Source organism: Crinia signifera, chromosome 4, assembly GCF_055691185.1.
Source record: "Crinia signifera chromosome 4, ASM5569118v1, whole genome shotgun sequence".
Lineage (NCBI taxonomy): Eukaryota > Metazoa > Chordata > Amphibia > Anura > Myobatrachidae > Crinia > Crinia signifera.
The window spans coordinates 29159106-29303284 of NC_139220.1; the positions used below are offsets into that span (position 1 = coordinate 29159106).

At 46.5% G+C, this 144179-nt stretch overlaps 1 long non-coding RNA gene and 1 pseudogene across 3 annotated transcripts; one reads left to right on the plus strand and one right to left on the minus strand.

Moving 5' to 3' along the window:
* Positions 1-6504: 6504 nt before the first annotated feature.
* On the minus strand, positions 6505-80049 carry LOC146073915 (uncharacterized). Of its 3 annotated transcripts, XR_014473332.1 has the most exons (4): positions 79798-80049; positions 36422-36594; positions 17839-18073; positions 6505-6942 (listed from the first exon to the last, which is right to left on the minus strand). It is a non-coding gene; the product is annotated as an uncharacterized LOC146073915 (long non-coding RNA). The 3 variants fall into 3 exon arrangements; XR_014473334.1 differs by lacking the exon at positions 17839-18073; XR_014473333.1 differs by lacking the exons at positions 17839-18073; positions 36422-36594.
* On the plus strand, positions 72643-72760 carry LOC146076190 (5S ribosomal RNA; annotated as a pseudogene).
* Positions 80050-144179: the final 64130 nt, after the last annotated feature.

Consider the following 144179-nt stretch of genomic DNA (forward strand, 5'->3'; position numbering starts at 1 on the left):
AGCTCATTGAAAGCTGTCAATATCGCTTCTGTGGCTGACTCCCCCTCTTTGCAGGACCATAGACATTATTTATGTCTCTCTTTATTTTAAACATAATATATGTAACATACAGTACATACATACACACATGCATACATATACTACATATAAGGTGCTGTGTGTGTGTGTGTGGGGGGGAACCAATATTTATCTTGCCTCCGGACAAACTTATGCCACTGCTAATGGAACTACACTTGTGATTGGGAAGACACATGTCTGGTATACGCTGCTGTACCCCTTCTGTAAATACCCATGACAGTCAGAACAGCAGCAATTGTACAAAATCAGCAGTTTTCTGATGGCTTTTTGCATTTACGGGCTTAATAAATAGGCCTCTTAGCTGAATGACTCACAATCAACTCCCTTATCTCTATTTTTACCAGCTTGAAGAGATAATGCTGCACAATAAATTTGCAGTAACACGTTCCTTCCACAGAATGTTCACACAAAACTAAAGTACAAACATAACCTACAGTATCCGCTTTCACATAATGATTGCCGCTCACTTTTGTCGCCGTCCATGTACAGTATTAGGATAAGTAATGATCAGACCGCAATATGCATATTTGGTTCATGCAGATCAGTAAAGCTGGAGACAGCTAACTAGAACAATGTGATCAGGGAAAGGGTGGCAGCGAGTAACAGCATTTGTGCATTTGGCAGAGGAGGGAGGGGGTGTGTGCAAAGAGGCGAGAACGATGCTCATCAGCCTGGCGTGAGAGTTCCCCTAATGCTGATTAAATCCATTTGATTATTAATGACTTGTGGAATTTATAAGTGGCAGGGGGAGGAATAGTTACTGAAATAACTCTTGAATCTCGTAATATGACTGATTTCCTCACATATAAGACTAGCTACTACTCCTACAGCAATGCTTTGGACACTGCCAAACAAACATACTACCAATCTCTCATCTCTTCTCATGCCACCAACCCTAAGCGACTTTTTAACACCTTCAAGTCTCTTCTGTACCCTCCCCCTCCTCCCCCACCGGCTACCATCAGTGCACAAGAACTTGCCTCCTACTTTAAGGACAAGATTGATAACATCCGAGATGAAATGGTATGCTCTTCTACTACCTCTAACCCGCTCTCTTCCCTACCTGAACCCTCTGGCACTTTCTCTTCATTTGAGCCCACAAATGAAAAGGAAGTATCTGCACTCTTCTTATCCTCCTACTCTACTACCTCTCCTCTTGATCCTATACCTGCACAAGTTATAAAAAATCTATCTCCTGTGCTTATTCCAACCTTAACTAACATCTGCAATCTCTCTCTTGCTACTGGTACTTTTCCATCTCTGCTCAAACATGCAGTGATTACTCCTATTCTAAAAAAACAGAATTCTGACCCTAACTCTCTCTCTAACTATCGTCCTATCTCTCAGCTCCCATGCCTCTCTAAGCTACTGGAGAGACTTGTCTACTCTCGCATCACAAACTTTCTTAACTCTCACACCCTATTAGACCCGCTTCAGTCAGGCTTCCGCTCTCAACACTCCACTGAGACAGCACTGACTAAAGTGGTGAATGATCTGGTAACTGCTAAGGCTAAAGGCCATTACTCACTACTTATTCTTCTAGATCTATCTGCTGCATTTGACACTGTGGATCACACTCTTCTTGTAGAAACACTACACTCCCTAGGTCTTAATGATACAGCCCTTTCCTGGTTCACATCTTACCTATCTGATCGCTCTTTCAGCATTCGCTTCTCTGACTCTACTTCCTCTTCACTACCTCTGTCAGTCGGAGTTCCGCAAGGCTCAGTCTTAGGTCCTCTGCTGTTCTCCATCTATACTTCCTCTCTTGGCAAACTAATAAGCTCTTTCGGATTTCAGTATCACTTATATGCGGATGATACTCAAATCTATCTATCAACCCCAGACTTGTCACCAGTGGTTTTGGGCCGAGTTTCAGAATGTCTCTCTGCCATCTCATCTTGGATGTCTTCCCGCCAACTCAAACTCAATATTTCAAAAACAGAATTACTTATATTCTCGCCAACTAAGAACAGTTACCATCCTGATATCTCCATCACTGTTGACAACTCGACCATCTACCCTACCCCACAAGCTCGTTGCTTAGGGGTCATCCTCGACTCTGACCTGTCCTTTCTTCCCCACATTCAATCTGTCTCCAAATCATGTTACATGCATCTAAAGAACATATCCAAAATACGACCGTATCTCACACAAGACACTACTAAATCTCTTATACATGCACTCATTATATCCCGCATTGATTATTGCAATAGTCTCCTGACTGGTCTTCCCAAGAACAGACTCTCACCACTACAATCCATTTTAAATGCTGCTGCTAGGCTGATCTTCCTTGCAAGACGCTCATCATCTGCTGATCCGCTCTGCCAGTCCCTCCATTGGTTACCTGTATCTTACCGTATTCAATACAAAACACTTCTACTAACTTATAAAGCTATTAACCATACTGCACCAGCATATATCTCTCTACTTATCACAAAATATCTCCCATCTCGACCACTCCGCTCTGCACAAGATCTGCGTCTCTCTTCTGCACGGATCACCAGCTCCCATTCACTATTACAGGACTTTCATCGGGCTGCTCCCATCCTATGGAATGCCCTTCCACGCACAATAAGACTCTCCAATAGCCTCCAAACATTCAAGCGTTCCCTGAAAACTCACCTCTTCAGGCAAGCCTATAATGTTTAAGTTCTACATGCTTAACCCTCTGAGGCACTTATGTATTATATAGCTACCCTTCTGGACTTGTAACTTGGTGGGACTGCTATGGTATTACTGGTGCCTGTCCTTGTGTTTCCCCCTATATCCCTATAGATTGTAAGCTTGCAGCAGGGCCCTCCTACCTCCAAGTCTGTATGTTGTTACCCAGTTTGTTTTATCACTGTCTACTATTGTAAAGCGCAACGGAATCTGCTGCGCTATATAAGAACCTGTAAATAAATAAATAATAAATAAATAAAAGGATGCAGGGAATAAAGGTTATATAACCTTGGTTCTAGGAAACTATTAAACATGAAGGATGGGCGAGGAAGACACAATGTTTTAGGATTGTTTTCTGGTTAGAATTTTTTACGTTGGTTATACCCTCATCGCTATTCTCAGAATTGAAAGCAAACGGAAATATATAATGTACTAAAGCAAACGGAAAAATATAAGGTACTATACAGTATATACGTATATATACAGATGGAGCCATCCTCATCCAGCTATAGGTGTGCGCAGCCCATTTTCTTAGGGGGTGCACCATTGGAGGGGCGTGTCCATCACCGCCTACTGGGCATGTTCATCATTGCCTATTATTAAACATAATGCCACACACTGTAATGCCCATTAGACATAATGCCACACACAATAATGCCCATCACACATGCCCCCTATGCACACACAGGTATATACATACAGAGCCCCCACACACATAGTATACATATACACAGCCCCCTACAGTATGCTCACACATATACACACATACACCCCCTCTATGCATGCACATGCACACACACACACACACACACACACACACATTATACATACAGGCACAGCATATACACACACAGATGTATTGTAGTATACACAGAGCCCCCTCCTATGCAGCATACATACAGTATACACAGAGCCCCCTCCCACACACCCACACAGCATACATACAGTATACACAGCCCCTATGCAGACACACATGCAGTATACATACAAAAAGCTGATACATACACACACACCTTTTTGACATAATAAAAAGCAGGCAGCATGATTAAAGACAAATATAAAAATAACTTTTTATACACCCCCCCCCCATAAAACAAAGCCATAGACTGCCCAGATAATATACAAATCCCCCTGTTCCAGCACCTCCCGAGTCCCGATAAGTTGAGCACACCTGCAGCAAATTTCAATCAGCAGGCAGGAAGTCCTCACTCCTCCGTCCCTCACCCAGGCAGCGAAGCTGTGCACGTCAGCTCCCCCTAGAGGCAGCCAGGGGCGTCACTAGATACAGATAGTACTGCAGCAGCCTCGGCCACGTCTGTCACACACTGCAGCCGGCCCGAGCTTGCTCCCCGATGTCGGCTCTGGCTGCAATTGTGAGGGGGGTGCCCATCATTAGGAGGTGCCTGTGCACCCCTGGCACCCCCTGTGCGCACGCCTATGCATCCAGCTATCTCTGGATAGCCTTGGTGAGCCATGGCTCACCAAGGACTATTGTTGTCAGCTGCAGTACAATACAGTAGGGGATTAGCAGAGTAATCCTATTACTCACTTAATCCTATTAAAGGGCTAGATGAGGATGGCTCCATCTTTATATATACTAGTAAGCCTGCTTAAAACTAATGCTTTGAAAGCTAGCAGATGTAGTTTCACTTGCTGCCAACAGATGGCAGTGTTTCTGAGTCATACGGACACTAATATATAAAGTAGACAATAACATTAATTCTATTAATATAGTGCTCTTTCTCCAATAGGACTCAAGGTGCTTTACAGATAGAATGAATATAAAACAGTACAGGAACACTGAAGTACAGAAAAGCTTTTCATAAACAATACTTAAGAGAATTAAGGAAATGCTTGAGTAAACAGGAAAGTCTTGAGTCTTGATATATACACAGTAAATATAGACATTCAGTTTTATAATTGCTAGTTGTTTCATGTATCCCTCTAACTGCTCGTATCCCTTAGTCTTAAAACCAATCTTGTTGTCCTAGTTTAAAGGGAAAGATTCCTACTGAAGGCAGTGTCCACAACTGCCACTGTTCATTTTCATTAGGGTATTTTTAATAGCCAGCACCAGAGTGACCCCAGCTGCTGCAGACAACTACATTGGTCCAAGCTGTCAGAGAGAGCAGATGTCTGTGCTCCGCAGTAGTGAAGTGTTAGCATTGCATAAAATCATTAGGTGGCAGCTATTTCAGATTGTTACCGGCTTCACTGGAACTTCTGGCTGCTTCCCTCCTGACTACATCCAAATAATAATAATAATTATTGTTATTATTATTTTATTTGTATATAGCTTTCTTTTTCCAATAGGACTCAAGGTGCTTAACAGATAGAATGAATTTAATAAAGTACAGGAGCAGTAAAGTACAGAAAAGCTTTTCATAAACCATACTTACAGAAATGCTTCAGTAAACAGGAAAGTCTTGAGTCTCTTTTTACAAAATTCTAGAGTGCGGGTCTCTTGAACTGTGCAGGGAAGTGATTTCCATAGAGTCATAACCAAATGGCAGAAGCTGATTGGTTTGTATGTAATCTCTTACAATAGTATCTCTTGATAAGCTTTGATAAATACTGCCAAAGTTTTTTTTTTTTACAGAAACCTATATGTGAGTGTAATGTGGCAGCAACTAGGGTGGCCAATCCCGGGATGGGGAGTGGCGGGATCCCGGGATTTGGCCCCAAAATGTCCTGGATTTCAATCCCAAAATTGGAGTATTTAATCCCAGGATTTCGGGATTAGATTGCGCATGCGTCTGAGCGCTCGCTCAGATGCTGCCCGGCAGTTCCCTACCTTGGCGACAGGTCACACTGCACAGGCCTCACCTCCGCCGCCGGAACCTCCACCTCCCCACAAGTGCTCCCGGCAGCACACAACACCCACCGACTGCCTACCTCCGACCGCTCCTGCCAGCCGTAACACCCGCTGTCTGTCTCCTCCTGGCGTCTCTGCCACAATGCTGCCTCCTACCCCGCTCCCACGTGTAAGTAAATGTAGGGACGGGGGCAGTTTTTCTTTTAGGGACGCCAATCCTGGGATCCCGGGAATCCCTGGATGCTGATGGATGATTGATTTAACAGAATGTGTGTCACATTGGGATATCCTTGGGTGAAACAAACATTACTCATTAAAAGAGTCAGACCTGGTTGCTTGGCTGCGTATGTTCGCAGACTGGTATATGCTGCCTGCCGCCCGGTCGAATGTCGCACCACCCAATGGTTTCTCTCCCCTTTGGTAATAAAAGTCAGGCTAAACTGACGTTAGCCGCCCTCCTCATGCAGGAATCAACACACCTGTGCTTCCCTGCGGCTGCCCCCTACCCGCCCTTGGCTCTCCATGTCCAGAGCGAATGGCTCAGCAAGTGTGAAACTCGCAAAACCCCCTACCATCGGACATGGTTCCAAATTTGGACCCGAATTTAAGACATTTGGAGTGCCTGAGTACTACTGACGGCTATACAATGACATGGTGTATTGCTAGGGTGTGCATTGTGGGGCATGGGCTCTGATTCATCGATGGACCTGGTTACGTCTTCTCTGCACTTCCCGGCCTCTACAGGGGCCCAAGTCAGTTGTAGCCACCCGCCCCCTCTTGGTTCCCCTGTGCAGGAACAATCTTATCTTTATCATTTAGTATTCAATTGGACAAGTTGAGTTTGACTACTTCTCTCTGTAGTTATCTTAAAGGAAAAGGTGGAGATCAAGTCAAAATTGACTTATACTTGCTATAGTGCCTGATTCAGGGATATACACATCCAAATGGATTACAAACATCTCTTATGTTTATTGTACTGTATTGTACATGGGAAACAATGCGGACAGTCATTGGCAACCCCAAAAGTGGGGACGTATTGGAGTACAGAGGCCAGTGTCCGCATCTTCTGAGCTTAGACAACCATCTTGAGTAGCCTTCGGCTGACTCAGAGCATGTCCGATGCTACAGCGGTGGTCCTTGGCTGCATCGTAGAACTCAGCACTTGGATCTGTGATGCGGTCAGCGAGCGTGTTTGGTCCTCAGGATCCCATTGTAGCATAAGCAATTTTCACCCATCTCTGAATCACGCCCATAGTTCAAAGACGATGTGGGATCCCCTGTAGCATAAGGGTAACTGTAACTTTATTCAAGGGCGCTGCGGTTCCTTGCGTGATACATGTTCTCCGTCATCATTTTCTGCGATGACTCCACAAAGACAACACAACCTGTAGTTTGGAAAAAGAGCAGAGAAAGCTTATATAGGACTCATACATAAAGTGAAAAAATGTTGTCTATTAAACACATACTTAGACCCCCCATCATCTGTCAGCACACACGCTGGGCAAAATCACCCAGTGTGTATGGACCTGTAAGGGACCTATTCATGAAGGTTCTCTTTTATTCACTGGTTACTGCACCAGAAAAACACCATGAGGTTTATAACAAAGATGTGATTTCTATTGAAGATGGGATGTTGCCCATAGACAACCAATCAGATTATACTTCTTGTATATTTAGCACCTTCTCGAAGATAATAGAATCTGATTAGTTGTCCATAGCAACATCCTTTCTTCAATTCCACCTAAGTTAAGTAACCCCCCTATAGTAAAAGCCATTCTCCCTTTTTAAAAAAGAGTTAATTGAATGTCATAGTAAATATACCCACTGGGGTGCTCAGTAGGTGCAGATTCCAAGATGGGTTTATGGTATAGATGATAGACAATGTTTAGGTGGACAATTACTAATGGTTGACATATCCTAGGTCGACACAAGCTTAACATCGACATGGACATGGTCGTCATGCATAAAGTCGACATGAGTTTTTCCTATTTTTTGTGTCTATGTTGACATACGTCGACATGGACACCATATAAGTGGACCGTGTCCCCTCGCATGGCTCGCTTCACCTAGGGCAGGGGTAGCCAACTCCAGTCCTCGAGAGCTACCAACAGTCAACGTTTTCCAGGTCTCCTCACAGAATCACAGGTGATGTAATTAGCTCCACCTGTGGTTCTTTTAAAATGTGTCAGTCAGTAATGAGTGCACCTGCGAGGTGAGCTGGAAAACGTGAACTGTTGGTAGCTCTCGAGGACTGGAGTTGGCTACCCCTGACCTAGGGTATATCGACTGTTCGTAGGAGTTTGACTAGTCACTGTCGAACCAGGGACCGCCTACCCAAAATGATACAAAGTAAGTTACTGATGGCATGAACCAGGGAAACCTGTAGAGCAGCAGAAGTGGGGGACCAAGTGACAGTTAAAATAAAAGAAATACCCCAAAAATAATCTGATTTTGCATTCTTAGAATTATCTTAAAATTTGCTGTTACTATTTTTTCTTTTTTTCGATTTTGCTCAATATTCTTACTTTTCCTATAGAAAGTAATGTATAGCACCTGACCTGAGTAAGCAATATTTTTCCATGAAAACACATATCAATGCTTTCTAAGTAGGTCAAAATGTCTTAGGTACGTATATCAGAAGGATTGACTTCAAGTCTGTAATCTGACAATAGTGGAACACCGCAGTATACTGACGCTGATTGGTGTAGGAAGTCATACTGCAATGCATCGCATTTTTGGGTGGGGGGCATGCGTTTAGCTGTCCGCTAGACTGCGAATATATGCAGCTTAGCGAACACATCTTAAGCAGGCCCTATGAACTTTTAAAGTACGAGCTGGTGCTGAAAAAAGATGCTGTCATCATGGGGAACAAGGTAGAAGACCTGATAGATTAGTCTTCATTTTGATCTTTTTTTTTTTTACCTCAAGCCCCATACACACTGCCCCATGCTGGCCGTGGCCGATATAGTTAACAATATCAGCCGTGGGTCCCCAATATTGAGTGTACACACTCATACAGGGCCGGCGCTACCCGCTCAGCAAAGCCTGCAAAGCAGGTAGGCGCCGGCCCCTGAAGGCGCTGCCCCCCTCCTCCGTTACTGTAGATTAGCTGCCAGCTGCCGCAGCCTGCACCTGTCAAAATATTTGACAGGCAGCGGTGCCGGCAGCAGGGCAGACAGAGGCGCGCGCTGGACATGAGGGAAATTTAATAAAATTGTAGGTAATGGTGCGGGCCACGGTATAACTTACCTCCCCCTCCAGTCCTGTGACTGTCCTAGGCAGCGCCGCGGCTACAAGAACATGGCCGCCGGCGTCCTGCATGAGGACATCAGGCTCCTATGTGCAGGGTAAGCCCGGCGCCGACACCACCCACCAGTGCGTCTCGTGCAGGGGGAAGGGGAGGAGGATGGAGGAGGTCACAGAAATAATCTCTATTCGGAGGACGGAGGTTGAGTGAGATGTGGTGCAGGACAGAGAGGCAGCATTGCAGCACGGACCCAGCCGGCAAAACTTGAAAGGCACTGCCAGTGCCTGTGACAGGCAGGTGAGGAGACCTTTATTGGATGTTTTATGGGGGGGCGGGGGGGGGCAGCCTGTGGTGTCCTGGTAATAATTATACAGGGGGAGCAGCCTGTGGTGTCCTGGTAATAATTATACAGGGGGAGCAGCCTGTGGTGTCCTGGTAATAATTATACAGGGGGAGCAGCCTGTGGTGTCCTGGTAATAATTATACACGGGGAGCAGCCTGTGGTGTCCTGATATAATTATACCAGGACACCACAGGCTGCTCCCCCTGTATAATTATACCAGGACACCACAGGCTGATCCCATTATACCAGGACACCACAGGCTGCTCCCCCTGTATAATTATACCAGGACACCACAGGCTGATCCCCCTGTATAATTATACCAGGACACCACTAGCTGCTTCCACTGTATAATTATACCAGAACGCCACAGGCTGTATGTGTCCTGGTAATAATAATTATACAGGGGGAGCAGCCTGTGGTGTCCTGGTATAATTATACATGAGGAGCAGCCTGTGGTGTCGTGATATAATTATAATTATACCAGGACACCACAGGCTGCTCCCCTGTATAATTATACCAGGACACCACAGGCTGCTCCCCCCCGTACAATTATACCAGAACACCACAGGCTGTATGTGTCCTGGTAATAATTATACAGGGGGAGCAGTCTGTGGTGTCCTGGTATAATTATACACGGGGAGCAGCCTGTGGTGTCATGATATAATTATACCAGGACACCACAGGCTGCTCCCATGTATAATTATACCAGGACATATAAAGTGAATCCAAAACTGCATGCATGGACCAGTATAAACATGTAGAAAATATTTTAACACATCCAGCGTGGAGAAATAGCTATGCTGGATGTGTTATAATATTTTCTACATGTTTATAATGGACCATGCATGCAGTTTTGGATTCACTTTAAAAAATATACAAAACACTTTTAAGCAAGCACTGTCTGAAGAACTATGTTTGTGGATAGGGGGACTTTTTTGTAAATTTAAAGAGCACACTGTCATTTAAGAATATCAAGCGGTTTTCTGGATAGAGAGATATATATAAAATGAGGCGTCACTCCGGGACCCGCAAATATACGTTAGTCTCCACTGACTTATATTTGTGAAGGCAGGAGAAATCATTCGATGGTTGGCGACCATCGAATGATTGCTCCTGCTGCGGGCACATGCGAGGGGATGTATCTTTGTGACACATCCCCTCGCATGGTTGCTAGGGGATATACGGCGGAGGTGATTTGGCGTGTGGCGAGGCAGGCACTCTCTAAAATGCGCTATTTTATAAGGTATGGGAGGGCGCAAATTTAGAGTTTGCAGGGAGGCGCCGAACACCCTAGCACCGGCCCTGCACTCATACCTCCCAACAGTCCCAATTACCACGGGAATGTCACGGTTTTCGGGGACATTCCCACGTCCCTTCCGCAGCCGGCAGTGTCCCGCTGCGAGGGGGGGCTGTTGTGAGTCCCCCCTGCACACGTAACGCGTCTATTCCCATAGCCAGGGTGCTGGGGGCATTGCTAGAGGCTCACAGAGCCTCTGGGTCATGCCCCCATTGCGGCAAAACGGGGCGTGGCGGGGAGCCGCGAGTGTAGGCCGCGCCCTCTTTAATTAGGCCACACCCTAAAATGTTCTCTCTGTCCCTCCTCCGTGTCCCTAGAAGTTGGGAGGTTTTCACACTGAATGATTTCGGTAAACTATATAGTTCAGTGATGTCACCAGGACCTTTTGACATGCAGGTCTTTGGCTACATACTGTAGCCCTAGTAGAAGAGCACTAGAGGCTCGAAACGCGTCGGAAACAGTGATTGACTGGACTTGACCTTGGGTGAACCTACCAAGTGCTAAGGTATTTATGGGGCCATTGCAGGCTGCACTTCCGGACTGCATCCCTGCCATATACCATCCCTTGCTGGCTCCAAATACCCTTAGGAGTAAGGACTCATCTTGTTCTTTTTAAAAAAAACTATCTTTTATCAACAAATGATTGTTTTGTACAAATAAATTGGAATTTAATTTTAACCTATTCTTTGGCACCTGTTGAAATGATCACACCTATCCACTTTCCATATACATAGCCAAATTGACTTGCATGGCGGCAGGCAGGAGTTGTCATTAACAATGTGGAGTATACACACAAGAGTATATAGCGAAAGATATCGCTCAGAAAGACCCATATATTTTACTAATACAGGTATATCCTCTAGTGTGTTAGTGGTTTAAGATTATTTAATTTTTTCCAAATTAATCTAAATGCCGCCTCTTCTAGCATCCTCAAAAAATGTCTGCTGTAAGGGGGCGGCCATTTTGTGAGGGTCATTTTCATTAACAGAAGCCTGCTAGGAGGAGAGTCGGGACCACAGACAAGAGACAAGAAGATCTGCGGGTCCTGGCGGCGGCGAACAGAGGGGCAAGGTTGGTCCTGGGTCCCAGCAGCAGTGCAGCGCATGATATTCCGCAGACCCTCCTCGCCCTCACTTAATCAGCACTTCCCCGCGACTGCGGGGTCTACGGGGCTATTGTTACGCCACTGCACTGTGCGATTTTCACTGATATTCGCATGTCTAAGCAATTTTCCAGCAGATGAGTGGCGTCGGCTGGCAATGATGCGGGAGCACGCATCAGCGCTCATCGCCTGTACACACCGGGTGGCTTTTGAGCTGAAAACTGCTCAAAATCGCCCAGTGTGTATGGGCCTTTAGGATTCTGAATTGACAAATAAATACGGTATTCTTGGGACCAATGGGTTAACTTGTATTTAGGGTGTTTGTATTTGAACACAAGTGTTTACCTAATCAGCTCAACCAATTACCTTCATTCACTGATTTACACAATTGATTTTATAGTTTGATAATGGACGAGCAGTTAAAACCAGTCACCTATTTGTTAAAAAAATATCCTTTTCCATTATACTGCAGTAAAGAAATTCATTATTTTGTTTATGTGATGTTTTATGGAGTGTTATAACTACATCCACAAGAAACCCTGAGACTACTAAGGACTCTATTTCTGCTGCTGAAAAGCTGAGGAATTGAAATTGTGATGAGGTGTCTGCTCTGGTGGTGGAGAGGAGCATGGGATAATGGCCTATCTGCCCTGGACGCCCCCTAATTTACACTTTGTTAGATGCTCGTTGCCATGGGTTACATGCTCATTGCCAGGGGTTACATGCTCTTTATAGGGTTTTTCGTGCTTGTTTCTAGAGGTTTCTTATTCATTGCTAAACGGGGATCCATTACACTTGTGCCTGTCCTGTCCATGCACTCATGTACAGAAGAACAGAGCTCCCACAGCCAAATTGTGATTCTGGGCCATGGAAATGAGTGTTTCTCCCCTGCTTTTATCATTAGGTCTTGAGGTAATGTTTTGTGTAATTTCAGGTACAGGGCAAAATCTGCAGCTAATCTTGGCCTATGCAGCTGTTGGTACAGCATGACCAACATGACTCCATGCTAATGCAAAATGACAGTTGCAGTAAGTTATGTATTGAGAACTCAGGGGCAGATTATTAAGCTTGGAGAAGTGATAAACTGTCTGGTTTTTATCACCGACCAATCAGCTCCTACCTGTGAAGCTACAGGCTTGGTTTAAAAAATGACAGGTAAGAGCTGATTGGCCGGTGATAAAAACCAGACAGTTTATCACTTCACCAAGCTTAATACATCTACCCTTCAGATACCTACCATAAACAGGATCATCAGACATGGGAGAAAGGTACTGAGGGGGAGATTCTCTAAGCTAAAAATGCGGTAAATACCGCATTTTGGGATGCACTAAGCATCCCCCGCCAGGTTACCGCGGCGCGGGGCATCGCCAGAAAAATCTGGCGATGCCCCATAGAAGCCAATGGGCTTCTACCACAACCCTCCACCGCCCCCCGCCGCCCCGCACGGACCACCACCGCCCCGCATCGCCATTCCCCACTCACCTGTGTCCGGGCTGCACAGAGCTGTGCTGCCCGGACCTGTGACCTCCTCCCTGCACTGATCCTCTTCCAGGTGCAGGGAGGAGGAGAGCCCGGCGCAGCAGCAGCAGCACCGGGTGTGTGAGGAAGGGGGGAGCCGCCGGGACCTGCTGGGACCCGGCGACTCTCACCGCAAAGGACAGCTCTTAAAGCAAGAGCTGTCCTTTGCTATAATTATCGCATATGTTAGAACATATGCGATAATTATAATTGCGATGGGCGGCGAAGGGGGCGGAGATTCTTAGAGAATCTCCCTCTAAGTCTTGTAGAATGATAAAGTGGAGAGAGGTACAGTATCATCCGATCGGCTTGTAACTGCCATGTTATAGGCTGTGTTTGAAAAATGACAGGAGCTGGTTGTTTACGTCTCCATCTCAGCTTTGGCATTTCGCAAGGCTTAGTACATTGTGAGAGTTTACCTGATGATGCCAAGGGAAGATAGAAAACAGTTATCCAAAAGTTACACTGCACACATTTCCATACAAAACACATTTCATTACACCAAGGCGGAGCTACTGTTTAACTACTAGACAGGTCCTATTACATTTAGAACACATACGTGCCCATACACGTACCGATTATACTGTACGTTTTGTGCTAAAATAGCATCGCATTGCATTGTATGCGTTGTGCGTGCGTTGTGCGTGCGTTGTGCGTGCGATGCGATCAAAACACAGTACAAAAAGTATGTGCAGCACATACTTTTTGTGCTGTGCGATGGGATGCCCGCGGGAGCGCGCACCCCATCGCATCGCACGGCTGCATTTATCGGTATGTGTATGGGAACCTTATGTTTGGTCTAAGTGAACAGAGGGTTGCAGATCCAATTCAGGTATCCAAAAGGAATCTAGATCTGGCCCTTGTGCCCAATAGTAAGGGGTGATTCTGGTTGATTTGCAAGGCTGTGAATTTGCAGCCTTTGCGAGTCCACCAAACCCCGCCTTGTGAATGGTGGCCTGGCCGCCACTAATTCGCAAGGGCGATTCCCTCACAGGGCCTGCGAATGTATGTTACACAGTAATACCCATTCGCAGCCTAGTGGGATCCACCCACATCATTCAGCGCCCATCGAATGATGAAGGTGCACGCATATAAAAGTGGCTCTAAAGCGTGGACGCTCAGGAGGAAGTGGGCGGGCAGCTGACATACGGAGATGTCTGCTGGCCACCCCCCCACACCCGTGTCATCAAGACATTTGCATGAACGCCCTGGGAACGCCCATGAAATGCTGAGCATTCCTATATGCAAATGGCCCGGCCCACTGCCCCATGTCCATCCATGCCCCCCCTGTCTGCACACTTGGGTGTGTGCGCCCCTGACAAACGCCCTGCTCACCATGGCCGCAGGCACCCTGCATCTGCACATGCACAGACATGCGTGTTCGCATGCGCAGACGCAAAACATCGCTCCCCCATGCCAACACGTGGGGAAGCGAATGAAGCAGAATAACCCCCTATGTCCGTGCTCTATGTTCTGGGCAACTTACCTTTTTGCTCTGCATCCTAATGCTTGCATGTAGTCCCTGGAGCTAGTGCTGCAGCTTTCTGAGCATGGCCTGTAATTACTAGAGCATGGCCTGTGTACTAGAGTACTGTATCAATACCACGATCTTGTATTTCATTACCGGTTACCTAATTTTGGTTTCCCTTTTTACTAATCTCCTGCTTGCTGCTACCATGTGAACCTACAGTATTTCCTTGCACCTGGCTGTAGCTTCCTCCATGCCTGTTGTAACCTATCCACCAGTGTAGCAGACTGACCACAAGATGTGGCATACAGGTGAGCAGCAAACAGATGAGCAGTATACAGGTGAGCAGCATACAGATGAGCAGCATACAGGTGATCAGCATACAGGTGAGCAGCATACAGGTGAGCAGCGTACAGGTGAGCAGCATACAGATGAGCAGCATACAGGTGAGCAGCAAACAGATGAGCAGTATACAGGTGAGCAGCATACAGATGAGCAGCATACAGGTGATCAGCATACAGGTGAGCAGCATACAGGTGAGCAGCGTACAGGTGAGCAGCATACAGATGAGCAGCATACAGGTGAGCAGCAAACAGATGAGCAGTATACAGGTGAGCAGCATACAGATGAGCAGCATACAGGTGATCAGCATACAGGTGAGCAGCATACAGGTGAGCAGCATACAGGTGAGCAGTATACAGGTGAGCAGCATACAGATGAGCAGCATACAGGTGAGCAGCATACAGATGAGCAGTATACAGGTGAGCAGCATACAGGTGAGCAGCATACAGGTGAGCAGCATACAGGTGAGCAGTATACAGGTGAGCAGCATACAGGTGATCAGCATACAGGTGAGCAGCATACAGGTGAGCAGCATACAGATGAGCAGTATACAGGTGAGCAGTATACAGGTGAGCAGCATACAGATGAGCAGTATACAGGTGAGCAGCATACAGATGAGCAGTATACAGATGAGCAGTATACAGGTGAGCAGTATACAGGTGAGCAGTATACAGATGAGCAGTATACAGGTGATCAGCATACAGGTGAGCAGCATACAGATGAGCAGTATACAGGTGAGCAGCATACAGGTGAGCAGCATACAGATGAGCAGTATACAGGTGAGCAGTATACAGGTGAGCAGCATACAGATGAGCAGTATACAGGTGAGCAGCATACAGATGAGCAGTATACAGATGAGCAGTATACAGGTGAGCAGTATACAGGTGAGCAGTATACAGGTGAGCAGTATACAGGTGAGCAGCATACAGGTGAGCAGCATACAGATGAGCAGCATACAGGTGAGCAGCATACAGATGAGCAGTATACAGGTGAGCAGCATACAGATGAGCAGTATACAGATGAGCAGTATACAGGTGAGCAGCATACAGGTGAGCAGTATACAGGTGAGCAGTATACAGGTGAGCAGTATACAGGTGAGCAGTATACAGGTGAGCAGCATACAGGTGAGCAGTATACAGGTGAGCAGTATACAGGTGAGCAGCATACAGGTGAGCAGCATACAGATGAGCAGTATACAGGTGAGCAGCATACAGGTGAGCAGCATACAGATGAGCAGTATACAGGTGAGCAGCATACAGGTGAGCAGCATACAGGTGAGCAGCATACAGGTGAGCAGCATACAGGTGAGCAGCATACAGGTGAGCAGCATACAGATGAGCAGCATACAGGTGAGCAGCATACAGATGAGCAGTATACAGATGAGCAGTATACAGGTGAGCAGTATACAGGTGAGCAGTATACAGGTGAGCAGTATACAGGTGAGCAGCATACCTTATTCAGTTGCATATTGTATATGTGTATTACCTAATACTGTAAACGAGTTTTTCTGCTATTGGGACCCATATACCTTTGAGAAAGTTGCCAGAGCGCAACGAAACGCGTCAGGTTAACCCTTGTCTGCACTTTGTGAATATCACTTTGGATACCCATCACTACCCCTTGAACCAGCTACCAACTTTGTTCCCCATGGACCCAGCACTGTGCTAATATTCTCAACTTGGATGTACAAATTTGGGACTCAACACCTGCTTACTTCTGGAGCCTCTTATCCGAGCAGTGAGGTATTTACATCTTGCCCACCAGTGGAAATTGAGATCAAGGCCTCCAGCAGGATCAACTGACCACCACCAGTACAAGCCATTTTGGACCCCCCCTACCCTGCCCCTCCTTGTCCCCCTCCACCTTGGGGACCATCTAATTCCATTGAGAAGGTAGCAGTACCTGGAACAAGCGGACTCACTTAAGAATCCAATACAACTTTATTCTCTGACAAGTGGTTTACTGCATGCCATATTTCTTATAAGTGCAATAATTAATTTTTTATCATGTGTATTTACATTGAATATGTTTTAATTGATAATTAAATGTATTTTTACTTTGTGATACCCAATTGATCTAATTTTTATTATTTTTTTGACTTATTCAAGTTTAGGGAAACTCAATCCCTTTGGCGCTCTACACTATTTTTGTCTTTTTTGAGTAGCATACCTTATTCAGTTGCATATTGTAGATGTGTACTACCTATTACTGTAAATGAGTTTTTCTGCTATTGGGACCCAACCAGAATTACAGCAATACATTTGAGTCAAGCTAAGAGCCATCAGTGAAATGTTCCAACCCCTCCTTGTTTGTGGAGGTAACTAGCAAGTGTGGCAGTGGCAGCATACTTCCACGTGAAGGTAATGTGGAGGATCCAGTCCAGGTTTTAGAGCAGCAGCAGGAAAAGAGATGTGATCAGGGTTGGGCTGATTAGCAGCACCTGTGCTTTCCTGATATAAGTGTTTCCAGGGCTGAGGGTCAGGGCTCCTGATGGTGGAATAGCTGCCCAAGGGATAGGCCGGGGCTGTGGGCTACGGTAGGGACCACTGGAACATTGTGAGGGGTTTGTACCATGCTGTGACACCTGTATGCTGCAATGATGTAACCATACTTGCCTATGCTGATTACCTGGTTTGCTGTTTACCTGCTACAAAATAAAGACCAAGACTTCATCTTATCCAGTGTATGTGGTTCCTTGTCACACAAGGAAAAACACACAATTTTGATGCCGATCATACATGATGCTCATATTAGGCTGAGCACCAGTACTGAGCTTGCCGGAGATAATGTCGTAGTCTTTAACCTCTTGGCAATGCAGGAACTATACTTCCCCCGATCTTCAGCATACACACACAAATCCAAATGTTGCTTTTGGCCCTGCCCAGGTTTGAGTGGGTACTAGGGGGCTACTGTAATTCAGACTCAGATGCATCTGTGGCTATTTTTGCACCAGCTACTACTTACTAGGTCGTTCCAATGTGAGTATCCACCCATTTATTCTAGTATCCATGCAAAATATTGTCTGAAACAAAAATCCCGCCTGCAAAGGATCCTGAGATGCTCCAGATGATCAGTTACTTCCTTGCAGAACTGTACGGAGTGTCCTGAGGACTGAGGTCCACTAATTTCAAATCCTGATGGCCCCGATATCACGATGGAGCAGGCCAGATATAGGAGGGTGAATCTAACTGCTATGTCCCTGTAAAGAAGAAGTGAGATTAATCACAGAGGCGTAACTCTGGGAGGCAATGGAGGCATTTGCTGCTGGGCTCTTGCTACCAAAGGGGCACCTCTCCTCCCCTTCGAGTTTAAATCAGTTAATTGAAAGCCATCAATATCGCTTCTTTGGCTGACTCCCCCTCCTAACATTTGTTTTGCCACACCCTGTATTTGAACTCATGACCTGTGTTACATGTAGACAGACACCTTACTGATTAAGCTTTTTGGGGCAGGCACCAATTTATCTTGCCTCCGGGCAACTGGGACGAATTTACGCCACTGCCGTGACATACCGTATTCTTGCCCCACCTCTAGGTGACCTCAGAGCATGGCTCGCTCATTCTAATTAGTTGAGCTCAAAGTATTTCCCAGGCCTTGGTGTCACCTACCGCTATGGTTTTTTAATCCCCACCGTCCCAATTAGGAGCTTTTATATATATATTGAGATTGTTCAATATAGACCACAGGTATTGACATTAACCGCTCGACTGTGATAATTATTCAGAAAAATTGTGTATAATGATGTCACGGACGGTACACATGTACACATTGACATAATTCTGATGAAGAAAGTAATTGGACATGCTTGAGTGGTGCTGGGAGCCACCGTTGCTCTGAAGTGGTTAAAGGGAATCTTCAATTAGATATAAAGTGTTTAAAAATATATGTGACATTATCCCTGACCTCATTTTCTCTCAAGTGGAAAAACCGCATCAAGAAAATTGTAAAATCTAAAGCCAAAGAAGTTGTTACAAAAAACGCTTTGATTTATTTATGGATTTTTTTTTAAATTAATCTATTATTAATTATTCGATATTTAATTTTTTTTTAAGCATATCTTAAAAGATCTGCAATATCTTTAGCCCTCCATATAACACACACTTGCAGCCTGTATATACCTATGAGTTCCACAGACTCAAATAACTCACTAGACAATGCACATCCAGGTTTAGATGGAACCCCTCTCATGCTTGTCCGTTCCCACTGGCAAGAGCCGGCGGAGAGGGACTCCATCTCTTGGCGGCTGGGCGGCATGACCCCGCTTCAGGGTTAGGGGGTGCGCGAGCGTCTCGTGTGCGCATGCCCCCTGGTGACGGCTGGCAGGGGCTGGTTGATGGAATAATAATAATAAAAAGGTACTTGTTTCCTTGCACGGCCACACCGATTTCCATCGGGGTGGTCGTGTCAGAAAAATTGCGTCGATCGCATCACATGCGATTTGGTCGCATGCGATGCGACCGACGCGACAGACCCGATTTTTTTATTGAATCAAATGTGAATAGGGTCCCTGGGACCCGATTTTACATTGGATTCAATGTAAAATATTCCCTACACCCCCAATTTAACTGCGTAAACCCCACCCCACGATTGACGTGAACCCGAAGCGTGGCGAGCGCAGCGAGCCCGCGAGGGGCGGAGGTGCGCGTCCTCCGACCTTTTCATTCCCCTACTATCCACGTCGGCGTGGAGTTGAGAATATATAGTGTGGCGAGCGCAGCGAGCCACCGAGCCCGAAGCGTGGCTAGCGTAGCGAGCCCCTCGAGGGGACGCGTATAACTTCACAGGTATACGTGTCCGCTCGCCACGCTTCGGGCTCGGTGGCTTGCTGCGCTCGCCACACTATATATTCTCAACTCCACGCCGACGTGGATAGTAGGGGAATGAAAAGGTCGGAGGACGCGCACCTCCTCCCCTCGAGGGCTCGCTGCACCCGCCACGCTTCGGGTTAACGTCAATTGTGGGGTGACGACGGGGCCATATATAATGTGAAATGGGTCATATTGGCCCATTTCACATTTTTTACTATGTGAGATGGACTTAATCAAGTCCATCTCATCTTGTGCCATTATAATGGCACAAGACCGATGCGATGCTCCCGATTTCAATGTTAAAAAATATTTTAACATTGAAGCCTATGGCAAAATTGGGGGCATCGCGTCGGTCGCGTCGGGGCCAATGTTAATGGTCCCGACCGACGCGATGCCCGCGATTTTCCCTTTGACAGCAAAATGGACCTGATTTCAAAGGAAATCGGGTCCATCGCAGCCATCGTGTACCTTAACTTAAAGGTACACGATGGCCGCGATTGTGGCCGTTCTAGGAAACAAGTACCATAAAAATAATACTACAATATCAGCTGCATCCCCTTGCATGCTGACGCACCGGTGACCGACGGGGACCGGAGGCGAGGACCGATAGGGAGCTCTATTGGAACGGGTGCATAAGCGTCTTCTGATGGTTGGTGGGGCCTGTCAGCTGGTGGTGGCTGGCGATTCGATCACCAGCCCCCCAAGCACTAGAGGTGCTCCATCTGTACAATTGCAGTAACTCTGCAGCCAGTGGCGTAAGTTCGTCCCAATTGCTTGAAGGCAAGATACATACTGGTGCACCCCCAAATAGCTCAATCAGTAAGGTGTCTGTCTTCAGTAAGACAGGTCATGGGTTCTAATATATGGTGTGCCACTGGCAAAAATTATGTTCCGGGGAGTCAGCCACACACACAGAGGCGATATCAACGGCTTTCAATTAACTGATTCAAACTAGCAGGGGAGGAGTGGTGCCCCCTTGGGAGCAGGAGCCCTGTGGCATATGACTCCAATGCCTCCCAGAGTTATGCCTTTGACTGCAGCACTGTCTCTTAGCCTTTATATACAGTATATACCCTATGCAGCATTTTACAGTAATTGCAAGAGAACATTCTGTAGTGCAACTCACTAATAACAGCTTCTTCCTGAGGTCTCTGATTATTTCATTCTGAGCAGAGAGTGAAACAAATCGAGCGACGCTGAACAGGAATTTGTCCACCTCATGGAAAAGTTGGAATTCAGTGAGTTAAGGTAAAAAAAAAGGCAAATTACACAATAATTACCTAGTTCCTGCGGTTCTTTGGTATTGCTACAACAATGTACGGAATTAACAGAGCCAAACACCGAAAATAGGCTGTAATGAGTCGTGCAATTTTAGATGTTAATCAGATATAGAAGCCTTTAAGGACTGAAGGTTGTGGTGCTGATAGCTGAAGTGTTTTATGGGAGCAGCGGTTATTGGGACGGAGGGTTTATTGCAAAAATGACCCAACCGCCGTGTGCCGCTGCACCCTGAAACCATCACGGATTCGAATTTTCTGCCTTTATTTAATGTAGCGGGAACAACAATTAAAGATGTACGAGGAGGTAAGGAACACCTTCCACGCGATGATTAACTCAGAGTTGAGAATGAAATGGTTTTGTCAGCTGCTGGCAAGAGTACATTTATCCTGACAATAGCCGGATCTATAGATGGGCGCTTGGAGTTATTTTGGTTGCATAAGAATGCACTATAATTGTATAGCGCTCGGCATATATCCATCTGCTAGCACACCCACCACTCGCCTTCCAACTCCCTTCCCAGCGCTAGAACATAAGCCGCTGTTCAACACACGTGATGCCAAGGCTGGATATCCATTTATGCAGCGATGAATCAGTCCATGTAAATTATACCCTTACATCCGTCACTGTGCTTCCCCCACATGCCCAGAGCTGCTATGGACGGCTCCAGGACTTAAAGAGAAAAGAAGGGAAGGGGGAGACTGCGCTAGAATACAAAACAATTTAATAGCATTTCGGAATTAGATATAATATACAATAAATCAAACAGATATTATAAACAAATGGACATGACTTGTGTTCTAAACTGAATATTAAAAGTTTTTTTATGCAATGACAAATATAGGAAACCATGTAACCATGATGACATTACTAAATTTGACACCAAATTGTCAACATGGCCAATAGGAATTTTGGGGCCCAGGACTAATTTCCAGTCTGGGCCCCCCTCCCTCACTTCACTTACCGCTCGGCTCCTGCTCCTCCATCCCCTCTCCCTCTGTGCTGTCTAAGCACAGTACGCCGAACGAAACAGGTCCCGGAGCGCAGGCTTCTTTAACTCAGGACACCAATTAAAATGCAGCACCAGTTGGTGAGCCAATCAGAGCTTGCGTACTGGCAGCCGCTCTGATTGGCTAACGGTACGTGAGATATTATTGGCTCAAAAGCCGGTGCAGCATTGTAATTGTCCGCCGGCGTTTTGAGTTGAAGACACCTGCGATCCGGGACCTGCTTCGTTCCGCGTACTGAGTGCAGCGCAGGCAGCACAGCAGAGGCAGTGTGTGTGTGTGTGTGTGTGGGGGGGGGGGGGTCAGTGGGCAAAATGAGTGGACCAGGCCCTTCCCTCAGAGAGGCCGGGCCTGGGACAGCTGTTCCCACAGCACCCCCTAATGGCGGCCCTGAACATGGGAATTTCAACACAATTCAAAAAGTAGACAGGTGCCATGACGATATCCTTATAATGTTGACATGTTCACAATGTCGACATTTGAAATACTGCATTATGAAATGTCGACATTCTGACGATTCCGATGGTTAGGGTCAGGCTGAGGGAGGGTTAAGGTTAGACTGTGATGGTGGTGGTGGCTAGGGTTCAGCTGTGTGTGTGTGTGTGTGTGTGTGGGGGGTCCTGGAGGGTTAAGTATCGGGATTAATACTCACCAGGACACTAAGGTATTAGAAGTCCTATGCGGAACTGCACAATACATAACCACTGGGATCAGCAGCCACTGGGAGAAGGTAGAACACCGCTAGGCCACCAGAGACATTTGTATGCAGTTCTTCATGTACACAGTAGGGTCTCCATGCTGCATGTCCACAGTTCGACCATGCCGGCCTAATGAAAGTCAACATGGTAACTGTCGGCAAATCATACCATGCCCAAAAATAGGATCATGTCCAAACTGAAGGCTTTGTCCATCACATGTTATTTGGAGGAGATTTATTAAATCTTGGCGAGAGATATTGGGGGTTATTCTGATTCACTCATAAAGGTACAATCACTCTCTAATGGACAAAACCATGTGCACTGCAGGTAGGGCAGATGTAACATGTGCAGAGAGAGATTTGGGTGTTTTATTGGGTACTTGTTTCCTAGCACGGCCACACCGATTCTAATCTGGGGCATCGCAGGTAAAAAATCTTATCGGTCGCATCGCATGCGTGCTAAAAAATCGCATGCGATGGTCCCGACGCGATGCCCCCGATTTCCCATAGGGAACAATGTTAAATGCCTCAATTTACCCAAATGAACAGGGAACAATGTTAAATGGTCCAGAAACCCCCCAAAACACCCCAGAACAGTGAAATGGCCCCCCAAAATTAGTTAACGCCACCCCACGTTCAACGTGAACCCGAAGCGTGGCGAGCGCAGCGAGCCCCGCGAGGGGACGCGGATACCTTCACAGTTATACGCGTCCCCTCGCAGGCTTCACAGGTGTCCGTGTCGACGCGTTTACCTGTGAAGCCCGCGAGGGGACGCGTTTACCTGTGAAGGTATCCGCGTCCCCTCGCGGGGTTTGCTGCGCTCGCCACGCTTCGTGCTCGGTGGCTCGCTGCGCTCGCCACACTATTCTATTCTCAACTCCACGCCGACGTGGATAGTGGGGGTATGAAAAGGTCGGAGGACGCGTACCGCCGCCCCTCGCGGACTCGCTGCACTCGCCACGCTTCGGGTTCACGTTGATCGTGGGGTGGCGTTAACTAATTTTGGGGGACCATTTCACTGTTCAGGGGTGTTTTTGGGGGTTTCTGGACCATTTAACATTGTTCCCTGTTGATTTGGGTAAATTGAGCCATTTAACATTGTTCCCTATGGGAAATCGGGGGCCTCGCGTCGGGACCATTTAATGCTTATTTAGCCGCATGCGACGCGACCAACGCGATTTTTTAACTTTTCAATGCATTTCAATGGGTAATCGGGTCCATCGCGTCGGGGGCCATCGCATACCACTATTAAGGGCACAAGATCAATGCGATTGTGGCCGTGCTAGGAAACAAGTACCTTTTATTGTTTTTGTGCAGGGTAAATACTGGCTTCTTTATATTTACACTGCAATATAGATCTCACTTTGAAGTAAAACCCCACCCAAATCTAACCTTCTCTGCACATGTTACATCTGCCCCACCTGCAGTGCACATGGTTTTGTCCATTAGAGAGTGATTGTGCCTTTCCGAGTGAATCAGAATAACCCCCAATCATCTTCTAACTGTTCATTTTCTAACTCAGCCTGTAAAAGAACAGAAGCGGTTTCGCTGGTACTTTATCTCTCTCCGTTTTATTTATCTTAGATATGATAACTCTTCCCCATGGGGGAGGAACATTCCATATGTGTGATGTCTTGGGTTCAGCTGAGACTCCACAACTTAGAGGTAATTGATCTCTAAATCAAATAGGTTGTCAGAAAATACTATTTCCCTGGGTTTATCAGACCAGGAACTCTGCTACTTGCGTTTCAGGATATTGGCGCGTTTGGAAACTGGTCAGTATTTACTGCTGACAGCCCATTCTCTATAGAAACAAATGATCTCTATTTTCACAGCTGTTCGAGGAGTTGTAGTCCTAGCTTGAGCTATATTTCCACAGACTAATGACAAGGGCCTTTGTGTACCGGCATTAAAGGCCCATACACACTGGATGATTTTGAGCTGAAAGCCGCTCAGCGTGTATGGGCCAGCAATGAGCGCTGGTGCGTATCTCGCATTATCTCAGGCCACCACCACTCATCTGCCGGTATTTCCAGCAGATGAGTGGTGGGGTGGATGACTTTCCATAGCGTCCATGTTTGGTCATCTGTTATCTACTATTGCAAAGTGCAACGGAATATGCTGCCCTATATAAGAAATTGTAAATAAATAAATATCATTTCAACATAAGGTCAAACTGAGAATGTCGACATTGTCAAAGTATGTGACAAAAGTGACCATGTTGACATTCATCATCCCTGGTGGTCTAGTGGTGTCTTACCTGCTGTCTGTGGTAGAGGTGTCTCCAATGTCGAGTTCTGGATCGTGTGAGCAATTCTGGTGGAAATGTTTCATAAGCTGTGTTCTGATAAATATATTCTCCCCTATAGCTACTCCTTATCCCTATGTACCCCCCTCCTCATGTAATGCCTTACTACCCCATAATGCTTCACTCTATCAGTCCTGGTGGCACCTACTGTAACTGGTGGATTCTGAAAATGGGAACATTTCCAATGGCAACATTTCAGGTGTTGACACCGTGAATACGTTGTCATTATGAGGATGCCAAAATGGTGCATGTCAACATCTTGAACTATGTCGGCATCAGGGGCAAACGCAGGATTTTCAGAAGGGGGTTTCCAGAGGGGTGGAGCAAAGCTCGGAGATGGACACTTAGGTGACCCAGTATATGCCGGGTCAGTTAAAGTATTATAGATAGACCAAATATATATAAACTAGGTGATTCATCGCGCCCTACGGGTGCTCTTCACACCGTCGTAAGGGGCTGCGCCCCCTTAATTTGTGAACGTTTGTATATGAGAAATATGGTTAGAATTGTATGAAAGATGCCCTGTATTGCAACTTAGGTGTCCGCGAATCGCGGGAGGGGGGGTCGCGGAGGGTGCCGCGAATTGCAGGAGGGGGGGTCGCGGGGGGTGCCGCGAATTGCAGGAGGGGGGGTTGTGGGGGGGTGGATGCTGCGAATCGCGGGAGGGGAGGGATTGCAGAGAATCGCGGGAGGGGGGTCGCGGGGTGGGTTGCCGCAAATCGCGGGAGGGGGGTTACGGGGGCGGGGGTTGCGGCGAATCATGGTAGGGGGGGTCGCGGGGGGTGTGCCATGAATCACAGGAGGGGGGGTCACGGGAAGGGGGGCCGAGAATCGCAGGGGGGTGTGTGTGTGCCGTGAATCGCGGGAGTGGGGGTTGCGGGGGGGGGGGGGGGGTGGGGGGGGTGTGACGCGAATCGCCACAAGAAAAAATCAACACAGAAAGGTCAACACATGTAAATGTTGACATAAGTGTGGCACTTCATTGGTGTCCATGTCGACACATGAGAATGAATATGAAAACATTCAAAAAATGAAAAAAAAACTTCAAAAACTCATGTCAACCTTTTTTGTCGACCATAGCCATGTCAGTGTTTTCCATGTGCAATTTAATTCTGGAGCTGCCGCGAATCGCGGGGGGTGCCGCGAATTGCGGGAGGGGGGGTCGTGGGGGTGGGTGCCGCGAATCGCGGGAGGGGGGGTTACGGGGCGGGGGTTGCGGCGAATCATGGGAGGGGGGAGTCGCGGGGGTGTGCCGTGAATCACGGGAGGGGGGGTCACGGGGTGGGGTGCCGAGAATCGCGGGGGAGGTGTGTGTGTGTGTGCCGTGAATCGCGGGAGTGGGGGTTGTGGGGGGGGGGTGTGACGCAAATCGCCACAAGAAAAAATCAACACAGAAAGGTCAACACATGTAAATGTTGACATAAGTGTGGCACTTCATTGGTGTCCATGTCAACACATGAGAATGAATATGAAAATATTCAAAAAATGAAAAAAAAAAACTTCAAAAACTCATGTCAACCTTTTTCATTGTCGACCATAGCCATGTCAGTGTTTTCCATGTGCAATTTAATTCTGGAGCTGCCGCGAATCACAGGGGGTGCCGCGAATTGCGGGAGGGGGGGGTCGCGGGGTTGGGTGCCGCGAATCGCGGGAGGGCGGGGTTCACAGGGGTTCCGGTGGGGGGTTGCCGCGAATTGCGGGAGGTGGGGGGTCACAGGGGGTGCCGCGAATCGCGGGAGGGGGGGTTGCGGGGGGGTGTGACGCGAATCGCCACAAGAAAAAATCAACACAGAAAGGTCAACACATGTAAATGTTGACATAAGTGTGCCACTTCATCGGTGTCCATGTTGACACATGACAATGAATATGAAAAAATTAAAAAAATTAAAAATAAATCTTCAAAAACTCATGTCAACCTTTTTCATTGTCGACCATAGCCGTGCCAGTGTTTTGCATGTGCCATTTAATCCTGGGGCTGCCGCGAATCGCGGGGGGTGCCGCGATTTGCGGGGGGTGGGTGCCGCGAATCGCGGGAGACCGGGGTTCATGGGGGTTCCGGTGGGGCGTTGCTGCGAATTGCGGGAGGGGGGGGGGTCGCGGGGGGATGCAGGGGTGCCACGAATCGCCGGAGGGGGGGTTGCGGGGGGGGTGACGCGAATCGCCACAAGAAAAAAATCAACACAGAAAGGTCAACACATGTAAATGTTGACATAAGTGTGCCACTTCATCGGTGTCCATGTTGACCCATGACAATGAATATGAAAAAATTAAAAAAATTAAAGAATCGCGGGAGGGAGGTCGCAGGGGGGGTGTTTTTTCCGCGAATCGGGGGGGGGGGGGTCACGGGGGAGGGTTTGCCGCGATTCGCGGGAGGGGGGGGTCGCGGGGTGGTGGTTATGCCGCGAATTGCAGGAGGGGTCGTGGGGGGGTTGTTTTTGCAGCGAATCGCGGTAGGGGGGTCGCGGGGGAGCGGGTGTTTTTGCCGCGAATCGCGGGAGGGGCGCGCGGGGGGGGAGGTTTTGCCACAAATCGCGGGAGGGGGGCGCTCACCTGGTGGCTGTGGAGTAGCAGTGCTGGGCAACATGGGAAGTCAGTGGGTGTCTGGCACTGTCTGTGGGCTCACTGGGCTGGTTCTCTATCACATACCTCCCAACATGACCCTCTCCAGGAGGGACACAATGCTCTGTTTCTAGACTTCCCCTTAATGTATGATTGCCATCACCTGTTTTAAACAGGTTAATTTCTCAGAAAGGTGTTCAGCACAGATGAAGGCAATCACACATTAAGAGGAAAGTCTAGGAACAGAGCGTTATAGACACAGACACCCACTTTGAGTGACAGATGTAGCCAAATATATAGGAGATAATAATAATTATATATATACATACATACATACATACATACATACATACATACATGCATATATATATACATACAGGGGCGTCAACAGCAGTTTAGACCCCTGGGCATTGCAATGTATTGGGGCCCCTACCAATCCACCAGCGGTAGGGGTGGGGGAAGGTTTGATGTCCCGCGGGTGGTAGGGGGAATTATATCAACCACTCAGCATGTAGGGCCTGGATCAGTAATTTCCACTAATTACCCCTTTACTGCACAGATGGTGGGAGATGGGGTGGGAGAAGGGGGCATTGGGCTGAAGGGGCCCTGATACATAACTTCCAGGGTGGTAGAGGGTGTTTAATACGCAGAGGAGGGGTGTATAGTGGAGTGGGCTTATTATTCATAATTTTCTGGTGGGAGGACAGCTTGCTTGACTGCAGATATCTCCAGTTCCCGGAAATAGATTTCTTAGATTTTAATGGAATTAAAAACTAGAGAATCCCACCTACCAAATGGTATTGGGCACTAGGGTATCAGAGTTCAGGAGGCAGAGCAATCTGCCAACGAGTATATAAAACTACATACCAGGTGTGTGGAGCTGGAGCAGTAAACAGCTGCTGGAAGGCTGATATCTCTGGTTCTGGGCACAGTAGAGACAAGCTACTAATATCCATCAAAGGGGGAGTGTCCCAGCTTTTGGAATATACCCTCAGAAAAACTCTACGTTAGAAAGAACCTGAAATATCTGACTGGGAAGAGCAATTAACAGGCTTGGATGGGACCACTGCTTTGAAGTCAGATATCTCCGGTTCCCAAGGGCCGATTTGTAAAATTCTTGTGCCTATGGAAAGAGGGGACCCTCAGCTTTCAGCCTTAGACTCATGAGGGGGGTTTCTGTGTACTCAGAAACCCCCCCAGTTGTTCGATTTCCGGTAGATAAATTTAGGATGGTTGGGGATAAAAGATTTTAATACCGGATCCTCTTGTAACAAGTGCCAGTGCTTTCTAACTATTTTTTCAAATTTTTGTGATTTTTATCTGAATTCTCTTTTCTCACTTTATTGGAGTTTATTCTTTTTCTAAGCAAGGATGTTCTATATTTTTTCTGAGTTTCCTCCATAGTCTCAATTAGTTCTTTTTCATTATAACCTTTCGCCAGGAACTCATTTTTTAATTAAAAATTTTGGGAAAGAAGAGTTTCTGGATCGCTGCAATTTCTTTTCAATCTTAACAATTGGATTTTGGTTACTCCATTTAGCCACGGGCGGTGGTGCTGACTGTTATGGGGAATAAAAGTGTTGACACCAAGGGTGACATTCTATGCTGTGCGCTAAATGCGCATGTTTTATTCGCGCACCACATCGCCGCAAATCGCACTTTTACAAATCGCACTTTTCAGTCAAAATGCGCATATTTAATGTGATGCGCATTGGAGGCTGAAAAGTGCGAAGAGGGGCGATTTGCGGCAAAGTGGTGCGCTGTATTTAGTCCTGAAAATGTGCGATTTTCATGTCTGAAAATCGCACATTTGCAGGACAGCGCAAAGTTTAAAAAAAAAAACGAGCGCGGGGTCCGCCGCCCGAGTATAACCAGCCCCGGGCTCACTGAGCCGGTGCTGGTGACATAAAATCAGGGTCCCCGACAAATAGGGGTCCCCTTGATTTCATGTAACCAGCACCAGGCTCAAGGTCCGGCGCTGGTTCCCAAAATACGGGGGACAAAGTGACTAGGGGTCCCCCGTATTTTAAGAACCAGCACCGGACACAACCAGCCAGCAGGGTAATGCCACAGCCGGGGTAAACTTATTATATAAGCTCCCGCGGCCAAAGCATTAACCCCCTGGCTGGTCAGCATGGGCAGGGGTCCTGGGGAAGTGGGGACCCCCCGAAATGAAGTGGTCCCCCCCCTCCAGGACTTACCAGCCCATGCTGATAGTCCGGGGCTGTCCCCGATGCCCCTGGGCGGTGGGCATCGGGCTGATGGCTTGTGTAAAAAAAAGAAGTACAACTATTGTTTTATACTGGCGAACTATGAGTCCCAGCAAGCCTACCCCGCATGCTGGGACTTGGAGAACCACAAGTCCCAGCATGCGGGGCATTAAAGGGCCCGCTGGCACTTGTAGTTCTGCAGTACAAAAAATAGTTAACAAAATCACACTGACACACTGTAAAATAAAAGTTTAATACACACAAAACACACACACACTGATACTTACCTACCTTGAGCCCGTAGGTCGGTCCCTGGATCCTGGGTCCGTCCTCCGGGGCTCCAGAGCAGAAGAGTCCGGTTCCGGGGCCTTGGTCCTGGTTCCGGGGCTGGTCCTGGGGTTCCGGGGCTCCTGGGCTGCAGAATCCGGGGTCCGGGATCCGAGGTAGTCCCCAGGGGTACCTCAGGAAGCAAATTCAACTCACCTGGTCCCCGGCGACGACCTCGGAATCCTCTCCGGTGACAGCGCTGCTCCCATCTGGTACCCGGCTCGCAGGACTTTGACAGGCGCAGAGATGTTTCCTCCTCGGCGTCTCTGCACAGAATGATTTCTTGGCCAATCAGGAGCCGAGAAAGTCGGCTCCTGATTGGCCAGAAATCCTTCTGAATACAGACGCCGAGGAAGTAACATCTCAGCGCATCTCGAGCAGAGATGTTTCCTCCTCGGCGTCTCGAGTTAGAATGATTTCTGGCCAATCAGGAGCCGACTTTCTCGGCTCCTGATTGGCCAAGAAATCATTCTGTGCAGAGACGCCGAGGAGGAAACATCTCTGCGCCTGTCAAAGTCCTGCGAGCCGGGTACCAGATGGGAGCAGCGCTGTCACCGGAGAGGATTCCGAGGTCGTCGCCGGGGACCAGGTGAGTTGGATTTGCTTCCTTAGGTACCCCTGGGGACTACCTCGGATCCCGGACCCCGGATTCTGCAACCCAGGAGCCCCGGAACCCCAGGACCAGCCCCGGAACCAGGACCAAGGCCCCGGAACCGGACTCTTCTGCCCTGGAGCCCCAGAGGACGGACCCAGGATCCAGTGACCGACCTACGGGCTCAAGGTAGGTAAGTATCAGTGTGTGTGTGTTTTGTGTGTATTAAACTTTTATTTTACAGTGTGTCAGTGTGATTTTGTTAACTATTTTTTGTACTGCAGAACTACAAGTGCCAGCGGGCCCTTTAATGCCCCGCATGCTGGGACTTGTGGTTGTCCAAGTCCCAGCATGCGGGGTAGGCTTGCTGGGACTCATAGTTCGCCAGTATAAAACAATAGTTGTACTTCTTTTTTTTACACAAGCCATCAGCCCGATGCCCACCGCCCAGGGGCATCGGGGACAGCCCCGGACTATCAGCATGGGCTGGTAAGTCCTGGAGGGGGGGGACCACTTCATTTGGGGGGGTCCCCACTTCCCCAGGACCCCTGCCCATGCTGATCAGCCAGGGGGTTAATGCTTTGGCCGCGGGAGCTTATATAATAAGTTTCCCCCGGCTGTGGCATTACCCTGCTAATCGCTAATCGCAGTCCATAGAATGTCACCCCAAATACGTTTTGGTGTGGACAGTCTCATTCATTACATATATGGTTAGGTCGAGGAAGTGTACTTTTTGTTTGCTAAAATCAAACGTAAATTTTATATTATGAATGTTGTTATTAAGAGTCTCTGTGAATAATTTAAGATCTGCTTCTGTACCTTACCATACTACCAAGACGTCGTCGATGTATCGATTCCATGTTTTTAGTTGATTACCCCAAGTTATGCTATCAAAAATAGAATCTTCTTCCCATCTTGCCATTAAAATATTAGCATAACTTGGGGCAAATTTTGTCCCCATTGCAGTTCCCCGTAATTGTAAAAAATATTTGCCCTCAAAATAAAAATAATTATTATGTAAAATGAAAGAGATTGAATCCAGAATAAAATCTTTTCTTGCTGGTGAATATTCTGATCTCTCAAGGAAAAAACTAGTGGCTTGTAGGCCATCTTCGTGTGATATGCACGTATAAAGTGAGGTCACATCGCCTGTTCCCAGCCATCTGTGTTCATTCCACTCCATTGTTTGTATAGACCTCAAGACATCCCCAGTGTCTTTAGTATAAGATTTCGTAAGTATTACCAGAGGTTGGAGACAGGAATCAATCAACGCTGATAAATTTGATGTAAGCGAACTTGTTCCAGCGATAATTGGTCTCCCTGGAGGGTCGACTAAACTTTTGTGCAATTTGGGGAGAATATAAATTGTAGGTGTTACTTCTTCCTCTATTTTGATAAAGTCGTACTCCTTCTTGCTGATACCTTGATTATTGAAATGTTTTTCAAGTAATAGATGGAAGGAGTTTTTAATTTTGGCCGTAGGGTCCTGATTCAGTTTTTTATGCGTTTCTTGGTCCTCCAATTGTCTGTTAATTTCACTCACATACTTCTCTTTATCCAGAATTGCAATACGGTGGGTGCTCAGGCCCTGGAGCATCCACAGAATCGGCACTTATGTCCGCTGTCACTATAATAAGGTGATGCACTCTCTGTTGTTACTTTAATACAGGTGGTGCAGTCTCTACTGTTACTATAATACAGGTGGTGCTGTCTCTGCTGTTACTATAATACAGGTGGCGCAGAATACGCTATTACTTTAATACATGTTGTGCAGAGTCTGCTGTTACTATACTACAGGTGGTGCTGTCTCTGCTGTTACTATAATACAGGTGGTGCTGTCTCTACTGTTACTATAATACAGGTGGCGCAGAATACGCTATTACTTTAATACATGTTGTGCAGAGTCTGCTTTTACTATACTACATGTGGTGCACTCTATGCTGTTACTATAATACAGGTGGTGCAATCTATGCTGTTACTATACTACAGGTTGTGCACTCTATGCTGTTACTATAATACAGGTGGTGCAGTCTATGCTGATTCTATAATACAAGTGGTGCAGTCTATGCTGTTACTATAATACAGGTGGTGCAGTCTATGCTGTTACTATAATACAAGGGAGGGAGGGGGGCGCTGAAGTTTTGATGCCTGCCAAAATGTCGCAGTGCACCCCCTGCTGCTTCACAGCTCTACGCGGTGCTGGCAGGCGGAGCGTCCTCCTGCCCCAGCACAATGCGCATTACACATGTCCCTGGTCACAGCATGATGTAATGAGCGGAGTGATACCAGCAGCTCATTACATATGCAAGAAGGAGGAGCCGCTTGCTCGCATCATTGTGAGCAGGCAAGCAGGCAGTTGTTCATTTGCGGGAGGCCCGACGCTACTGGTCATTCCAGGCAGCACCGTGCATTGGGCAGGTGGGGAGACACGGGCGGGCAATGTCCACTTCATCGGTGGGGATGGTGGCGCTCACAATCAACTGCCGCGGCCACCACTGATCACCAACGTTAAAGGAGGCTGCAGTGCCGTTCCTAGGGCCGGCTCTGGTCACCAGGTGTCAGCAGCTGGCACTGTCACTAGCAGAAAACTACACAATGGTACAGTAAGAGATATCATGGAATATGGAAAACCCTTTGAGGCTTGTCTGCACTAGTATCTGGGTGGGAGCAGGCCAGTGTGAGAGCTCCAGCTACTGATGGTCCCATGGTGTAGTCTGCACTAGTATCCAGGGGAGCAGGCCAGTGTGAGAGCTCCAGCTACTGATGGTCCCATGGTGTAGTCTGCACTAGTATCTGGGTGAGAGCAGGCCAGTGTGAGAGCTCCAGCTACTGATGTCTGATGGTGTAGACTGCACTAGTATCCGGGTGGGAGCAGGCCAGTGTGAGAGCTCCAGCTACGGATGGCCCTATGGTGTAGTCTGCACTAGTATCCAGGGGAGCAGGTCAGTGTGAGAGCTCCAGCTACTGATGTCCGATGGTGTAGTCTGCACTAGTATCTGGGTGGGAGCAGGTAAGTGTGAGAGCTCCAGCTACTGATTTCCGATGGTGTAGTCTGCACTAGTATCCTGTTGGGAGCAGGCCAGTGTGAGAGCTCCGGCTACTGATGTCTGATGGTGTAGTCTGCACTAGTATCTGGGTGGGAGCAGGACAGTGTCAGAGCTCCCGCTACTGATGGTCCCATGGTGTAATTTGCACTAGTATCTGGGTGGGAGAAGGCAAGTGTGAGAGTCCCAGCTACTGATGGTCCCATGGTGTAGTCTGCACTAGTATCCAGGGGAGCAGGCCAGTGTGAGAGTCCCAGCTACTGATGGTCTGATGGTGTAGTCTGCACTAATATCCGGGTGGCAGCAGGCCAGTGTGAGAGCTCCGGCTACTGATGTCTGATGGTGTAGTCTTCACTAGTATCTGGGTGGGAGCAGGCCAGTGTGAGAGCTCCAGCTACTGATGGTCCCATGGTGTAGTCTGCACTAGTATTCGGGTGGGAGCAGGCCAGTGTGAGAGCTCCAGCTACTGATCATAGGCGAATCTAGAATTATGGTAATGGGTGGTCCCAGATCTAGTCACAAGAGCAGGGAGACCTTTGCGCGGCGTAGCCGCGTGTCAAAAAGGGGGCGTGGCCTCATGGGAAGGACCATACACAGTAATGACCATTACACATTTTAGCAAACTCCGTAACACCCTTTACACATAAAGCCACATGCCATACTGCCAATTACCCATAAGGCCACACACTATAATGTCCATTACACATTGTGCCACACATCATGATGCCCATTACATACTATATAACAAACCGTAATGCCCATTACATATTTGCCACATAAGTGCTGCTTATCTATGTGCTCATTACTAGGGGGTTCTTGCTTGATGGCACCATAGTACCCTTTACACATGATGTCGCACACCATAGTACCCATTACACATGATGCTGCACACCATAGTACCCATTACACATGATGCCGCACACCATAGTACCCATTACACATGATGCTGTACACATAATGTCCCTTACACATGATGCTGCACACATAATGCCCCTTACACATGATGCTGCACACGTAATGCCCCTTACACATTATGCTGCACACCGTAATGCCCCCTACACATTAAGCCACACATTATGCCTAATGCCCCCACATACCGCCACTTGTACCGTCCCTTAAGCAATGCCCCCAAAAGTGCCACTTACTGTAAATTTTTATATGAGCCTTCGCTGCTGCTGCAGGGAGAGATGGAAAGCGGTGCAGCTGCTTCTATGTGGAGAGGAGCAGAGCGCAGCGCAGAGCACGCTCCCACTCCCCTCCTGGTGTCCCCTCTAGCCGAGTGGACATTTGAAATATTGTGTGCGCTGCGTGACGTAGGGGGAGCACGCCGGGCGCCGGCACCACATGATTAAAGGGGGGGCGGGCTGAGGTGAAAGCGGGGATAAGAATTGGAGCAGAAGCTGCAGGGGTGACAGTCATTGACAGCTGGGCAGAGAACAGGGGGCTGCCCGGCTGTATTCAGAGCACTGCAGGTCACGGCTGTTTGAAAGCTATATCTTCGGAACCAACTGACCCATTTACATGGGACCAGTATCATATTAAAGAACTTTTGAGTTGGCTTCGAATGATTTTGGTCCCGTGAAACTGGGCGGTTCGGTTCCAGATAAATCTGCCCTCAAAGAACATAAACAGTCATGAAATTACATTTAAGAAATAAAAAAAAACGGTTTAACCTCAATATCCCTTGAACCAATTAACCCATATGGATCCAGCCTGGTATCAGATTGAAGGCCCAGCGATTTGGGTTGGACTGAGATCAACCTCGCGCTTCAGTGATGCCGAAGGGGGAACTAGCAGCCGTTGAACTGGGTGAGGGTCGGAATTAGCGGGTCCCATGTTAGCCTATAGGGAAAACGTTCCAGCTTTGCCTGGCAGTATCTCCGGTTCCCAGGGGGCTAGAGACACGGGCTGGGCTCATTGGAAAGCCCCATCCCTCAGCTCCAAAATAGGCTAATGGGTGGTTCGGTGCATCCCTGGACCACCCCCTAGATTCGCCTATGCTACTGATGTCTGATGGTGTAGTCCGCACTAGTATCTGGGTGGGAGCAGGCCAATGCGAGAGCTCCAGCTACTGATGGTCTGATAGTGTAGTCAGCACTAGTATCTGGGTGGGAGCAGGCCAGTGTGAGAGCTCCAGCTACTGATGGTCTGATGGTGTAGTCTGCACTAGTATCTGGGTGGGAGCAGGCCATTGTGAGAGCTCCAGCTACTGATGGTCTGATGGTGTAGTCTGCACTAGTATCTGGGTGGGAGCAGGCCAGTGTGAGAGCTCCAGCTTCTGATGTCTGATGGTGTAGTCCGCACTAGTATCTGGGTGGCAGCAGGTCAGTGTGAGATCCCCAGCTACTGATGGTCCCATGGTGTAGTCTGTACTAGTATCCAGGGCAGCAGGCCAGTGGGGGGGGGGGGGGGGGGAGACGTTAATGTGGGCAGCGTTTTGGTTGGCTGGCAAAGCTGTGAAATTCACAGCTTTGCAAGTCAACCAGAATGACCTACTGTATGTGCTGCATTGGTCTTACACTTGGAGGGGCCGTTGGTAGTTTATGAGTGAAAACCACTACTCACAGTTACCAGCAATAGAATCAGAAAGTCACATGACTACATAATGGCACGCACCCTACACGCAGTGGTCCTTGTGGTGCAGTGGAGTAGTATAGCCCTGCTGTACATATAGAGCTGGAAGTTGTGCACTGTATGATTCAGAAGCCTCATTGTACCTGTATGTGCTGGTTTCACCTCTCAAATGAATCCATCCTGAGCTCTCCTGTATCTGCGTGTAGTGAAACGGACTAGCACAGATTTGTGCCAGCCTGTGGTTGAGGAACCGCTGCCAGGCAGTACAGGTGTTGCTGTCTGTCCTTGCTTACAGGCTTTTGCATCCCCTTTTATACTGTAGAACAGAAAAAAAAAGCACCGGGTGAATGAGAAGCAAGGCTGCACTTTAATCTATAATGAAACACACAGTGCTCTTTCATTTAATAATGCACAAGCCGCCCTTATTAAGTATTAACAGTGTATCACGTGTATAGCAAGTAGCCTGGAACCGGGCAGCCGAGCTGTTCTAGCAGGAGCCAGGTTGTTAGAACGATGGGAGGGAGCGGAATTAACCGATATGGAATAGATATTTGCATTGGTGTAAACATTGCTTGTATGCATTATAAATGTTACATTATATACTGTAATGGTAGAACCAGATTGATTAAAAACAGTGTTATTTTCAACTGTGGTCTGAAAAGAGGGGTATACTGTATGCTACCTGCTGATCAGGGTCGGCCCGAGCGCCATTTATTTGATAAATTAATATCGATTTTGGCGCCCTTTGATCGGATAAGTATTATAAATGCGTGCCAAAGGTGAGTGCTGCAAGATTGGGTTGTGGTCACACAGGGAAGGGGTGTGGCCACACATTGGTACCCCCAATATAGTAAGTGACCAGGGAGGCAGGGGTGACAGAGATAGTAGGTGCCAGGGGGTTTACAGGCATTCTTGACTATCTGACCTTCTCCATGAGGGAGAAAATGCTCTGTTCCTGGACTTCCCTGGTAATGTAGGATTGCCATCACCTGTGGGGAGCTCGGTAATTGATAAGAAAGGTGTCACCACAGGTGATGGCAATCATACATTATCAGGGAGGTCCAGGAACAGACCATCGCGTCCCTCATGGTCAGGTAGGCAAGTGTGGTAACAGGGAGATAACAAGTGGATGGAGGGGGAAATTAAAGGGATATAGTAAGTGACTGGGGGTCACAGGGAGATAGCAGGTGACTGTGGGTCACAGGGAGATAGCAGTTGACTGTGGAGGTAGGGGTAATAGGGAAATAGTAGGTGACAGGGGACCTGTAACAGCGATTAACCTTTAAAATCACCTTTCCCTTTTAGCCACGTCAGGAAGAAGTACAAAAGTAAAAAAATTCTTACTGCGTTTTTTTTTCCAGAAACAGATACAGGGAATACTGCAGCATGTGCCTGTGGCCCTAGGAACTCTTTGCTTGTTTGACTGATTTATGACTAGACCTTGTCTGATAGTTCCCTGGCTTTGCTCCAGACCTTGTCCCCGGATCATCGCTTGGATACCCGTGGCAGGTTCCTGACTGCTCACCTGTGTGCTGAACTGGCTCTGAATACTGGCTCCGAATTTACACAGCTGCAGCCTCAGCTACACAGCTGTAGTGTACATGACATAAATGTCTATCTGGATGATATATGGGAATAACCAAACATACTAAAAGAACTGAACCCAAATAGGAAACAAAAACATTTTTTATCGGGTGGCGGGTTTCGGTTTACAAGTTAAAAAGCTTTTGCTGCCTAGTGTGTCCTGTTCATATGACCCAGTATCCTACAGATTCTCCAATGATCATTGTACTGTTTGTGGCGGCACCGCTGGCAGACACCTACGGACCAAATTGAATGCGATACATCGCTGGTGCTAAAAGTCTAAAGTGATGTGCTGCCTCTGATGGCTGCGCATATGAAGTATGTTATATATATGGGACCGCACATCGGATCAAATGTCATACACATGCGATTTGGGCTGATTTCACCCAATTTCTTGGCTCAATCCCCCCACAATTGGGAGATATCGGTCCAAATCGCACAGTGTATGCCTTGGAGAGAGAAGCAGATGGAGCGGCTCTCATTTATCCCCAGCGCTCGCCAGATCCCCTCCGCTGACGATCGCTGGCGGAGAGGCGCTACGACTGATGGGGATGTGCGAGAATCTCCCACGCCGTACGGCGGTGGGCAGCGGAATCCCTGCCCGTCTCCGCTTCAGGGAGACGGGCAGGGTTTGGTGGGGGGTTCGGGGAGGCATTAGGGACCGGCGGGGAGTGACAGGGAGGCGTCAGAGAGCTCCGTCGGACACGGGGTGCGTGAGCATCCCCTGCATGCTCGCCCCCTTCCGGCGGATGGCGGGGGCTGGCAATTCTATCACCAGCTTTATGAGAGGTGCTACATCTGTAAAGTGAACAGAGATTAAGGGCCTTATTCTAGTTCACTCTTTCAGACAAAATCTTTCTTAGATGGACAAAACCATGTGCACTGCAGGGGGGCAGATGTAACATGTGCAGAGAGAATTAGATTTGGGTGAGTTATTTTGTTTTTGTGCAGGGTACATACTGGCTGCTTTATTTTTACACTGCAATATAGATCTCACTTTGAAGTAAAACCCCAACCAAATCTAATTTTCTCTGCACAAGTAACATCTACCCCACCTGCAGTGCACATGGTTTTGTCCATCTAAGAAGGATTTTGTCAGAAAGAGTGAACTAAAATAAGGCCCTAAGTACCAGCCAATCAGCTCCTAACTGCCATGTTACAGGCTCTTATTAAGCATCAATAAAAAATGACAGGAGCTGCTTGGTTGGTGCTTTATCTCTCTCCAAGGCCAAGTACATGGATCCCCATGTTTTGCAAGCCTTAAGGTGCCCATACACTAGTACGATATGACCTTTTTTCACACGATTTCGACCCATGGAGATGATAAATCTTGGAAAAGTGTCATATCGTACATGTAAGTGCAGCCCAGGGTACATCAGATCGGATCTGGAGATCGCTGTGGCTGCCACAAGGATTTGTTCCATCCTAGGGCAGTGAGTGGCTTTGCATACGATACATTATTTGCAAAAGAACTGCTTATCCTGTACCCAGGGCTGGTGCCAGATACCGGAGCGCCCCAGGCTGGTGGGGGGGTGCCAACGCTCACCTGCTCCCCTGGGTACGGGCATTGCAGCGGCAGAACAGCCGTTCCATAGGGGGGGGGGGGGTATCGCCTCGCCGGCGTTCACTTGCTCCCCTGCTCCACACAGGGGGGGTGCCGGGATGCCGACGCGTCATTCCATGGGGGTTTGCCAGGGGCGAGTTGTGACGGGGGATGCGGCCAGTGCCGCTAAATAACTGCAGTCGTGGGGAGGGGAAACGGGTCCATGGGGAGGGGAGTTGCGGACGCTGCCAACACTCACCTCCATCTGGGGGGGACCTGCTCCAAATTGCCGCCCTCCAGTGGCCGGCGCCCTAGGCAAATGCCTAAGGCTGCCTAGTGGTTGCGCCGGCCATGCCTGTACCTAACTTACGGATCCCCAGCGAGTATACACCGAGCATGCCAGGCTGCGTGCGATACCTCAATGTACCGTATCGGGGCCTTTATTTCAATTATTTATAGACATCATGAAGTAATATAAAGAGCTGTAGATTCATTATTTACCGTAAGGAACAACGAGTAGTCTGAGCGTCCGGCTGTTCCCGAATGTATCATCGCCGTTCCACGTACACCATAGTACGATGCATCAACATTTACACAATGAGGGTTATCCTGATTCACTCGGAAAGGCACAATCACTCTAATGGACAAAACCATGTGCACTGCAGGTGGGGCTGATGTAACATGCGCAGAGAGAGTTAGATTTGGGTGTTTGATTGTTTCTGTGCAGGGTAAATACTGTCTGCTTTTTTTTACACCTTTGATAAAGCTGCATGACGCAGTGGAACGCGTTAGATGATCTCTCCCCTGCCTCTGGACATTGCTGTGACGCTTTCTCCCACTGTGGACATCATTTCATGATTTCTCCATCTGGACACTATTCCATGGCGGACACCATGCTCTACAACCCCTGGTAAAAACCATCTATACCAGTGAGGACCGTTATTGGGCACGGAAGCCACTTCTCATTTAAATTGCTGGAACTTTTATTGGGGTGCATCGCTTCAGACATTCCTCCGGTGATTGAGACAATCAACATCTACTCTCACACCTTCAATTAGAGGACTGAAATACATCAAGTGAGCCACTTCTCCTCCAGCGGCAATCCACACAGCCGCATACATCGTGAGGACTCTCCAGCTTCATCCATACTTCAAAGGATCCAAAATCCTCTGTTGGTAACGTGCACTTACCTGTCCCCCAACAAAGTGATCACAAATTACATTCAGACGTGTCCATTGAGGCGGGGCTGTATTTATTTTATTCATTCCAATTTTACTTTTATACCATTATACCTATTATACCATTATACATTATTGTTTTTTACCTTTACATTTTATGTAATATTGTACCTTGTATGTATTTTAAAACAGTAAAATTTGTTACATTGTTCTAAACCATTAAGTAACATTCATTGATACAAGCGCTGCTTGACCCGCCTAGTGCGTGTCTTTCTTTTTTCCTGCTTTATTTTTACACTGCAATATAGATATCAGAAGTACAAACCCCACCCAAATCTAACTCTCTCTGCACATGTTACATCATGCCCACCTGCAGTGCACATGGTTTTGTCCATCAGAGTGATTGTGCGTTTCCGAGTGAATCAGAATAACCCCCAATATCACAGGCACAAGAAACATATCACAACATATACAGAAATGTCTCCAGAAAGATGATGTCTGCCCAATCACAGATTCTCCCTAACGTCCTTACATCTTCCATCCCCTCCACTTGCCATTAAGACATTTAAACCTCTGGGGCATTTCATTAATAATCCCGCGTGACAGAGACAGACACTTCTAATCTCCCGAAGATCTGCGCACATCCTTGCAGACTGAAAGCGTTCTCACCCTCGCCTGCCCAAACAGCTCATTTCTTGCATCCTGGCCTGGACCTGACAAGTGATTGATGAATCATGTTCAAGACAGACAGGGAAGGACCAGGGGACATAACATCATTGTGTTGCAGTTGATGCTCAATAAGAGCTTTTTTCCAAGGATGGTTAAACTCTAAATCCCATAGATAGTGAGCATCATTTACAAAAAAGGGCAAAAGTGAACAGCGCTGAATCATGACGGCGATTTTATGAATTCTTGGCACTAAACCACATTTCTAAAGTTTATAGACAGCACATTTACTGACTATGAAGTGCACTGTATATCAATGTAATGGACGGTGATACCTGATGGAGTGTTGTTTTAGGATTTTGTGCTCTGTGAGCGTTTTTGCTTAATTGTGTTACTATTGTTTTTTATTCTTCACAGCAGTATGATGATGGGGGGTGGGGGGGGGGGGGGTTGGAGTTAGAACCTTTGTTCTTGGTTTGAAGTTCTGCAATGGTCATCCTACAAGTGGAAGGGAGTTTGACCGCTCTATGCAAGTGTGGGATAGATAATAAGTCGTGTAACATGTCTGTACCCAGTAACATGTCGCTTGTAACATCTTCATATTCATTGCTTGGATTCAATTCTCTTCATACCAAGGGTTCGATTCAGGTATCCACTAGGAAGACATCTTTGTGTGCAAAATTATGCTAATGATGCAGGAGGTATCTTTAGGAAAAAGACAGACCGACTGCCGGCTTCTCTGATCCACTGCTGCATCCAAAGTCACAGCATCGGATAAGCATAGAGCTGCCATCTGAATAGGCCTAAACTGGACAAGACCAGTAAATCTGTGTTGGTTGCAGACACTCTGGCCTAATCACTCCTGAAAGTGGGTCTGACACCCCCACCACCTTTTTCTGAAATGGACACAACCTCGACCCCAGTGGCCTAACTATAAATTTAAGCTCCCCCTTGCAAAAAAGTTTGTGGCACCCCCCACGGCATTATATATATATATATATATATATATGTGGAAAGGAATGGAGGAGGCGCACGTGTAAGCAATAGGTAACAACAATTTAGTCAAATATAAAAGCTCACATACACAGGGGTTATAAAAGATGCATATAGATGTCACCAGCGTCCGAAAGTGCGTACAAACGGAGATCCTGGTTCAGCTACACAGCAATGCTTCACTCTGCAACCCAGCACACAGACCAGCAGGTTCACCATCAGGATGGACAAGCCCTCAACGCGTTTCGTCCAATGGACTTCGTCAGACTCGAAGATTGACACCTCTACCACGTCCGACCTCAACCTCTCACCTCCTTCCAGGAGCAGGGAATGGGATCATGTGCAAAAGGACCACATGCGATATATATCGTATGCAATGCTGCCGCCCGGGTGGTTCAAGGGAATTCTTAAGTCACTTCTCTCTCTGAGAACTCGCATAAGTGTATGGGAGCCTTTAGGCAACTGGCAGCCAACTCGTTTTTGAAACTGCGTCCAAGCTGGGGCTGATGTGGTGCCTTCTACATACTGTATTCAGTGGAACTAAATTGGGTTTAAGTTCCACTAATTCTAGTGGAAAATGTATACCCGGTATATTATAAATACTTTACATTTCATAAAAAAAATACTGCAAAAATAAAGCCTTTTTTATATAAATACTCGCAGCCTAGCAAACAAGTCAGCGCCGCCGCCGAATGCGTCTGAATGGGAGAGAACTCATTCAATGGTCAATGGTCAGTCTAAATTGACTTTTATTTGGCCGCAGATTGCCGAAAAGGGGGCAGGCGCTGATGTCATGTGATGTCAGCCCCTCTGGCCCACGCAGGCATCGCCCAGCTTGTGTTGCCAGGGAATTGCCCAGCATTGGATTTGGTAGTAACAGAAACTATGGTTGAGAAAGGACTCCATAATTTATAGTCAATATGAAATTAAATCTGCTGAATTTTGTTTTGCACGGTTGTAAGCAAAGCCATATGTAAATGAAGGGGGGATTTCCAGTTGCCCTGATGCCGCTCTTCCCCTGGTCCATGGGCATATGCTGACGCTCTATATTACATAATATATACTATGTTTGGGTTAGACAATAGCTTGTAAAAAGGGTAATTATTCACCCGTTGTGGGCTGGCAACAATTGGTCTAAAATCCGACACTTAGAAACCCCCCCTCCAGAAGTCCTTTGTTTGCCCCTGAGAATGGAAGGGGAATACCGCCATCGAATCTGCTAGAACATCCTCATGTTATATGCCCTTGGTTTGCTGTAAATTGACAAATACTAAAATCCTTAGAACTACAGTATAATTACTGCGTCGTCTGTAAAAGTCTAGTGCACACTCTCTCTCTGCCCTTCAGCATCATGTACCATGCTCATAGTTCACCGTCTTCCGTATAAAGATGCCAGAGCTTAAATAGTTGACTCAAAAAACTAATTTTCATTGCAAATGAACCCTGCTTTTTTCGCTCTTTAAATTACCATCAATAGAATCCTTTGGAGGTTTCCTATTAAGGATGGATTTTGTAAAGTAAAACTCTACGGTTTGGAATGGCCTGACCACCCTTGGTGATTTTTTTTCCCCCATCTGTTGAATTTTTCAAAGCTCATGAATGCATAAAATGTCAATGTTAAGAAATGGCCGGCTAATTACAGACGTGCTCCCCAAGAAATATAAGACCAATATTAAAAACGACTTCAACTTGGTTACATTCAGTTCTTGAGCAGGCGCACCGCTTGTAGGTTTAAACACCCCTTGAGATGTCTATGTATTAGCAGCGTATTGCCGAGCCTGCTGATTAAATCAAAAGGATCCGGTTTATACTTATCTCATGTCCTCAGATATCAGGGTTTTTAGAAGTTTATAATCAAAGCTAAACTCTATCTGTTACAGTCTCCGATCTGTTATTCTAGTTTCTCTCTTTTCAATGGCAGATATCGCCTTTTGTGAAATCACTGAAATTGTTACACAATAATGGTAAGTAGGACCAAGATATAAAGACTGTCCTTACGCTCGCAACACTCCCTTGTAAAACATGGTTTTATATTACTGCTTGGAGCAATACTCGGTAAGAGGTAGAAGGAATGACATTTCCAAACCTTGCAATTGTCCCGATTTATTCCTGCACAGTCAATCAGGACTCTGGATCTTATTCTGGTTGACTTGCAAGGTTGCGAGTCCACCAAACGCCGCCCACGCAGCCGCCAGCGCCCCCCTCGTATGCCGCGGTCCACCGCAGGCATGCAACTGGATTTTTTGCATAAATTAGAGGAAATCATTTGATGGTCAAATTATTTTGGAACTTATATGTTTGTTGGGCGCCTACTAAGCTATTTGCTTAGTGGGCTATTCTGAAATCGCATGGCATGACATGGGTGATTTTAAGGGCCATGCGATGCGATTTACCTATGTAATTTATTCTCTGCTCTCTTAGCCCCGGGGGGATCGCATCGCACCTCCCGCGGAATACATGTAAAGTAATCTGCGTCCCCTTGTGGTGCTCTCTGCGCTCCCAAGCTTCGGGTTCGGTGGCTCGCTGCGCTCGCCACACTATATAAAATCGCTGGGAGTTCCCATGGGTGTGACCGCTCACTGCCGCCACCCAGCCTGCCGTGCTGTGTGCGAGCCAGTGAATAATCAATTCACCATGGCCACTCGCACCAAGCGGCTGCACATGCGCATAGAGGTTTTCATCTCTCCCCGGTGCGAACACGCAGGGGAGCGAATGGACCAGCATAAGGTCCTTTGTACAGAAAGTCGGGGTTTACAGTGCTAATTGTTGGGGGTTTTTGTACACACCCGTGGATACCGTTACAACTATGAACAACCCAATTTCTCCACTAGTAGAGTGATAAGCAGGCACTGCTGTACTCACTATTGCACGCACTGGAGTAGAACGTCAGTGTACTGGGTTGTCACGCAGCTCACCAGCTGGTCAGTTGTACGTAAGTGCGGGGAAGTGGTGCGGGATGCTGCAACAGCACCTAAAACCACAGGCAATCACAGGTCTCCCTGGAGCGGAGTGGAAGACTACTGTCTCCCACTAGGGCACACTCACACAGTCCCAAGATGGATCAGCACATGCTCAGTAATAACCTCAGTGGCCATCTTGGTATAGGGAATGAAGCTTCCCTGAAGTAGTAACAACATGGAGCCTGAACAGAATCCCACTCCACTTACACCAAAAATGGCACCTACATCATTCTGCCATTTACTATGTTGTTAACAGGTAGGATGAAATTCAGAACGGATTGTTCCATGTACTTTTGCCAGTATCTGAGCAGACAAATAACAAAAGAGAAACAGATACATACTGTAGGTGAAATACAGAGATTATTTGAATTCAAATTCTCATCTTCATTTTTTATTTAGGTAAAATAAAGCTCGGCCGGTTGCGTAGTCTCCTGTCAATTAGCTCATATGTATTAGTGAAATATTAAACATTTAGCACAGTATGGCATATTTATGGAGCTAGTAATTAGTATTAACTCCATCACTACCAGACTGCTCTTCATTTGGATGGGGCTTGATTGATGTACTATCTTGTCTCAGAGCATGTCTACATCATTGAGATGGGTCAGAGTGTAATTAATCCCAGCACTGCCCAAGAGAGTATTCAGTGGGATGTAATTAACCTCCTGACTGGCCCACGCTGCTTGTGGACCACGCTCAGTAGATAATTAACCCTTACTCTGGGGTCACACCAATCTTGCATAAATTCATATTGAAAGACTCAGCTCATTTCTTAAATTGTTGCACTCTCCTGCTTGGATCACCTCCATTGTCTTGTGCAAGTCAGAGACGTTTTACATCACCGAGATTCAAAGGTCTCAGCTGTAGCCAAATATGGTCAGAACATGGGAGAACCAAAGTGCTTGACAAAAACAAACAAGAAATCACATACATACATACATACATACATACATACATACATACATACATACATACATACAGTATTTGCTGAGACCAACGCATCTAAAGATAAGGCTATAAAATATGTCAATACACTTTTAATAATTCTATTGAGACACAAGACGTCATCATTATCATCTTGATGAAAATTATGTCTGGTGCTTTATTTTATAAAAAGAAAAATCTCTCTATCTATCTATCTATCTATCTATCTATCTAGGCTAACTACTTCTCACCTATATGAGGTGAAGTACCGCCACTGACCCCTAGAGGCCACTCAACGGAAATGACTCCTTTTGTGCTAAAATATATCATTGCAGAAAGTGAAAGCAAATTTTGAAGGGACACTGATCTGTTTTAAACTTTCTGGATATGGAGAGAGGGAGCCGTGAAGACAGAGACTGGAGGTAGGAGCAGATAGGGACTGGGGGTGGGGTGGAGAGTTTGAGGACTAAAAAACCCAAAGTGAAAGTAAGAACTGTCACAGCTCCAAGTGAAAGTACTTTGAAAGTACATTGCAGAAGCCGTCATTTTAACAAGCAAATAATAAAATAAATAAATAAATAAATAAAAGAAACAACAATAGTAAGCATATTTTGATCGAATTTGGGCTGAAACTGCGAAGGGTGCAAAATTGGGTGCCATTGACAGCATTTAAATACCGAGGCAATGGCACCTTGTGCCAATTCATCAGATCGATCTATGTTCTATGTTGTGGCGGCTCCCTGGGGGAGGGGGCTGCCGCTAGCCGCAGCCGCCGCTAGCCGCAGCCACTGCAGGGGTGTAGCGATGCAGGCACCTCCCCCCCTGCCGCCACTGCCGCAGCCACCGCTACTCCTGGTCGCCCACAACGTTACCGGCACCTATGCTATGATGACAGGCGCTGGGATTGGTGCATGCACAGTACAAATCTCTGTACTGCACATTCGGCAACAGCCCATAAAAGGGGAATCATGGTCCCGGCGCCTGTATAATACAGATGACAGGCACCGGGACCGGCCCGTGCGCAGTACCGATGTAGGTACTGTGTTTGCACAATTTTCGGATTACGCTCGGCAGCCCATAGAGAGGCGTCCCAGAGGTAGGGAACACCTCCCAATGGGACTGCCTTGGTGACTGGCCGGTCGGACTTCCAATAGGAAGTCACTGCCAGTCACACTGAAGCCAGAGCAGACTCACAGACTGCATCTGGCTTCACTACAGTGGCAGATTTTAACTGGGGGGGGGGGGGCTGCATCCCATAGGTAAAAACCCCCACTGGTTCTATGTATGTCTGATCTAGCTCATGTGCAATATGATGAAATCTGCAAAATCCCACTCACTGAGAATCAGGCTCAAAGATATCAACCCCACAAAGAAAGTTTAAATTACATTCCTCCGGCCTTAAAATGAAAACTCTCTGGGAATATCTGCAAAGGTCTAATAAAAAGCAACAGTTCCTTGTAAAATCTTAAACCGGAGAAGAACATTCTTTTTCTTTTGTTTCTTACGCCCTTAAATTGACTATAATCGGTTATAAACTGCCAATTCTCAGGAATAGGTCTCTTTGTAGACTATTTCCAAGTACAGTATGTACAAGTGTATACCATCTATGTATCTCCTACTTTCATATTGCTTCACATTAAATGTTTTTTTTTTTTAAATATAAACGTACACTAATTAATAATAAATTACAACAATAATTATAATAATTAAACATACTGTGACATTTGCCCTTACCTAGGTCATCAGCTACATATGCCAATATAATTTGTTTTCAGAATAGTTAATTGCTAAATCTTTCAAGGTGTGTACACACGGCAGATCCTGCCGTGAGATGCGAGTCCTGATGCGATCAGACTCGAATCTCACGGCATGCTAGAGGGGCACAATTGACACTATATAGTGCAGATCTGCACTATATAGTGTTGCCTGTCCTCTCTATCTGGCTGCCGATTTGTGCTCACACGGGAGCGCCCATAGGCACATCGGGCATATCGGGAACATCCGCATGCCGCATAGGCCTATCGGGAACATCGGAAGCCAAATCTTACAGTCTGTACACACTTCAGGCACTACATTTGGAATGTAGAGCATCTATGAGCAATTCCTATGGATCTTAGGAAGCCATTTATAAATGGGTTTTAGCTATTTAAAACTCATTGCATATGATGAATGGTGCTTCTACCAATCAGCTCATATCCTGTGTTTGAAAAATGACAGTTGTGAGCTGATTAGTTGGAGCACCATTGATCATACGCAACGTGTTTACATTGCTAAAACTCATCGATAAATGGGTACAGAACTGGGCAGCTACAGGGAGGTAATATAGATGGAGAGCCTGTCAGCCAGCGCTGGGAATCGCCAGATTTCCTTAGCTGTCGATCACTGGTGAAGGGGTGCTCCATCTGATGGGGATGCATGAGCGTCTCACATGCACACGTGTCCCCGTCAACACGCCAGGGAGCGCTTTCCCTGCCCGTCTCCACTTCAGGGATCTGGAGGAACTGGGGGCAGCTGGGGGGCAGCGGGCGGTGGAGGGCTCTGTCGGAACAGGGCGTGAGAGAGTCTCGTGCATGCCTTCCGGCGGATGGTGGCGGCTGGCGATTCTATCCCCAGGAGCAGCTTCGACGGGAGCTGCTCAGTCTGTGTGTAGTAGAAGCATCTTCCGTGCACATGTTGGTTATGGTATAAAGAGCATAGTTCTGTGAGGCAGGGGGGCGGGGCAGCCAACAGGATGGGAAAGTGGTGGGACAGGGGTGGAGCTATGGAGGAATGTCCTGTTTGGGGGCATGGCCATCATGGCCACACCCCACATCTTTCAATGCCAGTTTTTTAAGCATTGCACAGCGGTGGGCTGGGCTACAATGGCACAGTTTGCATAATTTGGTTCTACGGACCCCCCCCTCCACCCATGCCGAGGAGGGGGGGGGGGGGGCACAGGAGACTGCCAGCATTCTTGGAAGTGGCTGGAACTGTGTTCCTGTTAAACGGGTTTGAGAATCATGCCCATTTCGGTGGGACACTATGGGGTTACACTGCATTAGCTGTGAGCATTCTATCTGAGAAATAATGATACAAAGGCATGTGATGTTTTCTATGTATTGCTAGAATCTATGTTAATATATTATTATATGAGTACCTTTTGCATAAGTAGGCCTCTATTCTGTTCCAGCAGCAAAACAGCGCCCAGGATCATTGTCGTGTTCACACATTAACTGCCTACACAAGATCTAATGTTATCAACTACTTCAAATCCCACATACCTACAGGAACAATCACAGGCCCTCTTATTCTCTCCATAGATCAAAGCGTAGGATTTGTTTGTACTGCAATGCTTAATACACTGGGGGTTATTAATAAAACCCAGTGCAATAACAGCAACCGTTCTACCAAAGAGCTCATATGTACCTTTATTTTTGGATAACATTATTCTAAAGGATCTGATTGTGTTCCAAACAGTACTAAATGCACCATGATTACGGTTTCTGCTATTTCGAGGAAACACAGGCTCCTTACAGCCTAGCAAAATATCTGCACTAATATACTGTAACAGCTTAGAGACCCTCCTATGGGAACCTAGAAGTCAGTCGTGGACCTTATGGGTGGTGAGACCAGGTGCAAAAATATTTTTAGGTCCTCAACCCGTCCACCTCCATCCCAACTCAAATTCTCCATATGCAACATGGAAGTGGGTGACAGGGAGAGGCAGTGGTAGGCAGAGTTTGACAGAGAAAAACAGTGGGTGATAGGAGCAGCAGTGTACTGCACCTGCTGCACCAATGCAATGGCGTAACTATGGGGCCGCAGACCCCGCGACGGCATGGGGGAGCCAGTACCGGCAGAATCTGCAGTGAACGCAACATGCACACTGAAAGGGCCCCCTGCCAGTCACCAGGTAAAGGTCTGCGCTGGCAGCTGTGGCACTTCTCCCCACTGTGTCAGCAGCTGCAGCGCCCTGCTGGGCTGCCGCAGTGGCTAAGCTTGACTGTGAATCTGCCTCTGGTACGCAGGCTGCAGAATCAGACAGGGTCTCAGCCACGGCTGCTACAACGGGACTTCACCTCCCTCTTCTGCCCACCCCACTGCCAGTCGGTGCTATTGCTCGCCTGCTACCTGCCGCCCTCATCATCTCACACCTGCTACCTCTTGTTTGAGGTTAGAAAAGACTCTGAGGGGCAGCAAATTTTGATGGTATTTTTTTGATCTTTATGTACATTGTTGCAGGTTTCATTAGCAAAAATAGCAAAATGTATAGTTACTCCACTGCACCAAGGATATGTATGGAGTTAACATTTTGCACAAGCTACTGTCCATGCATCAGTGGCTGGAGAGATTTTAAAGCTCACAAGGCATGGGCAGCACTTCTGATTGGACAAGACGTGAAACACAACCAATTACCTACCAGCCGGCTTCACAACAACCTGTACAAGTTTTCTTTGCTAGCAGCATTGTTAGCCCCTAGCATCGTGTGATGGGTCCATGGTCAGGAGTCTGAAGCTGACAGCCAGCCTGAGTAAAAGCTTCCGCTTAGCGAGCATCTTTCAAACATCAAAATTATTATTATTATTAACACATTTTATTTTCAAGAAGCCATGTGTGGTTTGCATTGCCGTACATTTGGCACACATTACAACAAAACAGTAACAATTCAGTAACAGAAAATCCAAAATAAAGCACAGGTAACAATTAGCACAATAATTCTCAGTACACAATACAGCAGAGATGTAGGGAAGCAATGGCGTTGTCTGCATACTGTCCTTGGTAGAGATGAACGGGTTGTCCTTGGAAGAGATAAACAATTATGAGTTAGACGAGCTGCAGTTATAGCAGGGTTGCCGACTTTTGTAATCTCCGCTCCGGGAGAAGTTTGGAGAGGAGACTCTCAGCAGGAGTTTAGGAGGCGGGGCTTAAGCGTGCCATCATTAAGCCCCACCCCCATGATGGAAACTGACCCAATTTGCAGATTTTCTCAGAGGGGGCGGGGCTAAAATGACACAATTATGCCACTTTAGCCCCGCCCCCTCAGATCTAGTTATTTACACGGCAAGGTGAAGGGGCAAATGGGGTAAATGGTATTCATTTATAAAGGTTTTTTTTATGTGGGCCATGGTGTCCATGATCAGGCCATACCCCCTGCAATTACACAGGCCCAAATTCTCTCTCTAGCTGACCATTGTAGACCATATTTGCCTACCCTCCTGCATTCTGCAGGAGACTCCCTGAAGTAGCAGCAATCTCCCTCTCTCCCTCATAAGTCTAGCAATCTCCCTCATTTCACCTAGCCCACATTACACTGTTAAATTTTTTTGGGAAAAAGGAATGAGAGACAGATACATTTACACTGACTCATCAGCACCATTTGCCACCATTGCTGATAAAACACAATGATCCCTATGGCTACATGCATGTCTTGTGGCCATTTATATGGAACCACGTGTACAACACAACAGAGGAACAATCCCTGACACGTATCAGTGACCTTTCTTTACCAAGTACAATATCTCCTACTAACTGCTTTGGGATCCTCTACATTTGGATATAAGTCATTTTACAAGATTCCTCTCAGATGTAGCAGTACACACCCACGCTTCTAGGTGCCACGTGTACAATCTCTTTTCACAATCTCTCCATATATGAAACTAGACACGCCCTTTGGGCGGAGCATGACATGCCCCCTCAATGGGGCGCTGTGCAAAATTCTACGGCCAACTATAATCTCCCTGAAACTAGTTTTCAAAAGTAGGCAAGTATGTTGTAGAGGGCCAAAAAGTGATCCAGTGCCCAGTGAATGAGGACTAGCCTTTTTTTTCATTCATTGCTGCCAGTAAAGCACTTTTTCATTTATGTATTGAACCTGTTAGGCTGTGTATGGGGGGGTATGCAATCTGGGATCATGGTTGTCGATCCCCGCTGACAGGCGTGATCCTGGCCCGTTTGCAGTCAGATCGACCGCATGACAGACGGGATTCAATGTCCTGCCTGCCGACGGAAGCAAAGGGGGCGTGGCCGCGAACACATATGTGGATTGTCAATCTGCGGCCTGGATCACGAGAATCCAGAGCCGTTATCTACAGAACAGGCCTGACAGCTTCTGAAGTTGGGCCCAGTCTGCCGTGATCCCACATCAATAGCTGCCGCTATTTCCCACGTCGGAAATAGCGTCGGCACATTGCATATCCCCCCTATGGCCCCTAACTCCACCACCTAAACACTGCACCGCCATAAACTCCATACCATAGAGACCGTACACATACATTATTATACCTCCCAATATGACCCATTCCAGGAGGAATGGATCCTGGACTTCCTTGTCGATGGCAGTTGCAGAGGTGGGGCTAAAGCACAGTCCAAAATTCAAATAGGGAAGCCACACTTACTGACAATGGGTCCCAGACTGTGGAGTTTGGCAGTGTTTGGGGTGGCAGTTGGTTGAGCACCCCTATATGAATTATGGACTGTGCTGCAGCCCCAGCTTTGCAACTGCCACTAAAGTCCAGGAACAGAGCATTTAGTCCCTCCTGGAATGGGTCATGTTGGGAGTAATGCTTTATGGTGTAAATTTATGGTACTTGTGTATTATCACGGCGCCCACAATGTTGATCGTACGGCATCGCATCGCATGCAATATAGTGGCATGCGATGCATGCAATGTGATCAGATGCAATTTTTTATTGTACAAGCACCCTGATGGTGTGATGTAATCCGCGTCCCCTCGCGGGGCGCGCTGCGCACGCCACGCTTCGAGCTGAGTGCCTCGCTGCGCTCGCCACACTATCTAAAATCAACGCCACGCCGAAGTGTATAGTGGGGGTATGAAAAGGTCGGAGGACGCGTACCTCTGCGCACGCCACGCTTCGGGTTGGCGTTGATGGGGTCGTGTTGACAATGGGGGGGCATTTAACATTCTGGGCATTTAACATTGTATGCATGCATCAGGTTGCTTTTACAATTAAAAATCACATCTGATCGCATTGCATGCCATTTGCTGGCATGCGATGCGATATTTAATTGTACATTTGGGCTTTTTTACGTGGAAATCGCATCGCATACCATCGCATACCCTATTTAGTATGCGATGCGATGGGCGCCGTGATAATACACAAGTACCAGTAAGCTTCTAAAAATGAGGTGATGTTTCCCATAGCAACACATTTAGATTCTATAATTCCTCTGTTATATTTTAGAAAAAGATAAGCAGTATATAATTGGTAACTTTGGTAACTATGGGCAGCATCTTTTAATTTTTTTCTAAAATGTACCCCTTCTTTATTTTTTAACATGAGTTCCTATGAAATAGCAGAATGAAAACGGTATGATTCATAAAATGTATTTTGCCTTGTAAGGGGCCTAACCGGTGCTTAAATGTTAGTTGGGCGCCCACTAAGCTATTTGCTTAGTTTTCCGTGTCTGCTCGCCACGCTTCGGGCTCGGTGGTTCGCTGAGCTCGCCACACTATATAAAATATATAGTAACTATAGTCGGCACCCAACTAACATATAAGTACCACCTAACCCTTTTTTTTTCCCCTTTGGAACTCTTTAGTCCAACTCCTCATCATTAACAGAAACAGAAATATGCTAAAGTGACCACAGGTAAAGTCGCTTTATCTCGGTGACACAGGTACCAAATAAAACAAGAAGCCGTTTGAAACATTCTCCCTTCCATTGTTTTCCCTAGTACAATGCTGACTAATAATATTCATGACATTTCTCAGAACATGCTCCACTGACTCTTACAGCTTTGCATTCTTAGAAAGTGCAGGCACGAAGTGAAGCCTTGTGGGCATATTACATACACCTTGCCCATACATAACGCCAGCCCTCCCTCTCCCCGGAACTGCCAGAGAGACTGAGAAAGGTCTTTTGTGTTAAGCGTTTCCGTTCTTGAATAATACAGGGGGACATCAGTGTCAGTAGTGTGGGCACAAATGGTATTACGCAGAGAGAGGCGGATGACAGAAGCGGAGTACATTGGGTCAGGAGAGCATATCAAATAGAGAAGGAAAGTAAAAATGCTCAGAACTGTGAGAACGGCTTGAAATATTAGCAGAAGCCCAGAGATTATACGGAATGCTCACAGTAGCCTTGTTTCATTTAAAAAAAAAAAAAAGAAAACTTTCTGTGATCATTTCTATCTTTTCCAAGAAGCGTCAGCCCATTTTCAACAGAAACAAGTGTTAAACCAGCGCCAGTCATTTGATGCAAGTGCCCAATAAGCTCTGGCAATTTTGCAAACATATCTCATCACCTACAGTTAAAGTACGCAGCCACTGGTATGCGCCGCACTAATGAGAAATTTTAATGGGTTTAGGACTTTTTAAAAATCTCCAAACTGTCTCTGGAATATCTAACTTCGCCTAAACATATGGCGTGTTAGAATAATCCTTAAATTATATATTCTTTTATTTTCCTAGGAATTTTTTTTTTTTGCCAATACTTTTCTCAGCCCTTTTATGCTTTTGCAGAAATGGATCTCGAGAGTCAAATTTAGCGCGAATAAAAGAAAATGGATCATAACATTTTTTTAAATCGGTAGATATATTTACTTAGGTAAATGCTAGCTTTAAAGAATAACACATTAAGCGGGGATTTTGGATTATTACGACCTCATAAGAGAAGCGGAGAGAGAAGAGAGATGTCTTAACCCTTTCAAGTCCAACGTGTAGTCAGGCTCAACAGCCCTAGCGTTAGTAGCAGATCCAACGGTGAGACGCTTTAAAATAAGAACATTAACATCGTTTAACATTCAATGTAGACCATTTTTTTAATAAAAAAAAATATATATAATTTATTTAAACATTTAAACCAGACTGTTTTAATTGCAAAAGAAAAAAAATATTTGGACTTCAAAAGGTTAAATAGGTATTGGCTCCTGGAGTGATACTGGTAGGGAGGGACTACGTGTAAATAAACGGTGCAGTCGGTGTTCAGGTGTTTTAACCAGGGTTGCCGACTCTCCCGGAATGGCCGGGAGTCTCCCGAAAATCGGGACCCCCTCCCGGCCCCCCGGAAGGGTGGGCAACCCTCCCGGATTCAGGCCCCCCCCCCCCCTGCGCCCCGGATCGCGGCATTGAAATGCTGCAATCCTCGGGTCTCAGAGGAGGGGCGGAGCTAAAATGACACAATTGCGTCATTTTAGCCCCGTCCCCTCCATGGAGATCCGTGAATTCAGCAGTTTGTCATCAGGGGGCGGGGCTTAGTGACGTCACACTTAAGCCCCACCCCCTGAGCGGCTGCTGGAACTCTCCTCTCTGGGCTTCTCCTGGAGAGGAAACTTATAAAGTCGGCAACCCTGGTTTTAACCCTTTGAGTGCCAAGGGAATTTGCCAAAACAGGTGTGAAAATTGGCAAGCAAGCCTTTTTGTTAACCCTTTGAGGGCCAATGTTGCTGTGAGTGATCCTCAAAATAGCCTTTAAAACTTGCCAGTGCCTCTCACAGCGACTGGGGGTTTTTTATATGCAATTTTAATTGCATTAAATTGACTTGGCTGTATTTGTATTTATTTATGCTAAAAGAACAATCGCTGTGAGTGGTGCTGGTATTTTTATCAGATATTTTAAGGATCGCCTACAGCATAGTTGGCACTCAAAGGGGGGGGGGGGTATTAGATATGGCATTCCAACTGTGGTAATGTCCCGACAGTCGGAATCCTGGCCCGTTTTTGCCCAGCTCGACGGAAACAGTCGTTTTCACCGACACGCCCACTTTCCAACACTCGACAGCTGGAACATCGAATTCCGGCTGTCGAGTGTTGGAAAGTGGGCGTGTCTCTGAAAACGGCTGATGGATTGTCGAGAAACGGGCGGGAATTCGACAATTCCCGTCCATTTCCGACAAAACAGATCTGACTTGTTTTAAAGTCGGATCTGTTTCATCGGAATCCGCCTTCAATGCTGTCGGAAAGGGCAGCATTAAATAGGCGGTGGACGATATTTCCCCCGGGGGAAATAGCGGCTGACAATGAATACTGCCCAAAGGGTTAATCAATATCTCTATTAGTCTAAGGGTCAGATTTATTAACAATATTTTCAAAAGAGAGGTCCAATCAACTGAATTTACCACATGTGGACTCCAATTGAACTGTAGAAACGTCTCAAGGATGATCAGTGGTGCACCTGAGTTCAATTCTGAGCTTCATGGCAAAGGCCGTGCATTCTTATGTACATGTGATTTATTAGTTTTTTATTTTTAATAAATTTGCAAAAATGTCTTTTTTATGGGGTATTGTGTGTAGAATTTTGAGGGAAAAATGTATTTACAGTATTCCATTTTTCCATAACACATGTGGAAAAACTGAAGCACTGAATACTTTCCGACAGGGTCTAACTCAAACCCAATGAACTTTTGCCCAATGAAGCTTCATATGTTATCACCACTATTCGCATAAAAAAAAAAAAAGATTTCACTTAAAGGGCTAGATTCTCTAAGCTTCAAAAGTGATAAAATGGAGAGTGATAAACAGCCAGCCAATCAGCTCCTGCCTGCCATGTCACAGGCTGTGTTTGAAAAATGTCAGACAGGAGCTTATTGGCTGCCTGTTTATCACTCTCCATTTTATCACTTTTGAAGCTTAGAGAATCCGGAAGCTTAGAGAATCTCTTGTCAATACAGTAGCTCTGATAAATGTCTGTTATGGGAAAGAGGGTGGAGCAAAGTCATAGCTATTGCTATTACTTTACTGCCAGGTTTGGACAGTCACAGTTGGTTTTCGAGGAGGATTGCAAGATCCCTCTCCTGCAAACCCTTAGCCTATATGCAACAATGGCAAACACCATCAGAAGATGTCACTACTATCAGGGACAAGCTTTAAAAAGCTATATTGGACTCCATTAGGAACGACAGAGTTTTTAAATACTTCAGATATACGGCGGGATGTACTAAAGGGAAAATGCTTTAAAACGGGGGTTTTACCTTACCCGTCCACCCCGTTTTCACTTGGCAGGGTATCGCCACCCAGAGGGATACCCTATAGAAGCCTATGGGCTTCTATCACCGCCCGCCGTCCGCGCCCCCCCCCCCCCCCCTCCCATCCTCCTCCTCCCTCAGCAGGTGTCACTGCCGGGAGGACATCCGGCTGCAGGGGCGAGGAGGAGACGCAGGGGGACACTGGCAGTCGCCGGGATGTGACGGAGACCCCCACAGACCACATCAAAGGTATCGCAGGGGTCTCCGTCACCGCAAACCAATGCTAGCCGCATATGTTAGTACATATGCGGCAGCATCGCGGCGGCTGCCAGGCGAAGGGCGGCGATGTATATTAATACATCCCGCCCATACAACGATATCTCTTGCAGAGGTCTATGGAAATGGCAGAGTACATTGATAACTCAGATATGCAGATGTACTGTATCACCAACATTCCAAATATTGTACATGACCCTATGCTAAATGTTCCAATAAGATAATATTGAGCATAATTAAGTTCAAGTTATCATTGATTCGGCCCTATAGATATTAATTTCCCACCCCTGATCTAGAAGATTCTTGGCTCATCTGCCCCTTTGGAAACTAGTTTCAGGGAGATTATATTTGGTAATAGAATTTTGCACAGCCCCCCATTGAGGGGACGTGTCATGCTCCACCCAAAGGGCGTGTCTAGTTCCATATATGGAGAGATTGTGAAAAAAGATTGTGAACGTGGCACCTAGAAGCGTGGTTGTGTACTGCTACATCTGAGAGGAATCTTGTAAAATTACTTATATCCAAATGTAGATGAGCCCCAAAGCAGTTAGTAAGAGATACTATATAGAGTTATATAAGTGCTGGGAAATTGTGCTGATGATTCAATGTAAATGTATCTGTCTCTCATTCCTTTTATCCCCCAAAATGTAACAGTGTAAAGGGGGCTAGGTGGGAATGAGGGAGATTGCTACACTAATGAGGGAGAGAGGGAGATTGCTGCTATTTCAGGTAGTCTTCAGGGAGGGTAGGCAACTATGAGTTAGATACAGTATGTAATTGCTTTCCAGATTGTATTGTTAACAAAAACCAGCCATGTGTTCAACCTTTGGAAACTTTAAAACATGAAAAAAAAACCTCTTGTTACGTAATTACTATAGACACACTGCATAGTACACATGATAATTATTATATCTTTTATTAGCAACTTCAGATGCCGTTTCGTAAACACTTTCAGCAGAAGCTTGTTTGCACCATTAGCTTGGTCATCTGGGAGATATCTGGTGATGTTGAAAAAGAACAGCAATTTTATCTAATGCAAACCGTAATAACAGGAGCTGCAACAACATCATCAGTGAGTCGCTTGCACTTTCACAGTGGAAAAATGTTTGAACCAAGCAGACAATTGTAAGACAAGGGACATTGTTAGCATCTGGCACCAATGCCTAAACCCCAAGTGTCACTGTGCCCTGAGCTATAATTAACAGAAATTTCCATTACAAATATCACTTATGGCTTTATTCTGTGTGTGCATAGCAGGAACTGCAGCAGAATGTGGCAAGCTTGGTCACCGAGCCGACCTTAAGAATCTTCTTTCAGGATGCAAAATAGTTGAATTCACGGATCTCTGTGGAGGGGGCGGGGCTAAAATGATACGGTTGTGACATTTTAGCTCCGCCCCCTCCCCTGAGACTCGCAGATTGCGGCATTTAAATGCCACCGTTGGCGGAAGATGGACGCGATCGGGGGGGGGGGCAGTGGGGGTCCCCCTGAATCTGGGAGGGTTGACCACCTTTCCGGGGGGCCTGGAGGGGGATCCCATTTTCGGGAGACTCCCAGCCATTCCGGGAGGGTAGGCAACCCTGCTTTAGAGAACCGAGTTTTCCTGTAAAATACACAGGGGCAAATGTATTAGGCCTTGGAGAGTGAAAGTGGAGAGAGATACACTTCCAATCAGTTCCTAACTGCCATGTTCCAGGTTGTGTTTGAAAAAAGTGACACTCTCATACCCCATTCACATCGCAAATGCCAAGGGATTTGGACGCGGGGCAGTTGGGAGCGATCAGGCATTTGCGTTGTTTGCTGCTCACAGCGACTCGGCTTATTGACATCATCCGGGGGGAAAGGTGAGGCTGAGCAGTGGTGGAGAAGGAGGCAGCACTGAGGTGACACTAATGCCTCCTCCATAGAAGTAACTCGGGTCCGACCCGGGAGTAACACTTGTTTTATCCCAGGTCGGATTGCAGGTTGCTGGACCCAGGATATTTGACATTGTCCTTTCACGCCGCAACAACCCAGGATCGACCCAGGTTATTTGTGCGGTGTAAAAGGGGTATCAAAGTTATCACTCAGGGCAGCCAGCTCCTTGAAGCAGGGGGGAGACAGGTCAGCTGGCGGGGTGAGGAGGGGGCAGAACTATGAGAGAACTATACTGTTTGTGGCCAGCACAATCACATCACCATGGCCACGCCCCCCCACCCCACAATTCCGGTAAGACAGCCATTGATCAGTGGGGGCTGGTCTACGATGACGCAATTTACGTAATTTGATCCCAATGTACTCCCCGCAGAGAGTGCGTGTATGTGTTTGTGTGTGTGTGTGTGGGGGGGGGGGGGCAATGCAAGGGAACTTGGGGTAGGCAACCCTGCTTTTAAGGCTAAGTCCATCTGCCCCTATAGTGCATTGCTTGTGTTGAGTCTTCGGGACTCCAACATTCATGGGAAGATCGATTAAGCCTGGTGAAGTGGAAGGTGATAACGCAAAAGCCAATCAGCTTCTAACTGTTATTTTTTAAACCCAGCCGGTAACTTGACAGTTCAGAGCCAATTGGCTGATGCGTTTTCACCTTCCGCTTTATCAACACTTAACGAGGGGTCTAATTCGACATGAGTTCTAATCAACGTTTTGCAAAATGGCATATCCCGACAGCAGGCTAAGTTGGGCCGCCCCGCACACCGGATCCCGCCCCATGATTTCCCCGCAAATTTCTATAGAGGGAATCGCTCACACTTTGCCGGTTGCCCCCTGGCTGCTGGTTGGCAACAACTCCACATTTTAAAACCTGTACTTTTAGAATATGAACTCACTTTAGTCCCAATCCTAAAGTGTAAATGTAGATACAGTGTGCGAGGAAGCAAGACGCACATATGTGCAAAAAAAAAAATCACTGCATACTGCATCTTAGTTACATAGCATTGTGCCAAACAGGGCTATCTGGCATCATTTAAACATTGTTGCATGTGGACACATCTGTGTACTCTATATGGACTCATGAAATATTTATGTGAACTCCGCCAATAACTGTAAAGACTCCCGAACGTTGGCTTGTTTGCAGCCCTCAAACTATTCCTAATAACATATCATTGTATCGGAAGCATCACATTTGTCGGTGTAATTTTGTCTTCACACGAAGATAAACACAGCTGGTGGTTCAGCGGGACTGGACGGACACCCTGCTGTGCGGAGAGAGCTTCTCTTCTGCCTACGGCTACAGCTAGATGTGTTTTGCTTCCACTGCGGCATTGTTTAATGCGAGGCAGGCCAAATATTTATCAGCATACAACAACACGCGCTCGGGAAAAAGGAACATTGTAGATTTAGGGGGAGTACATCAACAGTTCTAGGGCTTCTTTAAACTCACAGATGGCGCCAAAAACACTCAATCGATCATTTTCTTTTACAAAAAATAAAAAAAAACACACAGAAAGTATTTTTAATAAGGCATTCAAATATTTTATTTCAAAAAAATATTTACCTAAGGGGGCGTTATACATCTCCCCCATCCCACCCAATCCAAAATCCCCATTGTAAAAATGTCTTCCTACTTTCCCATCAGAAATACCCCTCCCCCCCACTCCAAAAGATCAACCCTCTAGGGTACCTTCTCCACCAGTGTCAGTGGACGCCCGCTGTTTCGTCCCCCCCCCCCCTCACTATGGGCCTAATTCTGTAACACTCGCTAGGGGCCAAATTCTGCCCTGTTCCGATGTTGGTGGGTCTGTGGCTGCGCATGCGCACACGCTTATATGCACATGTGCAGGACCCAGCAACGAACGGCTTCGCCGAGTTACACACTAGGTGGCCTGTTCATTGTGGGTAGGGAGGGTCAGGGGCAGACAGGGGTGGAAATGGAGCTCGCCTATGGAAAACGCTGGGCGTTCTCATGAGAATAGAGGCAAGCAAGGGGATGTGTTAGTGAATACATCCCCATGCATGGGGATTCGGTGGCGGGGTGGGGGCAGGCGTACCACAGGACGGCTTTGCTGCGTTTCAGCCCTTGGCAAGCAGCAATATTTGCTACTTACCGAGCCAACCTGAATGACCCCCTTTGTGTAACTATACATGTGATTCTTTTTTTTTTTTTTTTTAATACACTTCCCCCACCACCATTCAGCCCCCCTGCCCCAACAAGAAAAAAAAAATGGGGCAAAACATACATGCCCCTATGTACCCCAAATATTACCCCCACTGTGTTTCCACCCCCCTTTTAAAGCCACATGCGAGATATGAGCAGCATAGGATCACCATCACAAGCCTTGGTGGTGAGTGACTTCCGGTGGTAACAGCCTTCAATCAGTCTGCATAAGCCAAAGCTTACTCAGACTGGCCATTGGGTCTAGACATCCCGGTCCGACAACACAGGCCCCGGGCCCAGCATGCCTACAATACGAGGGTGAAATGTCCCCTTTTCTGAAAATGGACCCTGTTGCAGGCCTCACTGTGCCCCACCCCCAAGTGCGGCAGTATGATTGACAAGAATGGAGGTCTACAAGCAATATCATAGGACCTATTCTGCATTTGTATGCATGTACGGTATAGGTGGCTAAAATGCATACAGTATATCCCGTCATTTAGACTCCCCACAAGATTCCTAGATTATTCTGTGTTCATCCCCAATTCTGGGTCATCCCATGACTTTCCATTGCTATTGGCGGACCAATTCTAGTGTGACTGGATTGGATTTATGTAATCAGTGTTAGATACAGCTCAGCAAAACATTATTCTCTAAGTGTACTACTAAGTGGTTAATGATAAAACCAATACAGTGGGTAAAGAGACACATGTGGCAGATTTATTTAATGTAAGCTACAAAGCATTTTAGACCAATATTACCCTGTGAATATTTCATGAGCCATCACAAAAATGAATTTCTCATTGCCGAACTGCTGCCGAATGCTGATTGGCCCCATAAATTGTCTTGTTTCTGGTACCAAAACTCTTCGTTGGCAATACTTTCTATTTCAGTTTAGAAGTAGGCAAGGGAGCAAAGGCAGATTTAGGGGTCAAGCCGTACCTAGGCAGAATAATATTTGCCCCCTCTTCAAACTAACTGCCCCATTATCAAATTCAAACTGCCCCATCACAGCTCACTAAGGGCCAGACGCACTAAGCTTGAAGTGATAAAATGGAGAGTGAAAAACCACCAGCCAATCAATTCCTACCTGCCATGTCACAGGCATGTGTTTGAAAAATGATAGGTAGGAGCTGATTGGTTGGTTGTTTATCACTCTCCATTTTATCACTTTTCAAGCTTAGTACCTCTGGCCATAAAGCTTACTGCTCCCCCCCCCCCCCCCACACTACAGATCACTGCTCCTCTAGGGCCAGATGTAATAAGCTTGAAAAGTAATAAAATGGAGAGTAATAAACCACTAGCCAATCAGCTCCTACCTGCCATGTAATAGGCTGTGTTTGAAAAATTTAAGTTAAGAGCTGATTGGCTGGCAGTTTATCACTCTCTATTTTATCACTTTTCAAGGCTTAGTACATCTCACCCCCTGTGCTCACATTTCCCCCATCAAATCTCACTGCTCCGTCACACCTCACTGTGGAGCATACACTAGTCATGTATGTTGGCATTTGCCAGTCGTATATTGTAAAGTCCCTCACTCAGCTACGTATGAAGTGATAAACTGTCTGGTTTTTATCACCGGCTAATCAGCTCCTACCTGTGAAGTTACAGGTTTGGTTTGAAAAAATTACAGGTAGTAGCTAATTGGCTGGTGATAAAAAACAGACAGTTTATCACTTCCCGAGCTTAATAAATCTACCCTACAGTAACAAGAGGGCACGCACATTAAAATACAGAAATCAGATGCTTCATAGTGCACCAACATGAAGGGTAGCGCAGTAACCATCAATAGGGCAGATGGATCAAGGGAATGCGCTCAGCAGTCAGGGTGGCGTGCTAATAATACCGATAACGGCATCCCGATAACCGTTGGGACACCGGTGCCACAAGGAGGATGCTGGAATCGCGACTGCCTGGATGCTGAATTTAGAGTAACCAGGAAGCATTATCAGGAGCGGACAGATTTAGGCAGCATGGGGGCATTTAGTGTTGGGCTGTGTGGCAGGGTAGCATACCTCCCAACTGTCCCGCTTATCGCGGGAACGTCCTGTTTTTTTTGGGACATTCCCGTGTCCCCCCCAGGGCCGACAGTGTCCTGCAGCGGGGTATACTTACCTGCACCTGTGGGTATTCCCTTCTTCTGGATGCCGGCATCGGTATTATGACCTCCGACATCCTGACCGCTGGTCATCTGTATTTATACCGGATCAATCCTTGGAGAGAGTGGAGTAGTTGCCCAAACCATCCAATCAGATTATGTGCTTGTTATATGACAGATGCTGATTGGTTGCTTTGCATAACTTCTCCACTACCTTCCTCCAAGGCTTGACACATCACCCCCTAAGCATGAAAAGTCAAAACAGTAAATTTACTAAGCTTAAAAAAAAAATAAAAAAAAAAAAGGTCCCTCATATCCACCAATCAGATTCTGTCTATCATTTTCTATTATACCCTGTATATTGTATATAAAATATCATTTTAGTTTCTATCCTGACAGCGCATGTAGAATAGGAAGCAAATAGGTAAATACAGGATGACTGCAAGAGTCAGGATTGAAGGCAGAACAGACATCGGGGATTATTCTGGTTCACTCACAAAGGCACAATCACTCTCTAATGGACAAAAACCATGTGCCCTGCAGGTGGGGCTGATGTAACATGTGCAGAGAGAGTTAGATTTGGGTGGGGTTTTACTACAAACTGATATCTATATGTAACGCTGTCTTCTGCACTGAGTATGTGCAGGTGCTATCAAGTGCCTCCACCCCAAGATTTGGTGTTATAGGGTACAACTATCTGAATATTTAGATGATGATATTAGGGCGATTAAGTAACCCCTAAAGTTACAACTCATTTACATAACCATAATATCATTGACATAAATAATACACACATCAGACATAGCTGAGACAAGGGCATCAACCTCCACCGTTTTATTTGACTGGAACGTTTGCAGAGTATTCCGGCTTAGTATACTTCAGAGATGCCTCCTTGTAATAAAAATATTATACATTCCTAAGGTAGTATGCTAAAACATATAACGCATTTCACTTCAGACACAATGGAAATAGAACAGTTTCCAACTCCAATAAATAGATAGATATTAATTAACCTAGAATTATTATTGCGCAATAATATTAGTATGTAAGTGTACACTAGTACTAAAAAATATAAGCGCTTGGATTATTTTGTAGTGTTCCACATATTTGTTGCTGGATTTCCTAAGTCACTATTTTGCCCACCTGAGTCCTGTAAGGTGAGTACGGGAATAATAGGAGTATAACTTCTATGAAGTATTTGTAATCCACCACAGGGTCTCTAATACCAAAGGCAATATTCTCCTCTGCAATATTGTATCCTATTGTAATATCATTGAAGTTGTCACTCTCTCTTGGGATCAGAATAGTAGCTAGAAAGAACTACTTAGTGCTTTCCCTCAGTACTGTTATAGTTGTGAATAAATAATGTCACTATCTCAGTGCAATAAGCAGACTTTTCTGAGGTAACTTGTGTTCGAAATTGAGCCAAATCCACTTTCTTCCTTGAGTACAATCAGTACAATATAATACTTTACTGCTTAAATCTGTCTCTCTCCCTGTGACTGTAATTATCCTCCCATAGGGGTTTATTCTAGTTCATTCTTTCTGACAAAATCCTTCTTAGATGGACAAAACCATGTGCACTGCAGGGGGGCAGATGTAACATGTGCAGAGAGAATTAGATTTGCGTGAGTTATTTTGTTTCTGTGCAGGGAAAATACTGACTGCATGATTTTACACTTCAATATAGATCTCACTTTGAAGAAAAACCCCACCCAAATCTAATTCTCTCTGCACAAGTTACATCTACCCCACCCGCAGTGCACATGGTTTTGTCCATCTAAGAAGGATTTTGTCAGAAAGAATAAACTAGAATAACCCCCATAGTTAAGTGTCCCATGCAGATAGCTGGTAACAAATGTATTCTCACACATGCACTGTAGACAGATTAGCCCTGAGGTCTGTCAGCCAAGAGTCTCTACTGCTGCAGTGTAACTTACTTCTCTCTCTGTGCGCAGCTACAATGTCTCTGTCAGTGTTTTAGGGTCACTGTTAATTAGCTTTCTGTAGTTGTGCACAACTTGGTGCATGAATAACCATCATTATCTCTGGCAAAGGCTTGGGAAAATTACTGTAGGAGGCTGTCACTCCCCTTGTACTATCCCCTTCTGCAATGTATCTGCTATGTGACTCCAGGTGTCACCTTTTCGGCCTTATATGGGACTGTGAGGGTGGTCTAATTCACCACTCTCCCTCCTCTGTCCCTCTGTCCAGCATCCTCCAATGAGTTCTCATGTTAAGGGCTGGCTACTTTATCCTGGCTCCTCCATCTTCTACACTGAGCCAACTGACATGCCAGATTTAGCTCCATCTGCAGGCACACAGGAATGCCCCACCTTTCTCCTAGTGAGAGTACAGGTCTCTGTCCCTCACTTACAGGTACCTCACAGCTCTCCCTCTTAAACACAGGGCAGTCTTTCCATAGAGTCCTCACAGGTACCTCATCCTGTACTCCTCTCTTTTCTCTTTCCCTCTGCCCCTTCTCCTCTGACAGGGCAAATCACTCCCAGCTGTATATCACTACGCCCTCTCTTTAACTGTCAGCAACATCTGTGAACTGTGTATATAGCATCCAACAATTAAGTCCACTGCCATCGATGAAATCTGACATATACAGTGTCACCAACACACCAAAATATATATAAACATTTTTAAAAAACATAGCCATACAGAACACTACATTTAGTTAGTTCATATGTTTACTGGTATTTAACATAGGATATGAGTTTGAATACAGGCATTTTAACCAGGGGTTACATTTCGTGCAGTGTAAAAATAAAGAAGCCAGTATTTACCCTGCACAGAAACAATAAAACACCCAAATCTAACTCAGGGTTGCCTACCTGACCCTCTCCATGAGGGAGAAAATGCTCTGTTCCTGGACTTCCCTGGTAATGTAGGATTGCCATCACCTGTGGTGAAACACCTTTCTTATCAATTACCTAGCTCCCCACAGGTGATCATACATTACCAGGGAAGTCCATGAACAGAGCATTTTCTCCCGCATGGAGAGGGTCAGGTAGGCAAGTATGTGCTGGGGGGACTCCCAACTGCCCCCCTCCCCGCACACACTGTTTACAGCCTCACCCCCCCTTCAACATTTAACTTGACTGGCACAGTGCCAGTATGTGTGTGAAGGCTGACAGAGGGATTCAGAGAGTGTCTCTCCCTCCCCACACATGTGTCTGCTCTCTGCTGCGCCGGCCCCTGAATGTATGACAGGAGTCAGGCCGGCCTGGCCTGATGATAGGGAGCAGAAGAGGAAACAAGCAGGGTGCCTGCCACTGGACCAGAAGAAATGCCGTTCCCAGTGGCAGAAGGGTGAACAGAAGGGAGAAGTAGCCTGAGGTGAACCTGGTAGCGAAGGTCCCCATAGTTAATTGGTCCTGCGTGTCCCCCAAAAGCTGCCTCCTTTTAAGCCCAGGTTAGTAACCACACACACACACCCTAACTCTACCTATACACCCCCTCCCCCTGCAAGCCTAACTCTATTTATACAATACACTCCTGCAAGCCTCACTACAGTGTATACACATTCCCCTCCCCGCAGCCTAACTACAGTGTATGCACATCCTCCTCCCCGCAGCCTAACTACAGTGTATACACATCCCCCTCCCCCGCAGACTAACTACAGTGTATACACATCCCCCTCCCCACAGCCTAACTACAGTGTATACACATCCTCCTCCCCGCAAGCTTAACTACAGTGTATACACATCCCCCTCCCCCGCAGCCTAACTACAGTGTATGCACATCCTCCTCCCCGCAAGCTTAACTACAGTGTATACACATCCCCCTCCCCCGCAGCCTAACTACAGTGTATACACATCCCCCTCCCCGCAGCCTAACTACAGTGTATGCACATCCTCCTCCCCGCAAGCTTAACTACAGTGTATACACATCCCCCCCCCCCGCAGCCTAACTACAGTGTATACACATCCTCCTCCCCGCAGGTCTCACTACAGTGTATACACATCCTCCTCCCCGCAAGCTTAACTACAGTGTATACACATCCTCCTCCCTGCAGCCTAACTACAGTGTATACACATCCCCCTCCCCGCAAGCTTAACTACAGTGTATACACATCCTCCTCCCCGCAGGTCTCACTACAGTGTATACACATCCTCCTCCCCGCAAGCTTAACTACAGTGTATACACATCCTCCTCCCTGCAGCCTCACTACAGTGTATACACATCCCCCTCCCCGCAGGTCTCACTACAGTGTATACACATCCTCCTCCCCGCAAGCTTAACTACAGTGTATACACATCCTCCTCCCTGCAGCCTAACTACAGTGTATACACATCCCCCTCCCCGCAGCCTAACTACAGTGTATACACATCCCCCTCCCCGCAGCCTAACTACAGTGTATGCACATCCTCCTCCCCGCAAGCTTAACTACAGTGTATACACATCCCCCCCGCAGCCTAACTACAGTGTATACACATCCTCCTCCCCGCAAGCTTAACTACAGTGTATACACATCCTCCTCCCTACAGCCTAACTACAGCATACCCTCCAACTTTTAACAGACCCAAATCGGTACATGTTTTGAAGGGGGCGTGTCCAATGGCAAAGGGGGCGTGTCCAATGGCAAAAGGGGCGTGTCACTGACAGGAATAATAAGACACCTAAAAAATATATTGAATGAGGGCATTGAGGGGGATGGCTTTGGTGGGGGCTATTGGGGCTATCCCCAGTCTCCATTCCCCCGTCTTGCAGAAGAGATGATGAGCTCACCTGACCCAGTGTTCCCCAATAAACTGGGAGAATATAGGCACATTGATAGACGGCACAAGTCTCTATTTGTAGTGCTCAGCAGCCGGGCGGGTGGTGTGAGACGCAGGCGCTGCGTGTGATCCAAGTCACACTTTGTTCTCCTGCCGCTTCCAGCCAGACGGACCAGTGGGCATGTGGGCCCTGTTGCGAAAGCAGTCTCAAGATCTTGGGGGCATGTGGGAGTAAGTGGACTGCAGTTACTACTGTGTGCGGACCGACGCGTCCCCGGCTTTCTGAGCTGGAGAGCATCAGGATTCAGGAGACCAGACTGCCCTTCTTCTCATAAAACTGCCGCCTCCCAGCTCCTTGCACTGTGATTGGCTGTGGTGCAAGGCAAGCCTCTCTCTGCAGCCAGCCCCTCTTCTCCCGGCGCCACCTTCGCTTGTGATTGGCTGTTTACCACCGACGGTCTGAACAGGCCAGCACCTGATCGACAAAAATCGGTACATTCGGTGCATGTTTATTTAGCCGGTACAGACCGTAAAAAAACAGTACTGTACCGGATAAATCAGTACCGTTGAAGGGTATGCTACAGTGTATACACATCCCCCTCCCCGCAGGCCTAACTACAGTGTATACACATCCCCCTCCCCGCAAGCCTAACTATCTTGCAGAACACTCACCCCTACCACTGTACACTGTCACCCACCTGCAGCCACTCCACATACCCCACTTCCCCAACCACACTACTAATGCACTCACCCTAACCACCCCAACACCCAAACCTTCTAACCCCCCTAGACCCCCACAACACTCTACCTGCCCATAACCCTACCGCATTACCAATGTGTCCATCTGTCCCACACCACCACCGCCCCCACACCAATAAGCACCTTCCCCCACTCCCACCACTACAATACACATGCAACACCACCGCTCCCACACCTGCAGCACCTACAGGAACCCCGCATCCACTTGCACAACCACGACAACCGCCCCTCCCACACTTACACTACACTCCCCCCATCTACCTGCCAAAACACTGCACCTGCCCCTCCTGGCACGAATACACCAACACATGCCACACCTCCACCCCAAATTCCTTAACTCAAAGTATCCATGCACCCACCCATGGTGACACCATACCTGCCCATCCCCCACCTACACTGCAGATGCACCCATGCCTCACCCAAACACACAACCCTTGCTACTACACCCACACCACCACCGCAGATGCACTGCACTAAAACGGTTCACCACCACACATAACCAACCCACACCACCCACATGGCCAACCACCCCACATGCACCACCACACACAATATCTGCCACTTCCCAACACACCACCCCCTAATGTCTTTTCACACCCATAGCACCTTTGCACCCAACCTTCACACACCCACTACACCCCTACCTACAACAACATCACCCCCCCCCCCCAACACCCGCAGCACCCCCACATCCACCTGCAAAACCACTGCACCTGCCCCTCTCCATCCCACAGAACCCCCGCAACAAGCAGCACAAACACTGCACCTGCCCATCCCCCTCCCTCATTACTCATGCGCCCATCTGTCTCCCAACCACACCACACACTTCCCACAGCACACCTACAAATGCATGTTTCGCAACCGGTGCACCCACGCACCACACCTACACACACCACCACATATTATATATATATACACTGTATTTGTAAAGACAACAGACGAAATACCTCTATCACTTATCAGTCTCATATCAGGATATATCCCACGGTGATGTGTCTACATGCTATAATGCCTGCCAGTGCTTATACGCTATCTGCATTGCAGGTGTATGCAGGTGCACAAGAGTTAACTCACGACTCTCAAATCAGTCAAACTGTCTCATGCACCGAGCATGCTCAGACGATAGCGAGGAGAAACCAAAGCCAAGTCGGCATAGTGAGAGAAATCAAGGGAGAGGGCGGAACGTGGGGAATGAAAGCACGCAGACTGAATGCAGCCGCTACCTTGTTCTTTCAATAATTAATCCCATTGGAATACAATTAATGAGCTTTTCTGCGGCAGACATCACTAAGGCAAACAGCTTAACTAACCATGCATTGTTTGAGAGCGGAATATAAATATTTTAGTTCTCCCAGTGGTGACTGGGCTCTTCAAATCCCTGATTCGAATTTTTCGATGAAATGTACGGGAAAAAAAAGGTATAGAAGCAAGTAGTCAGTCCGCAGTGTGAACGGATGCTGAGTGCCCTCGGTCACCAGCCCACAGAGTTTGTGTTCCTGCTCTAGTCAATTCTCTTTATTACATCTCACTACAGAGAGAGAAGGGGAAAAATCCTTTTGTGCCTGGAGGCCACAACACGTTCTGTGCCAAGAGGCCGTGCAAGCCACAGAGAAATTCACGGGCTGCAGGACCGTGCTTGGAATGAAGAGGGGTTAAATTAATCTGAAAAGAATTCACTCCTGCTTTACAAAGCACACTCTGAAAACCGCAATACGCTCACACAAGGCATGCCAACGCTTCTCGCTGGTATCAGGGGGGGAACTATTTGTTTGCATTATGGATTGGAAAGTTTTTCACTAGCTGCAAGTTCTAAAGCATACCTTACAATTGTCCTAAATTTTGCGGGACACTCCCACGTCCCACACATGGCTGGCGCATACCTCCTAACTGTCAGGGCCGGATTTCCCACTAGGCCCATGAGGCACGGGCCTATGGGTGGCAGCTATTGGGGGCGGCAAGGCATTCCCCTCCCCTCATGGGTCACCAGAAGGAAGGACCCCACTGAAGAAAGGAGCTTGCTGTCTGTGATACAAAGGCTGCAGCACTGACCCCTGTAGCACCAGAAGTACACAGGCTGTGCACTTCCGGTGCTACAGGAGTACATGCTCTCCACACTACATATGATGGCAGCCCGGGGCCCACTCCTACCGCTGGCTGTCCTACTGCAGGCCGGGGCTCTGGTTGTGTCTATGCGGCTTCTGGCCTGGGAGCAATCAATAGTGGCACAGGGGGCTGCCAGATAAAGTAGGTGATGGGCAAGATGTGTTTACTGTATCACACCACATGCCTAATGTGGTGTCGGGGGGTGGCTAAAAATGTCATGCCTAGGGGCGGCCTGACCCCTAAATCCACCCCTGCTAACTGTCACGCTTATTGCAGGAACGTCTCGGTTCTTTGGGACATTCCCGCATCCCTCCTGGGGGCCAGCAGTGTCCCGCAGCGCGCGCGCGCGCGCGGGGGGGGGAGTTGGGAGTCCCCCCATCACCCTGAATAGATGCTGAGCGCATGCGCTCAGTGTCTATTCCTGCAGCCTGATTGGCTGCGAGGCCACGCCCCCTTTTTCGCCACTGTGGGAGAATGCCCTTGCAGGAGAGCCGCAGGCATAGGCTACGTCCCTTCCATTAGGCCACGCCCCCAAAATATCTGCCGTGACTTCGGCGCGCAGGCAACTGTCTCGGGTCCTGCTGAGGAAAAGTTGGGAGGTATGCTGGCGGCATCTATTCAGGGAGACAGAGGGGCTGGAGTCTTGGCCATACTACCACAGCGGTGAAAAAGGGAGTGTCTACATAGTAGGCACAAGGCCATGCCTCCAAATCTCAAGCATTTGATGGGTTGTATGCCTGAAGGGGGTTATCGCTGTTGTCCAAATTCGTAATCCATTTGATTATCGATTGACTGGGAATGTGTACAGATTGACTGCAGATGTGTCCAAAATAGTGACAAAAAATACCAATCTCACCGCAATCACCTTGCAATTTGACTGACAGGAAGTTGGCGTTTGGGGGGGTGGTAACCAGACATTTTCTGGTACGGTCTGATAAAACACAGACATGACCAGTCGTTTTAAGCAGGGTGTGTGACAATGCTGGCCTCGATCCGCCGGAGTTGTGGAAGGGTCAGACTTACATTTACACAAATTTGAAAACACATTTGATGGTGAGGGAATTGCGTATGTATGTGAATAGGGGATAGCGTGAACAGAATAGCAGATCGGTAAATTGCACCTCCGGTCCTAGGTGAGCTTTGCACTGGTGCAATGCACCCTTGGACCAGAGATGTTACTGAAGAGGATGCTGAAGGCTGCCATGGACACTGGGGGACACCGTGGACATCGGGGGACCATCGGAGCACCACCAGGGGATTAGGTAAGTATGGGAAAATTAATATATTCCAAAATCTGCAAAAATCCCTTATCTAAACGGCTCGTGGTCCTGAGCATTTCGGATAAGGGATACTCAACCTGTAATAATATTAATAACGATAATGATTCTTGTAAACAGTCACTGCAATAAATTCAGTGCTCTGTACTCTCTTATATCGTTGCTCTCTCATCCCCAGGCATATATGACCCGTCCTGCAATACCTCGCGTATCAGGCCGTGGTCACTCGGTGTGTCTCTGGAAAGCAGAAGCAATTTATGGTCCCTAATGTCAGTCCTGCGTCGCTACATCAAACATATTAAGTATACGACCATACACCACTGGGCCGCCTGATCTCGTCCGATCTCAGTAGCTAAACAGTGTTTGGCCAGATCAGTACCTAATCGGGCGACTGATAGGGAAGATCTGGTGTCGTATGAACAGCGGGACACCTCGAATATCAGGCACGACATCAATGACCATTTTTCCTGTTCTTAATCTTTCATAACGCAGTCTACTGACCAGTATATAACTGTTACTATTGTGAATCTCCTCATCATCTACCCCATTAAGGGAATTTTCACGGGTTGAATATCTCTTTGACTCAACAGGGGGTGGTCCCCTCGGTGTAAAACATTTTCGCCTAGTCAATGTGACTTTCAATTCTATTATATATTTATACTGTGATGCTCCATTGTAAATTGTATTTACTTGAAATGTTTCATTAATTTATTATTGACGCCAACATATTTTAAGTGAACTCTAATAAAAGTTATTTATTAATTTCAATCATCTTACTACCTTACACCTTATATTTCTAAGAAGAGTGCCCCAAAAACCTAGTTTTGTTCTTCCTTTGTCCTCCTCTGGACACCCCACTTCTAATCAGCTTTACTGCTGAACCTTTGGGAGCACCACCAACCTAGTACCACTGACAATAAAAGTCACACTGGTCATATGTCGGTATCTTTATCGATTGTTAATAATTCCTTACAATTGCTACTCTATTGTTATTCTTTGCTTGTGACGATCCACCCCAACTCTTCGAAACAGTGATGGTCTCAGTTCTTGAGATGATGAAGTCATTTGTATTTCAACAGGCACAACTGAACTTGTCCGTCAGCAGATTTGATTAGAATAAACAATTTCTAAACACACGGATGTACCCAGAACTTAACGGGCCCCACAGCAACATTTTCAACAGATGTCTTTTTTCTAAGACACTTCCTCCGCTCACAATGCTGGATTTTCAAAGCCCTCCTCCCATGTCTCAATTTTATAAAGACAATCCTTTTCTCCAAGTTCCATGTTGTATCAGCCCCCCCATCGGCCGTGTGGGGAAGCGGGGGGATGTCATGGGCTGCTCGAGCACACTTAGCATCATTGCAATGTTGTGGACAAAACCATGCTGCACTGCAGGTGGATTTAGGTTTCAGTTTGAACACCCCCCCACCCAAATCAAACTCTCTCTGCACATGTTACATCAGCCCCACCTGCAGTGCAGCATGGTTTTGTCCATTTTCTAAAAAAAGCAGCTTTGGTCTGAATTAGGCCCGGGTTCAACATCTGACAATGTGGATAATTCACACCTGATCCCTGCTGTGCAAATTTGCGCAGTGGGTGATTACCAATGAACTGCGCATGTGTATGGGCGCCTGTTAGCGAAGGAATCCTGCTACTTTTTTCCTTCGCTAGCCGTCTGCAAGGTGATTGGCTGGAAGTAGCCGTCTGTGGGTGGAATCCAGCCATTTAGTGGAAGTGTTAAGAAAAACGCAGGCGTTTCAGGGAAAACGCAGGTGTGCCCAAGCGTTATAGGAAAAGGTGTGTGATGTCAGGTCCAGGCCGGATATGCATGTAATCATATCAGCCACGAAGCAAGTCCAGGGCTACGCAGTGGGCCTTATTCTAGTTCACTCTTTCTGACAAAATCCTTCTTAGATGGACAAAACCATGTGCACTGCAGGGGGGCAGATGTAACATGTGCAGAGAGAATTAGATTTGGGTGAGTTATTTTGTTTCTGTGCAGGGTAAATACTGGTTGCTTTATTTTTACACTGCAATATAGATCTCACTTTGAAGTAAAACCTCACCCAAATCTAATTCTCTCTGCACAAGTAACATCTGCCCCACCTGCAGTGCACATGGTTTTGTCCATCTAAGAAGGATTTTGTCAGAAAGAGTGAACTAGAATAAGGCCCAGTGCTTGTGATGAGTGTTGACCAGTGGAAAAATCATTAGATGGTGACAGGATCTGGCCATTTACGTTCGGCTGCGTACACATTAATTTGCAAGGTGGGATTTTATTATAACATGGTCTGTAAGTAAAAATGGTACTTATGTAGTATCTGGGCTGCCGATTTTGTGATTGTATGCCTTACCTTAAGGCATACAATCAGATGCGATGCGATTCGATGCGATTTTGCATAGGATTCAATGTTAAGAAGGTCCTGTTCATTTCCCCACTATCCAAGTGGGCATAGAGTTGATATTATGTAGCGTGGCGAGCGCAGCGAGCCACCGAGCCCGAAGCCCCGCGAGGGGACGCATATTTCTTAAAAAGTATTCTGTGTCCGCTCGCCACGCTTCGGGCTCGGTGGCTTACTACGCTCGCCACAGGTTTATATCCAACTCCATGCCCACTTGGATAGTTGGGAAAGGAAAAGGACTCCTTTTTCCCATTGAATTCTATGTTAAAATGGACTCAGACCATTTTAACATTGAATCCTATGGAAAAATCTTGACCATCGCATCGCATACGATTTGGTCGCATGCGATGCGATGCGATCCTATCTGATTTCTAAATCGGACCCCCAGATACTACATAAGTACCGTAAAAATGCACCCGTTAGGAGGTGTATCAGTTTCACATGCTATATATCAGTGATTTTCAACCTTTTTACCTTGCGGCACACTAAATAAGATTTTAAAATAAGATCTCCACAGGGCAAAACACATTGGCCCCCACAGGAAAAAAAACAAACCTATTTACCCCCATATAAAAAAAACAAAAAAACAATCACACTGGTCCCCACAGGTAACAAAAATAAAAATACATTGGTTATTTACATGACAAGAAGAGACCAGTAAATAACAGTTGAACTGGTGGTGGCTGTAAACTGGTTTGGGCATCTCTAGATCTGGGGGCACACTTGAGAACAGCTCAAGGCACACTAATGTGCCACGGCGCAGTGGTTGAAAAACACTGCTATATAGGGTTAAGCATGTGTTCAGCTCTGCATATTGGAAAAATGACACTATATTTCCATGTGAGTAATGTATGTCAAATTCACTTCCCACTCTGCATTAGCCCGTTTTGCTGTCTCAGACACAGCAGATTGCATTAAAATTAATTAACGTTTACATCACATCTAACTAGATGGCGCTGCAGTCACTGAAGAACACGATTTGACATCTGGATTATTAAATACATCACATTGTAAGCTTAGATTTGATTCTTAAATACATTTTTTGGGGTAGAACTTGGGGTGAAAGACATGATGAGGGTTAACAGATATGAGCAGATACAATTAGCTGCCGGTTGAGTCATGTGCTCTGTACCCAATGGTAAAGAGCTAGTACTATGGAATTGCAGCCCCGTAACAGACTGCACAACTAATATATGTCCTGCATATTTCTGGGTGCTACTGGATCTGACACAGGGGTACAGTACATAGTCAATCACTATGACATCAAGAAGATGGCATTCAGTTAGTTCAGGAGTTTACAGCAGTTTAATATATTATTATTTATTTATTTTTACCAGTTATTTATATAGCACACACATATACCGCAGCGCTTTACAGAGAATATTTGAAAATTCAAATCAGTCCCTGCCCCAGTGGAGCTTACAATCTATATTCCCTACCACATGTATACGCACACACAGACATTCTAGGGTTAATTTTGTTAGGAGCCAAATAACCTACCAGTATATTTTTGGACTGTGGGAGGAAACTGGAGGAAACCGGAGTATCCGGAGGAAAGCCACGCAAGTATGGGGAGAATATACAAACTCCACACAGTTTGGTCCATGGTGGGAATCGAACCCATGACCTCAGCGCTGTAAGGCAATAATGTTAACCATTACACCGTCCGTAATTCTTTATTCATATGGTGCCACAAGGGATCCGTAGTGCCCAATTATAAAAGCTAAAAGGGACATTAAGGTTTCTTGATTTTGCAATAGACATTCCTGGTTTGGTCACCAGAAATCCAACTGAAGAGCATTTTGCTAGAAATCAATCAGCTTATGATACAGTGAACAGGATGGGTCAGAAAAATAATTCAATCATTTTACTGCCTTTGGAACCTATAAAGCAGGCATGTACAAACTATGGCCCTCCAGCTGTCCCAAGTCCCATCATGCCTTGCCACAGTTTTGCTTCTAGGAAATGCTAAAACTGTGGCAAGGCATGATGGGACTTGTAGTTTCACAACAGCTGGAGGGCCACAGTTTGGACATGCCTGCTATAAAGCAAGTAGAAGTTTAAAAGATTGTTCTACTGTAACGTTGTGTGTGTGTGTGTGTGTCTGGGTTTTCTGTTGCAAAATTAGTAGATCGCTATATTTAATTCCTCTGATCAGGGTACAGGGAAGTAATAAAGTGTTAGAGGTCTAAAGAGAATATTTTGACATTCACAGAGTAGGTTAGAACATTGATGTTCACTCTTGAAACTCTTATCATATATATATATATATATATATATATATATATATATATATATATCAATCACACCTTTTATTAATGCTAGATGATTCACATCTTCACCAGATGATTCACATCTGCTTAGATGATTCACATCTGCTAGATGATTCACATCTTCACCATTTACAGGGAAGTAATAAAGTGTTAGAGGTCTAAAGAGAATATTTTGACATTCACAGAGTAGGTTAGAACATTGATGTTCACTCTTGAAACTCTTATCATATATATATATATATATATATATATATATCAATCACACCTTTTATTAATGCTAGATGATTCACATCTTCACCGTTTACATTGGAGAAATGAGTCCCACACAGATCTACTGATCATAACTCAATCAGCCAGTCAATCTTCTATTCTTCCCAAAAGGCCATGTGGTTATTGGGAAGGTACGAAACAGATGGAACATCCCTAACACTAAGTCAAGCAGTTAACTTGCCAGCCCTCAGTCTTCTTGTAATGCTGGTTCTAGCCATCAACAATAATTGAGACGGACATAGGAATGTCAGGGTTTGGTCCATAGACAATCCTACCTTTCACTACTTCACTGTTGCAGGAGAGGCTGAGCAGCAGGTGGGTGGTGAGGAGCAGCAGTCGGTGGGCTTTGGAAGTGAGACAAGAACCTCGTCTTTGTCAACTCGAGAATAATTCCACCTGATGCAAGAGTGACGGCCCTGGTCTGATTGCATTATACCCTGGAACATTCTACATTATCACAGATCAGCTGCGATTTTCAATGGGACTGGATGTCAGATGACGGACAGAGTAGACATTGTGCCCAACGGTTGACAAACTTCAGGGCTGTTTAAAGTCATAGGATACACAGCAATACTTCAGTGCCCATCTATTGAGGCAGTTACTATTTATTTTATTTATTTACAGGTTCTTATGTAACGCATTCATATTCCGCAGCGCTTTACAGAGAATATTTGAACATTCACATCAGTCCCTGCCCCAGTGGAGCTTACAATCTATAGACCGTTCGTAGCACCGATGTTTTCTTTCTGCGCATGCACCCACGGCAAACAGTCTGTTCGCTGGGCGCCCGCACCCAGGACAACGGGCGGGGGCAGAGAGGAGTGTGGGGCAGCGGCTGGCCCCATTAGCCTATGGGAATACCCCATCACCGGATGTCAGCTGTCCATCCATTTCCTTCGCAGCGTGCATGCATATGTACCATCAAAGCAGTGGCGTAACTACTGTAAGGCAGCCCAAGCAGCCGCTTGGGGGAGCAAGCAGCAGCAGGGTCTGTGTGGGCGCCGGCACCCACTCGACACACTGACATGCTGCTGCCTGCCGCTGCCCACTGACTGAGCACTGGAGGTGAGTCAGCCGCAGCGCAGGTGGGGCAATGGCAGAGACAACTAACCCCCCCACTGATTCAATTGACTATACACAGAGCCGGCTATTGGCTACTGTGTACAGGATGTGTGGGTGGATGGCAGGGGGGAGCAAAATTTATAGTTACGCCACTGCATCAAAGGATGTGGGAGGTTCCCCCCTGGCCTGTGAATGGATGTTACTGTGTAACATCCATTCGTATTACACTGTGTAACATGCCCTGCATGCAAATCCCACTTGCGAATGGGTGGCGGCAGCCAACCATACGCAAGGCCGTGTTTGGTTGATTCGCAAGGGTGCAAATTTGCACCTGAGCGAATCCACCGGAATAACCCCCTATATTCACTACCACATGTACACGCACACACAAACAGTCTAGGGTTAATTTGTTGGGAGACAATTAACCTACCAGTATATTTTTGGATTGTGGGAGGTAACTGGAGTACCCGGAGGAAACCCACGCAAGTACGGGGAGAATATACAAACTCTGCAACAGTTGGGGCCATGGTGGGAATCGAACCCATGACCTCATTGCTTTGAGCAGGGTCGGCTCTACCACTAGGCAGCTTTAGGCAGCTGCCTAGGGTACCTGGATCTGAGGGGCGCCACCGAGTCTGAATCCTGGAATAAAGCCAGTTAACTATGCGGCTGCACCACAGAGCTCAAGTGGAAGAGCAGCAGTCACAGTTGGATCCTGCTGTGAACTGCACATGGAGTAGCCCCTCCAGTGCTGTTAGTCCAGAGGATGGTGTCTCCATTGCCTCTTGGAGTTATGTGCCTGAGGGGGCAGTAGGTTGATGTTTTTCCTAGGGTGCCAAGAAGCCTTACACCAACCCTGGATGTGAGGCAGTAATGCTAACCATTACACCATCCATTCTGCCATTAGCTGCCTATTCCCAGACATTGTATAGTCCGGGAACGCCACACCTCCGGACTCCGGTCTTAATTAACGGACTGTCCGGAGACAGGTGGTGGTAACTCCAGCTACAACACATTATTAATCTTTGCGCAGTGTCGGACAGATCGCGCCGGTCACCATGCGCGATAGATATTGTATTTCCACGTAGTGAAAATGTTTGGCATAACAAGAAATAATGGATGTTCCTGTGTTTTTTTGCAGATATCTCACTATAGTCAGGGCAATGCATATTATCGCACAGAATTGGCTGCAGCCACAGATGTCTATGCATGCTGATAACGAGCTCTAATCAAAAGTTGACATTACAATAGACATTCTCATTGTATCATCTGCATTGTGAAGTCTGCAGTCCTGCCCTGAACTCCTGCTGCCAATACTGTTTCCACGGCAACCGCAACATCGCAGCTGTTCTGATGAATGAATGGCGACTAACCCTTTCATGACCGGCTAAGCGAAAATCTCTAATGTGTCAATAGCAATGGGAAATTAAGCATCAAATACGCTTACCTTAAGAAAGCGGGTCTCTTCAGCGTTCCGGGCACACGAGTCAGGAATGCCGGATTGTTTTGTAGAGCTGCATAGTCAAGATGGCTCATTAAAATCGTTTGCATTCCTTAGCAGGCATTTCAATGAATGAAAACAGACACATTTTTTTTTCTTTCAAAATATACTGTTGCCAGCACACTGGGGGCAGCCATGTTGTGGGTGGAGCCAATTTTCATGCGTTTACAGCTTATTAACTTACTAGGAACCGGTGACATCACCAGTTTTCTGCTTTGTTGGGGCTGAATGGCAGCTGAACTACAGTACACCTGTGGCACGGGGATCTCTGTTACTTGTGTACCACAGCGTAGCATATAACAGGAGGATGTTGCAAGGAGCTCTGGGGGTCATTCAGACCTGATCGCTGGGCTGCGATTCTTTGTAGCCCAGAATTCAGGTAAATGCTGCCCTGCCAGAGATTCCCCCTGCCCCTGTGCAACACCTTTGCAGCCATGTACACAGGTGGAAATCCATTTGTAAACTCTCATCATTTAATGCAGTGGCTCTCTACCTTGGTCCTCAGCTCAGGACCCCCCCCCCCCCCCAACAGTTCACATTTTCCAGGTCTTCACACAGAATCGCAGGTGAAATAATTAGCTCCAGCTGTGGATCTTTTAAAATGTGTCTGTGAATAATGAGTGCACCTGTGCAGCTGCCTGAGGCCCCAGGTTGAGAACCACTCTTCTAATGGATTTCCTTCTCTGTTCGCAGCGCCGAGAAAGTCTAGACTAAATTGGCGCGGCAAAGGCTGTGTGGAGTTGGCAGGAAATGCCCACATGCTGCCCACAAACAGCCGCTGGCTGTCAGTTACCTTGCAAATGGCCAGCGATGGCAATCCATCAAAGCTTCATTCACAGGGGACCCCCCACACAAGCGTACTGCATACAATGCTGATGCGTGGTCACAAATGACCACACAGCAGTAATACAATAGCAAGGCTGCTGACACATCTGTGGGGGCACAGGTAGTACTGAGGGGTGTGGCCATATCTGGAGGTGTGGTCATTCTGCCTCCAGGGAAAAAAGTGGAAAAAACTCTGATATTCGTCCCACTCAGCAGCTGGCTTGAGTCACCACTGGTCCCTCCAAAAGGCCTGGACCTGGGTAATCAGTACTTTTTGGGGAATATGGGTTGTAATGACTCCTAAATACTGGTCATATCTTATGCTTTCCACTCTTGCTAATACTCCTGTCAATATCCCATGGAGAACTCCCTATCTAGAAAACAGAACATTGCATCATTGTGCCCCAAATAATATTTTGGAGGAGGACCCAGGAAAACAGGCCTTAGTAGGTGATCAACATCTCCATGACCTTCTTAACTCCCGACAACCGTAGTTCCGCCAGTGCCCTTTGCAGGTTTTAGGGGGAAATGTACCAGGCAGTGTAATGAGTAAAGAAATTGCCCATAGCAACAATAAGCTTCAAAGTAGCATTGATCAATTACATTTTATAATATCACAAGTAGAAGCATAATGGCTGCCATGGGCAACTTTTACAACTGTCCACTATTTACACTGCTTCATTCAACTTCCCCTTATTGCCAACTGTGCTTATATCTACTTTTGGGCATCCCAAACAGATTGCACCACATTCATACATAAGCCAAAAACCATGAACGGGCATCGACCCAGGTCCCGCTTATCTCTCAAAGGGTCTACCGACCTTGACAGTCCCGGGTCCTGTTAGTCTTCATTCAACCAGTGTTATTCCCGAGACTAGCCACCCAGGTCAATGCCCTAGGGCCTGTCTGAAACGTATATGCCCTGGGCCTTGATTACCAGGGCCATGCCTAAAAGAAGCTGATTGGTAGCACTTGGAGACCACATCATCTCCAAGCACCCACTCTAAAGGACCATACACCCATTTTAAACTTAAAAACTCATCTGACAAGGTCCTTGCACATACGTGGGCGAGGACCCCGGTGAGTACCCTTCACACCAGACCCAGGTCTTCAGGCTTAAAGCCCATACACACTAGAAGATTATCTTTCCAATGTGGCTGGTTGGTATGAAAATCTGGAAATTTCTAGGAACAAATCAACAGTTTCCTCCCAAACGCTGGAAAATGGACAAAAGCCATCATCTGCATAAACTGATTTAACCAATTTGTCTGTAGGACCATTTGTGTTTGTTTTCCATGTTTAGGAGCAAATGGTCAATTGTCATTTGCTCCCAATAATTTCAGGATTTTCATTCCAACCAGCCAGATTGGAAAAATAATCTTTTAGTGTGTGTGGGCCTTAAGCCTGAAGACCTGGGTCTGGTCGTTGTGAAGGGTACTCACCGGGGTCATCACCCATGTATAAGCAAGGATCTTGTCAGATGGGTTTTTAAGTTTGAAATGGGTATTGGCAGTCACTGAAGGTGCCCTAAATCCAACAACAACACTCAAATTAGGAAGCCAAAATACAGGAATATTTCCATAACGAGATAGTTTACTAGATGCTATACCTACCAGAATCTTAATTGGCTAGAAATGATTGCCAATAGCAAATAAAATAATAATAATATTGTCAAAATATGCATTAAAACTACAAATGAGCAAATGGAAGTATTGTGCGCCCTCAGCAGAAAAGTAAAGGCATCTAATTTGTCTCCTGCCTCTATGATCTCATTACACGTATAGATATTGACTGACACTGCGGCTTTCCTTAGCTAAACGGAAGAAAACTCTATGCGCAGGCAGGAATGTTCCTTTAATACGTTAAAAAGAAGGTATAACCATTACTTACAGTGACATTCAGCAGCTTTGACCATGTTTTAGACTCTGCAAAGACTGATCGAGTTAATATACCGTTTTTATCCAGCATGACATCCAGGATTTATCTCTGAAGTGGGTGACAGGGGGCTAAGCCAGCAGCCATTTTGTGTGTGTGTGTGTGTGTGTGTGTGTGTGTGTGTGTGTGTGTGTGTGTGTGTGTGTGCTTTTTCCCCCTGCCCTGTAAACACATCACTTGGATGGTGTATATATATAAAAAACTAATAAATGCAATTTCTTTCATTTTCATTAAAATCATTTTTCTCTTCATAACCCCCTTCTCCCTTTCTTTTTGTATTGGCTAAAAAAAAAAATTCCTCCCTTTTCTCCTCAACGAGCCATTTGCGCTGCATTAATACATTCCCAAGGCTCCAGTAACATCTAAGGCTGGGAACACTGGCAAGTTATTGCCTCATAAACTGCAGCTGGCTCGCCCAGGGCTGATTACTTAAGTTATTGGGAGGTGGGAGGTGGGTAGGGAGCAGAAAATCAGCTCATAAGTCAGGTGTAGTCCCATTTTGAAATCTATATTGGAGCTGTAATAAAGTCAGTGCCGTTATTGCACACGTTCTCATTTTTTTAATATTTGTCCAAAACCATTACATTTAGCCACAAAAACAAAGCCTGTTTTTATAAAGGATGTGCAATGTCATCATTCCTGTGCTTGCAGGAAGCATTTAAAGAAACTTTTCTTAAAAAAAAAGAATATGTTTTTAAATACAGTATGTCCTGATATAGTCAATGCACTGGTGCCTGTCTACCTATTCTACCTTCCAAAGGTGGGCGTACACTACTGCGATGTATCACCGCAGTGTATGACCATCCGAACCCCCCTGAACCGCCAGGGACCTTCCCGGGCAGCAGGATTGCATGCAATACATTGCATGCGGTCCTTTCACATGCAATGCATTGCATGCAACCCCGTTCCCCGCCACTGGGATGGGGGCCGAGTTGAAGGTCGGACTGACATTAGATCCGAACTCTGGTCCGATACGCACGGGACTGCTCATCAGACCCATGGGGGATGTCAAACACATCGGATTTTGGCCGATTTCTGGTCCCGATCCGTTGGGATAGGGTCAAATCACACCAAATTGGAGTAGTGTATGGGGGACTTTAGATTTGGGCCCATATGCCTTCTGTCCAGATCACACAAATCTTGAAAACCAATCTCAGGGGCAAGAGTGCAACAAGAGAGGAGGAGGCCCGTGCACAGCCTCCGTCCAAGCTCCCTCCTCTCTGTCCAACAGGACAATATATTGTGGGTACTGGGGTCACAAGAGAACCTAGGGCTGTCCCAGAGTCTAGTTCAGGCATGCTAAACCTTTGGCCCTCCAGCTGTTGTTGAATTAAACATCCCAGCATGCCCTGCCACAGTTTTAGCATGGCAAAATAGACAAGATTGCTTGAGTACCATCCCTAGTCTAGTGCATACTCCCAACATAACCCTCTCCAGGAGAGACAGAATGCTCTATTTTTGGACATCCCCCATAATCTATGTATACCTCCCAACTGTCCCCATTTTCACATGGGACAGTCCTGTCTTTTTGGGACGGTCCTGTGTCCCCCCTGTCCCCCTCCCCCTTCCCAGCTTAACATGCGCACAACATCTATTCCTGGAGACAGAGTGGCTAGGGGCATTGCTGGCACACCATGAACATAGACCATACCTTCTTGTCACTAAGCCATACCCCCAAATTTTGGGTGCATGCAGGGTCCCGCATTACATCATTTCAGAAGATGGGGGGTATGATTTATGATTACCATCACCTGTGTTGATCAATTAACCTGTTTAGATTAGCTGAAGGCAATAATATATTAAGAGTGGACCCCAGGAACATAGCATGTCTCTCCTGGAATGGGTCAGGATGGGAGGTATGGTCTAGTGAACATTCCAAGGTCTCCGGGAAAATGGCTACTGTGCCATTTTCCTGGTGATTTTCTGCTGCTGACACAGAACAGTAAGTATTTAAAAATGGGAGCAGTGTGGGCACCCACTATAGATACATCATTGGCCAGAGGACTGCTCTGTACAGCGGGTGTTTGGGAGTGCTGCAGTTGGGAATAGGGAGAATGACCTAGTTAAGAGCATTGGTGGCTCTGAGAGTTGGGGCAAGGGAAGCATAACAAAGCTTTGAAAGGTCATACATACATATTAAATAACGGAAGGTCGGGGCACTACATTAATTGAGATATATAGTATTGGGTATAAGAACTCTGTTTCCTTACTGACTCTAGAACATTTTCTCCAGATCTGAAACAGGAGGTAGAGAATATAAAAGAGGATGAAGAGTGTTGCATGATAAATTGCATTTTGGAATTGCACAATTAATGATAGACAACATTTATTTTATAAAAATAACTCAAGAAAAGAAGTGTATTTGTCCCATTTTTAAAAGTCATAGGGGGTATTTAATCCCGGGTCACGACTGTCGGGATGTCCCGAGAGCTGTGACCCTGGCCCGTTCTAGGCCTGCTTGACTGTCTTTCGGCACGTGGGATTCAATGTCCCAGCTGCCGAACTACGAAAAGGAGGAGTGTCTGCAGAAACAGATGTGAATCGTCGATATATGGTCGTGATCTCGACAATCAATGGCCATTCTCGGCAAAACAGGCCCACCTGCTTTTAAAGTCGACTCAACAAAAACCTCAACAATAAACAATAGTGAATAAAAAAGAATGAACCAAGACAGTTTTTCTGCTGAAAAAAAGGATTTCAATTCATGTAGTCATAGTAGTGTCTAATATTAATTACTGCGAATAGTCTAATTGACTACCGAATGTTGTTTGTGAGATTCTTTATTGATTGTCAATGTTAGTAAAAAATATCTAGAAAACAAAAAGGCAGATACAATTAATAATTTTATAATATACTTCAATAATAAAAATAAAATACAAAGCCACAGCATTTAAAAGCATTGTGTAAAAAGTTACAATTCATGACAAGAAGGAACAAGAAAGAGGAGGTGACTAACTACAGGTAGAGCCATCCTCATCTAGCCCTTTAATTGATTAAGTGAGCCAGAGCTGTCGGACTTAATCCTATGTTTTTCCCCTACTGTACTGTTCTATTTATTATATTGCAGCTGAGAACAATATGGCCTTGGTGAGCCACGGCTATTCAGAGAAGGCCTAAAATGCACTGAAAATACAATTGTCCATTTGGTTTAAATGAAATGGGAAACATTTCTAGCATTTTGAAATTAATTTATAATATTTTTTTTTTTAAATAGAACATATACTAATAGTAAGTTTTATTTTTTTAAGAAAATGTATATAACAAATAATGTTGTAGCGTTATACTGTATAATATAAATTCTCATAATAATTCTATAAAATGTATAGTATAATAGTATATATATTTTTAATCATTAGTTTTTAACCATTAAGTATTTATGACTAAAATATGTATATTAAATGAGAATAAGAAAATTTTAACTTGCAATGCTGCCTATACTCTTGTACTGTTGTCAATTCTATCTAATAAACTCGGCCTGCAAAAACATTTCTACCAATGGCATTGATAATCTCGCCCTCGATGAAGTCATTACTCACAAAAGTACTTGGCTAGATACTAAGGGAAGGATATTACTAGAACAGGCGTTCTCAAACTCGGTCCTCAGGATCACGACAGTTCACGTTTTCCAGGTCACCCGGCAGGTGCACAGGTGCATTCATTACTCATTGACACATTTTAAAAGATAGCTAATTATTAATGGGTCCTGAGGACCAAGTTTGAGAACCAGTGCGGCTTGGCGAGAACAAGGACAGCCTTTCTGTACCTAAATGCTGAAAGATTGTATAGTATATTTATATATATATATATATATCTACATACTGTATATGGGCGGAGCTGGAGGATGCAGGCCGTGACGCGGAGACGTGGTGAAGCGGCAGGGTCCGGCAAACCAGGCTGACAAGTGCAGTGTGCTGCATATTGTATGCTGTATCTGGTGATATACTTTGTATCTATGCGCAGTTGTGTTATTTCATTATAACACATGCATTTGTGTGAGTGTTAATTTTTTTAAACTTTATATGCTACACCAGTAGCACTCCTACAAGCCTATGGGCTATTTCACACGCTCCGGCTCCTGCCGGGCGGCGAAACCACGCATGGCCAAATGCCGTGCCGCACACAGTAGTTGTTAATGGACACGATTGTGTCCATTCACACAGGACAGCCACCACTGGAAGGGACGGCTGCCGGGCTGTGGCCATCCCCATCATTGAAAGCTTCTGAGTGCGGCGCAGCTTCTTGGCCATTTCGCCGTCCGTCAGGAGCCGGATCGTGTGAAATAGCCCTTACACTGGCTCCCCTTCCCATTCAGAATCCAATTCAAGCTTCGTACACTCACTTTCAAAGCCTTCAGCCACTTCCCTCCCATTAACGTCTCTGACCACATCTCCTTTTACACTCTGTCCTGTCCTCTTTGCTCGGCTAAAGCACGCTGTGTCTCCTACCAACTGGTTACTTCCTCCCATTCCTACCTCCAAGATTTTTACAGAATTCTCTATCCCTCTCCCTCTGGGCGGGATGTATCAACGCTTACCGTCACGCTGACATCCCATTTTCGCTTCCGCCGACTGTTCGTGTGATGTATGAATAAAGTTTCCGATTCTTGTTCATGAAAAAACTCCGCCGGGTTGAAATATCGCGGAGTTTCCGGCGCGCAAGATCATCCCATAGCAGTGTATTGTAGCTGAAGCGCTGTGTTATGTATTAACACTCGCAGCGCTCAGCTTTTTTTGGACATAATTCGCCTTGTATTGCTGGCGAACTGCAGTTGTGACAGTTCAATTATTAAAGTACTAGGTCGTAAGGGGCTGCGCCCCCTTAATTTGTGAACGTTTGTATATGAGAAATCTGGTTAGAATTGTATGAAAGATGCCCTGTATTGCAACTTAGGTGTCCGCGAATCGCGGGAGGGGGGGTCGCGGAGGGTGCCGCGAATTGCAGGAGGGGGGGTCGCGGGGGGTGCCGCGAATTGCAGGAGGGGGGGTTGTGGGGGGGTGGATGCTGTGAATCGCGGGAGGGGAGGGATTGCAGAGAATCGCGGGAGGGGGGTCGCGGGGTGGGTTGCCGCAAATCGTGGGAGGGGGGTTACGGGGGCGGGGGTTGCGGCGAATCATGGTAGGGGGGGTCGCGGGGGGTGTGCCCTGAATCACGGGAGGGGGGGTCACGGGGTGGGGTGCCGAGAATCGCGGGGGGGGTGTGTGTGTGCCGTGAATCGCGGGAGTGGGGGTTGCGGGGGGGGTGGGGGTGGGGGGGGGTGACGCGAATCGCCACAAGAAAAAATCAACACAGAAAGGTCAACACATGTAAATGTTGACATAAGTGTGGCACTTCATTGGTGTCCATGGCGACACATGAGAATGAATATGAAAACATTCAAAAAATGAAAAAAACTTCAAAAACTCATGTCAACCTTTTTCATTGTCGACCATAGCCATGTCAGTGTTTTCCATGTGCAATTTAATTCTGGAGCTGCCGCGAATCGTGGGGGGGTGCCGCGAATTGCGGGAGGGGGGGTCGCGGGGGTGGGTGCCGCGAATCGCGGGAGGGGGGGTTACGGGGCGGGGGTTGCGGCGAATCATGGGAGGGGGGGTCGTGGGGGTGTGCCGTGAATCACGGGAGGGGGGGTCACGGGGTGGGGTGCCGAGAATCGCGGGGGAGGTGTGTGTGTGCCGTGAATCGCGGGAGTGGGGGTTGTGGGGGGGGGGGGGTGACGCAAATCGCCACAAGAAAAAATCAACACAGAAAGGTCAACACATGTAAATGTTGACATAAGTGTGGCACTTCATTGGTGTCCATGTCGACACATGAGAATGAATATGATAATATTTAAAAAATGAAAAAAAAAACTTCAAAAACTCATGTCAACCTTTTTCATTGTCGACCATAGCCATGTCAGTGTTTTCCATGTGCAATTTAATTCTGGAACTGCCGCGAATCACGGGGGGTGCCGCGAATTGCGGGAGGGGGTCGCGGGGTTGGGTGCCGCGAATCGCGGGAGGGCGGGGTTCACAGGGGTTCCGGTGGGGGGTTGCCGCGAATTGCGGGAGGTGGGGGGTCACGGGGGGTGCCGCGAATCGCGGGAGGGGTGGTTGCGGGGGGTGTGACGCGAATCGCCACAAGAAAAAATCAACACAGAAAGGTCAACACATGTAAATGTTGACATAAGTGTGCCACTTCATTGGTGTCCATGTTGACACATGACAATGAATATGAAAAAATTAAAAAAATTAAAAATAAATCTTCAAAAACTCATGTCAACCTTTTTCATTGTCGACCATAGCCATGTCAGTGTTTTGCATGTGCCATTTAATCCTGGGGCTGCTGCGAATTGCGGGGGGGGTGCCGCGAATCGCGGGAGGGGGGTCGCAGGGGGGGTGCCGCCAATCGTGCAAGGGGGGGTCGCGGGGGGGTTCTTTTTGCCGCGAATCGCGGGAGGGAGGTCGCAGGGGGGGAGTTTTTTCCGCGAATCGGGGGGGGTCACGGGGGAGGGTTTGCCGCGATTCGCGGGAGGGGGGGGTCGCGGGGTGGTGGTTATGCCGCGAATTGCGGGAGGGGGGGTCGCGGGGGTGTTTTTGCTGCGAATCGCGGTAGGGGGGGTCGCGGGGGAGCGGGTGTTTTTGCCGCGAATCGCGGGAGGGGGGGGCGCGGGGGTGTTTTTGCTGCGAATCGCGGTAGGGGGGGTCGCGGGGGAGCGGGTGTTTTTGCCGCGAATCGCGGGAGGGGGGGGCGCGGGGGGGGGGAGGTTTTGCCGCAAATCGCGGGAGGGGGGCGCTCACCTGGTGGCTGTGGAGTAGCAGTGCTGGGCAACATGGGAAGGCAGTGGGTGTCTGGCACTGTCTATGGGCTCACTGGGCTGGTTCTCTGTCACATACCTCCCAACATGACCCTCTCCAGGAGGGACACAATGCTCTGTTTCTAGACTTCCCCTTAATGTATGATTGCCATCACCTGTTTTAAACAGGTTAATTTCTCAGAAAGGTGTTCAGCACAGATGAAGGCAATCACACATTAAGAGGAAAGTCCAGGAACAGAGCGTTATAGACACAGACACACACTTTGAGTGACAGATGTAGCCAAATATATAGGAGATAATGTATTTTTACAGTGTGTTATTTACCTTATGAAAACAGGTTGTGCTGTGGGATGTATTTTACTTGTATGGGAGGCAAGATTGGTTCTTTTTTGGAAGGTGTGAGGCACAGATCATCAGGGCTGAGGCAGTGTGCCTCACACCTCACTGCCTCTTGCCTAGCCCTGATGATCTGTGCCTCACACCTTCCAAAAAAGAACCAATCTTGCCTCCCATACAAGTAAAATACATCCCACAGCACAACCTGTTTTCATAAGGTAAATAACACACTGTAAAAATACATTATACTTTAATAATTGAACTGTCACAACTGCAGTTCGCCAGCAATACAAGGGATAAGTCAAACAAAAGCTGAGCGCTACGAGCCGGGGAAACCCAGCCAGCAGCAGGACGCATCTGCGCATGCGCACAAAAAAAACAAAACAACGAAAAGATTCCGACGGAGGTCTGCATTACCGCAGACCTAAGAAACAAGGGAAAAAATCATACATAACGCGGAAAACTCCGCAAAAAGCCTGCGAAAACAGCACGAAAAAAAGGACTCCACTTCACTACAGAAATGCGAGTATTGATAAATCCCGCCCTCAGACTCTACACCTCTCTACAAAGTGTAAAATGGGCTCTCAAGACCCATTTCTTCACCAAACTCAGTCAACTCTCATGCTAACCCCCTGTTCCATGCTCATTGTTTACCCCATCCATGTCACCCCTGTCTATCTGTCCCTCCCCTTTAGAACAGATGCTCTCAAGGGCAGGGCCCTCTTCCCCCAAGTGCTTTTCATTCGCTTACTTCACCCATCTTCACTAGCACCAAGTTCCGTAGTTTTCTACCACCCTGAAACTAATTTTAGTGCCTGCTACTGATGTAGCTATGTTTATGTGCCCTGTACTTGTCCTCTATTGTATTTAACTGTAAGTCACTGTAGTTTATGTACTCTGTAAGTGGGTTCTGCAGATCCCTTGTGGCACCATATAAATAAAGGATAATAATAATAGGAATGTATTCAGCAGGAGGGCCTGAGTAAACCGTACTGTTGCAGGAGTTGCACAAGAAGGCATTTGGTCATGATATTTCTTTCCTAAAACCATAAATGTGCACCGTATATATGGGCGAATTCAGCAGACCCCCATATATACATGGGTACGCAGGCGGGACAATGCAGCGCCCGCCTGTCTTTGGCGATCTGCGGAGGACCATCGCCGACCACCAAATCATTTCTTCTGCTCGAGGCCGCATGTGAGGGTATGGGTAAGCGAACACATCCCCTCGCATGGTACAGAGGGGATTTGGAGGTGTGTGTGTTGGAGGTGTTTGGGGGGGGGGGGGGGTAGAGTGTTCGGCCGGATATATATATATATATCCAAATGTTGTTCTGGCACTCTCTGAAATCAGCAGATAACTGCTCCCGTTGCCATCCGCAAAGTAGGACTACACGAACCGTGTCTCCTCATACAAGCCAGAATTGTCGGCGGCACTCAGGAAAAGAAATACACAACACACAGCCTGGTCTTTGCCAACGTTTCAATGCTGGTGCATTTTCGTATCGCCCTGACGAAAATGCACCAGCATTGAAACGTTGGCAAAGACCAGGCTGTGTGTTGTGTATTTCTTTTCCTGAGTGCCGCCGACAATTCTGGCTTATATATATGCTGTGATGGTTAAACATTTGCCTTGAATTCTGCTAAGTATTCCATCCCATCCTTGAACGTTTTTATGTCAGTCTTTTTTGCACTTTATATATGCCATTAAAATCTTTTTGATACTTTTTTTAAAAACCGGATGTTGCTGGCTTTCTAATACTGCGCATATATATATATGGACACAGCCCTAACTGTAAATCCCAGTCATTCCTGATAGTAGCATAGCAGTTCTCATATGGTACTGTTGTTACAGAGCCGGTGCGTTATCCTGAATATGATGGACAACTACCTGTAAATGTCTCTGATTCTCCTGTGTGAAACCGCTCTCCCCCTCCTGCCCTGGAGAACACCAGACCCCCTCCGCCAGCAGGGCTATTAGTGTCAGCAGCAGAGATAATATTGGAAGTCGGGATGCAGAGCAGCATAGTGTGAGCCACAGTGAATGGAAACCCCCCAGGGCAAGAAACATGGACGCGAGGGCTCCTGGTAAATGGCACCGGGAAATACAGCAACATAATAAATGGATTCCATTAAAAAGTCATCTGAACTTTAATAAAACTTGTGATTTGATTACATCCGAATGGAACCTGCAGTGTGAAGTGAGAGGGAATAAAACAGATGGGACTGTTATTGTTTCTGGTGGAATAAATGCAAGAAAAGGCAAATTAGGATGTAAAGAAAGTGAGAAGAGAGGGAGATAGGGAACAGTCAAATAAATTAGCTAGAAGTTTTACGGGGAAAACAAACCTGCGGTACAGCGCTAGTGTATGGGTGCATTCATCAGGGAGAACCGTCGCGGTCTGATGCTTATGACAGGTGACTGTTATAGCAATCAATCCTTCTAGGAAGTAACGTATGGATGCTTCCTCTGCACCAGTGGTACAGTATGTTTCATCTAAGACATGTTACCCCCAGCCTAAATTCATACCTGCCTACTTTGATTTTCACCTCTCCCGGGGGGTGCAAGGCTGACATCACTTGGCCCCGCCCCCATGCCATATAACTCTGTGATTCGTGGGCCACGGAGAGGGGCGGGGCTTAAATTACACGAAATGCTGCTATCGCATCATTTTAGCCCTGCCCCCTCTCCACAGACCCGTGATTTACGGTAATTGAACCAGGGGGGAGTGGGGGCTCTGGCCAGCAAGCGGGAGACTTGCCCACCTTCCCGGAGGTCGGCACACGATTTTCAGGAGGCTTCCGGTCATTCTGGGGGGGTAGGCAACCCTGCCTAAATTACACTGATAACAGGCTTTATATGAGCCTATGAATAAGGTACCGACAAGTGAATGCTCCATCCTGGTTGATGATTTTCGGCTAAACCCCCCCCCCCCACACCCGAGGGAAGCCAGCTCAGCAAAGCAGCCATGATGTGAAAGGGGCAGGATGAGGGCTGGACTCACAGGAGGAGGCTGCCCAGGGGGTGTGACACTTGCGATTGCATCTTTATGGCCACTCCCCCACTGCACAATGACACTATAATAAGCATTGTACAGCAAGGGGGAGGGGCCACAATGTTGGAATTGGACATGAATCTCATCATCTGGTACTCATTGGAGAGGGAGGCTGTGGGGAACTTCGGGGATTGGAGGGGACTTGCCCACCTTTCCAAGGGACCGGGAGAGGCACCCAGTTTAAAGAGTCTTCCAGCCATTCCGGGAGGGTTGGCAAGTATGTGCTGGCCAGACAATACACATAAGACACAAGAACATGCTGCATCAATTTGTGTTCAGTGGTTATTATGAATACTCACTGTTGGCATTATTCATAGGGAAGCCTCACCCGGCCCGGACACGGAAAGGATTGACAGCTCGCTAGCTCGTTCTCGATTCTGTGGGTGGTGGTGCATGGTCGTTCTTAGTTGGTGGTACGATTTGTCTGGTGAATTCTGATAATGCACGAGACTTCCCACAAAAGCCTTGCTGTTTGTCTTGACCCAAACCTTTCAATTATTCATTGGGGTTAATGATCCCTATGTGTAATTGCTGCATTTGTTTGCTAATTTTCCAGCCCCAGGATAATAGTTTTATCGTGATAAAATTTAAAAAAAAATAAAAATAGAAAAAAGAATTAATTGTGCCTTCCTGTCACTTGGATCCTAAATATTTTAATTTGGTCCTGGACCACCAACCCGAAGCACCCCAGGATACCTAAGCTACTGTAATCAGTTAGTTGCCTTTAGTCCGTCCTCTGATACTAGCTGAAAATGAGGGCAGAACAGGGTTCGGCCAATTTTTTTCAACAAAAAAGATATTCGCTGTATTCAATGATCACTGTTTGCTGAAAGTGAACAGCGAATGTCGGCCAATTCCCCGTTTTATAGTCGCCGCTATTTGCTGTTGTATTTCTATGGGGATTTTTGCCTTGTTCCCCGAAAGTGTATTCAATGCTAATATGGAGAACTGCGTTCACTTTATTTTGGGGTGCATCTCACCGTTCTGCTTTCGACATCTTTTTAAGGTGAACTGAAATTTGTACTACAAAATAAATGTTTTTTATCCATTTTTTTGATGTTCACAAGTCAGTTTATTTATTATTTGAAGGATCTTGCCTATTTTATTTCTTTACAAGCACCACAGTAATATATATATATTTTTTTGTTTTATTTTTTTTTACAGCGAACTGCTGAGCCTGTGGTTGCGGGGGACGTCAGCTCACGGGCGGCCAGTATCAGGGATGCTGGCGGCTGAGTTGAATAGGGTGAAAGGGAGGGCTGGCGGACAGGGAGGACGGGGGAAGCACGACGAGCGCAGGTGTAAGCAAGACAGCGTACGCTGCCCCTGCGTTCGCCACAGCATTGAATACTACCCCAAGTGTGAACTGGCAGGAAGAATGGAAGCAGCGACTGGGCCTCAGATAAACAGCTCATGAAGAAAGGAACTGGACCTGAGCCCAACGCGATGACTCAAAAGTCTTTGGGGGATGGGGGTGAAGATACGTTTTAAAGTTTGGATAGAGGTAAAGATGAGAGAGATAAAATGCAGCTTCTAGCTGCCATTTTATAAGGGAGGGGAAGTGAGCCAGAGGAGAAGTGGGCCATGGCAACCAATCAGCTGCTCTGTATAATTTTATATTATGCAAATTATTGATGTTACTTCAGTGCTGATTGGTTGCCATGGGCCCCTTCCCCTCTGGCTCACTACTCCTCCCTTATCACTGCTTCATACATCTCCCCTTTACTTGCTACTCTCTCCAGGAGTGAGCAGCCAGGTGAGCTCTGTGGGGGTGTGACGTATCATAGGATGTAGGGTGGGAGCATGGCAATGCAAAGAAGACATTACAAGGGGCATGGTGGCAATGATCACATCACAGCATTTGGGGGCTATTGGGTAAATTTACTAAGATGGGAGTTGTATTGAAGATGGGATGTTGTCTATAGCAACCAACCAGATTCTACTTCTTACATTATTTAACACCTTCTAGAAGATAATAGAATCTGATTGTTTGCTATGGGCAACATCCCATCTGCAACAGAACTCCCTTCTTAGCAAATATATACTCTATTTGGTATTTGTGTCGTTTCACAGCGCCCGATATATCAGATGCGATATCGGCCGATATATATCGGATGCGATTTTGGCCGATATATCTATGCGATCCGAAGCGATTTTTGACCTGTTCATAATGATTTTCCAGGCTGTGTACTACAGCGTTCACTCCAGGCTGTGTACTACAGCATCCACTCCAGGCTGTGTACTACAGCGTTCACTCCAGGCTGTGTACTACAGCGTCCACTCCAGGCTGTGTACTACAGCGTCCACTCCAGGCTGTGTACTACAGCATCCACTCCAGGCTGTGTACTACAGCATCCACTCCAGGCTGTGTACTACAGCGTTCACTCCAGGCTGTGTACTACAGCGTCCACTCCAGGCTGTGTACTACAGCATCCACTCCAGGCTGTGTACTACAGCGTTCACTCCAGGCTGTGTACTACAGCATCCACTCCAGGCTGTGTACTACAGCGTCCACTCCAGGCTGTGTACTACAGCGTTCACTCCAGGCTGTGTACTACAGCGTCCACTCCAGGCTGTGTACTACAGCATCCACTCCAGGCTGTGTACTACAGCATCCACTCCAGGCTGTGTACTACAGCATCCACTCCAGGCTGTGTACTACAGCGTCCACTCCAGGCTGTGTACTACAGCATCCACTCCAGGCTGTGTACTACAGCGTCCACTCCAGGCTGTGTACTACAGCATCCACTCCAGGCTGTGTACTACAGCGTCCACTCCAGGCTGTGTACTACAGCATCCACTCCAGGCTGTGTACTACAGCGTCCACTCCAGGCTGTGTACTACAGCATTCACTCCAGGCTGTGTACTACAGCGTTCACTCCAGGCAGTGTACTACAGCATTCACTCCAGGCTGTGTACTACAGCGTCCACTCCAGGCTGTGTACCACAGCATTCACTCCAGGCTGTGTACCACAGCATCCACTCCAGGCTGTGTACCACAGCGTCCACTCCAGGCTGTGTACTACAGCGTCCACTCCAGGCTGTGTACTACAGCGTCCACTCCAGGCTGTGTACTACAGCGTCCACTCCAGGCTGTGTACTACAGCGTCCACTCCAGGCTGTGTACTACAGCGTCCACTCCAGGCTGTGTACTACAGCGTCCACTCCAGGCTGTGTACTACAGCGTCCACTCCAGGCTGTGTACTACAGCGTCCACTCCAGGCTGTGTACTACAGCGTTCACTCCAGGCTGTGTACTACAGCGTTCACTCCAGGCTGTGTACTACAGCGTTCACTCCAGGCTGTGTACTACAGCGTCCACTCCAGGCTGTGTACTACAGCGTCCACTCCAGGCTGTGTACTACAGCGTTCACTCCAGGCTGTGTACTACAGCGTCCACTCCAGGCTGTGTACTACAGCATTCACTCCAGGCTGTGTACTACAGCGTTCACTCCAGGCTGCGTACTACAGCGTCCACTCCATGCTGTGTACTACTCCTAGCAAGTGCCAGCATCCACTCCAGGCTGTGTACTATGCCTAGCAAGTGCCAGCATACTCTCCAGGCCATGCGCTACTCCAAGCAAGTGCCAGCATCCACTCCAGGATGTGTACTACAGCATTCACACCAGGCTGTGCGCTACTAATAGCAAGTGCCAGCATCCACTCCAGGATGTGTACTACAACATTCACTCCAGGTTGTGTACTATGCCTAGCAAGTGCCAGCATCCACTCCAGGCCATGTGCTACTCCAAGCAAGTGCCAGTATCCACTCCAGGCTGTGCACTACTTACAGCAAAGGCCAGCATCCACTCCAGACTGTGCACTTGTAATGACCCTAAAAGTATCTTGTACCAGCTTGGATAAAAGTTTAACAAAACTTTATTTATACACAATATAATTTACAATTAATAAATATCAACACAATATTTATTTTACAGCCACCTAATGCATCTCCCAACTTCCAAGCTATTCACTCTCCAAGCTATATATAATGGTTAATTTACCACAAATATTGTATACATTTTAATAAGACATCGAATGACATAAGAAATTATGCAAATACCTTACAGTATCATATACCTTAACACAACAATACGCAAAGTTCAAGTTCCTTCTCTAAATTGCTGTTGAAAGTCTCTATGGAAAGGCTCTTAGATTTATTTCTGCAGAATGAGAGTATGATCACTCCACTGAACCATAACTTTGTTTCACGGAACGTTAACAAGGTAACACTTCTTTAATTGATAAATATAGTCACTGTAACCTTTGATGTTTTTCGCTAAAGCCAATTGTCCGAAGATATAAATAGCTATTTATATATTTTGTCTCCTAGTCAGCTGACTTAGGTAAATTATTAATACCTACTGAAGGGTACTTTTAGTAACAAACTGTATTCCATTTCATGTTTCTTATTAGATCCTGTGTAATCTCTCGCTCTGTTCTTTCTCCACTCTTTGCAGTGCTCCGCAGATTATGTCTGATTGTGTGAGTAGTGTAGCTAAACACCAGTCTATTGGAGCCCCTCACACAGATTACTTAAAAGGTAGTAGCTTGGTCACTAAAATCCTTCCGGGATTTCTACTGTGTCTCGCCTCCTTGTCACATACCACGGCTGGGATATTTATACAGTTTGGTCTGCCTCCCTATATTGTATATAGAAGCTCTGGATTTGATTTCAAGGCCTGTCGCTAAGGTACCTGTGCCAGCGCAGCTGCAATGCTGCAGATTCAGCCCACTGTCAGTCACTTAGGCCGCTCCTTTGCACTGGCCCTCTCTGGTGGATGCTGAGGTTGTAGACTGCCTCGCTGTCACTGCATGTCTTTTAGCACTGGGGTCTCAGATCACTGTCTCCTTGGTATGTGGCCCCACACAGCCTCCATTGGCTGTAACACCGCAGCATTTCTCACCTCTCTCATCAGTACCTCTGACTGCCTTCCCCAATGGTTCCTCACTCTCAACTGTCATCTCCTGACACTGGTCATGTGACCAACTCCTGACCTCTGAAACAGTTGCAGAGGCTGCTGGGAATTGTCTGCCTGTAAAATTACAGACCTGTGTGTAGCACAATGCACCCTGTCAGACATACAGTAATACATCACAGGAGCAGGGTATTACATACTACCTCACTAGAATCTTGCATGTCCTCATGCAACAGGCATTATTTACAATGGAAGGTTGAGCAGTACCTACTATAATTTCACATGACAATTAAACATTTAAAGATCAAAAAGAGAAATACATACATTATATAACAGATCACTCTATATTACAGAATAAGGTCTACACTGAACATGTGGTGCACCTTTATTATTTTGCTTAGACCTCCATATAGCCTGTTGTATCATGAAGGCAAACTTCTCTCCACTTATTGTAGTGTAACCATTATCCGGGCCAAACTTATCTTCATAAGAACATGTCTTGGCCTCCTTAGTCACTCTAGGGATCTCTTCAGGGACATTAGATGTAGACTGTGACAAAACTGAATCTGAACTATGAGGCTTAACTGGACCTGATCTCTCAACCTGGGATGTCTGGATCACCTTTTTTGTGTCTATTTCACGATCATCGGTACTTGAATCTGTCTGACCAGAGTTGGCCAAATTAGCATCGGTGTCTTTAACTCTCAGTTTGTTCTCACCTCCTGCTTCTGGAAGAAGTCGCCACCAGACTACATCCTGTGGGATCTGTTGTGTCATCTCACTCTGTTCCACAATGTCTGGTTCGTCCACTTTAACTAATGCTTCATTCTGCTTTATGACATTGTGTTCTTGTTGTCCGTGTCTACTTGGTCTCAGCTGGTCATTTGGCAGGTCCTGATATTTCTGGTCGGGCTGCGGAGGATCTGCATTCCATCTATTAGGTGTAACGCTTTCAACTCTTTCCTCAGTGCATTGAACTTTTCTTGGTTCTTCTCTACCGCTGTTCTGGTAAATCTGCTGACAATTGCAAGGAGGATCTCTATAGTGTGGACAGCGCCAGTACTGGCTGTGTTCTGTAATTGGTCTGTTCCCTTGCACCAGAGCACCGTTTGGACCAGTTACATTTATGGCTTTGATGCCCTTCTTTCCATTTGCCAAATTGAACTCGACTACTTCTCCACTTCCCAGACTCCGGAAGCACTCTTCAGGGTTGGTCTTAATGGCAGTGTAATGTACAAAAACATCTTTCTTGGTGTCATTCCGTTTTATAAAGCCATAGCCATATCTCAAACTAAACCAAACAACTCTCCCCATAACTTTTCTTGTGCTACCTTCAGGCTCTGGGTCTGTAGCTAATGTGACAACTGTTCTAATTTGGTTCTGGACTACAGCATTAAGATCCACATCTCTGGGCTGTCTACAGTTTCTTTCAATATGCCCGCTTCTCTGACAAAATCTGCATATTGGCTTGCCTTGTTCATCAAACCGATCTGACGATCTTCGTCCTTGGCCTCTTGTGGTCGCCCATTGGGTCTGGCCTCGGCTATCCTGCTCCTGGTACCACCCTCTGCGCTTGAGTACTGCTTGTTCTTCACGTAGATCTTTTAACTCCCTTCCCATTTCAGCAAGACTCTGCATGATTTTGTCAAGTTTGTCCGTGAGAGCCCTGGACGTATCTCGACCGGTCTGGGCTTGTTGTGTGCCAGTTCCTCTTACAGCATGTGTCAAAATCTGGGCTGCCTGTTCTTCTTCCCCTGCATCATCCTCTTCTTCGGCCCCCAAAGCCAAGTTGTTTTCATTCTCATCACTCTGGTTTAAGCCTAAGATCTGAAAAATCGATTCTTTGAACTCCGGAAAGGTACTCTTTACATTCTGCTTTCTCCACATTCGCAACTGTGCGCATGTGGATTCTCCCTTTGCTCCTTCGATGAATAAATTCACCAGGGTCTTGTCATCCTGTGTTCTCTCTCCAGGTTCTCTTGCCCGTATGGCCTGCATGGCCTCCTGCAGTGCCAATGCATAATCCCGAAGAGACTCTTGCGGTTTCTGCTTCCTGGCATAAAGTTGTCCCTTTAGGTCAGCTATTGTCCGTGCATCAAAAATTCCGGCTAATTTCTTAAGCATTCCTTGTACTGTCGCTCTCTGTTCTTCTGTCCATGATTTTACCTCCCTCCTTGCAGGCCCTTTTAACTGTCCTATAAGGATTTCAACTTGTTGAGCATCGCTCAAGGGACACAGCTTAAACATGGACTGCATTCTGTCCTTAAAGTCTCTAAACGTGGTTGCACCTGCAACACGGTTACATCCTGCGTATATGGGTAACCACGGGGCCCCAAAGTAATAAGGAATCGTGATAAGTGAGTTTTCCATGGTGTTCCCCCTTCTTCTGGTGGATACTCCATCTGGTGATGGTAGGATTCTCCTTTTTGTTACGGCAGGTGTTTGGGGCTCTGTTCCCGACATTTTGTCTTTCCTTAATTGCTGTCTTCTGGTTTGATCCTGTTCGTGGACGCCAAGTTGTAATGACCCTAAAAGTATCTTGTACCAGCTTGGATAAAAGTTTAACAAAACTTTTTTTATACACAATATAATTTACAATTAATAAATATCAACACAATATTTATTTTACAGCCACCTAATGTATCTCCCAACTTCCAAGCTATTCACTCTCCAAGCTATATATAATGGTTAATTTACCACAAATATTGTATACATTTTAATAAGACATCGAATGACATAAGAAATTATGCAAATACCTTACAGTATCATATACCTTAACACAACAATACGCAAAGTTCAAGTTCCTTCTCTAAATTGCTGTTGAAAGTCTCTATGGAAAGGCTCTTAGATTTATTTCTGCAGAATGAGAGTATGATCACTCCACTGAACCATAACTTTGTTTCACGGAACGTTAACAAGGTAACACTTCTTTAATTGATAAATATAGTCACTGTAACCTTTGATGTTTTTCGCTAAAGCCAATTGTCCGAAGATATAAATATCTATTTATATATTTTGTCTCCTAGTCAGCTGACTTAGGTAAATTATTAATACCTACTGAAGGGTACTTTTAGTAACAAACTGTATTCCATTTCATGTTTCCTATTAGATCCTGTGTAATCTCTCGCTCTGTTCTTTCTCCACTCTTTGCAGTGCTCCGCAGATTATGTCTGATTGTGTGAGTAGTGTAGCTAAACACCAGTCTATTGGAGCCCCTCACACATATTACTTAAAAGGTAGTAGCTTGGTCACTAAAATCCTTCCGGGATTTCTACTGTGTCTCGCCTCCTTGTCACATACCACGGCTGGGATATTTATACAGTTTGGTCTGCCTCCCTATATTGTATATAGAAGCTCTGGATTTGATTTCAAGGCCTGTCGCTAAGGTACCTGTGCCAGCGCAGCTGAAATGCTGCAGATTCAGCCCACTGTCAGTCACTTAGGCCGCTCCTTTGCACTGGCCCTCTCTGGTGGATGCTGAGGTTGTAGACTGCCTCGCTGTCACTGCATGTCTTTTAGCACTGGGGTCTCAGATCACTGTCTCCTTGGTATGTGGCCCCACACAGCCTCCATTGGCTGTAACACCGCAGCATTTCTCACCTCTCTCATCAGTACCTCTGACTGCCTTCCCCAATGGTTCCTCACTCTCAACTGTCATCTCCTGACACTGGTCATGTGACCAACTCCTGACCTCTGAAACAGTTGCAGAGGCTGCTGGGAATTGTCTGCCTGTAAAATTACAGACCTGTGTGTAGCACAATGCACCCTGTCAGACATACAGTAATACATCACAGGAGCAGGGTATTACATACTACTCATAACAAAGGCCAGCATCCACTCCAAGCTGTGCACTACTCATAACACAGGCCAGCATTCACTCCAAGCTGTGCACTACTCATAACAAAGGCCAGCATCCACTCCAGGCTGTGCATTACTCATAAACAAGTGCCAGCATCCACTCCAGGCTGTGCTCTACTCCCAGCAACTGCCAGCATCCACTCCAGGCCGTGCACTACTCCCAGCAAGTGCCAGCATCCACTCCAGGCCGCCCACTACTCCCAGCAAGTGCCAGCATCCAATCCAGCCTGTGTGATACTCCCAGAAAGTACTGTATTGGATTCCAGGTTATGCCCTATTCACTGCAAGCACTACATCAACTTAACATAACAGTCATTTCAGCCCTGTGTTGTGTGGCAGTACCTAAAACACTTGAATTCCCCCACAGAGGTGAGGAGTAGCTTTAGCCTCGTATTATACAGTATAGGATATTTATGTGTGTATTAGTCAGCTTATAAATATAACCTAAACATGCTATGAATAAATGTGATTTGCTTCTTTTGTTTCCATGTATCAAAACATTTCAAAACCCTGACACATGAGGTTATATTTATAGCAAATGAAATGCATCATAACAGAGAAACGTTTGTACAGTATGTGTGAGGTTCAGACAGAATTATTCATATACTGTACCTGCAAAATGCAAATACCTGCAACGGACTAAGTGTTCCTCCTATTTATACAGCACACCCACACATGTATAAAACAACAACCCTGAAGCTGTTTGTGAATAAATACCTCACAGTAATGCTATTCCCGGCTAACGCATTGTGTCAACAAATGAAATGCTACCAATCACACTGCGTGACTGATGCACAAAGCTTCAAAAGTGATAAAATGGAGAGTGATAAACATCCAGCCAATCAGCTCCTGCCTGACATGTCACAGGCTTATTTATCACTCTTTATTTTATCACTTTTGAAGCTTAGTGCCTCTGGCCCCATGTGCTTTATCATAAGTGTGCTGTAAAGGGTGAAACACAGGTGTTTTCATTGTCTTTGAGGTAAATTTACCACCCAGAAGCGTCAAAAACATCCGCTTCTGGGCGGTCACCAAGGTCATGTGCCCACCCTAGCAGGCATAAAGATGCCTGCTTTTGGCTGGACACTCCCAGAGTTTCATTGGGCATGCCCATGTTTTTTGCGGGTACGCCCACAAAATGCCGGGTTCCACTCCCACACTCCCTGTCATTCAGACTGCGCGCGGCTTACAAACAGAACATTTTTCCGAAGCTGCTCGCAGCCGCGAGCGCAGTAGAGAAAACATCGGCCATCTTCTGAATTTGGACCAGGCCGAATGAAGGGCCCCATAGTGGTGATAATGCCGAATTGAATGTATGCTGGTTGATGGGTAATATCAGGTTCACTAGAGTAAGATGACCTGGGATCATACAAAGGGGAGATTCTCTAAGCTAAAAATGCGGTAAGAACCCCGTTATCGGGTTTTTACCGCATTTTGGGATGCTGTAAGCATCCCCTGCCGGGATACCGCAGCGGGGGCATCTACCGCAACCCTCTGCCGCCCCGCACCGACCCACCACCACCCCGCACGGACCCCCGCAGCCCCGTATCTCCCCCCCCACTCTCACCTGTGTCCGGGCAGCACAGAGCTGTGCTGCCCAGACCTGTGACTTCCTCCTCCCTGCACTGATCCTCTTCTGGGTGCAGGGAGGAGGAGAGCCGAGGGTAAGGGAGGGAGGGGAGAGCCGCCGGGTCCCCATGGGACCCGCTGACTCTATCGCAAAGGACAGCTCTTCACGCAAGAGCTGTCCGTTGCCATAATTATCACATATGTTAGTGCATATGCGATAATTATGAATGCGAAGTGCGGCGATAGGGGGCGGTGCTGCCCTTTTCTAATCTGCCGCTGACAGTCCTAAACTCTGTTGGCGATCCTGCGATTGTCAATGCACCTTTATAGGAAATTACGTTTATATGACTGATCTGGTTCAAACCTCAAGAGACAATTACAAAGCTGGAAACCAAAAATAAATGCGAAAATTACAACAAAAGCAGAAAGTACAAAACAGGACTCCCAACTGCCCCCCTACCGGGGGACACTGCCAGTCCCAGGCAGCATGTGGGACCATCCCCAAAAAACGGGATAGTCCCATGAAAATGATGACAGTTGGGAGGTATTCAGCATCCTCAAGGCAGGCCACATTGCCTCAGCATTGACCCTCGCGAGAGTGTAAAGCTGATACTGATAACAGCTTAAACCAGCGATTCCCAACCGTGGTCCTAAAATAACCCTAACAGTTCACGTTTGCCAAGTCACCCTGCAGTTGCACTGTTTATCATTAACTGTCACATTTTAAAAATTCACCGGTGGCCTGGAAAAACCCGACCTGTTAAGGGTACTTTAGGACCAGGATTGGCAACCACTGGCTCAAACCCTTTATTCAAAAATAAAGACTGGTTCATGCACAACTGGGCAGTGGAAGCCTGCACATATATTTCTAAGTGACTGTTTCACTGGGGGATATGAGAATATGAAGGGTGCACACCCACCTGATGAGGTTACCTGGCTGATGTACTGAAGATGGGAACATATTTTTTGGTCAAAAATTATGCTAATTCAATGTTAAATTACAGAGTTTATTATAACTGTTCTGATTTCCATTGTTGCTAGAGTTAACACTGTGCACCGGCAATTTTTTTTTTTTTTTTGGCGGCACTACAAGTCTCAGCATGGTAGCACATATTATATTTAGAGTTATGGGGTGAAATTGAATATGGTGAGAGATTCAGAAAGTGAGAGATTTGGTAAGTAATCTCCTGGGTTTATTTTAAAGCAGCAATCATTTACACTGCAGTGTAAATGATTGCCGCTTTAAAAAAAAACAAAAAAAAACTGTAGATATCTTACCAATTCTCTCACTTTCTGAAATTCTCATCCTATTAAATTTCAGCCATGGGCCCTTATTCAGATCTGATCGCAGTACAAATTTATTCTCAAAATGGGCAAAACCATGTGCACTGCAGGTGGGGCAGATGTAACATGTGCAGAGAGAGTTGGATTTGGGTGAGTTATTTTGTTTCTGAAATACTGACTGCATTATTTTTACACTGCAATTTAGATTTCAGTTTCAACACACCCCACCCAAATTTAACTCTCATGTTACATCTGCCCCACCTGCAGTGTGCATGGTTTTGCCCATTTTGAGAACAAATTTGTACTGCGAAAAGATTTGCATAAGGGCCCATGGTGTGCATTCCAGCTCCCCCTCATCCACCTGGGTACCTAGCAGCCAGCGAATCTTACCCTTATCTTAATATATTTCTATTGTGTGCTGCAGTTTTTAACATTTTCTGTTCTCATAGTAAGGTCACAATCCAGCCTTGACCCAGACCGGTACCACAAGAGAATTGCGTTGATGGCAAGAGGCAGTTGAAACTCTGATTTGAGGGTGTTTCTGACTTTAATGAAATTTCAAGCAGATGCTTACTCAACTATTTTCTACTTGACAGTGATATTAGTGGTTCGCTCATTTTCTGTTCACTGTATCTTCTGTACATACTCTTGATAAACCTTGAATGCAAATGAAAGCATTATTACGGCTTAGTTCCATCTCTTCAGCCAGAAGTAGTGATTTTGCATACCTATAGTTCCATCATACCTCCCAACAGTCCCGATTTTAGCGGAACAGTCCCGATTATCAGGGCCTGTCCCACTGTCCCTCCCGCGGCTGGCAGTGTCCCGCGGTGAGGGGGGGCTGTTGGGAGTCCCCCCTGTCGGCTGCTAAGCAGCGGGGAATAAACGCTGTGCGCATGTGCACAGCGTCTATTCCCGCAGCCAGGGGGCTGGGGGCATGGCTAGAGGCTCACAGAGCCTCTGGGTCATGCCCCCATAGCGTCAAAATGGGGGCGTGGCCTCGCGAGGAGAGAGCCGCGAGTATAGTCCACGCCCCCAAAATTAGGCCATGCCTCCCAAAATTTCCGGCGCGCAGCAACTACGTCCCGCCTCCGGCTCATCCAAAGTTGGGAGGTATGGTTCCATGTACTCAGGTCAGGAGCATTCAAAGGGCAGTATTCAATGAACATAATCGCGGCGTGCAGCGAATCCAATTTAGGATTCGCTGCACTGTCGCCGCGTTCCGGAGGGCTGGAGCCCTTGCTGCCAGCCCTCCCTGTCCCAGTATTCAATGCCTCAGGGGCTCGCTGCCCCTGATGGCGAATCCTAACCCCTGCGGCGTCCCGCAGGGAGCCAGGGGACGGCGGCAGGCAGGGAGAAGGAAGTCTCCCTGCCTGCCCCAGAATGTATGTGAAGGGGAGGAGGGCTCCCCGGGACTAAGGCAGCACAAGCTGCCCCCCGGGAGAGCCAGCAGGGGTCTGGGTATTCACTGCTCCTGATCGTGCATATGTAATGAGCGGGAGCAGTGAATATATGAATATCTAATGAGCGGCTCTCGGCCCCCTGCTGGCTGTTATGTGTAAAAAAAAAAATATATATATATATATTAAATTAAATATATATTCATGTGCTATAAGCACATGAATAAAAATAGCATGCCCCTTCACATAATAAAATTCCTGATTTTTTGACACCAAATGTAAAAAAACAACAACTTTATTTTAAAAGTTCACATTCCACTTCACCATGAAAAGATGGCGATTTGCTACACGGTGACACACGGCGAAAATCACTTAGAAAGACGGCGAAAAGTGCACGTTGAATAGGGAGATTCACTTTCTGACACAAAAAATCACCTTCCAACACGAAAATAACACAAATTCGCTGTGAAACATGGTGAATTGGCCTCATTGAATACTGCCCAAAGAGCGAAAAAAGGTAGGTTTCTATTAAAATGAATGCAAATTTCACCGTGAAAAGGGTTAACTTTTGCAGATAAATGCAGAATTAAGCAAATAATGCACAGAACTAACATCACTGGCAATACAAATGTGAAGAGTCTCTGGGTCATTAGTATCTTTGTTTCCAAACATTTGGTTATGGCTCCCGAAAGCAGATGTGACATTAGCCGCCTGTGTGTTATTGATTATTGCCAATGCATTGGATACAGCCATGAATTGTCTCATTGACTATCCAATTATGCCCTGTAAAGGAGACACGACATATACAGGTTGCCAATATACATATTCCTACATGCAAGAAGTGCAAGCACCCGCACTCCAGCACAAATGGATTGTTATTGACACTCTCATGAAAGCACCGCTCAGCAGATGTACTCAGACACCAAATTGATACAAATATCGGTTGGATTCACAAGTTAATGTTTAATGATTGGCAGATCCTTCTGATTGATCAATGGGAAGACTGAGAGGCAGACGCACCGGAGGAGACATAGATATTGTGGAATGATTAATGTTTAGTTATTGTAGGTAGAAAGGAGGCAACGGCAGACAGAGAGATCCTTAAAAATGATAAATAGGAAGCGTGAAAGCGATGGACAGATCTAGAAGCAGACAGACACAAACAAAGAATGATATATTAATACTTACACACATACTGTAGTATAGAAACATTATGGGAACTTTGTATAAATCATTATTTGCATTAACCCTATTGGGTAAAAACTTCAACTGACAGTTTGAGGGTTGTGTGTGTGTGTGTGTGTGTGTGTGTGTGTGTGCATGTGTGTGTGTATGTATGTATATCAGGGCCATAACTACAGTAGGTTGGGGCCCAGGGCACCAAAATGTCTAATTATGGCTATTGTACACACATAGAGGGATAGATAGATAGATAGATAGATAGATAGATAGATAGATAGGTGGTTAGTTTATTTCTCTGCACTTTATCACTCCCCACTGCTTAGTACAACTGCCCCATAGCTTATATAGGGGCATTCTTTATTGTTGTCTAAACCAGGGGTTCACAATCTTTTTTGAATCATGGAACCATAGAGTATGATAATTTTATGTGTTAAGGGGCAGGATTTGCTTCTGTTTGTACACATATTGTAATATGATTGGTTTTGTCCACAATAATTGACCATAAACATTTTGAACTGGTCCTGGACCACCAACCCCGCAAGTGTCCTGAGGCACCCCAGGGAGCCACGGCACACAGTGTGGGAACCACTGGTCTTAACAATAAAAGCATCTTTTTGTTTTTCTCTTTGGTCACCAGGACTTAGCACTTCTCCATTCACTTCTTCATGCCCTTATACCATCTGTCAGGCCATAAAACGGTACTTATGTACAATCACGGCTCCCACGATGTCCATCGTATAGTAAAAAATCGCATTGCATCGCATGCGATACGATCGCATGCGATTTTTAACAGAAATGCATCCAAATGCATTGAAATTAGTATCAAACATGTTCAATGGCCCCCAAATGTCATTTTTGAGGCTGTACCACCCCCACTATCAACGCGAACCCGAAGCGTGGCGAGCGCAGCGAGCCCGCGAGGGGCGGCAGTACGCATCCTACGACCTTTTCATACCCCCACTATCCACGTCGGCGTGGAGTTGAGAATAGAAAGTGTGGCGAGCGCAGCGAGCCACCGAGCCCGAAGCGTGGCGAGCGCAGTGAGCCCCGCGAGGGGACACGGATACCTTCACAGGTATCCGCGTCCCCTCGAGGGCTTCACAGGTGTCCGCGTCCCCTCGCGGGGCTCGCTGCGCTCGCCACGATTCGGGCTCGGTTCTATTCTCACGTGGATAGTGGGGGTATGAAAAGGTTGTAGGACGCATACCGCCACCCCTCGCGGGCTCGCTGCGCTCGCCACGCTTCGGGTTCGCGTTGATAGTGGGGGTGGTACAGCCTCAAAAATGATATTTGGGGGCCATTGAACATGTTTGATACTAATTTCAATGCATTTGGATGCATTTCTGTTAAAAATCGCATGCAATTGTATCGCATGCGATGCGATCGCATGCGATTTTTCAAAAAATGCTTAAAAACTCCAAAAATCGCATCCCATCGCATGCCACTACATTTGGCATGCGATGGGAGCCGTGAAAGTACACAAGTACCCATAAAACTACTGTTGCCAGATGATTTTTTTTAAGCTTTCCCAAGGAGGGTCAATAGTTTTTCGTTACTATGGCAAACAAAATAGCTTATAACTGAATTTCACATACAGCATAAATAACATACCGTATAGCATCTAAAAATCCACTCACCTGGTGTGCAGCCTGTGGCAGACCGACTGGTCTCACATCAGAGGAGGCACCAGGTCTATAGAGGGCTCTCATTAGCGGTGGCCTAACGACGGCATCCCGCTGCCACCGGTTGCAGTAGCATGCTGGTGGAAGCAGGAGTGGACAATCGAGGGCATGATCCACAGGGGAGAACAGCGGGAGCCGATGGCAGCATCTTGCAAAGGAAGGAGCAAGGCGGACTGATCATTCTTTTTTTCCTTACACCAGGCCTTTGCCTCTAAAGAGCATCATTGCAGCTGAGGAATAAAAGAAAAGTGATTTGAAGCCTTTTAAAAACAGATTTTTCATGAAAAATGCAGAAATGATGAACAGAGAAGATGTTGAAATTATTAAGGGAGGCATTACTGTAAATCTATTATCTCTGTGTCTTCCGGGTGTCTGTCTGTGTGCCGAAATGAATGTGTAGTTAATAATGAGCCAAGATTTGTGTGCCATAACACAGTAGCAAAGTGGAACGTGTTTTGGAGCAGGTGTTGCTTGCAATACTGATGTGCTCTCGTCTTGCTCTATCTCCGTGTGGCTCCATGCAGTGAGGGGGACAGGCAAAATTTATCGTCATCGTTTTTTTCTCAGCATAAGCGCCATTAATACACATTCTGAAAATGTAATAACTTCGATAATTGCTGCAATTACTAGTCCCTCCTATTGCTATCTCTGTCTCATTCTCTCACAGTGGCTCTGCCCAGCCTCTCAATTGAAAAAGTTCTGTATAGGTTAAGAGGTAATGTTGAATTAACCCAAAAGCCCCCTGGGCATTCTTTTTATAATTCCTTTTTATTTGCCGAGTTTAAAAATCCGCTGGTTCCAGCTACCGTCTTGTAAGATGTTTTGTTGTTTGTTTTTTAAATAAAGTTGGAATTTTCAATGTTGTTATTTAATCATCAGAAATTGTTTACATCTATTCGGTGGATATTATGAGAATATAGATAGGAATTTTTTTTTTTGTTAGTTGTACTTGTAAAGCTTTGTCTCAGCGCTATCGTATATTTCAGATGCCATATATACATTCTTCATCAAGTATCTTCATGAATAGGATATTGTGGTGACCTTGCATCTTTGACCTGTTATAAACAAGTTTTCAGTCAAAATAGGTTTTAATCTAATTAATACCTGGGTTTCTCCATGGGTAGTAGTGACCGTATGACAGCTATATTAGCAATTTGGTTACCATAAGGAACAGGTATACATACCTTCCATCTTTAGTAATACTTAAATTGGGACCTGTCACGCCAAAGGCCAGTCCGTAAAGGTGGCAGAGCTATGTAGCGGTGGAGATGGTCTTAGTTGAGGGGGTGTGGCCTATCACAGTAACCCCCATTTTTATCATTTCAGGGGCGTGCCTAAAAGTCAGCAACTCTGTGGGTGGCACAGTCCTTAGCCGGTTCAAGTCATGACTCCCCAGCAGGCCACAGAGAGTTTTGTCTGGAGCGTGCTCATCATCACCAGTGACACAACCATTCGGCGCTCCCCGGAGTTCTATACTATCCCCTGTCCTTCTGTCCTTTATGCAGTATACATGCTACCACTGGGGGAAACAAGCAGACGTATTGGTCTGGTCTAATGCTGCTACGTAGATAGTCAACCAGGGCAGAGTTTAATGCGCTGGAAAATGGCACACACAATGTTCCCTTGTTGGAAGGTAGATTTATATCTATATGCCAGCAACCTCGTATATGATAATTAAATATAAAAAAGTTATATAAATTATGTGAGGAGTAATGATTGCATAGTCACCTCCATCCCCCCTTTTTGCATATAACTATACATCTCAGCAAGGTAGCACCTCTCATTACAAGCAGCTAGGGTGTGCAGTCTAGAACGCATTTTCCTATATAGATATTTGGTTAATCCTGGAAAGATATCTAGCATAAAATAGTGGAATCACAAGGAGGGTGCTGGAGTGACACCAAATTGCAGGCTCCTGCTCAGTGACAGGAGTGTTCTGTCACATTACCTGCAGCACCTCGCTCCTGCCACCATGTGAGAAGGGGCACTAGAACCGCAGTAAACTCCACGGGTAGCCCACATCCCCCAAACCCCATCACCTTCCATGGAGCCATGTCAATTTCCCATGAAGCCACACCCCTTTTCATGGCGTACACCAAAAGATTGCATATAGATCAACCATTATCGCAGTGTGTCGCAGTCAGTGAAGAGCCATTAGTGCAAAGCTTCACTATAAACAGTGTGAGCACTAGGATTTTTGGTTTCAAAAATAATTTGAAGACATGGGCTGTTCATTTCTAGACATGAAAAACGTCAATTAGAAAATACATTTTTTTTAAATACCATGGGAACAAAATTTTTAGATTTAAATAACGGTTTTGTTGAACGTGAAACCAATAGAAATTATTTCCTCAGCATAAAATACAGAACTATGCTATAACGTATTTATTGGTGCAACTCTTTTTTCAAGTAGGAGCTTCATAAGGCCAAAATATAAGGAGGGTAAGTTGGGTTATTATAATAATTGGTGGCATTTTCCATACTATAATGTTTGTATGTGTCAAATATTAATCAAAGGCTTATTTTAAACTCACTGCTCTTCAGCTTCTCAGTTTTAAATTGTTGAGTTCTTAAATTATGCTGCAGAGTTCATTAATAATGAACTTCATTTTAATCACCTCACCGTTGTCTTCAAATTAAGTTTAGAACTATTGTTTAAAGAAAAAAAAATGAATAGGGATTTGGACAAAAATTATTAAATCATGATTAAGAAATACTATGGTAGAGGAACATGGTGATCCATCACTTATTGACAGTGGCGCTGAGGTAGGGGAGCAGGTATTCTTTATCTTGGCTTGGGGCCGCTACCCCAGGGCCAGTGCTAGGGTGTCTGGCGCCCTACTGCAAACCATACATTTAGTGCCCTTTCACATTGCCAATGTAACAAGCTACAGCCCGATTGTGGGATTGTATGCAACATGCGATCCTATGGAGGATCTCGGGTGCATGTACATGTATGCATACACTATCTCAGTGCTGTGTCCGCAAAATGTTCGCATTTTGCTGTTTATCTCTTGTGCAGTCTCTTCTATCTGCCTAGGCCGGACGCTGAGGAGGCCATTACACCCCTCTCGTGACTGAGGGGGAAAGAAGGGGAGAGAAGGAGGAGATGGAAGAAGAAGGGAGGAGATAGAGGAGCTGGAGTGTTGAGGACTGGCAGTGGCACTGGCACAGCCCACTTAGAAGAGGGAAAGAAGGGGATGCGGTGCTGCTGCCCCTTCGTCATTTGATTGACAGCTGACAGACATGTCATCCAGGCATTCACAGACAGTGGTACATGCCTCAGCGCAAGTGTCCGTGAGGAAGAGGGGGCAGGTCGCAAGAGGAGGACAGTGTATGTGTGGTGCAGTGAGCTGCTCAGCCTCTCCATACTGCCACCCGCTGTCAGACAGGCGCTGCGGGAGGTGTGCAGGAGGCAGTGACAGTGAGGGCTGAGGCAGCTTTAGCAGAGCAGGGAGAGAGACAGCGCCTTTTCAGCATGGCGCCTCCCTGCTTTGCAGGAGCTGCTGAGTGGGTAGCACCGGCCCTGCGTTACCCCCTCCCCGTTGCAGAGAGATGGGCAGTGGAAGAAAGAGGACCGGTTGACACTGCAGCGCGGCCTCTCTTCCCAGCCCAGCACACGCTACTCAGTTCTGTGTACTGAGGTGGGGAGAGGCAGCAGCAGCTTGTCCTTTCTCTCCCTGAGCGGGTGTGTGATCCCACCCGCAACCTGCCACCCGCCGGTTTAGACTATTTTTTTTTACAGGGGTGTGACCATGTCCCTCCCATTGGCCACGCCCTACCTTTTACCTGGGCACGGTAAGACTGTTGGCACCCTTGCTTATTGGGTCAGCACATATCAACATACATGTAAAGATGTATGTAACATATGTGCCGGCTGCCTTCTTCGGGATCAGCAGCTGCAGCACATCATTTGCTTAAGTGGGAACTGTTTGAGGGGCAACATGGATTTTAGAGATGGGGCAGTTCTCTCCCTGCCCTGGTGTTCTCCTTTCTCCTCCATTTTTTGAACTATTGTAAAGACAGACAGTACTGTAGTTTTGGCCAAAAGAAAGCCATATTTTCCCAGAAGAAAACAATGTACTGTAATACCCCGTTCACACAGAAAATGAAATTCCCTGGTGAAGCAGTTCCACCTGGGAATTTCAAGAAATACATGGGTCATTTTTCTGTGTGCAAGGGTCGATCTGGATCTTAAACTCCTGGTCTCTTACCCTGCAAATGACCAGGGTCGGAGTCCCGGAGTTTAAGATCCGGATTGACCCTTTCACACAGGCGAAAGGACTGTGCAATAGAGGAAATCTATGGGTCTAAATTTTGAGGTCTAAATTTGAGCTGTGCTCATAAGTTTACATACCCTAGCAGAATTTGTGATTTTCTGGCCATTTGTCAGAAAATATGAATGATAACTCACAAACTTTTCTTTCACTCATGGTTAGTGGTTGGGTTAAGCCATTTATTGTCAAACAACGGGTTTGAATGGCTACTAAAGGTAACCATCCTCACCTGTGATCTGTTTGCTTGTAATCAGTATGTGTGTATAAGGGGATTTTGGTAAGAACTTACCGTTCGAATCCCTTTCTCTGAGTCCATCCTGGTGACACAGCTAACCTTGGGATGTAGGAGGGTCCGCAGGAACAAAGGCACCTATGCTGACTTCTTTGATAGCAGGCTCCTCCCTTCTGCATCCCAGGATACTTCAACTTCTAAAGCACACTAGGATACATAACTAAGTACAATGCCTGAACATCTTATACACAATTTGTGTAATTGTGCAACTGCAAAAGGGTCTCCCCTATCGCGAACCGCAGTAACGACTGATGTTCCCTGAAGATAGGTACATGCAAATAAGCATCTTGGATGTCTACTGATGCGAGAAATTCTCCCAATTCTATGCTTAACAGCACTGATTGAAGAGATTCCATGTGAAAATTATCCACACATAGATGCAAGTTTAAAGATTTTAAATTTAGAATGGGCCGGAAAGAACCGTCTGGTTTGGGGACCAGGAAAATAATTGAATAAAATCCTTTCTTCCTGTGGTACTGGGACCACTACCCTCTTCTCTATAGGGATGTAGCTTTTCCCAATAGAGCTTGTCGCATGCAAGCTTCCCGCGGTAAAGGAGTAGGGAGAAATCTTCTTGGGGGAGGCCCCCTGAGATTTAGCTTGTAACCCTGAGAAATGATGGAATAAACCCAGGGATCCGAAGTGGCAAGACTCCAGTTGTCCCAAAACTGCAGGAGGCGACCCCCCACTTTGAGTCCAGAACGGGGAGTCTCCACCCCGTCATGCAGAGGACTTATCCTCTCCTTTGGACACATTTTTCTTAGCAAAAGCCCTGAAACAGGATCTGGGGGCCCTTCGCTTACAGGCTGGGACTTTTCTTCTTCCGGCCTGTCCTCTGTTCGAACCCCCCCCCCCCCACCGAAAGCAGGAGCGAAAGGACGACTTAAATGCCCGAAACTTTGCTCCTGAATGTTTTGAAGTAGTGGGAAGAGAGGTACTCTTCCCTCCTGTGGACTGCTTTATGATGGATTCTAGCTCCAAAAAAAGAGTTCTCCTTTAAAGGCCAATGTCTCAAGCGACTTCTTGGATTCGCTGTCTGCCTCCCAAGCTTTAAGCCAGAGGGCTCTCCTAGCAGATCAGTGGCCGATACTTTTGATGCCATCCTAGCCCCTTCTTCCCCAGCCTTACATATATATTCCGCGCACACCTGAGCTTTTCAGTCAGTGTGAAAGCTTCCGAATCAGGCTAAGGCTAAGGTCTCAGCCCATTTAATCATTACCTTGGATACCCAAGGAGAGGCAATAATAGGGCGAAGTGTAAAACCCACCACTTCAAATACCGCCTTAAGGCATCCTTTTACCTTTTTGTCCACTGGATCTTTAAAGGCCGCATTGCCTTGAACCGGTAATGCTGTGGCTTTTGACAACCTGGCCACCGGTGCATCTACTAACGGGACTTTCTCCCATAATTTCACATGTTCCTCCAGCATTGGATACATGCTAGCAAACCATTTTGACATAAGGAGCTTCTTGTCCGGAGACTTCCATGCCTCACCCAGCAAGGAAACCATGCCCTCATTAGAGGGAAAAGTCACAGTCTCCCAGAGAACTTTCTTAAATACACAATGTGAAGGCACTCTATTTTCCTCAGACAAGTTTAAAGTCTGTTTAACCGCAAGAATCAAATCCTCAATGCCAGGAACAGAAGCTTCAACCTCCTCCGTCTGGTCCCACATGGTATCCTCTGCACACACACCCTCTTCATCTGAGTCTAAATTTAACAGAGGAGGAGTAGACAATGGGTGTCTAGGAGAATTACTCTCAGAGGACTTGGCAAACTGTTCCATAAATGCCGTCACTTTCTGGGCGCTCTGAGCAGTGTCCTGCATGACCTGTAACATTACTGGTTCCCCCTGGGATGGAGCCATGGAGCCCACAGAAGTCTGTGAGGATGAAAAAGGGTCAGGAGATTTAACTAGATCATCTCTCTGCCTATTTAGCACTTTCACCAGGGCATTCATAGACCTCCCCAACGCAGCTGCCCACGCACGTTCAGACTGCTCAGGCCTCTGGGCTTGCGCACCACTGGGCACAGACTCACATGAGGGGCACAAATCCCCCTGATCCATCTGTTCACATGTCATTTTAACACCACAAAACTTGCAGTTGACTAACAAGGCAGGCGTTCCCTCCCCCACAGCAGGAGCACTACACCCTTCAGTCATGATAAAACCACAGTGCACAATGTCAGGCAATTGCCCAGAGCAATATATACTGTGTACTTATCTGCTTGCTGCCAGGGCCGGCGCCACCACTAGGCAGGTCTAGGCATTTGCCTAGGGCGCAGGCCACTGGAGGGCGGTAGTGAGCCGCCAAGTACCATAGAAAGCAGAGCAGAAGCTGAAAAGTGCCGGAACTCATCCCAGCAGGGCAGCAGGGTCAGGGAGCGGGGACCAGGTGAGCTAAGTGATACGATGCCACCCCCAGCACCTCCCAGCCCCCCCCCCGGGCAATCCCCGTGCGGAACACTCTTCCCCCCCAGTAGCACGGCGGCCATATTGGCCCCCCATACCGCTCCAGCATCTGGGAAGACACACCGCGCACCCCGCCCCCGAACGGCCGGGCAGAGACACCGCAAACACCCCTCCCCCCCGGTGGCCGGGCAGAGACACCGCGTACCTCCCGCCCCCCCCCCCCGGCGGCCAGGCAGAGACAGCGTGCACCCCCCCAGCAGTTGAGCGCCGGGGCACCCCTCCCGCCTGGGGCGCTTCGGTGCCTAGCACCGGCCCTGCTTGCTGCAATGATCCTCTGTGATTCGTGTGGACAGCGCTGCCCAAGGAGAAACTTCTCTCTGCACTGAATGAAAAGCCTTGCTTTCAGCCTAGCTTCAGCTCTGCAGCATTGGAGAGAAATTGCGCCAGCACAAGGAGCAAGATGGGACCAAGTCTCTTGTTGCAGCGGGGTAGGAAGCCAAAAAGGCGCCTTTTTCTTCCTTCAGCCACGCCCACTAGTGTTTCTCTTATCTCCAGCGCCTTCCCTTCCTCTTGAGATCACTTGGAGTTGCCCAGCAGAGCTGGACTTCCTGTAATAGGCTATAAGCTCATCCAAGATGGCGTCCGCCATCACGGGGGGTCTGTCCACTATGATCACCCCCTACGCAGGGAGACAGTTCTGAACACCCCCAGAACCCAGGAAACCTCTCTACAGCAGAGGTTAAACTCTGTGCAGAGGGAGCAGACCACTTCCCTCTGCACACAGAGCGCTGACAGGATGCGCTTCTGTCAGCCTCTGCTGCACTAAAAGAAGTCACACACTGGCAAAAAAACCTGCACTAACTAGTACATTAATAACATAAAAAAACCTAGCTACTCTTTTCCAGAACCCCCCCCCCCCCCCAAAAAAAAAAGCACAGCACACACTCCTGTGGGCACCTAAAATGAACTGAAGTATCCTGTGATGCAGAAGGGAGGAGCCTGTTATCAAAGAATTCAGCATAGGTGCCTTTGCTCCTGCGAAATCTCCTACATCTCAAGGTTAGCTGTGTCACCAGGATGGACGAAAGAGAAAGGTTGTGAGCTTCTGGACTCCTGATAGACCATTGCATCTTTCATCCAGTGCTGCACTGACGTGTCTGAATTCTGAGTCATGGGAAAAGCAAAAAAATTGTCAAAGGATCTGCGGGAAAAGATAATTAAACTGTATTTACTTGTATAATTGTACAAGCATTTGAGAATGCCAATCAGCAGTGTTCAAACTCTAATTAATAAGTGGAAAATGAGGGATTCTGTGGAAACCAAATCATAGTCAGGTAGACCAACAAAAACAGCCACACCTGCCAGAAAAATTGTTTGGGATGCAAAGAAAAGTCCATAAATAACTTCAGCTGAAATACAAGTAGTGCGGTTGTTTCAAAATGCACAACAAAGAGGCATTTGAAGAGAAACGGGCTGCATGGTCGAGTTGCCAGAAGAAAGCCATTACTACGCAAAGGCAACAAAGCATCCCACTAACAATACTCCAAACAGCACAGAGACAAGCCTCACAACTTCTGGAACAAAGTCATTTGGAGTGATGAGACCAAAATTTAACTTTTTGGCCACAACCATAAACTTTACATTTGGAGGGGAGTCAACAAGGCCTATGATGAAAGGTACAACATTCCTACTGTGAAACACGGAGGTGGATCGCTGATGTTTTGGGGATGTGTGAGCTACAAAGGCACTGGAAACTTGGTCAAAATTGATGGCAAGATGAATGCAGCATGTTATCAGAAAATACTGGAGGAAAATTTGCACTCATCGGCCCAGAAGCTGAGCATGGGACGTACTTGGACTTTCCAATGTGATTGGCTACAGAAGAATAAAGTGAAGGTTCTGGAGTGGCCATCTCAGTCTCCTGACCTCAATATCATTGAGCCACTCTGGGGAGATCTCAAACGTGTAGTTCATGCAAGACAGCCCAAGAATTTACAGGTACTGGAGGCTTTTTGCCAAGAAGAATGGGCAGCTTTACCATCTGATTAAATAAAGAGCCTCATCCATAACTACCACAAAAGACTTCAAGCTGTCATTGATGTTAAAGGGGGCAATACACGGTATTAAGATCTGGGGTATGTAAACTTTTGATCAGGGTCATTTGGGTAGTTTCTGTTGTCATTATGATTTAAAAAGAGTAAACACAGTTGTTTGACAATAAATGGCTTCACCCAACCACTAACCATGAGTGAAAACAAGTTTGTGAGTTATCATTCGTATTCTCTGACAAATGGCCAGAAAATCACAAATTCTCCTAGTGTATGTAAACTTATGATCACAACTGTATATGAAGGGCCTATTGTGTGCCTCGACAGGAGGTTTGCCAAGCGCCGTGGTGGTGTTAATAATGACGTGGGGTGTGTGACCAGTGAGGTGTGGCTGTTGTCTGAGACATTGGTGTCGCAATCCTTATGGAAGTCATAGCCAGTGCCTACCTTTAACCACTTACTACTAGTGTTATAACAAGAAAAGGTAATTGACCACCACGAGAGAAGGGGGTGTACCAATTGCCCATGCCTGATGGAAGGGACCAGTCGACCTCCATAATCAGGCAGCAGCTCTTCTCAAACCAGCACATGCTGTGCTAGTGTGGTCAGGAAGGTTCTTAAAGTACTTAATTATCAAAGTTTTATTCTAAGGGTGCATGGCCACACCTCCTGTGAATAGGCTACACCCTCTGAAAAGTACCTTGGCTTGTCCAGGCTATCTACTGCCCTGCATACATCTCTGCATTTATGTTTATGCTGCAGCCACCGGATACAGATAACTGATCTCAGTGCACCCCCAGCAACAGATGCAGTTGACAGGTGTCAGTATAACCTCAGCACTGATAACTGCAGCATGTGAGGATGCGCTGCAATACCAGATACAGATGACAGGTGTCAGTGCACCCCCAGCACTGATAACTGCAGCACATGAGGATGCACTGCAAAACCAGATACAGATGACAGGTGTCAGTATACCCTCAGCACTGATAACTGCAGCATGGGAGGATGCGCTGCAATACCAGATACAGATGACAGGTGTCAGTATACCCTCAGCACTGATAACTGCAGCACGGGAGGATGCGCTACAAAACCAGATAAAGGTGACAGGTGTCAGTATACCCTCAGCACTGATAACTGTAGCCCGTGAGGATGCGCTGCAATACCAGATAACGGTGACAGGTGTCAGTACACCCCAGCAGTGATAAATGCAGCACGTGAGGATGCGCTGCAATACCAGATACAGATGACAGGTGTCAGTATACCCCAGCACTGGTAACTGCAGCATGGGAGGATGTGCTACAAAACCAGATAAAGGTGACAGGTGTCAGTATACCCTCAGCACTGATAAATGCAGCACGTGAGGATGCGCTGCAATACCAGATACAGATGACAGGTGTCAGTACATCCTAGCACTGATAACTGCAGAATGTGAGGATGCACTGCAATACCAGATACAGATGACAGGTGTCAGTACACCCCAGCACTGATAACTGCAGCATGTGAGGATGCACTGCAATACCAGATACAGATGACAGGTGTCAGTATACCCCAGCACTGATAACTGCAGCATGGGAGGATGCGCTGTAATACCAGATACAGATGACAGGTGTCAGTATACCCTCAGCACTGATAACTGCAGCACGGGAGGATGCGCTTCAAAACCAGATAAAGGTGACAGGTGTCAGTATACCCTCAGCACTGATAAATGCAGCACGTGAGGATGCACTGCAATACCAGATACAGATGACAGGTGTCAGTACACCCCAGCACTGATAACTGCAGCATGTGAGGATGCACTGCAATACCAGATACAGATGACAGGTGTCAGTATACCCCAGCACTGATAACTGCAGCATGGGAGGATGCGCTGCAATACCAGATACAGATGACAGGTGTCAGTATACCCCAGCACTGTACCCCACAGCCTAAACCACCTGTTTGTGGTCAGGCCCTTGTTGCGGGTTCACACCCACTTATTTGGGAGCGTATGCTCCTCTGATGCACTCAAACTATCTCCCAGCCGCCCCCCTCTCCCACACCTATGGTGCCCCCTGTCATCTTGCTCTGAATCCGCCCACGCCAAATACAGATACCAAAGACAATAGAGCCCTCCTCTTCGCAGCAAAAACAGATTGTTGACTTTTTAACAAATTTCATGACAGTAAACCAAGGTGCAAAATTCTAAAACATTGGTTCCATTTATGATGTGTAAACACAATAACCGCTCAGGCCGGGTTTACCTGTACTTATTGTCCAATGTAATTATTTATTACTGTCAGCCACCTGAACATGACTGTAAAATCCAATCTGTTGTGTCTGGCATGCTCATCTGGGTGCTGTACTATTAGGGCTATACTTAGCTGTCCAGGTGCTTAAATCTCCGCACCAATGGCGATAGCCTGCCTTTCCTTACAGGCAAACGATGGTCAAAAATTTTAATCATTAATTTCCAATCATTACAATTGAGGTGGTAACATTAAGTCTTTCTTCACTTGTGATTTCTCAGCCAAAGTTCAACTGGAAAGATTAACAGCCGTTAACTCAATGTGATACGATGTCATTAGATGGCAGGGAATAATAATGCGATTTTTCACTATAGTATCTGTGCCACCAATTATTCCTGCTCCTAAGGTGAAGAGAACCAAACACTTGTCTGTCTGCTCTAAGCCTGTGGGGAATATATATACACTAATGGGAGATCCATTTATTCAGCGTAAGGGCTGTTCTGCGGCAGTATGTGACAGATAACATGCACCAGTATGCAGGAAAATGATATGTGTGTTCTCAGTATTGTCATAGAAAGTGTATGCTCAGATCATATGTAAAATACATTCTAGAGCACGTACTGTATAAATATCCCTACTGGTGTAATGACTGATAACAGCGGTGAGTCATTATTTTATCTGTACCACACAAAGTTAGGATTTTGAATTGCAAAACTATGACACAATAATATTATAACACAATCAGGCAGTGGATCACACAAGGGGGGGTGGGGGGGTCCTGAGTACCCAGAAACACCCTCTGACAGAATAAAGAAAGCAGGCAGGTTATTACAAATCCCTGCCCCATGGGGCTGAGCCCCATGGAAATCAGGTGATTTTGCCCCGCCCCCTCCTGATAGACCTGTAAATCATTACGCCTCAAGTGGGCGGGGCTTAGTCATATTTTTCTGAAAACGCACCCAGAAAAATCCTGTGCTTGCCCCAGTCAGGGGCATCGAGACAAAGGGAGTGCAGGTACTGCTATACTTACCCAAGCTGGTTGAGGAGGCTGTTTCAGATGTATTAAATGAGGACAGACACTGCATGCTAGTTTCAAGTAGCCATGTTAAACAAGAACAGCAGTAACAGGAATCCGCACCCCCAACTCCCATGGCTACACTAGGTGTGGCCAACTACATAAGATTCACATTACACAAACATCTCCCTTTTTTAAATATACTTAAGGTGTAACATAACTGACAATGCTAACAATGTCCTTCATTAGTTGTTTCTTTAACTATAAATTAAGTCTGTCAGGTGGCCGTGACTGACGTCCACTGCGAGTATAGACAGGTTGAGCCGGAGTTGAATTCTGTTGGGCCGGAGTCCTTAGAACTCTAGCGGGTGATAATAATGGACTGCCATCCGGTATGCTTGCGTATTCCATGTTCTCATTTCCCCCATTATCTGGTAGAATGACCTGGAGCCTTTCAAATTCTTGATTTGCCATTGGCGCAGTCTCCTGTAGAATTGGCCCCTCAGCTACTCGCAAATCCACACGATTGCGTCTGTACAAATGACCATCCACAAGATATGAGCGTGGTGCAACTTTGCGCACACAGGTACCACGTCTCCAATGGCCGGTGCGATCTCCAGGAAGTGGCTTCATACAAATTGTCTCACCAAAAGCAAGTTCAGGCAACTCCTTAGTAAATCTATAATTGCCCAAGTTGGACATCTGTTTCCTCTGCTGTAGCATTTCTGGTACACCTTGTACTACACTTGGATAGAGTAAAGTACTTGCTACTGGCAAAAATGTCTTAAGCCTTGTTGACATTAGACGCTGTGCAGGACTGGTCCCCATGCCCTCTGTTGGAGTATTCCCCCAATGTAATATGGCTTTCCATGTATCTGTATTATCACTGCTAGCCTTTTTGCACAGATTCGTCGCTATCTCAACTACTGACTTTACCGTTGGATTTTGGATAACGTGGTGAAGAGGTAACATGCTCAAACTTCCATTCAGAAGCAAATCGTCGAAACTGCTCACAAGCAAACTGCGGAGCGTTGTCCAAAATCACTCTTTCAGGCTGGCCATACCGTGCAAATTGTGCCTTGCACCGCTTTATTGTAGTCTCTGAGGATAATTCTGGGAGAAGCTCAATTTCCCAAAAATCAGAATAATGTTCCACTATTAACAGAAAGTCCTTGCCTGCGTAAGTGAATAAATCCATGCTGACAATCCGCCATGGACGGATTGATGTCTCATGTGACATCATAGGCTCTTTCTGTTGTGCATGTGTATATTTATTACATGCTGGGCAGTTACCAACATAGTTCTTAATGTCACTTTGCATGTTAGGCCAGTACAATGTATCCCTTGCTTGTTTGTAACATGCATCACCTCCAAGATGGCTGGAATGTATGAGTGCCAGCATTTCGGATCGCAATGATTTTGGAATGATAACTCTTGGTCCCTTGTACAAAATGTCATTCTGTACGCTGATCTCATCTCTAAATGACCAATAGTCTCTCACGATAAGTGGTGTCTCTTCTTTCGAATCTGGCCATCCAATCAGAGCAATAGACTTCAAAGTCTGCAGGCTCTCATCAGTCATTGTGTGCTGCTGAACCTGATGCGGTCGCTGGTCAGCATTTGCCTAGGGCGCCGGCCGCTGGGGGGCAGCAGTTTGGAGCTGATCCCCCTGCCCCGCATCACCCAGCAAGCCGCCTCATCCCTGGGGAACGTCGTGGCACGGCGACCCACATCACCCGGCAAGCTCCCCCCCCCCGAACGTCACGGCGCCAGACCCGGCAAGCCCCCCTCCTCTCCCTGGGGAGAGTTGTGGCAGCCAGCGGCGCATTGCACGGCAAGCCCCCCCTGGAACGTCACGGCGCCGCATCGCTGGACCCGGCAAGCCCCCCCTTCTTGGGGAGTGTCGTGGTGGCGGCCAGCATCGCACGGCACTATCCCCCTGGTGCGGGTAAGTGATTGAGCGCCGGGGCACCCCCCCTCCCCACCTGGGGCGCTCCGGTGCTTAGTACCGGAGTGATGGTCAGTGACATTCAGATAATCTGCCTGGTTAATCTGTGCAAAGTCAGTCATCACGTGCTGCATGGTGCACACTGTGTGATAACTCTGGGCTGCTCCGGAGCTTCCACCCACAGGTACTGCTCTACTAAGAGTGTCACTGATATACATCTCAGGGCCTGGCTTGTCAGAAACACAGAGATTGTAATGCTGTAATGTTAACATCATACTTTGAAGTCTTTTAGGTGCACAGAGAAGAGGCTTTTTAAAGATGGCAATCAGCGGCTTATGATCAGTCTCCACTGTAATCACGTCCCGGCCATATAGAAAATAATGAAAACGGGAACAAGCAAACACGATTCTCAAGCACTCCTTTTCAATTTGTGCATAATTCTGCTCAGTTGGAGTCAATGCCCTTGAAGTGAATGCAACTGGTTGTCCTTCCTGCATCAGGCAACATCCCAGTCCAGTTTTACTTGAATCACTCTGTACAGTGTCTGGCTTGGTGACATCGTAATATTTCAGCACAGGTGTAACTGTGACCAAATGCTGTATTTCCTCCACTGCCTTGTCATGCTTCGGAACCCAGTGCCATATTGTATCTCTGTCCAGAAGTCTGCGCAGGGGTTCACATACCTGTGAGAGGCGAGGCATACATTTGGCTAAATATGTGACAAACCCAATCAGCGTCGCACGGACTATACATCAGTGGGTTTTGGCATTTCTAAGACCGCTGTAACTTTTTCAGGATCAACTTTCAAACCTCCAGAGGACAGAATATGACCATGAAAATTAACCTCTTTCAACTTAAATTGTAGCTTCTTCACACTAAGTCTTAATTTCACTTGTTGGCAACGATCCAAAAGTGCTAGCGATTTGCGATCATGATCAGCCTCTGCTTCCTTTTCAGTCTCACCATAGCCAACTACAAGAATATCATCTGCTATTGGCTCAATGCCGCTCAGTCCGCTCAGTCCAATCAGCAATTCATGTTGTTTTTGTTGGTAAACTTCAGGTGCTACAGAAATTCCAAATGGGAGTTTAAGGGCGGGGTGTACTAAGGGGAAAATGCAGTAAAACCCCTGTTTTACCGCATTTTCCTATGTACTATTACCCGGCCGCACCGATATCGCTGGGCAGGGTATCGCCTCCTTTGGGTGGCGGTACCCTATAGAAGCCTATGGGCTTCTTTTTGCCTCCTCCGCCGCAACCCCGCCACCTTGCCGACCCCCCTCTCCCCCTCCCTTGGGCTTACCTTCTTACAGATTCTCCTGGACCCCGGAAGGTAAGCCCTTCCTCCCCCTAGCAACGCAGCCGGACATCCTTCCGGCTGCAGGGGGAGGAGGAGGCACCGGGCACAGCCTGCTTATCTGTCCCGGGCGTGAAGGCAGCAGGAGGTGGCAGGGAGGAGACGGAAACCCCCCGCACACCACAGTACAGGTATCGCGGGGGGTCTCCGTTACCGCACTGCGATGCCAGACGCATATGTTAGTACATATGTGCTGGCATCGTGGCGGGCGGCGATGTATTTTAATACATCCCACCCTAAGCCATCTATTTCTGCCCCATGGGGTCCAAAAGGTGGTCAAATAGCTGCTTTTTTCATCCAGCTTGCATTGCAGAAATGCATCACATGCATCCACCGGTGTGAAGATCTTTGCTTTGGGCAGCTTATATAGCACATCCTCCAATGTCAGCATAATGTAATGAGACCTCCGCAGTGCTTGATTTAAAAATTTAGGATCTATACAGATTCTTAGCTTATCAGGCTTTGCCACAATGACTATATTGCTAATCCAGTCAGTTGGATCAGTCACAGGTGCAATATGTCCATCTACTTCATACTGATCTAGTAAAGCTTTTACTCTTGGCTTAAGGGCTATAGGCACATTGCGTGGAGCACATTGGAATGGCGGAACACTTGGATCAAGTTCAAAATGTACTTCCCCAGGAACAGATTTCACTGATCCCTTGAACATCATAGGCATCTATTAATTGCTCTTTCCTCAATGGTCCAGACAAGTCATGTTCCATCTTATGTAGCTCAGCAGGAATAGTAAACTGCATCAACCCCAAGCGCTCACACATGGAACCTGATAATAATGGTTTCTGATTGGCCTCCACAATTTCAAAAGTAAGCATGTGGGTGCATCCACTAACAACACATTCTGTTCTGAACCGTCCCAATGATCTCATCAGCTCTCCAGAATACAGCTTCAGTTTAGTGTCACTTGGCAGTAATGGAACTCTAGGAGCCAATTTCATTTTATCTTCCAGACTCATAACATCGCATGTTGCCCCTGATTCATACAAGCACACACTGCTCAGTGCTGTGTGCTGTGCAGGGGGAAGGGGGAGGCGGTGACATCATTGTCCTCTGCCCGGCGCAGCACATGCTGCCGCACAATGTAATTTTCCTTTCTGTTTTTTTTTTTTAAAACTAAGTGGTCTGGCCATGCCTCCTCAATTAGACACGCCCCCTAATCTCACCAGGGCCCAGAAGAACTGTTGGCACCCCTGCCTTAACCAAGCACACACTGCTTTGTGTAGGGCTGGGTGGGCTTCTGCCAATGAGAAGCAGCCACTCCCTGCATGATGTTCCACTGTGCAGTATTACTGTTATGGGTCCCCCAGGTATCTACAGTACATGCTTTCCAGTATTGTTAAAAAACACCCAATTGGTATAAGGGCATGGTCACACCTCCCCCGGTTTGGCCACACCCCTCCAGTACCCAAGACCATCCTGGCTTTCTGCAGCCCTGGACACAATTGTTTGTTAAAAGTAAGTTCTACAGCACACTCATAATCTACAGCACTTTAATTGTCTAAAACATTATTACTATAGTTATATGGTGTTAGCATTACTGCCTCACAGCGCTGAGGTCATGGGTTCGATTCCCACCATGGCCCTAACTGTGTGGAGTTTGTATATTCGGTACTTGTTTCCTAGCACGGCACCCATCGGATCCCATCGCATACCTTTACTTAAGGTATGCGATAGGACCAGACGGACCCGATTTCGGGCTTTTTTTGAGGTTTCCCGACAAATGTAATATCGGGTCCATTGCATGCTATTATAACGGCATGCGATGGGACCGACGCGACCGACCCGATCTTACATTGTAAGCATTGTATGTAATGTTAAATCGGGTCCATTGTATGCCATTATAGTGGAATACAATGCAACCAATGCGATGGACCAGATTTTACATAGGAACCAATGTTAAATGCCCCCCCCCCCATACCCAATTTTTGTTTGTATACCCACCCTGATGGGTAATTTCTATGTGAAATGCCCCCCCACGATGAACGCCAACCCGAAGCGTGGCGAGCGCATCGGTACGCGTCCTCCGACCTTTTCATACCCCCACTATTCACATTGGTGTAGAGCAGATTTTATATAGTGTGACGAGCGCAGCGAGCCACCGAGCCGGAAGAGTGGCGAGCACAGCGAGCCCCGCGAGGGGACACTTAATACGTCTGAAGTAATTCGCCACACTATATGAAATCAACTCCACGCCGATGTGGATAGTGGGGGTATGAAAAGGTCGGAGGACGCGTACCGCCGCCCCTCGCGGGCTAGCTGCGCTCGCCACGCTTCGGGTTCACGTTGATCGTGGCGTGGTCTTCAACAATGGGGGGGCATACAATGAAAAATGGGGTCTGGAGGGCATTTAACATTGGGGCCAATGTAAAATCGGGTCTCACGGACCATTTAACATTGGTTCCAATGTAAAAAATCGGGTCGGTCGGGTCAATCGCATTGCATGCAATTGGGTTGCATGGGATGCGATTTACCCGATTCTGGCAACCCGATTGCATACAATTCAAATCGGTGGCGCCGTGCTAGGAAACAAGTACCGTATATTCTCCTTGTACTTGCGTGGGTTTCCTCCGGGTCCCCCGGTTTCCTCCCATTATCCAAAAATATGCTGGTAGGTTAATTGGCTCAAAAACAAATTAACCCAGGAATGTCTGTGTCTGTGTGTGCGTATACATGTGGTAGGGAATATAGATTGTAAGCTCCACTGGGGCGGGGACTGATGTGAATGTTCAAATATTCTCTGTACAGCGCTGCGGAATTTGTGTGTGCTATATAAGAAACTGTTAATAAATAAATAAATATATTGTACTAGTGCTGGATGATTAGGGAATTTCGGGCTGTGCAAAAATGGGAAAGAAAGATACAGTAGCAGGATGATTATATAGGCAGAAAAACAAAAAGATCGTCAACTCATAATTTTGAGTTGTGCTCGAACACGTAGCGGGGTGCCCTGTGCCGTTGTGTCTTTTGCCTAGTTACCAAGGCATGTATTGCTCGGTGATCACATAAATTTCACGTCCAGCATCTTCACTGTGTTTATTACAGAACGCTGAAAGATTAAAAATAACATGTCAGAACAGGGCAGAAATTTCATTTGTCACCACTTTGATTTAGCTCCATATAAATCAGGACGGGACTCTGGCTGTATTAATTGCAATAGTCAGTGGCTGTGGATGGATTTCCTCGCCTTCACCCTTAATTACCCCACAGCTCCATGCTCCGTGACGAACATCAGGCACAGTCTCAAAATAGTCCAAATGGGAATGTCTGTATTGGTTTGCTCTTGTGTGATTGAGTTTCTGTACTGTAAATCTCAAGTCAGATCATTCACGGTAGGTATAACAGGGACGGAAGAACACAGAAAGGCATATACTTGCTTATATAAAATTGAAACAAAAAAAAATGTATATACAGATAGAGCGCCTCTCAGCCAGCGCCGGGGATCAGCAGAATGTCCCAGCTGGCGATCGCCGGCGAGGAGGCGCTCCACCTAACTGGGACACGCAAGCGTGTCACACGCACGTGGGTCACAGTTTTCGTGCAGCGGGGGACGCGAAACAACCTGTCTCCGCTTCAGGGAGACGGGCAGGGTTAGGGGGGGGGGGGTGTGGTGAGGACCTGCGAACAGCGATGGGGTGGCGGCGGACGGCAGTGGGGAGTTCTGTCGGAACAGGGCATGCAAGCGTTTCGTCCGTGTGGTGGGGCCATGTCGATGGCGATTCTATTGCCATCCCTTGAAACAATGAAAAGGGCTGCAACTGTATTATTCATATTATTCAGTCATTCACATTAGTCCCTGCCCCAGCGGAGCTTACAATCTATATTCCCTATTACATGAGTTCATTTTTGTCAGAAGCTTTTTATACTATTGCTGTTTTTTGGAGTTTGGGGGGGAAAAAAACACACAACCACAGAGAGAACAAACAACACCCCCCCCCCCCCACACACACACACACACGCTGGACTGGGAATTGCACTCATGACCTCAGTGTTTTAAAGCAGCAATGCTAACCACTACACCATTCTTGCAGTCCAATGAGACAAGTGTAGCAAACTAATGAGGTCAGACCACCCATTACACTGCCCGGCGCCTGTACCTTTAAATGTAAATTTTTGCCGCCGCTGCCCGGATTTCACACTAAAGATATGTCCGCAGGACCCGGGAGGGCTGCGCGCATGCCCGACTGCACGCAGCTCCTCCCATGGTCCTTTGCAGAGCGTGCGTCACATGATGTCGGGCGGCGCCGTCTCCCGCCGTGACTTCCTCCTCCTCCGTCCTCCCCGTCCGGCTCCTGCATGTGTTGTGCTGCTGCGGCGGGGCTAGCGCGCACACGTGTGTTTGTGTGGCGCAGCAGCCCAGTGCACAGCCGTTCTGAGACTTCTCCCCGGCTCGGCTCCTGGTCCTGGTCTAGGCACCTCTCACTCTGGGCGCCAGAAAGAAAGAGTGAACTAGAATAAGGCCCATATTCGGAGACGCAATTTGAAAAATCTTGCCCAGTGCCCTGCCCAGTGCCCAGCAATGGCTTTTATAAATAAAAAAAAAAAGCTGTAATCTTTCTCAGTGTCTTGCCCATTGCCGTACAGGCCCTGTAGGGCACTGAGAAAGATAACAGTGTTTTTTTATTTTTAAATAAAAGCCATTGCTGGGCACTGGGCAGGGCACTGGGAAAGATTACAGCTTTTTTTTAAATAAAAGCCATTGCTCGGCTGGCCTGGCACTGGGCAGGGGCCGTGCCCAGCAATGGCTTTTATTTTTTTTTTAAAAAGGCTGTAATCTTTCTGGGTGCCCTGCCCAGTGCCCAGCAATGGCTTTTATAAAAAAAAAAAACGCTGTAATCTTTCTCAGTGCCCTGCCTAGTGCCCTACAGGCAAAATGGGGGAGTGACTTGCCCCTGTTAAGCCACACCCCCAAATGAGGCCACACCTCTTTTAGGCCAGGCTCCCTAAAATTTTGGCCGCGCGCATATTCATTACCTTCAGTCTAGGACCACACATTAGCATATTTCTAGATTCGCCTATGGTCCCGCTTCCCACCTGGGACTGGCAGTGTCCCATGGTTATGGTGGTGGCGGGAGGGTCAGTTGTGAGACCCCTTGTCACTCGCTGCGGAATTAGAAGCTGTGCACAGGTCTATTCATGGAGGGACAGGGTGTGTGGCCAGCAGCTCTAAGAGCGCTGGTCATGCCAAAATGGGGGCGTGGCTTCACAATCGTGGTCATTACTGCCAAAACGTACCCCTTTTACATAAGACCATGCCCCCTCACAGATGTTGGGAGGTATGTATTGCAAAAAACATAGAATGGGATAGAAGGAGGAGTAGGATGAAGGATTGCAGCCCTTACATTGTCACAGTTGGTTTCTATTAACACTGACTGCTGTGGTACTGTACTGTTGATTATAAAGGGAGTGATTGGCATGCTGTCTACTAGTAGCTTGCGGTACATTACATGCAAATCCAGTGATCAATCTTTTCTGACAAGATGAGAAAGTGATTTCAGGGACAGGTGATTACTGTTAAATTCAGTAAACTTTCACAGATGCTCATGTTTATTGCAAAATGTGCTAATACTTTGGGTACATAATCATTCAACAGCGGCGATTTTACCTGTGTGTCCTCCTAACCACATTGTAATGACAAACCATGTTTTCATGATATTTCAGTGTCTCAGTGATTGAGGTAGAGTAGATTGAGCACCTCCCAGAGCTGGTGCTCAGACGCTGCCCGGCTTCTCCCATCCCGGGCTGTAAGGCTCTAAGCGCGTGATGACGTCAAAGGTCATGCTGTGCAGGACACACAACAGCCGCCTCGCCTGACTCCTGTGCGCTCCGCGCTTCCCTCCCACCGCCTCCATGAGACCGCCCACCCACCAAGGCTGCCTGCATGATTCGACTCTTCCGGGACCCCCGGACCAACGCCCGTTGTCCACCCGCCCAGGCTGCATCATCCCACCTACACGCCCAGGCTGCATCATCCCACCTATACGCCCAGGCTGCATCATCCCACCTACACGCCCAGGCTGCATTCACCCGGCCGCACTGCACCTGTAAGTAAATATGCGGGCGGCCAGGGAGGGTTTTTGCATTAGGAAAGCCAATCCCGGGGATTGGCATCCCTATATGCAAGTCTCCGAAGGCACCCACACAGAAGCTCTGCGCATAAGCAAATATCCATCCGTCTAAAATACAAAAATACACAGGTTTTGCTCAAAAATGTGTCTGCTTTCGGGGGATTCGGTTTTGCTGCTAATTGGATAGCCCCCCAGGGATACAATTACTTGCCGTCAATGACTGTGAGTAATTGGATACCCCTCTATCATACCTTCCAACATTTGAAGGGAAGAAATCGGTACACATACGGAAAGGGGGCGTGGCCATGACTATGGGAGGTCACGCCCCCTTTTCGAATGTATGCTGCCATGTGCGTCCTATGATTGGCCGGGCATGGGTCACGTGTGCGGAGGCGGACAGCTGCTGCGGCTAATCGCGGTCGGTGCAGCTGCCTGCTCCCTGCTTCGCTGTCCGGGCTTCCTCGCTCGGCCTCCTCTCCTCCTTACCCGCTGCAGCATGGGAGACAAGGTGAGCCTGTGCCCGTGATTGCCAAAAACCGGTACATTCGGTACACTTTGATTTAGCCGGTACAGACTGTAAAAAAACGGTACTGTACCGGCTAAATCGGTACAGTTGGAGGGTATGCTCTATATGTTGTGCACTTGTGCTGCTATAATGCTGTAATCCTCCACCTTCAGCTCAACAGCAACGTTTCTGGTGTCTGCAGCTAATTCTCAGCATTGCCACAAAAGAACCTGACAACAGTGTCGCAATTTCACGCCTTGTCAGACAGCTGTCGGCTGTGACATTAAAAATGTAGTAGACGTTATAAATACATACAGACATGCAGATCTTACCCTGACACATGTGTCGGAGTCTCACACTGTGGCATGTACTGTGTCAGCCTGGTCCGCGACTTACATCATGAGAGACGCATAACTCACACATATTTAAAAAGGAACAACATAATTTGTTAATTACTTGGATCTTTTGATGTTCATCATATTTATTTATCTATGGCTGATGGTAGTTATGGGTCACTTATCCACCAATCAAATAACAGTTGTGGCTATGGGGGTTATTCAGACCTAATAAAATGGGTGCAAATTCGCCGGGCGATTCGAGTCGCAGTATTGTCCTGGCCAGTGGTGACAGTTGGGGGAGACAGGGGAATATGGATCATTGGATACACACCAACTAGGTCGACAGGAATAAGGTCAACACCACTAGGGGGGCATGCATGAAGGTCAACATGACTGAATGTCGACACGGGTTAGGTCAACAGATTCATTAGTTCGACACATGCATTATGTCGACATGTGGCAGGTAGACAGTCAAAATGTTGACATCACATGGCTCGCTGCGCTTGACATGCTTCAAGGAGATTGCAAGACTATTGCGGGAGAGAGGGAGATTGCTGCTATTTCAGGGAGTTTCCTGCAGAATCCAGGAGGGTAGGCAACTATGCCGTGTCGACATAACCCATGTCAAAATTCAGTCATGTCGACCTTCATGCATGTCAACCTAGTGGTGTCGACCTAATGCTGTAGTTCCGGTACATATATCTGCGCAGCGGCCATTTTTCAGTGCCATGTGGCTTTCCATAGAAAACCGCGCTGCTTAGTATATATATCATTATCATTATTATTAGCTTTTGTCCTCACAAGTCATCACACTTATTTTAGTTCCTTCTATTTTAGGCCAGCGTGTTCTCTTCTGACTTATTTTGCCTCATTATTTTGTTTTCCTCTCACAACAACTTTTTTTCTTTTGGTTCTCACGGTTTCCTGTTCAGCAGATGGAAACAGGGAGCGAAGGTCATGAGAGAAAAATGCAACCAATCGGAATTCTTCAGTGTTAGAGATTTATACACTCCCATGTTATTTATTTCTTTATTTCAGAGCGTGAAATTGCAAGGTTTATATCACTGACAGTTTCTTTTAGATTGCAGAGATGTCACAATCATCCTGAGGTGGACTACAGGTTGTTTTATCTAGGCCGGTGGCCTTGTTTTTCTGGGCTCTTATTAATCTGCCACTTTCAATGATGAAGCCAAGCCGTATATTTTGATTTGTCCAGACAGCCATTCCAATCCCAGTTCTGACCGACCAGTACGGCTGCAGCGAGCAGAATTGCTTTAGGTTTAGGGTAAAATTACTAAAGGTTCTAAAAATGAAAGTTTGGTAATATCTTATTGCATAAAAGAAAGGATACTGTATGTACAGGGCTTGGGTTTGACTGAATAATGGACACTACCACATATAAAAATATATATGCATTTATTAAACAATATAACAGACATCTAATGTACAATAAATAAAAGAATTGTCTAAAAAAAATAAATTTTAAATCCGTGTGGATAATTTTGCTAGCATAATTGTTCCATTTGCAGATAAAATTGCCGCAGTTCACTGCACAAAGTTGTATATACTGTAGTTCCCAGGCTGAACTGAAGATGGATATGGTGTCTCCTATATCAACCTTTTGTCTGTCGACCTTCGCCATGTCGACATCATGCTTGTGTCGACCTAATGACCCTGCCGACCTAACCCATTTTGACCTGCAGTCATGTTGACCTTCCTGCATGTTGACCTTCAGTCATGTCGACCTTCATGCATGCCGACCTAGTGGTGTCGACTCTAATGCTTGTTGACCTAGTGTCCGCGGACAAAAAATCCTGACATTGGTTAGGTAAGTATGCTTACCTTTTATTTGCCCCCACTAATCCTAACCCCCCCCCCCCCATTCAACTTAGTGCCTATCCCTAACCCCCTGCTTCATACCTCCCAACTTTATCAATATCAGAATAGGGACACTCGCTTGCCCGGAAAAAGGGTGTGGCGTATGTAAATGAGGGTGTGGCTTATGCAAATTAGCCCTCGGCCCGTTTTCGCCTGCGAATAGATGCTGTTCGCATACGCACAGCGTCTATTCTGTCAGATTGGGGGGACTACCAATACAGGCATTGCACTGCGGGGGGCGGGGCTAAAATGATGCGATCGCACTAGGCACACCCCCAATAGTGCATCCCGTTAGTGGCTACACCGCCGGACCGTCCTTTTTCCCCCTCCCGGCGATGGCTCCGCCCCATGCTTCAGTGAGTTTGCTGCCCTCCCCTGGAAAGGGCAGCAGAAAAGTCAACAACTATGAGTTAAATGTATAGACAAGTGTATAAGTATAGAGAGAAAAAAAGGATGTAGGGCGTCACTTGTGTCCCAAACTGTTTTAATACTCTGGTGGTAAGAAAAAATGCAGGTAACCCTTTGAGAAAGAAAGGGGTGTCAGCTTGCCTCTAAGAGTAGACACCTTGGTGAAGGATGTCAAACAAATATAGTTATTTAGATAGAGGTATAAGCGACTGCAAATACCTACATACTAGAAAAAGTTCTCTTTAAAACATATAAGAGTTTATTTTACACATATAAAAAATGCACAATAGCACTACTTAAGAGAACAAACAGTAAGATACAATTACACAGAAAAAAACACAATAATAAAAAATGCGAGTTTTTCTAAAAAAAAAATGCCTACAGGTGGTATCGCTAAAAAAGAGGAGGGAATTGAAAGCGTAGTATAAAAGTAAAAACTTATCTATGTGGAGGAGTCAGCAGGCAGTACCCAACGCGTTTCGTCAAGGAGACTTCTTCAAGGGGTACTGCCTGCTGACTCCTCCACATAGATAAGTTTTTACTTTTATACTACGCTTTCAATTCCCTCCCCTTTTTTAGCTATACCACCTGTAGGCATTTTATTTTTAGAAAAACTCGCATTTTTTATTATTGTGTTTTTTTTCTGTGTAATTGTATCTTACTGTTTGTTCTCTTAAGTAGTGCTATTGTGCATTTTTTATATGTGTAAAATAAACTCTTATATGTTTTAAAGAGAACTTTTTCTAGTATGTAGGTATTTGCAGTCGCTTACACCTCTATCCAACCAACTATAAGTGTATAAGTATATTTAAAAAAAATTTAAATAGCAACTCGCTAGATTACATTTTGTTTCAATATACAATATTCTTTCCGTCAGCAAGAGTGAATACAATATGAATATACAGTATTTACTTTTGTATGAATATTGGCAGCGAGCCACATACATATTAGTGTATGTAAATGTACTATATTCTCCAGTCTGTGTATGTATTAATGAGAACAAATGAAATCATTGAGGTTTTTAATTTGATAAACTTTGTGCTATGCAGCAGAGGAGAAACAGAGGGAAATATTTGTCACAGTTCAGTCCCGGCTAATTCAGAGCAAATTCCGTATTTACATTATTACTGATTTGTTTTGATTTCGTGTTGTTTGGGTAACTGAGATATATACTCTATTTAATGCTTTTTTTTTTAACGGACATTAAACCCAGAGATAGTTCATCCACCACATGTAAAAAATGTATTCTGTACAGTGCATTCAGTATATTATTGTACAATGTTTGCAATGGAAGGAGCCAGCGACGGACCGGGCCGCCGAATCAAGCCTTGGTATGCGTGCGCTGCCTCTCCCGGGTTGCAGGAGAAAGGGGAATAGAGGCATGTGATCCCCCCCCCCCCACTCCTGGACCTCAGCAGTGCACAGAGAGAGCCACCGGACCCGACGCGAGTCCAGCGGCTCTCTCTGTGTGCAGATCTGGAGGCGGAGCATCCTCCTATCATGAAGAAATCCATCCCCAGGCAGCTCCCACCACTGTGAGAGGCCTCAGTAAGAGGCCTTCCCTCCTCTCCTGAGTCCCAGCAGCACCGCAGCCATGAAAATTTGTGTTGGGGAGGGGGGGATTAAGTGCCAGCCGCCCACAGCAATCAATTGCCTGGCAATCATGTGGCTGGGTGCAGGGATGAGTGGCCCAGCGGCTAAACTGGGCTGAATATAGGGCCCCTCTGATCGTCGAGGCCCGGTTAAGCTGCCCCCTTTGACCCCTCCTGTTGCTGGGCCTGACAAGGGGCATGATGATTGTGCCTGGTCTGCTGGAGGAAAGCCCCTCACTGACACTGCATGGTCCATTGGAGGAGAGCCTCCACCGGAAGAGAACCCCCACTTGCTGGGTCCCAGCACCTTCATAATGAAGTTGACAGGCACATGTGACAGCTTGCACGGTAAGACAGGTAGTGGCTTCCTATAGGAAACCAGCTCTCTGCCTATCCCAGCCAAGATTGGCAGCCCCGAGGGAGGAAAAACCTTCCAATGGGAATGCATGTTATGTGGGTGACTGGCAGGTAGGACTTTTAATAGGAAGTCACAGCCAGTCACAGTGAAGCCAGCGCAGTCTCACAGACTGCATCTGGCTCACTCCTGCAGTGGCACACATTACTGGGGGGCTGCAGTCCTGAAGCCCATATGTAAAATCCACCCCTTGTTATAAGTGATTGCAGATGACTTGACCACCTTTCTGGTAGCTGCACCTGATTTTCTGGAACCTTGTGCCATTCTGGGAGGGTAGGCAAGTAAGACTGGTCGGGGTTACTTCGAAGAACTCTGTTGTCCTCCCACTGATTGTGTAAGTGTGGGGGCAGACTAGACAGGCCAAGTGGTTCTCATCTTCCGTAATATACAATGCTTCTATGAAACACTGCCATTTGTTGGCAATTTCAAAGCATTAGCTTTGAGCAGGCTTACTAGTATATATACTGTATATATATATATATCTATATATATATATATATATATATATAGATATATATATATATATATCTATATATATATATCAAAGAGAAGCTCTAGGACACTGGCGCATTGGATTACCCTGTGTATAAAGTGTAAGGGACTGTTACAGGAACCTTTAAGATTTTCAGGATATGACTTACAAATCTAGACGGTGCAAGCCAATTCTCTGGGCACGGCTTGGTAAACCGGATAGATTTGGATGGAGAGTATGGGGAGAATCTAGGCGCCTTACAATAGTATGGTGATTCTTATGAGAAGAATTAAAACATATATTCAGAGATGTATCATAAAAAATATATATTTATTACATCAAGGTAAAAGTATAGAGAGTAAAATTGTATATAATAAAATTACAAGGTAGAGCAACTTTTCACGTAAAAAAAGAATAAATATAAATATAACAATTCTAAGTTGATCCGGATGGGGGGTGGGGGTGGGGGAAAACAACGGGGGAACAGGTGGGAGATGACAAGCACAATATTAAATATATAAAGACATAAAATGATGTACAGTATATTGGAAAGAGGTATATATTTTTTTTCTCTGAGAGCTGATGTTAGTACTTAGCTGGGTAAGAGATAAAATGTAGTTTCTTGTAAAAAACGGAAGTCCTTTTCCTTGGTTGGAAACCAGGAGGTAGAGCAGTAGTCTCTGGGCTCAGTGGCAGGAAGGATTAGAAGGTGGGTCCGACGCGTTCTGCTCCCCTTGAAGAAGTCCATGAGTGGACGAAACGCGTCGGAACCACCTTCTAATCCTTCCTGCCACTGAGCCACTGAGCCCAGAGACTACTGCTCTACCTCCTGGTTTCCAACCAAGGAAAAGGAATTCTGTTTTTTACAAGAAACTCCTGTTGCCCCTCTTTCGACCCCTTTGGGGGCCTCTTTTGGTGACCCCTCCTCGGGTGCGATCTGCTCTTCCTGGGTCTAGCTTCTGAGCTCTGTTTTCTACCCCTAAAAAAGCACCTGTCAGAGGTCTTGAGCCAGCTGGCTCAGAATCAGATGCTGAGTTAGAGGTTGTGGTGTCAAAATTGTATTCCCTCTGAAATCTCCTCTGGTCTGAAGGACCTAGGTGAAATTCCTGATGGTTGTTTTTTAGAAACAATGGATGTTAGCTCCCTCTACACCGTCATCCCTCATGTTGACGGTGTGTAGGCGGTTAGGAAATGTCTATGCAAAGGTCCTTACTCAGGACCTCCGATTGAGTTTGTTTTGTCCTTGTTACGTATGGTGTTAGAACAGAACCATTTCATGTATAATAGGGAATTCTTCCTTCAGCGGTCCGGGACGGCTATGGGCTCAAATCTGGCACCGGGGTACGCGAATATTTACATGGATGAATATGAGCGGCACCACATCATGCCAGTATTCGGGTCCCATATCCGTTATTACCGGAGATTTATCTACGATATTTTTATAGTATGGCAAAGCAGTGAACAATCTTTTTTGGCTATGGTAGAGAGCCTGAACTCTCTGGATTCCCCAGTGAAATTTACAGCTGAGATTGACCAGCAAAAAATTAGTTGTCTAGATGTACTCATATTTAGAAAGGAAGGAAAACTTGCCCACACCTTGTTCCGAAAGTTGACTGACAGGAACACTCTTTTGTCAGCAACAAGTCACCACCCCGAGGCCCTCAAGAACATTTTGCCAGTATCGCAATTTATGTGAGTTTTGCGTAATAATTCTGAAGAAGATCTAGCAGCTGTTCAAATAGAGGAAACTAAACAGCGATTTCAAGAACGTGGGTATGGATTGAGTTCAATCAATAAATGCCTCACCAGGGCTAAGTCTCTATTCCATAAAGAGACCCAGAGAGAGAAGCCTCAACAAGCTGATAGGCTACTCTTCAGTGTCAAATGTGACACAAAACTGCGTACGGTACAGCGTTCCATCAAGAAAAAATGGGAATTGATAAGAACAGACGCAGATCTCAGGAGGGCCCGTAATGGACCGCCTTTGTTAGGCATAAGGAGAGGGTCGAATCTGAAAGACCTGTTGTACTGCACTAATGCCAACTCAGAAGATGGTAAAGAAGGCAGTGGGGCGACGTGTCTTGCAAGGAAAAAAGGATGCTACCGGTGCCTGGTCATTGATAGTCGGTGGTTCTTTCCCACATCCCCACATCACCTGCGACATAAGCTACACTGCCAACTTGACTTTGTGGTATATATCCTCCAATGTCCCTGTAGCCTAATGTATGTCGGAAAAACAAGGAGAACATTTCGGGAAAGAATGACGCAACACCGGTCCGATATACGCTTGGCATATGAAAGGGGCAAGACGGATAAACCTGTTGCTGCACATTTTGTGCAGAAGGGCCACCAAATGTCGATGCTTAAGTACATGATAATTGATTGGGTCCCTCCACTACGCCGGGGTGGTGACAGGGATTTACTCTTGCTGAAGAGGGAGTGCCGCTGGATTCATGATCTCGATACTGTGGCCCCAAAAGGGCTTAATGAGTACAATCATCTAGGAATTTTTCTATGAGTGACTTTTTTTCATGATTTTTTACATGTAAAAATTGATCTTTTTTGCATGTGTTTTTCATGATTTTTTCAGCCCTATATTGTTGTCTGTAAATACTAATACTACAGGTTTTTGCTGAGTTATCTTTATAGTGTTAGGTGAATTGAGGTATAACAATGGAGGCCCGTAAGTTTTGTCATAAAATGAAAAAAGGAGGCGGGGCTATTATGTGTTGCTGTCAACATCGATGGTGTGGGCGACTATACATCATATCCCTGTTCTACATTAAAAAAATGGGTACTTATTTCCTAGCACGGCCACAATCGTTACTACTCGTGTACCTTAAGTTAAGGTGCACGAGTAACGCGATGGACCCGATTTCCTTTGAAATCTGGTCCATTTTGCCGGCAAAGGCAAAATCGCGTTAATCGCGTCGGTCGCGTGCATTAACATGGCACGCGACGCGATGAACGCGATTTTGCCATAGGGTTCAATGTTAAAATATTTTTAACATTGCAATCGCGTAGCGCGCGTCAGTCTTGTGCCATTATAATGGCACAAGATGCGATGGACGCGATTAACCACATTTTACATAGCAAACAATGGGAAATGGCCCAATATGGGCCATTTCTCATTTTATATGCCCCGTCATGGCTGATTAATTAATGTCCCCCCATTGTGAACGGCACCCCACGATTGACGCCAACCCGAAGTGTGGCAAGCGCAGCGAGCCCCGCAAGGGGACGCGCATAACTTCACAGGTATACGCGTCCCCTCACGGGGCTCGCTGAGCTCGCCATACTTTATATTCTGAACTCCACGCCGAGGTGGATAGTAGGGGTATGAAAAGGTCGGAGGACGCGTATCGCCGCCCATCGCGGGCACGCTACGCTCGCCACGCTTCGGGTTGGCGTCAATCGTGGGGTGCCGTTCACAATGGGGGGACATTAATTAATACCCATGACGGGGCATATAAAATGAGAAATGGCCCATATTGGGCCATTTCCCATTGTTTGCTATGTAAAATGTGGTTAATCGCATCCATCGCATCTTGTACCATTTCAGCCATTGGGGGGGGTTAAAATTGGGGTCTGGGGACAATTTTACATACCCAGGGACCCTATTCACATTTGAATCAGTGTAAAAATCTGGTCCATCGCGTCGGTCGCATCGCATTCGATTTGGTCGCATGCGATGCGATCGACGCGATTTTTCCGACCCGATCAAAATCGGTGTGGCCGTGCTAGGAAACAAGTACCAAAAAAATGTGTGTTTGTAATGTCAATATATCTGTTTTTTAATGTAAAGTGACATATGCCGGTACACTGAGTATTTCCTTGTCCCAGGTTAAATGTATTACATAATTATATAATCGCTAGCGATTGCACTCCAGGCTGGATGGCAGAGTAGGAGGACGCTGCATTAATGTATATTAATGGCTGTGCGCTCCACTTATTTGAGTGAGTGGAACACAAATCAGGAAGTAGGTGAAAATGGAAGTTCCGGCATAATGGACCGCACGGCGGAGTCACTTCCGCCGCAGTGGAACGCACGCCGAGCTGGCTGTGCCTGTTCATGCACAGACAGCGGTGAATATCGCCTGAGTTATCTATGAGTATAGTAAGTATGTTTTATTGCTTACAGTGATGTCCTTTCTGTTTGTCCTAATGGGTGCTGTCGAGAGTTTAAGGGGATTTGTCCGTGATAGGTTATTTCCCAGGGGGAGGGGCTGATGGGCTCATAAATACCGGCATTTGTCTATAGGGATTTGTCTGTGTGCCTTGTTGGAATAGGTCATGATTAAGGCCACATTCTGTGGCCGAAACGTCGACCTGACCGTTTGTTTGTGATGGATATGATATAGCATGGAATAAAATCCTGCTGAAATTGCAAAGCTATTTGAAGCCCTGGTGAGTGCTGTTTCTTTTTGGATTGGACTATATATATATATATATATATATATATATATATATATATCTCATACTTGCCTACTTTTGAAAACTAGTTTCAGGGAGATTATAGTTGGTAGCACAATTTTGCACAGCACCCTATTAAGGGGGCGTGTCATGCTTCACCCAAAGAGCGTGTCTAGTTCCATATATGGAGAGATTGTGATAAAGATTGTGAATTTGGGCACCTAGAAGCGTGGGTGTGCACTGCTACATCTGAGAGGAATCTTCTAAAATGACTTATACAGATGGGTCTGTTCCCATCTTGGCAGGGGATGGCGCTGGCGTCGCCAGCCGCCATCCCCCGCCAGCGCCATGGCGATCGTGAGAAGGGGACGCGCGCGCACGAGAGGCGCGCGCACCCCCTTCCGACGGCGCTTCCATACGTTTCCCCGGGTCCCCGCCGGCTTGCCGGTGGTAACCCGGGGTCCCCGCCGCCTGCCCGCATCCCCCCTAACCCCCCCCTAACCCCGTCCGTCTCCCTGAGGCGGAGACGGACAGGGTTTCCGCCACGCTAGCGACGGAGACTGAGACGCGCGTGCGCGTGAGACGCACGCGCGTCTCAGTCTCCTCGCTGGCGAGGCTGCTGGCGGGTCGCCAGCGCGTACGTTCTGGCGACCCGCCAGCAAGGATGTGCATAGGCACATACTGTATGTAGATGATCCCAAAGCAGTTAGTAAGAGATACTATACTTACTAAAGTGCTGGGAAATGGTGCTGATGATTCAATGTAAATGTATCTGTCTCTCATTCTTTTTTCCCCAAAAAAATGTAACAGTGTAATGTGGTCTAGGTGACATGAGGGAGATTGCTAGACTAATGAGGGAGAGAAGGAGATTGCTACTAATTCAGGGAGTCTCCTGCCGAATGCAGGAGAGTAGGCAACTATAATTAATATATATATATATATATTACAGATGTGCAGACTTGGATTCCAGAGATCCGAGCCCCCGTGGACGTCATCATTCCGAGCCCGGGCAGCTCTCGGAGATTCCCGCCTGACTCGGGTCCGTCCACGTGGTCAGAACGTCATCTCCCGGCTCCGGATTTTGCGAGGCTTTAAATAGCGGCTGCTGCGCCCGCCATCTTCACTCCAGTCTAGTAGTGGGTTGGGAGAGGGTGTGTTGGTGCTGCTGCTGGGGCTTAAGCTTGAGCTTGACCTTGAACGCAATATTTTTTATTCGCTGGGGCTGTCTCTCAGTGCTGCTGTGTAGTCTAACTCTGTACCTGTAGTACTACTGTCTCCTCTGTGCTGGGGCCTACCTCTGGTGCTATGCTGTAATATATAATATATAAATAATTAATTATATTATATATAGTCCACTGGTGCTGCCTGCACTGAATCTGCCAGTATTATTTAGTTACTCAGTCCACTGTTGCCACTGACCTACCTAGTGTACCTACCTAGTACATACTAGGCTGCTACAGGTATATCTAATTTAATTAAAAAATAATACTTGTGCTGTGTGGGACTGTAAAAAATAATTCCATGCTGCTGGTGCACTGACGTGTGCCACTGAGTGCCACTGCCAAGCAGTACCTAATATAAAATTAATTATTATATAAATTCTGCTGGTGCACTGCATAAAGCTACTGGTGGTGTGTAATATAACTACCTTTTGTGGTGACCACTGGCAGTGCTACTGCCTGCCTGCCTACCTACTGTACCTACCTAGTAGTTTATTTTCTCTACCTACTAGGCTGCTATATGATTAACCCCTTCCTGACACAGCATGTTTTTGCCTTCCTGACAGAGCCCTTTTTTTCAAATCTGACATGTATCACTTAAGTGGGGATAACTTTTTTTTGCTTTTACTTATCCCAGTGATTTTGAGATTGTTTTCTCGTGACACATTGTACTTCAAATTAGTGGTAAATTTGGGTCGATACAGTCTGTGTTTTTTTGTGAAAAATACCAAAATGTCGTAAAAAAAAGGAAAATTTAGCAATTTGCAAAATGTTAAATTTTCTGCTTGTGAGACAAATAATCAAACCACTCAAAATAGTTAATAACTAACATAGACCATATGTCTACTTTATGTTTCCATCATTATTTCAACTTCCTTTTAATTCTTTTGGACACTAGGAGGCTTACAATATGAATAGCAAATTTTCAAATTTTCAAGACACCCCCATAAATGATGCCATTTCAAAAACTGCACCCCTCACAGTATTCAAAACAGCATTTTGGAAGTTTGTTAACCCTTTAGGTGTTTCACAGGAATTAAAACAAAGTGTAGGTGAAATTTCAAAATTTCATTTTTTTTGCAGATTTGCAATTTTAATACATTTTTCTAAGGAACACAGTAGATTTTACTAGAGAAATGTGACTAAAAATTGATTCCCCCAATTCTTTTGTTTTCATAAATATCCTATATGTGGCCCTAGTGTGCACGTTGACCAAACCACAGGCTTCATAATAGAAGGAGCACCTACTTGATTTTGGAGCCTCCTTTTTATGAGATTTTTTTTTAGGCACCATGTAGGTTTCTAGGCACCATAAGATGCTAAAATTTAGGAACCCCCCCACAAGTGACCCCATTTTGCAAACTACACCCCTCAGGGAATTCATCTAGGGGTATAGTGTACATTTCAAACCCCCAGGGGTTTCACCAATTTTGATACAACTGGGCTGTGCAAATGAAAAATTACATTTTTTACACAAAAATGCAGTTCTGGCTCAAAATTTTTCATTTTCACAAGAAATGAAGGAGACAAAGCACCCCAAAATCTGTGCCCCAATTTCTCCCGAGTACGGCAATGCCTCACATGTGACCAAAAAATACCATTTGGGTGCATGGCAGGACTCAGAAGGGAAGGAGTGATTTTTGGATTTTGCAGCTCAGATTCTGGTGGAATGTTGGTGGGTGCTATGTCGCATTAGCAAGACCCCCCAAGCACCAATACAGTGGAACCCCCCCACAAGTGACCCCATTTTGCAAACTACACCCCTCAGGGAATTCATCTAGGGGTATAGTGTACATTTCAAACCCCCAGGGGTTTCACCAATTGTGGTACAACTGGGCAGTGAAAATGAAAAATTACATTTTTTACACAAAAATGCAGTTCTGGCTCAAAATTTTTCATTTTCACAAGGAATGAAGGAGACAAAGCACCCCAAAATCTGTGCCCCAATTTCTCCCGAGTACGGCAATGCCTCACATGTGACCAAAAAATACCATTTGGGTGCATGGCAGGACTCAGAAGGGAAGGAACGATTTTTGGATTTTGCAGCTCAGATTCTGGTGGAATGTTGGTGGGTGCTATGTCGCATTAGCAAGACCCCTCAAGCACCAATACAGTGGAACCCCCCCACAAGTGACCCCATTTTGCAAACTACACCCCTCAGGGAATTCATCTAGGGGTATAGTGTACATTTCAATTCCCCAGGGGTTTCACCAATTTTGATACAACTGTGCAGTGAAAATGAAAAATTACATTTTTTTACACAAAAATGCAGTTCTGGCTCAAAATTTTTCATTTTCAGAAGGTATGAAGGAGAAAAAGCACCCCAAAGTCTGTGCTCCAATTTCTCCCGAGTACGGCAATGCCTCACATGTGACCAAAAAAAACCAGTTGGGTGCATGGCAGGACTCAGAAGGGAAGGAGTGATTTTGGGATTTTGCGGCTCAGATTCTGGTGGAATGAATGGTGGGTGCTATGTGGCATTAGCAAGACCCCCGAAGCACGGTGAAATTATGAACCTAATAATCCATAGATGTGTGGTATATTTTAAAACACTCCTTTATACATAGGCCGGGTTAGTCGGGGCAAGTGTCA